General features: G+C 35.2%; 1 protein-coding gene across 5 annotated transcripts; it reads left to right on the top strand.

Moving 5' to 3' along the window:
• Positions 1–50,300: 50,300 nt before the first annotated feature.
• HGF (hepatocyte growth factor) lies at positions 50,301–129,223 on the top strand. Of its 5 annotated transcripts, none has more exons than XM_025872798.2 (19): positions 50,301–50,437; positions 50,700–50,829; positions 57,617–57,782; positions 61,944–62,056; positions 63,556–63,670; positions 68,697–68,839; positions 74,626–74,746; positions 76,120–76,238; positions 91,036–91,210; positions 93,533–93,660; positions 102,448–102,550; positions 106,274–106,407; positions 111,337–111,375; positions 113,238–113,334; positions 115,899–115,973; positions 116,807–116,953; positions 117,900–118,006; positions 118,131–118,276; positions 125,538–129,223. In XM_025872798.2, exons 2-19 carry the CDS (start codon positions 50,742–50,744, stop codon positions 125,712–125,714), a joined length of 2,193 nt encoding a protein of 730 aa, XP_025728583.1. In that variant the 5' UTR covers positions 50,301–50,437; positions 50,700–50,741; the 3' UTR covers positions 125,715–129,223. The 5 variants fall into 5 exon arrangements, with proteins under 5 accessions (XP_025728583.1, XP_025728584.1, XP_025728582.1 ...); XM_025872799.2 differs by having other exon boundaries at positions 50,668–50,829; positions 68,712–68,839; XM_025872797.2 differs by having other exon boundaries at positions 50,668–50,829.
• Positions 129,224–144,179: the final 14,956 nt, after the last annotated feature.

The raw sequence follows: 144,179 nt of genomic DNA, 5'->3' as shown, positions 1-144,179 counted from the left end.
ACCAGATCATAGTGTGTGCACTCAAGATTGCTATTATATGTCAAATATCTTTAGCATAGGATTGTCCCTGGTTTGATAGCTCCTGTAAGCTGAAAACACTAATTTTCTTCACCATTAACCTCTTCTCACTTTGCAAGCATCCATTTCATTGATGGAAGCCTGCCAGTTTTAAGTATTTTATTTGACCTTCTATAGTTCACTGAAATGGTATAAAATTGTTTCCAAAATAATCCACTTTTGTCTCCTTCATACTGGTAGGGTGAAAATATGTCCTCTCTTTAAATTCCACACATGTCCTGACAATAAATTGTCCTCCTTATTTGGGGGCTGTCAGTTTTGTTTAAAGAATGTGGTAGGAAAACAGGCTGCGCTAATCCAATGTACCTTTCTGGTAGAAAGTCTCCTGAGGCATCTGTTCTAAGACCAAGGAAACATTTGAAGGCTTTAAATCTGATTTTTCAGACAGCAGTACTAATTTAACTAAAAGGGTTACAGGAGGGGATGGAGGAAAAAAATCTATAAAGTGTTTGGTTGACATTTGAAAAAGAAATTGGATATTTTCTCCTAGCCTCATATAGCAGCACATAACATGAATTGTGACAATGTTCCCAGATTCAATAGGAATAGATGTAAGCAGTGGAAAGTTTATCTCTAGATTTATAAGAGCAAATTAATATTAATTTGCATATTTATGTGCATACATGTATATACTGGTGTGAACAATATATACTTATCTATGGATGTGTTACATACACATACTAAATGTAACCATTTTGTATGTTTTGATTGACAAATGGTCTTGAAAAACTCTCCTGAAAAATGTAGATAAATAAACAGATAATTTGGTTTAATATTTAAATAAAACCAAAAGCTGACTGAGTTTTCAAAATATGAAAACATTTCAACAGAAATTGAACAATGCAGCTAATTCATATTGAGATGCTTACAAATATTTGACTCTTTACAATCATATAGTTGACATAGAATTGAATTACTTTTTTTTTTTTCATAAAAATGTATTCCACCAGGAGAATTGACCATTTGGTATGAGATTACTTGTCTTCTGTGGAGCAGAGGAAAGAATAAATTATAGAAAGAGAGAGAGAAGAGGAAGCAGGAGTAAGGGGAGGAGAAAATAGAAGAAAAGAGAAAACTATACAATTCATAACCAGAGAAAAGATTTCTGAGGCCTTGGTGGGATTTAGTCAATGGATTCTCACTTTTTGTTTGGACTGGGTGATCCATTGTTTTCCCACTACTTTCCTTCAGTGGAAAAATTAATTTCACCTGGATCATTGCCACTTCGCTCCTATGATAGGTCAAGAAGGGCCTCAAAGGCCTGGGAGAGGCAAGCAATGATGTTAATAGGGCCAGGCTTAAGGTTCTGGAGCAAGGGACTAGAACAAAGATAATCTGTAATCAAGGGGTCACAACTGCCATTGTGACTTTATTAAAAATACATCTTAATAATCCAAATCAACTGACTAAAGACATATATTTTCCTTTAATTTTTTTTCCATTAAGATTTTTTTTTTTTAAGATACAGCTAGATTTCAGGGACTTATTAATAGTCCTGAATGCAGACTGTTTTGACAGAAAAAAGTTGCCCAAATATAGAGCCAAGGAGAGACCTCATCTAATAATAAAACATAAGAATTTCAGTAAAAGGGTTAGATGTAAAATAATAGACATCACAGGTATTACATAATACCAGTAAAATATCAGCAAAATGATCCAGACTGGGTACTATGTACTTTGTAGTCACTAACCTCATCCACTTTTTCAAGTACATATTTGATTTGCAAACATATGTGTGCACTGTATTTCTCTGCAAATAAAAAAAATTAGCATTAATTGGACACCTACGTAATCTCATTAAATCCAAACAGCCACTCTACTTGGTTAGTATTATCACTATCCCTGATTTTCTGCAGAGGAACCTACAGAAATGGCTTCTAGGGTAGTGGTACTCCAAGGTTTGCACCATCTGGCTGCAGGTTTTTATTTCCATTGTACCAAGTGAGAAACACTGCATTAGAGAAAAAAGATTTTAGGATATTTATTTTTCATTACATATAATTCCAAAAAAAAAAAAGTAAACACACAGAGAAGGTTTTAAAGGAATTTTTATTGTATGGGGGAGTACAGATCAGCCCAATATGTTCAATAAATTCTTTTAAATGGGCTGTTCCATAGCCACAGACATAGGTCACTTTATCAGACAATTACCTGACTGTCCAACAAAACCACCTTCTTAAACATTCCAATATGTTGTTAAGAAAAAGATATGAAGTGTGATGTTAAGTATTAAAATACTTAAAAGCATGCCTGCACTTCTTTGGTGAATGGACGTGCCATTAATGAAGGTATATAAACTTCAGAAAATAAGAGCAGAGTGTGTGAGGAGAGATTTACTTCAAGTGAAATCCTCTGCCCTCAAAGGGTTAAATGTTAACAAAGTTAAAAAGCAGAAATCAGGCTCCTATTAGTCTTGAACACTAATCTTGTTGACGGCTGAAGTGTTTCCTTATTTTATCCATATTTATTATATTGAAGGTGGGTTATATGGTGGTGACTAATGACCAAACATCTGGACCTAGTGACCCTTAAAATTCTCCAGCCATTGCTGTTCACAATTAAATACCACATGAACTAAAATGATATTTTGGCTTGACCAGGACAAATTAGTGTGGCAAAGCTAAAGAAATAGCCTTGCCTTTAGCCTCGAAGAAATCATAGCCTATAGACATTTTAAAATAAAAAGTCTGAAATTTTTTATAGGACTTGCATGTCTCATCATCATTATAGAACTGAGAAAACAAAATGAATATTTTCAGAAGCAAATGAGTATTTTTGGTGGGTTTATCGTTGTGGATATGAAGAACATTTTTTTTCAGAAGTTTTACCTCCCAGAATTTTGACTGAGCTGTGGAAAATGGGATTACTTCAGGTTAAATAATTGGCAAACCTCATTTCCAGAGTAATTAATTTCATCTGTGGACAGATAACTAAGGGAAGAGAAGGCAAATGTCATCATCATCACAAGAATTATTCATTAAAGTAGATGAATTTGTCTTCTCCCAGATTTCTACATAGGGGAGCAGGAGAGGCAACATAGAATGATAATGGCCAACACAATAAAGATGGGATTGCCAGAAACACAAAAGAGAAGGTGAGTTACATAAAAATCTCTGAGGTTGTGTAAGTACCCAAGGGAAGGGCCTCAAAGAAAGTTCTGTTTAGACTCTACAAAGTTTGTCTGTTTTTGTCCCCTCTGGCTAAGAGAGGAGATGAGGTCCTCTGGGGAAAGGTTAGCAAAGGGGAGGAGCTCAACCCCTTCCAAAGAGTCCATGAAAGATGAAGTCTTCATGATTTGACTTTGCTATTAAATTTAAATGTATCTTCTATTAGATGAGAAGAGACCTCTAAGCAGTATAAAACCTTTGATTAAAAAAAAAGATCAGAGACCAAATCCACCAACCTGTCAACATGCAGCCTCTACTGATGAACCCATGCCTTCCATCTAAAATAAGAGCCCCTAAATACAGACAGGACACAAACCAACAATAATTGGTCCTCAACTTCATTAAAATCTGAGGTGAACACTAAGAAGTTTTAGATGGAAATAAAAAAATCATGGGGCGTTCATATAAACTATATCTGGGGGAAAATATTCAGACAAAACTACCCACACTTAATATGAGAAAGATGAAAAGAAAGACTCTGATCACTATGAAAAGAGATGCCACAACATTTTTAAGAACATAAAGTGCAATATAAGATTAAACCCCCTTCTTATAGAATTTATAAAAGATACTGAAAAACATTTTCTTAAGAAATACCTTGAAATCCAGAAGAAATATGTTAAGAAACATGAAACCAGTGAAACAAAAAATATATATCAAACGAGATCAAGGATGAGATAATGAAACGACAGAGTGATTTAAAAATTAGAGACTGTGCAACCAAGGAAACAAATTGAAAATCAAAACCATAAAAAAAAAAAAACCCACACACAAAATCTTGCCATTTGCAACGACGTGGATGGAACTAGAGGGTATTATACTAAGCAAAATAAGTCGATCAGAGAAAGATAATTATCATATGATCTCACTGATAGGAGGAATTTGAGAAACAAGACAGAAGATCATAGGGCAAGGGAGGGAAAAATGAAACAAGACAAAACCAGAGAGGGAGACAAACCATAATAGACTCTTAATCTCAGGAAACAAACTGAGGGTTGCTGGAGTGGAGGGGGGTGGGAGGGATGGGGTGGCTGGTGATGGACATTGGGGAGGGTATGTGCTATGGTGAGCGCTGTGTGTTGTGTAAGACTGAGGAATCACAGACCTGTACTCCTGAAACAAATAATACATTATATGTTAATAAAAAAAATCATCACAGAATTAACAAATAAGGCGCTTTTAGGAAATAATAAAATATGCATATTTAAAACCTAGAATCATGTCATAAAAAGAGAATGTTTTTAAAGTAGTTAGATAAAAGATGGTTTGGGGGGGTCCAGAATTAACACTAAGCTTATAGAAAATTAATGTTCCTGAACTAGAAAATGAAACATTAAGTAGGAAATAGCAAACAATCAAATATAGAAAACAAGAATGACAGATTCTCAAAGTAAATCTATAGGAACTCAGTAGAATTAAGAGAGTAACCCAAGAAATCTTATATCCTAAGATAAATCAAGTAGACAAACAAAAAGATATAGATATATGTAGTAATTAAGGTTGATCCAAATGTATGTGTGAATAAATACCATGGCACTGGAACAAAACTTCTTCTCAAGTTATTTTAGAATATTTCAAAAAAAATAGTATATTTTAGACACATTCCAAAATGTGATGTAGAATAAATAACACCAATGAAATAAAAGAGTATCCAGCACAAATACACATATACACAAGTATATTTACACATATATGTGTGGGCATATGTATATGTATGTAAACATATTTAATATTTGGGATAGAAATATCAAAAATGAAACCATTACTTATGAAATAATATATGAGGTAGAGCTAAATTTGGGCTCAGATGAAAAATTCAGAGCCTTACATATTAATCCTACTTAATTTGATACAAAATAAACATACAAGATTAAATTAAGCATTTAACAGAATAAGACACAGACCACCAAAGAAACCTAAGGAAAGAATAATTAAGGGTACAGATAGAGTTAAAAACCGTCATAAATTAATGAAAAAAAATGAAAAAAGTGAAAAGCCACTTTTTAGATACATTTACAATAAATAACTGAAATAAGAAAACAAAGTTAGACAATTGTAGAAAACAGAAGTAACAAGGTACAGACACAGGCAATTTAAAAGTGTTGGTAAGTAAATGCAAAAACCTAGAAACATACATTTTCTATAATGAAAACCAATAGACATAAAAAGGCTAAAAAAAAGAAAAAAACCAAAATAACAAATAAATGATCCTAGCATAGAGAGAAACACTGAACAAACCATTCACCATGGGGAAAATGGCCACAGAATCATGAGTTAATACTCTTTGCAAAGTGTCAGGCTCAGACAATTTCCCAAGTTAGCTTTTCTTTTCCAATTCTTGAAGGAATTGACAGTGAAATTCTTATTTAGTGTGTTCCATAACATAGAGACAAGAAAGTAACTCAGCATCACTTTGACTATAAATCCATACACAAAAATGTAGATTAAAAATCAAAGAAAAATTTTGGATGTACGACAGCATGTTTTATAATTTCTACCATAATCCACTATCGGTTTTCAAATAGCAGAATCACTTCTAAAGTATCCCTTAAGGTCATTGCCCTAACTCTTGACTTTAAGGTACAGCAGAAATTCAGGAACCCTAATTATTTTTCACAGCCCATGGCATTTCTTTCCAACACAAGCTAGCTCGAATTTATAACATCGAAAAAAACAAACAAACCCAAATAAGTCCCTTTTCCTTCTACTGGTTTGCATTTGGAAATTACACACACACACACACACACACACACACACACACACACACATCACTATGTATGAGTATGTGAAACTGATAATTCTTGCATCAAGTTCCAAAGTCAATAGTCAAATCAACAAATGCTTGTTCAGTACTCATCCCTCCCTGTCAAGTAGTTTACAATCTGTAGGGAACTGGAGAACTTTTAGAAACAATACATCCTCAACAGGTATTTTTACCATAGAGATTATAAATAACTTAGGAATTGAGATAAGAGAAATACCAAATTATCAAAAGAGGTCAATATCTTTATTAGAAGGAAATAATAAATTTCCAAAATTTTAAGTAACTGTCCCAAAGTAACTTTATTTTGATCAGGTAGTAAATCACACATGCAGAACAGCTCGGTGGTAAGAAAAACAAAAATTGTTCATGGGAAATAATTCCCAATTTTTGAAATGCGGTTATATTTTTCTCAATAAATGAGTTAAGCAGACACCATTTGTTGATAAGCATCATATGGGAGAATGGAGTGGTTTACCATAGTCAGAAAGTAAATCAATCATAGGTTTGGAAATAGAATCCACATGTGCAGACTTGTGGAGCTGGCTGAGCCACCGGCCAACACTCTCTCATCACACTAGATTAGCTCCGCTCCTGTCCAGGAGAAGACTGTTAATGGTGAGTCTGATTAGACAGTGAAACCTAACCCCAAGGGAACTGACAGAGACATTTAAAATAACTTTAGGACCTGGAGGATATCATTTGGTGTTAAGAAGTAAATAAAGGGCTTGCTTATCCCAAAATGTTTACTAAATCCATCCGACCTGAGCAAGCCACATTAAGGTGTTTTTTTTTTTTTTTTTTTGAGGAATTGTGACCCATTATGACTCGGCATATGCAGTACCATAATTTGAAAATAGTTAATTCTTACTTGGGAGATTTTTGTTTGTTTTGGTAGAATGGCATGAAAGTGTTGATATACTGGGACTCTGGCAAGAAATGTATTTTTCTTGTATTCCTAGGCTATATTTCATTTATTTATTTATTTTCATTTATTCATTCTTTACTTTTTTAATCAGTAAATGAGCTGAGTGCCCATTTTGTTCCCATTCGCGTCGTAAAATGAAAGAGGCAATTTGTACGTCACACTATAGTGACAGAGACAGACATGACACATTAATGCAGGCTCTTCCAGTTGAAAATGATGAAAACAGAACCCAAACAAAAATGTGCATTAGCAAGAATAGCTGAAATATCTGGGGGTATGAATGGCTTCAGCCAAAGCTAAACCTAGGTGCTAAAATAATATTTTTAGGGTTCATCTTCTTTCTCTTGACTTCTTGGTTGTTCTTTCCTCCTTAGTGGCTTCACTCAGATATTTACATTATGCTTAGCAGTCTTGACCATAGAAAAGACACGTTTCCTTTTCAAGTGCCCTTGTCCATTTCAGAGCGGAATCTGGTTTTTACAACTTGGGTCATTTGTTTTCCCTAAGTTATTCAGTGTAGCCAGGGAAATTTAGTATTATGATTGGCTTTGATCTGGGTTGTGTATCTATCCTGCAAGCAAGAAAGTGGAGGCAGTTACCCCTGAAGTACAAGGACTAAAATGGGGAGAAATAATTTTTCAAAAATTGGCTAGAAAGATAAAACATGTCTGTTATGGATATTTAAAAGGGTATGTATGCAACATAGGAATCATTGTAGAAACAAAGGTGAGCTTAACCAAAGAACAAAGGAAGTGATGTTCAATGCTCTAGAGGGTTGGGAAGGGTCAAGGAAGGCTTAGGAGAGTAGGTAAACTTTGGCCTAAGTTTTAAAATATAAAACAAGATGTTTAATTTTGGAACCAAAGTAGTAAGACATGACAGCAAGAAGGGAGACCTTGAGTAAAATTATAAAGACACTAAACAACAGGGAAGTTAATTGTTATGAACTCATCAAGTGGTAAACTTTAATCCACAGGTAGATCAATCACTATACAACTGTGCCTAGAGCATAGCAGTTGTTCAATAAAAGTTTGTTGAGTGAATAAAAGTTGAACAATTTCCAAAAATCAAATTGGGACAAATTAAGTGAGGAATTAGAGAGGAGTAGAATAAACACTTTTCTCCTTTGAACCTTAGCCAAGTACACTAATGTTTTTTTCAAAATTGAAAGGTAGGACTTGGCAGAATTTGAGGTTTAGTGATACCACTTTCTTTGCTGGACAAGCTTCTAGAAGAAAATGTGTATAACGTTAGCTAATCCCTTACTTATATCTTCAACATCTAGCAAGACATTTAGATGTAGTTTTCTACTGGAAAGGAAACAATCATTTTAGATGACACAGAATGGTAGTAAAGTCTAGAGGCTGTTGAGTGCTGTTAAATGTTCATTTCTTTTATCTACCGAGTTAATTTTTGGCTCAATTAGAATTTTTTGCCAACGTTCTGAAATCTTTTGACCATAGACTTTTACTGTCTTATCTCTTTTTCCCATCATCTCAACTATTTCTAATTCTCTGTCAAGTCCCAAAGTTCATGATGTGGTCCTAAGGAGAAATGTTCTTACAATAACGGAGACTCTAGGTCATGCTCCTTGCAGGCAGGTAGCAAAGTCTTCTTTTCATTGCTGGAAGAGATTTTAAATAATTTATGTGTTTCCAATTGGAGTTTCATGGAAACTAAGTAAGTGTTGTCTTTGCATGTATTATTCTCCTATTACCAAGACACCTTGCCCTAATAGTACCTTACCACCATGGGTGAGGAAAAGAAGGAACGAAAATAAGGAGGAGAGTATTCTGAACTCTTGCATTTCAAGATTAAGCAATTTATGTTTTTCCAAGAATGCTGTGATGAATTGAGAATACATTTTCTTCAATATTTATTAGTCATTTCCTATTCCATCATATGTGTGTATATTCTCCTGATAAAATTATACTATTATTTACTTATTTATTTTAAAGATTTATTTATTTATTTGAGAGAGAGAGAGAGAGAGAGTGAGAGAGCGAGTGAACAAGCACGAGGGGCGAGGTCGCAACCCTGAGATCACGACCTGAGTGGAAACCAAGAGCCTGGCGCTCAACCCACTGTGCCACCCTGGCACCCCAATTATACCATTTAACCTCCATTTTAAAAACAACTTATTTAAAAGCTGTCCCCTATTATTAGACATTTCCCAGTACTCCATTAAAACTATTGTGAGCTTAATACAAGTATTTTCCCACGGAGCCTATGCATAGAACGAGGAAATGGATTAAATAAATAAATAAATAAATATTCCTGAATCCTTTGTTTGGACCAGGCAAATGTTCTGTTAGATAATCATCTCAAGTCTCTAGGCAGGCAATACATGAAGAGAAAGAGAAACAGCAAGAAGATACACAAGTGTTTGGAATTAATAGTGTCCTTCACAAGCTGAAGTATAAAACCAGTGTATAAGGCAATATACCTTGTGGTTATGGCATTGGGATTGAAATTAATCCAAAATGTAACTGATTTCCAGTTTCACCATTTGTTTTGACTAGTTTTTACTTTGGTAAAAATCAGTTAACCGCTGAAATTCACTTCCTTTATCAGTACAATAGGAACAAATTATCAGGGCAATTGTGAGGATTAAATGGGAAAATGTGTGTAGAATACATTGCATCGGATCTTACATTATAAATAGGTGCTCTGTAAATAATATTGTTATCTGAGCAATCTGTCTTTGAGCAACACATTAGATCCCTGGTTATAGCAAAATCAAATGAAGTTAATGATGTGTATAAATAAAGAAAATATTGGTTAGAAGAAGTTACTCAATGACAGATACTTTGAGAAGGCACTTCAGTGGCAGTCTTCTTGTATCTAAGTCCAGGGGACAGCGGGAGGCTATGAACTGTTCAGTCAAAAACTGTTTGATGTGGAGGTAAACACATTTCATTGTCCATCCATACAGAGCAAGTGTAGTACACCTTACATAATCCTTTAATCATTCCCAAATGCAGCAGAACTATCCGAGGTGCTTTTAAAATACAATTCCCACACCGCACTCAGAATCTCCAGAGTATGGCTAGATAATCCATATTTTTAGCTTATGATCTACATATGCACCCCAGTTTAAATGATAGGGGTAATTCTCTTCATTCTGATTTTGTGCTTATCACTTCGAGTTATGGTTTGGATTCCCATGCCAGTCTACCGACAGAAGGAGAATGAGCTGGCCAAATGGGCAATGTTTTCAGTTTCCAGTACAACTGCATTTCTTGTTGTAAATTCATAATTGTCATTCTGACTTATCCAGAGGTTACTAGAAGCTTGATTAATATATTTGCTGTAGACTACTTGTGGTAGGTGGACCAAATAAAATTTCTACACTTCTCAGTTACAAAGAGCAGATAATCCCTTTAGGGAACTGTCAAACCGTGAAGCCTCTTCGAAAGTCATCTAACTGGCAGAACCCAGTCTTACCTCAGCTGCCTTCTTTTCAAAGATCGACGGTGCTGGTACCTCTGTGTCCTGTGTTTATGTACCCACAGCATTTGTTTAGTTAGAGTCACCTCTATTAGGGTCTACAGGGCTGAAGTGCTCATTCCGTGATTAATTTCCTTCACAAAATATTGTAAGGGAATTTCCGAAATGAATGTTCTTGGACAAATATTATAGGATATGCTGTCTTCTCTTTGTCCCTAAAGTGGTCTCTGTGTGGTGGTGGAGTGGTCAGCTGAGAAGCAGTGCTTTGTGTCATAGGCTTAGCTTCACTGCCTCAGATCTCGGTGATCTGGTCAGAGCCTCCACATATACATTGCCTTACTTAGAAGAAAAAGAGGAATTATTACCTCACTTGCTGTTTTGGTTTTTTTTTTTTTTTCCCCAACGAGGGACTCAAGACCATTAAATAATACTTAAAAATAATCCTGCTGCATCAGCAAGCAATCCCTGTGTTGTCAGCGCAAGGCTTTGGTGGACACATGATCATACAGCCTGGTGGGGTAAGTTCAGCATCTTGCACTGACCACTGTAAACAAGTCTCATAGTTTGTCCTCGCCCCCGAACCGCTGAGAGACTAGGTTTATTGTGAGGCAGTATCACTCCCTTCTCTTTTCCCCAAGCAAAAGACCATTGCTCTTGTGTTTAATGAAAACCAGGCTCTTCTCTGCATGGCAAAACCGACTCTAGAAACTATCAAAACATAAAGGTTATATCAATGGAAATATATTTTTGCCACAATCCCTTGTTAAGTTCCCTAAATTAACTGTGGTCTTTCTGGTCTGACAACACATGAAGTTAAACTTCCCTCACCCAGTGCTTCTTGCTGAAGGGGTCAAGTCTCAGTCCTTATTGTCTCATCCCAGTTATAGAATGAAACTATTTTTAAAAAGTCTAAGAAGGCCTCTCCCATGAGCATGTAACGTGCCTACCAGCAGGCTGCCAACAAGCCCAGAGAAGCAGAGCAAAGCAGCATTCAAGCCGGGCTTCTAAAATTTCTTTTCCTTTTAAAACTTGCTCTAATGTTCAGTTTAATATGTTTTGGGAAGTGTCCCAAACAGAATGACTTTTGTTTGGACCTGCACTGTTCTAAGTGAGACCTGAGTGGAGGCTGTTATAAACCAGCTGATAGGAAGCTGAGATGATACATCTCGCCCACTGGGCACTCACGTGTAGAGAGCACACCTGGTCCCTGCTTCACTGACCATCTGCAGTTTAAGTTGTGATTGGTAGAGTAAGGTATAGGAGGTCTAAAGAGAAAATTAATTCAAATCTGTTGCAGTTTATGTTAGTGTGCACAGAGTTTGCCCTTCTAAGCTGTGGTTTCATTAGAAGAAAAGAGGGGTTTTTCAGAAGAGCATCATTGCATCTTTCAGCCCTAAGGAGGAAAGAGTGTGCTCATGCCCTTAACCTCCCATTCCCAGGTCAATGCCAAGCATGGTAGGGGTGTTGAACAGTTTTCCTAGGTCATGTGTTGTCTTTATGTGCTACGTTGATCCTAACAACCTAATGAGAAGGGCATTATTAGCTCTATTTCTTTTATTTTTTATTTTAATTTTTTTAAAGATTATTTTTTTGAGAGAGAGTGTGTGCCTAAGTGGGAGGGGCAGGGAGGCGAAGAGAGAATCTCAAGCAGAATCTGCTGAGCATGGAGCCTGATGAGGGGCTGGATCTCACAACCCTGAGGTCACAACCTGAGCCGAAACCAAGAGTCGGTCACTTAAACAGCTCTGCCACCCAAGCATCCCTTTAAAAAAAATAGATTTATTTTTTTTACAGAGAGAGAGAGAGAGAGAGGGTGCACAAGAGAGTGCTGGGGGTGGGGGCAGAGGGCAAGAGAGAATCTTAAGCAGGCTCCACACCCAGCGCTGAGCCCCATGTGGGGCTTGATCTCACGACCCCAAGATCATGACCTGAGCTGAAATCAAGAGTCAGGGCTTAACCTACTGAGCCATCCAGGCACCCCTAGCTCTATTTCTCAGATAAGGCAAAGGGAAATGAAATGACTTGTCCAGGAAGTTGAGCTGATATTTGACTAACTCGGCCTTACTCCATTGTGTATATACTTTCTATGTTATCTCTAAACACACTGAAGACCAAACCTCTCAAGTTAATAAATATCTTATAAAGAGAATTCAATGTGCTAAACTATGGAATAGAGGAAATCTAATCTTTTCTCTTCAAGGTTGTTGATAGCAGGATGTTTGCAAATGATTTGCACAATATCTTTATGATAGATATTACAACACAAAACAGGATTGTTTCCCTCAGAATGTGAATGAATAGAGGAAAACGATATTACTAATTTTCAGATGAATAAACATACATTTGTGCATCTTATTAAGTATGGAAATGCCTGCAGGAAGGTCATAGGTTTGGGAAAATTGAAGCAAAATTTCTTACAATGGAGTATCTATTTTTCCATTATTAAAATATTTACTTAAATGTCAATTGAATACAGTGCAGTTTATAATTCCTCTATTCATAAATGAACTTGGCATTCAAATGCACGGACATATATTGAAAGAAAAGAGCATGTTCTAATCTTTCAAACCATTTCTAGTATTGAGTTCTTTTTGGTATAATTCCAACTTTATATTTCTATTTTTAATCTTCATGATTCTAATAATCAACAAAAATTAAGACAAAATTTAAAACTATATTTACAAGTTCATTTGCAACAATATTAAGACCATCTAGTTATTTTCTACTCTATGTGCCAAAGCAGACACCTGTGTTTCCCTACCTATCTGTTCCTCTGATACTGCCTGGATGATGGGGCTCAAGCACTCCTTAAATACAGAGCAGGTGACAACTGGGAGAGGAAAGGGCAAGCCTGACAGGAGATTAGAACCAGCAGTGTGGTTTCACTGCCTTATTTTCCAAGAATACATAGGTGTCTATCTACTTGTTTGAGGCTCTAGATGTCTGTTAACTCTATTTTTAACCAACTTTCTTTTGTCTTAAAATGCAACATTTCTATTTGAAAACAATTTTTAAATCGTTATAAAATCAAGAGTTTTTGAATTAAAAATGTTCAATTCAGAATGTGCCTTGATTTCTTAATTTCATGATCCATTCTACTGATGAATTCATCCCATATTGCAAAACACTTGTGATTCTCCCATTAACAAGTAATAGGAGAGGGGCACCTGGGTGGCTCAGTGGGTTGAGCATCTGACACTTGGTTTTGGTTCAGGTCATGATCTCAGGGTCCTCTCGGTGCACAGTCTGCTTGCCCCTCTTCCTCTGTTCCTCCCCCCATTCTCACTCTCTCTCAAATAAATAAATAAAATCTTTCTTTAAAAAAAAAGTAATAGGGGGCGCCTGGGTGGTTCAGTTGGTTAAGCGACTGCCTTCGGCTCAGGTCATGATCCTGGAGTGCTGGGATCGAGTCCCACTTCGGGCTCCCTGCTCAGCGGGAAGTCTGCTTCTCCCTCTGACCCTTTCCCCTCTCATGCTCTCTCTCTATCTCATTCTCTCTCTCAAATAAATAAATAAAATCTTAAAAAAAAAAAAGTAATAGGATTACAACTTTAAAGCTATTACTAAATAATAATAGTTACCAAATACTCAAAGTACATAACCTAATTTAAAGGTCACAAGAGCCTAGTAAGACAAATATTATTATCACAAGTTTACATTGAGGGAACTGAATTTCAGAGATGACATACACTTAAAAAGACTGACATCAGTGTGACTTGCCCAAGGCCACTGAGGCAGAGTTGGGACAAAAATAAACTAAAAAAAAAAAAAAATGATTCATGCTTTCTTTCCTACAGAATTATAGAGAAGATCTAAAATACTTAATTAAAAGTCAAGAAATTCGAAAATATCAATAACTGGATCTAGCCTAGACACTTTAAAAAATGGAATAAATACACTATGAACTGAACAATATAAAATAGAATTCCCAAGGCTTAAATGGTTAAAAAAAATCTTTGATGATGCGTCACATACAGTGGACAGAAAAAGGACAATAAAATTTTCACCTTTTTAGTGCCATCAATTCCTTTTATAATAGTGACCTTCAAGGTGAAGAAGGTCTCTGTTGTGATTGTACAACAGTCCCAAGGTCTCTGTTGTGATTGTGCAACAGTTCCAAAACTCTCTCTCTTTTTTGTTTCTCACTGTTCCATCTCTTTGTGTCCTGCTGGTTGTTAATAGAAGATGATGAACAGGACTGTCCCCAACTCTAGGCTAACGACACAATCTGCAGTACCCTGGAACTGAGGATTGTGGAAAGCAGAGTCCAGATAGAGGAGAGAAGAGACACAGCAGAATTCAAGTATCAGAGATGAGGGGCCAAGAAATAGGGGTGAAGTGTTAAATTGGTAAAGTAAGGAGAGGTCATAGAACACTTGCTGGGGATTGAGAAGGACTTCATCTTGTTCCTTCCCTGTGATTTATTGTCCTTCTCAACATTGCTCTTGGCCTCTTTCTTCTCCTTTTCATTCCACTTCCTCTCTACTGCAGCAGGAGAACTGTGGAATGCTATGGTCGCTCACAGCCTGATGGTATCTGGGGAACAGTTCACGCTCTTCTCGGAACTTGCCCCTCTTCACACCACTGCCTGGCCACCATGTTCCTCTGCTCCTCACAGTCCTCTAGAATGGGAGAGACAGGAGGGAATGGTGCGAGGCGAATGGTGGTGAGTTGCAGTAGGCTTATTAGACATTGGTTGGATCATGTTACCCATCAGCTGGGGAAGGTAAGTGATATAGTCTATAGTAACCAGAGGGTAAGCCCCATAGTTGGCCAGTTGAGGTAGCTGATAGTAAGTAACAAATGTAGATGTGCAATGTGCGTATTAGAAATCACCACATATAGCTTATATATTACATATATATCTTTATATCACTAAGAGATAATACAAAATACAAACACACAAAAAAGGTTTTCTATTTATTGTCTAATGGACTAAGAAGTCATTTTTTTATAAGTATAAAGCATAATTCAGATGAAAAAGTTTAGATACTTTCTTTCGAGCTGGGAAAGGCCAAGGTTATTAACGCCAGCTTATGGATAGGGAGACTGGTGTTCAAAATGGCCAAGGCACTTATCTGGGGTAATCAGATATTGTATTCGAATAAATGGATTTCTTACTACGTCATTTTAGTTTTACTTATATCAAAATTGAAATTAGTTTAGGTTTCCCAGTTCCCTGCTTATTAATGTCTATGGCACTCATCCAAGTGTTATAGTGTCATAAAAACACTTACATATCAAGATATATATATATATGTGTGTGTGTATATGTATATATGTATGGGATCTTTCAGCAGTTCTCCTGAGTCATATTTCCAACTGCTTGTAGGGTGTTGCCACTGAACTGTCTTGCCACTGCATTCTATTTATCAAGTCCTAACTGCATCATATCTCTCACAGATACTGTTATTCTTCTAGTCCTCTGAATGAGACTAGAAATTTTGGAGTCATCTTTTACTCATTCTGCTCCTTCATCATCTGATTATGATCTGTCCCCGAGAGTTCTCATCCCTTCGTCTTCGCCTCCCCTGCTTGATTCCCACAACTACCTCATACTCAGGGCTTTCATCAGCTTAGACTTAGATTACTGATGGGCTCCCTTGCCTACACTCCATCACCCACCACTCTGGCCTCAGATCAGTGGCCCGTCGATATTCCCAGCCACAAGCTAGTCCAAACACTTTTTCTGGGATTCCGAGTCTTTCTAATCTATTTCCTATGGCAGTCTAACATTCACTCTCCGCTTGGGGGAGGCCATTTCCCCTCCACTTTCTGACACAAGTCACTTCATTTCTGCTACCAAACTTTGTCTTGAATAAGTTTTTCTTCCTTCCTTCTTACCTTTCCTCTTTTATTCAAATTATACCCAAACTATACCAAGCTCAGCTCAAAATCATTGTCCCTAATCTTTCTGACCGAAAAAAGTTCATAATGATTTCTCTATTCCTGAATTCATATAACTTTCAGCAGTATTAAATGCTTTGGGTCTCCACTATGCTTTCATGGATATAATGTATTTATCTTACAAGAAAGACTATAAATACTTATTGTGTAGAACTAATATCACTTGCACCTTTCATAGCATCAAAACAGTTGAAGACACATAGAAGTGATATTTTACTGACTGATTCATTAAACGTGCATTATTATTTTATTATAAGCAAATAGGACAAGCGGGCAAGGCATCCCTCAGTATCAAATATCTCAAGGAGATGAGTGACTTCTTTAGATTTTACAAGTCTAATAATTTTGGCTTTACTTATATACTTATCCTGAGCCAAATATTCTGAATATTTTGCTGACAAGGGAAGTATCAGAATAGGAAGCATCCTTTACCTTAAGGACTAGAGATTTACATGCAGAATTATATGTTGACATTCTGCTCTATTTTAAAATGTAACTCTGATGCCTGAGCTGCATCATCTTGTCTAATTGTCATATCAAAATTAATGAGCATCTGAATACATACGCATGCCTGAATTTCTGCATTTTTTTTTTCATGTCAGCAGTGTAATTTCACAAACCAAAAGGCTGAAAGATAGATAGCTCCCAGCTAGGTGTCCTTGGACTTAAATAGAAAACATCTAATTTAAGTTTTTGCCATTCCTGCCACTTATTCAAAATCTTTGCAAGCAAAGGCAGAAAAGGAACAAGTTTTTCTAGTAAAATGAAACTGCATAAAATCCCCAGCAGTTCAAAACTTTGCTTTCTGGACTTTTTCACGAATTACAACTGCAAGTTTTAACAGCCAGCCTTTGGGACTTCAATGCACCAGGTAGGGGATATTGTTCCATAGAATAATTGCTCTCTAGGGAAAAGGCATTTCGGTGACTTTCATGTTATAAGGGCAGCACGAGCCAGTGGGTCATTAATCATTAGTGAGTGTCACTGAAGAGTTTAAATATAACGAAAAGAGTCCAAGGACATTAAATATCAGAGGGAAAAATTGTACAAATTTTCATGATAATCTGACTTACTGACACGAAAGTTCATGCCTATACATATATGCAAAGATCAGGTTTAAAAGAAATCCGATAAAAGAAACTTAAAGACTAATTTATTACACTGAATAAAAATTTATGTCTTCACAGCTGATTCTTTTGGGTATGTGTAGGAGAACAGCAGAGTAGAGGGAAATGGGGCAATTCTTTCAAACAGTCTGAAATTAAAATGTACCATCTCTATCTTTGAGTTGGTAATTTTTCAAAGGTGCATTTTTTTAATTTATTCATCCATCTAAGTATAAAGGAAGCAACCTTTGATAAAAAGCAAATATGTAGTTAAAATTAAAATAAGGTAAACATAATTAAAATAAGGCACATAAGTACTAATAGTAGGAAAAGAGGGCGTTTTCTCCCCAAAATCCTACCTTAAAAAGAGCTACAGTAGTTATGAATTCTCTAGCTCCAACTTAGTAGCAGTTAAGCAGAAAGAGAAATGGAATAAATTATCTCACGGGAAGCATAATAGAATGCCAAGAAAACAAAGTTTCTCATCGCACTAATTTTCAGGAGTTTATCTCCTAAGTTACATTGTACAGCATTGATTCAGTTAGTCTTCAGTTTGAAACAGCAGAAACCACCTCTGGGTAACTTGAGGAAATTTACTGAAAAGATATGAGGGAGTTCTCAGAATCAAAGGGAAGGTTGAAAAACCAGGATTGGAACCCAGAGGAAGCAGGCTTTTTAGTCTTACAGCTGAACAGTGTGACCGCCTTTCCCGGGCGGTAGCACTTCGACGAGGCCGCTCCTGCGCCGTCCCAGTGTCTGTGACTATCACAGGTGACTTGTGTCTCAATAGCAGAAGGAGTTTGACAGTTTCTCCTGGGCGTTGGTCCAATGAATCGGTCCAACTTTTTCTGATGCCCTTGCTTCCACAACAAGGATTTACTTGTGCAAGTCACTTGAGATCTGGAGCTGCTTCCCTTCTCCGGCCATCAGTCTCCCCCCACCTCTTCCTACTGTGTCAAGGGTTAGTGGACCTTGGCGGGTCAAGATGAATACGGTTAAGCAAAATAGTTTGAGGGGAGAGAGAATATTGAATGGAAATGACAGTGAAAGGTAATAATCCAATAAGACTGCAAATCATTGTACTTAGAGACGTGCTTTTTCAGGAGAAAATGAAGCACTCCGCCTCACCCTTACCCCTAGGCCGAGCTTGGGTGATGAGCTTGAGTGATGCAGAAGCCCTTGTGAGTGCCTCTGGGGCAGCAAGACCACAGCCCAGACGTAAGGAACCTCCAGGGAGCTCACGGGCCTCCCTGGTGGGAAAGGAGGCGTCGTTAACTATCAATCCCTCCGAGGCTACACAGAGTGAGGAGTGGCAGTTCCCCAAAAGGAAATCAGCGTTCTCTTAAATGAGGGGAAACAGATTGCTGAGCGACCAATCCCGAATGGATCCATGTCCAGTACCAAGGACAGTAGCAATATCTTATCGGACATTTAGTGGGTGCTTATCATCTGCTAGACACTGTTACACATGCTTAACATTTATTTAGCCTCACAACCTCCCTTTGAAGGCAGTACACCTAGTTTATAATTGTGATTTTAGTAAGTTAGTTGCCAAAGACACCTAGATGGTCAGTGATGCAATGAGGACTCGAATCTGACTACAGGACTCTCGTTCTGAATCCCTATGAACACATCACTCGCTGTTTTAAAAAAATGGATGCCGAAACTCTTCCTACAGCTGCTTCTCATGAAGATAAATGCAAAATCAGAGCTCCTTGAATACACTGTGTATATAATCAAATACATTTTGAAAATAGGTTATATTGTTTAAAAATCCTCTAGTATCAAGTTCATGCCAAAAACAAACCTAAATACATGAGACTGCCAATGGTCAATATCGTTTCAGGAAAAATATAGGTGATTTTTGTTGTTTGTTTTTCAGGGAGTTTGTTTTCTCTGTGTATTTTCTGTGTGTGTTTTGATAAATGTATCTTTCTAGTCCAGATAGGGTAATTTATAACTTTTTGCTATTTGTATATTTAAAAATAACCAAGAACAGTAAAAAAATCTGTTTCCAATAATTTTATAAAAATTCAGATATTCCCAACTTAAAAAGCAAAAGTTCCTTGTCACTCGTGCCCAAATCTTCTGCCAGTCCCATTCCCTAGATGAAAATAGTTTAAGCTGTAGTTTTTTAAAATGCCCCTCTTCACAAAGAGCAAGCAGACTGTTCAACTATTACGGTGTATTTCTAACCAACAGTTAAAGCCAAATAAAAGAGAGCTCGCTTCAGCAGCAATACTGTATACAAAGCCAAATAAAAGAGAAAGCTATCAACTGATTGAAATTTCATAGCAACAAATCCTAAATGTCTTTTATATTTTCCTGTAAGATAATGATCATGAAATTATTTAAGAGTTGCAAGGATAAGAAATTGAATAAATATATTCCTCTACTATATCCCAATTTCTGTCATTGCTCTCTATTCTTAGGCTTTTTTTTAAACTTTGTTGAGGTTAAGAACCATGGGGGGATTTGATAATAACTTGAATCTTTTTTCTCTCCTCCTCTCATGAAAAAAAAAATACATACATAAATATACCTGCATGTACATATGTACCTCCCACAAGTCTATAAATAATTTGGGGAGTTCATTGACCCATAAAGCCTTCCAAGTGACAGTTCTATGGTAAGACCTCCCATTTCAATTTGGTATTTTTTTATTTGTGAATTTACTTATGGGAATGTGTACTGAGAGATTAAACCAGGAAATCTGGCCATTATATGCCATGATGTCCATGACATACATACATATACATATATGCGATATGTGTGTGTATACATATCATACATATGATATAGATATATGTCACATATAAAATGATGTTATTTTGCTACAAATTTAAATTGTGTCTGTTGTATAGATTGAGGTGTTACAGAGAATTTCTATTATTTTGAGCACCGTTTGAGAAAGGAATTACTGACTGCACTTTTGAGGTATTCTTCCAAATTAAAACTATGAACACTTTGAATAGGAAATGGATGACAGCAAGACAGATTAAATTGAGACTTGATTTTACTAATTTTTCTCAGCATCCCCAGGCTTCTCTGCACATCCCAACTCTCCTCAATTCATCTACTTACTATTATTAAAAAGATGCAGGTGGAGGTACCCATACATGTGTGCATGGGGACATAGAGGCATTAACATTTTCTCATGTCCACTGAACACCAAAATATCTCATCTTGAAGTTTCCTTAAGTATTTTCTATGCCTACACCACCTTACAACGTGGCTTTCCTTTAGCTACTCAAAACTCATTTCTCCCACTAAATCATTTTTAACATTTTATATTGCTTAATTCTGGAAACAAATCACTTGTTAGATGTTTGATGATAAAATAACAAGCAGATCACCATAGAAAACAAATTTTTCTGAGAAAATATTTTATATAGATGTATTCTGCTGGGTGGGGAGGATCAGGAGGGGCTTGTTTTCATTTGTACTTTGGAGTGACCCTAACTTGAAAGGTAACTGTATCAGTATTATATTTAACTAGAAATTTGTTCTAGTGGAGACCAAGTGAGATGTGGAGAAAGTGAACGTCCAGAACAAGTTATAAGTCACCGCAGGGAAGGGAAGTTTCCTTAGGCAAAGCCCTGCCTGTAACACACGTATACCAAAAACATTTTTAATGGGCTCCCCTTAAAAAAATTAGTATGCAACTGAAGATGTCTAGAGAGAGGCAGAGAAGAAACAACATCAAAATAAGAGAACAGGGTAAACAATGAGAAGAATAAAATTGACCCAAGAAGAAAGAGTGGATTTAGAACCAAGAAGAGCCACATAATTTGTGGGGCTCAGTTAAAAAAACTTAGGTCCCATCATTCAAAACTTATTAAAGATTTCAAGATAGCCACAGCTGGGTATTAAACCAAGAGAGACATGTTCTGAGCACAGGGCCCCGTGAGGCTCCCACACCGTGTAGCAGACCTTCCCTGCTTGGAACAGGGAAGCAAACTTGAATACATCTTTATAAATTACCTTGGAGAGATTTGAAATGATAATCATTTCCACGGCATCAGAATAAGACAAAAGAAAGAAAAGAACAAAGGGAAAACAAGAAAGAACTCATGAAGCCTAAATACATTTGAAGACAGATCAGAGATCTCCTTTAGTCCTTAACTTTGGCCCAAATGTGCTAATTGGCTTTATCTTCACTGTAGGCCTTGGGAAAGCCAAAAAGGTGAATATCTGCTTCCATGTCATTTTTGGCATTTCTGAGTTTGTATATGAAAAGTGATTGGAGTCCCGTGATCTAATTGCCATATCAATGTCAGTAAAAGAAATAGGCCCCGTCGTTAACATTTATTTGACATATCCGAATACTTACCTCCCTTGGAATCAAAGATTCCCGTGTGTTTCCCACATTGCAATTCTATCAGGAATTAAAGTATAGGGGCACCTGGGTGGTTCGGTCGGTTGCTGGTAAGCGGCAACTCTTGGCTTCTGCTCAGGTCAGGATCTCAGGGTCCTGAGACTGAGCCCCGATTTGGCCTCAGTGTTCAGCGTGGAGTCTCCTTTCCTTCCCCCTGTGTTCTTCCCTCTGCTCTCTCTCTCTCCTCTCTTTCATAAATAAATAAAATCCTTTTTTTAAAAAAAGGACAAATATATATTTATTTTCGCAAGTGAAAAATTCTGCCTTACTAATGATAACTATAAATCGTCCAAAGTAGTTATTTTCAAAGATTTAAAGAGAGACGTGAATTAGCAATCAATTTGAATGTTGAACAAAAATGTATAACCTGAATCTGTGGAAATCTGAGGTTTTAGTACAGACTGTGAATATTATAAATATTACAAGCAATTTTTAAAATTTATCTTACTGGAAGCTCACAACAATACTTTGAGGTAAGTAGAGATCATTGTGTACATTAGATATTTGAGAAGACTAAGGCTCACAGAAGTCAGATGTGACCAAGGTCATCTAGGGTGTAAATGGAGGCAAATGGGTCAAATCAAATTTTGTTGCTCTAAACCCACTGTTACTTACTTCATACGATCCTATCTTTTCAGGACTGTGGATAACTCATGTCAAAATGCTATCTTTATAAACGAATGAGAAAGGGTAATTATTCTTCTTTGAATAATCAAAAATGGAGGTATACTCTTCTTTTTAAAGATTTATTTATTTTAGAGAGAGAGGGAGAGAGCACACATGCCCGAGAGAGAGCAAACACCAGCAGGAGGGGCAGAGGGAGAAGGAGAGAATCTCAAGTAGATTCTGCACTCAGTGCGGAGCCTGACATGGGGCTCCACGCTGGGCTCAGCCTCATGGCCCTGAGATCACGACCTGAGCTGAAACCAAGAGTTGGGAGCTTAACCGGCCACACCACCCAGGTGCCCCAAGGGAGATATACTTTTTAAGAAAATAACACTTGTAGTAAATGAACCATTGGACCAAACATTTTTACTGTTCAAAGACTCCTGAAAAGATTGTTTCAAACTGGGCTCCATGGTACAATAAAATGGCTAGGATGGGGATATGCGGGCCAGTCTGGAAGCTGGAAGAATGCTTCATTCAGAGAAGATGGAGTTTTATCTGCCTTAAATAGCAGGCATATAAGTAAACTAGCTTCTGCAGGAAGAAATCCATGGCGAAAGGAAAACAATTAGAAAAGAAAAGAAAAAAGAAAAGGAAAGAAAAGAACAAAAAAAGAAAAGAAAAGAAAACCAGCAACACACTGCTTACTTATTGTTAGTAAAGCTAAAGTGCAGTGTTTTATCTATGGTCCCAACAGCAATTGAACAACTGAAATTTTACCCCCCGTTTAATGATCCCTTTCCATACAGATCTTTCTGTGATAGCATACTGCCTATGACTTTAATTATAAACTTCTTTTCATTCATCTAGTTACCTGCAGAATATTATTTCTTGCACACTGATGCTGATTATACTGTATTAGATACCAGTATTAACTTTTTAAATAAAATATAACGATGGGCTTGGGTATAATAACAGTTAAAAAAACTGCATTTTCAAATATCCCAAGCTTTCCTACCATCGTCATACAATTCCTATTGTTATGAGTTCTCAGCAATTCCACTTTGTTTTATACACAGATGTCATGATCATGAATCCCTAGGAAAAAAAGTCCCATTTTACATAGTCAACTTTGTGTGAAGCCAGATTTATTTATAAATCATGCATTTGCACCTGCATAAAAAAAATGCCGCATTGTACAAATGATTTGTTCTTGCCAAGATGATGTTTGCAGCCAAACCCTGCAAAATTGTGGTGTTTTCTATTCGTTTCCTCTGTCTGAAATTTCCCCCGTGCTTTGCTGAGCCTATGCCCTCCTATCACATTAATAACACTAGTTATCATTTATTATCCTCCCCTTGTGCACCGGGCATTTTATGTATGCTATTCGTGAAACTCAACACAACCCTGTAAGGCATTTATTGGTTTCCATATTTTTCAGATGAGGAAAGTGTGGTTTAAGACCTTGGAGCAGTGAGTCACATTGATAATCTCTATGATTTCATAGCTACTTTATCACTTCACCTTCTAGAAGAACTTTTCTCCAGACCTTGAAGGGAAACTTAAGAGAAAATTTGATATACTCCCTTTAAGGCGATTTTGTCTCAAAAACAAAAGTACCTACACCTATTTTGGAAATAAACTTGACAATTTATGAAGGAGTTGCCAAATAGTGTTTCTACTCATTTATCTTTGCAGATTTTTTTTATCTTTTCTGATTTTTGATACTTTTCAGGATCAAATCTCCATGAGTAAAATTTTGTCAATAGTATGTCAAAATTTCATGATCAGAAAATAACACTTTCCAATATTTTCACTTTGTACAGTTTTATAAAAGAAGTATTTTCCTTTGCAAAAATATCACTTATAGATACTGATGGATTTATGTATGGGGATTATTAACTATATTATTAGTGATAATGTTTTAAGTCCTTCAAATGCTCATTTCCCTCCCCGTGCTAAAGATCCGCATTTCAGCCAAATTGTTCAATTTTGTTTATTTTGAAAATGTTATAAAATTTTGAAAATGTTATAAAAATCAAGAATGATTTCAGTGCAGCAGTACTTACAGTTTTAGGCTTTAATGATGTTATGAGTTATGTTTCAGTATTTAATTTTTATATCGGGGAAAAATGCGTTACCCACTTTTCCAAAGATGGATAAGCCAAGAAAAAAGAACACTGGAAGGTATAGGAAAGAGGGTGATCTTTGGGGAGAGACTGTGCTGCAGGGCCACAGGGCAAATATAAATGACTAAAATGATCAATAAATTACTTACTCAGAGGATGATTATATATTGGTCTCTATTTTATAGACAAATCTATTTTATTGTCACATACATTAATATTCTATGTTTCAATTTTTTATTGTATTGTATTTTATTTTGCTTTTTTTAGCTTGGTGTGTGGTTTTATAATATGCTCTCTTAAGGAACAGAAGTAAAAAAAAAATATCCCAGGGATTTCTACTGATCCTATTATGCACAGATGGAGAACACCATAATTCATAGGCTACTGGAGTAACATGTGCCTCCCTATTCTAGTTTAAGCGCTTTGTTCCAAATAGTCAACGTGAAACTAAAGTAATTCTTTAAAACTATTGGTAAGGCTTAAATGTTTCATGGTTAGATTTCTTTATATATATATACATATTTAAAAACTCAATGGATGATTTCCTTTAATTAGAAAAGTCACTCTCTTTGCCCCCCTCCTTTAAAAGAATCTTCTAAAATGGGAGCTTTTTTATATAAGAATTTATTTAAATTTGTCACCAAGTTTTATATGCTTCCATTTTAACCTTCTGGTTAAGTATGGCCACATTTTACCAATTACAGAGATACATGCAGAATATTTTATAAGAGACACTATGGTATTGTAAAAAAGTGTTCTGGCCTTTGAATCAGGAAAACAGATTTCCAGCTCACGTTTGCCAGTAACTGGCTGAGCACGCTATGGCAAGCCACTGCAGTGATCTGAGTTTGAGTTTGCTGATCTGTGAGGTGCAGTGCAGTGGGTAAATTCCAGAATTCCCAACCCTTTGTGCTCCAGTAGTCTAATGAGTCTACCCTTTCCCCCCTACCCCGACCCGATTGGGAAATCCAAATGATGGAGAATGATGGAAGAAGCCCTTTTAAGATAAAGTTTTATTTCTTTCTTTTAAAATGGTTTAAATAAAAACAGGTATGGTGGTTCTTCAGAAGGAATCTCTCTCTTTCTCTCTCTCTCATTATCTGTCTATAAAACTTGAGACATTAAATAAATTCGCCGCGTGTGTGTTCTTTGGCAAACTGGTAACTATTAACTTAATGTGACATTTCCTTCTTATTTTTCTTTTTAGAGAAAAGAAATCAAATTTAAAATTAAACATTATAACCCTTATTATTTCATTCTCTGTAACTGCATTAAATGGTTTACAAATGAGATTAGTATGTATTTGAGAGAGAAATTTGCAGGTTAACCTTCTTGATATTAGTTAATTGCAACCTTCTGTGAGTCTATAGTAACCTTATTTCCAGGGTTAGAGCCAGTTTTTTGCATTACTTCTTCCAAAGGGACCACATGTCAAATATCCTTGGAACAGGGTACAATTTAAATTACTGGTGGTCTACTAGTTATTTTCAGTCTAGGAGAACAAACACCAGATGTATTATAGACAGACTTTAAAGGGCATTATAAAGGCAAGGGGAAAATGTTCTATTTCTCAAATTGTGGGATCCACCCATTGTTGCTCTGTAGAATAATCTCATTCTGGAAAAATTCAATTCATACTTATCACCATGCTCTTTGAAATTATTCCATGAATGAAGAGTCTGTGCATAAAGAACCTCATATAAATAAACAAGACATAATTCAGTCTTGATCCCTAGCAAGTGACTTGGAATTTGCATGCCTGATTTAAAGAGAGAGATTGATGATGCACTGTGTGTCAAATCTTGTTTAAGGTTACTTGATAATGCCCTGTGGTTTTGTTTGAAAATAAAATGTTTACCGATTCAAAAAACAGTTTAGAACGATTGTCTGCAAGATGAATCTGCTTATTAAGGGCGAAATAAGTTTAAAAGCTGGAATCATTTTTGTTCTCTTTGGGGCAAGGTTTTCCTGGGGATTTTGCTGATATTTTCAGGTTCTCCTTCTTTATAAACCCTTGTCCACTCTCCTTCCCTGATCTCCAGCCCTATACTGGTCTCAGGGTGACACTGACACTCACACCGCCATTAGCCACGATTTGACTAACTGCTCAGTGAGGCCTGGTGTGAATTGATGGCCACCGTGACCAGCTGTGCAAAGCCTTTGATCTGTATTTACATTCTGATTTCGTGTTTTGGTGTTGGTGGAGTTTTTCTGACCAACACTGGTGAAATGGATTTAAAATTCCATACCAGGATTCTTTTTAGCCACTGTCTAATTGGTGGAAGTCTGTTATGAGCCTTTTCAATATAGGGCTATAGCATAATGCAGTAAAGAACTCCTGTGTACTTTTCCCACCGCTAAGGAAATACATACATGCCATGTTTTAAGGTAAACACATTTCCTATCGCACCTTGGCTATTTTCTAACCTATCTCCATATTTCCGTTGGGAGTAATTTAAATAAAAGTCCTTATCGTTTGTACCATCTCGCGTAAACTTCACTGAACAATGTGCATTATACAATTCACTGGAAAATGTTTTGCATTTTTTACATAACAAAGAAAGGCAGTTCTTTAAGGCAATACTCAGAGAGATCGAGATCAGTCAGGGAGTTTTAATAAAAGTATCTATCTGTCAATATGTATATTTTAAACTTTTTAAAAATCAGAAGTAGGGGTACGGGAAGTATCTTATAGGCGTGGCTAAATGTGTTATTTAAATCTAGAAATTTTAAGTATTCTCATGTATTTTAATTTAGCAAAGCACTTATATAAATACTGCAATCAATATTTATGGAGCAATTTGTACATCCATCTCTATCTTATAAGGGATCAAAGAATTACATGGAGCCAAAGCATATTCAGAAGCAAATGATATTTCCTTAGACCTAAATAAACTTCAAAACACATAATCTACAATGTTTAACTTGTTTCTTAATGAAAATGTGTTGTTTTCATGAGACGAGATGATGAGATAATCCAGAAGTTATTTATAATAAATCTAGAAACAGTCAAATCTATAGCAACCCACTGGTCACCTAATGGAATATTCTGAATGATTCAATCTGATGTAATTAGAGGTCACTTAAGATTCTGAAGACGTAAGTATTCTTTTTTGTCCTTTGAAAGATTACTATATGGCATTTTCATTAGCATTTTAAGTGGATGACCACTGTTTACTGAAATGTGGACTTAGAGCTTTCCTAAAAAAGAACGTGTTTGTTCAAATATAATAGATCTTTTCTCCTGGAAATGGCTTTTCAATGGGCACTCTCAAAGGTTATTGCTTTTCTTGCTGTTACTCCTTAGTGCCAACAGTAACATCTGCATTTGTAAAAGCTGATTAGTGCCTTGAGTTTTGTTGTTGTCCTTTGCTTATTTTACATGTTATCTGTGAGGTGGATATAATTATGCCCATTTGCAGACAAGGAAATGAAACTCAGAACATTGTGTCCAAGCACATTGTAAGTGAACCATATGTATTATGGACACTGTTAGCGGGCTTCTTGGAATTGGAATGTGGGTTGGACAACTTCTAATTCAAGAAAGTAACTTAGCAGAGTTCTGCAAGTCAGAGCTCAGACTTAGTAGAAAGCTTTAAAAGTATGTGGACTTTATTAATAAAATATCTATCATTTGTTTTTTTTAACATTCTTATTTTGTTCAACTATTCTGTGTCCCCAACTGAAAATGCAAGGATGATTAATACAGTCCTCCCCCTTAAGGATCTAAGAAGAGCCTAAAGTGAGAGAGACAGACACACTGTAGATAAGACCATGTGACAAATATTGTGATCAGCTCATTGTACAAATGAGGAGGGAAGAACTATTGTCTGGTGAAGACAGAGAAGATAATTCAGTGGAGGCGCTGGGTTGTAAAATAGAATGATAAAGGATGAGCATAAGCCAGATGAACTGGGCAAAGTGTGTTCCAGGCAGAGAGGACACTCCACCGACACTCACAGGTAAAGCGCAAGGTGCATTTATAAGGCTTACCCGTAATTCTGACTAGTTTTGGCACTGCGGAGTGTAGAGGAATTTGTCATGAGATGCGACTGGAGATTTGGATTACAGCTGGGCTGGGAAGGGGCTTGTATCCCAGGCTGTCGAAGTCATCAGTTCCTCAGGTAAAGAAATAACATGGTCATATCTCAAGATCATTCTGGTGTAGGATAAATTTGAGGATACATAATGAAGACAATGAAGAAATGTAGACTATTACTAGAGTAGGACAAGAAGCAACTGATGAGAATGTAAGCTAAGTAGTAATGAAAAGAAAAGTAATAAAAATTACTTGAAAAAAATGTATGAATGGGAGGTATTAGGGACAGATTTAATAGAAGAATATTTAAAAAAAAGTTAAAACGACAGATTTTTTTCCTTAGAAACTTCCACTAACAGAGCTAAGCAGGAGACACAGTAAGAACGTGGGAAGCCTCTGGACTCTGTTTTGGACATTAGGAGGACTTCTGAAATTTCCACATAGATGGTGCTCAGTAGCAGCCAACCTCAATCTCGATCTCAGGAGCGGTAGGGAGGTGTCCTAAGAGTAGTGTGGGCAATGGGACTGTACAGAAAGCAAAAATTCAGTCATTATGACAATAATAACAACAACATTAACAATAATAAACAAATGCCATCTGAGATTCAGCTCCTCTGAGGCAGACTCTGAGGCAAGGATGCAGGTATGAGTGATTTATTAAGGAGGCCCCCAGGGGAACGTGGCAAAGGAGGGGGAAGGCAGGGCAGGGAAGGAAAGTAAGCCAAACAACAGAGTGATCACAGGCAAAGTCCTGCAAAGGGTTGCTTTGGCCTGATGCTGCAGGGGAACTTTATTTTATTTATTCATTTATTTATTGACTTATTTTAAGTAATCTCTACACCCACCGTGGGGCTCGAACTCACCACCCTAAGATCGAGAGTCACGGATTGTGCTTCATGATTGTTCTCTCAGGCAAGGAAGCTTGGGCACCCATAGGATTGCTTATAGGCCATTCCAGGGGGCTAAAAATTCCCAAGGCCTAGCAGTCACCCTCAGAAGAAGAGTCACAGGAGCTGGATATTGAAAGTAAAATCACCCAGTCGGTAGGCAGATAGAAGGGCAAACACTGGATGGGAGAGCAACATTATCTACTACCCACATTATCCACTATCCACTACTCAGTGCTTACATTATGACTGGTTTGTAGAATCTTAGGCCCTATTTGATGTGAGAAGGGAGCATGAAGTGGCTGAAACACTCTGGAGTAGGAATGAAGAGACTTGGCTTTTAGTCTCATCTTGGTCCAAGGTAATGGGATTGGCAAGTTTCCTGACCTCTTTACGCTACAGTTTTCTAATCTGTTAAATGCACAAAACAACATTTGCCTTGTTGCCTGGGAAGTAATTTGGTGTAATGAAAAACAACAAAAAAAAGCAAGAAAAATTTCACACTTGATCTTAGCCAAAAGGCCGAGAAATGATAAAGCAAGAAAAATTTCAAACCCAAGCTGAAAAATCTTTTTTGCAAATTTCTCTTTTGGAGTATTTGTGACTGTTAAAAAATAACCATTTTTCATAAACTTTATATAAATGCCAGGGGTTGTGATCAAGGCCTCTCCCAAATATATTATCAATGTAAGAGTGATTTAAGAACCAGAGAGAACTCAGCTTTATAAATAATGATTAAAATGTTTCTCTTGGGGCTCCTGGGTGGCTCAGTCAGTTGTCTGTCTTCGGCTCAGGTCTTGATCTCGCGGTCCTGGGATGGAGCCCAGCGTGGGGGCTCCCTGTTGAGTGGGGAGCCTGCTTCTCCCTCTGCCTCTGCCCTTCCCCACTACTTGTGCTCTCTCTCTCAAATAAATAAATAAAATCTTTAAAAAAAATAAATGTTTCTCTTGAACATAAACTGTTGTTAAAACTCAGAAGAAAGAAAAATTTCTTTTCTGTTATCAAACAGCTAAGAACTTCACAAAAACAAATTCAATGTTCTGTTTTTTTTTTCATGATTAAAAGTTCTTGTCATGGTTAGAATTCCTCTTTTCATCCATCTTCTGTGGATGCAGATTGGCTAGGTTTTTTTTTTTTTTTAAGATGTTATTTGTTTATTTATTTGAGGGAGAGAGTGAGCACGAGTAGGGGGAGGGATAAAGGAAGAGGGAGAAGCAGACTCCCTGCTGAGCAGGGAGCCCAGTGTGGGGCTCGACCCCAGGCTCCATGTGGGGCTCCATGTAGGGCTCCATGAGGCGTTTGATCCCAGGACCCTGAGACCATTGAGACCATGACCTGATGAGTCGAAGGCAGGCAGGCAGGCATTTAACTGGCTGAGCCACCCAGGCACCCTGGATTGGCTAGGTTTACAGCTACTTAATAGCTGTGTGATTTTAAGGCATTCGTTTGACATCTCTGAGACTCAGTTTACTCATCAGCAAAATGGTAGATAACACATATTTCTCTGGGTTGTTTGAATTATTAAATGGGTAAAATGTTTTGAACAATTTATGGCACATGAGAAGACACACACATATATGTATATATATAAAATAAATATAAAATAAAAGGTATGTAACTTTTTTGTACACCAGATAATTATAATTGTTCAGGGCCATAGAAGGAGTTCGATAAATATATGTTAAATGAGGGTGCCTGGGTGGCTCAGTTGGTTAAGCGACTGCCTTCGGCTCAGGTCATGATCCTGGAGTCCCGGGATCGAGTCCCGCATCGGGCTCCCCGCTCAGTGGCGAGTCTGCTTCTCCCTCTGACCCTCTTCCCTCTCGTGCTCTCTATCCCTCATTCTCTCTCTCTCTCAAATAAATAAATAAAATCTTTAAAAAAATATATATATGTTAAATGAATGGCTTAATTTTGTCCTATGATTCTTTGGCTTTAAAATAAAGATAATAATTGAAGAATTAAAAATATTATCCCTTCTCTTCTGCTCCTCAAAGTGACCACTACATGTTGAGCTTAAGGAAATTTAATTACTTGTGTGATCACAAATATCTCCAGCGGATTATACAATTTATTATAGTTTATTTCTTTTAAAAGAGACTCAACATTTTGCTTTTATTTTATATGTCACAGGCAGGATGAAATAGTTAAATTTCAGTTATTTATAAAGTAGCTTTTTTTACACACAAGATGGTATGGGACAAATGGCCAACATATTTCAGTTAACAAGATGGCTCAGAGAATGTCAACCAAATTAGACAAATTTACAAGATTAAAAAATGTACATGAACATGGTTAAAATAAATCCTAAGGTGTTTCATTGTGTAATGTACCATTTATGAAATATTTCATTTTGTAAAAATCATAATTTTTTCTATTTGGTAGAACCTAAAGTTTTGCTCAGCATTTGCTGGTTCACTCTCTCGATCACTAGATAAGGCACGTGGCAGAACTCGGGGTCCAGCCTTACACCGAGAGTAGTTGGTTATGTGTGTCTCTCCCAAATCCAAGTTCTGTACTTGCTTCCAGACCAATTAAATTCTGGCAGCTGTAATTAATTTTACAAAATCTACTAAAGATCTTAGAGAATGATTTAATCATAAAATGGGCCAGAATACCTAAAGGTAGCATTTATACTGTTCGTATTAAGCCTATCATAACAAAAGGCTTGCAACACGGAGGAAGCATGGAGAGGAGGATAGCTGGTCCACATCACGTCCTGCTCATCCAACTTGACCATGGTTGACCAGGGATTTCAAAGCCAATGCTTTCTTATAAATGCCTTATCCCCCTCCATCACCCAGCTCATTGTTTAGTCTAATATACTTTCTGCTTAGCCAGTTCCATTCAGGATTTCCTAGTTCCTTCCCATTTGGCTTTGGCAATGCATTCTTGTGAATGGGTGGCATTCTGAAAAGTTTCCATTTTTCTCCTTGAGAAAAAATGTGAAACATAGACCTCTTATAATTTTTATTCAACACAATTCCATTTTGTAAGCCTTTCCTAAGAAAAGAATATAATTCTGATAATAATAATAGTAGCTGAGATTTATCAAGTACTTACTATGTGTCAGGCACTATGCTAAACACTATACATTCATTATTTTATTTAACACTTAAAACAATCATAAAGGGAAAATAGTAATATTAGGACCATTTTATAGATGAAGAACTGAAGCATAGAAATGATAAGTAGCTTACTTACAGGTAATGGCCATTAAGTGGTAGAGCCAGGATTCAGGCCTCCTAAAGCTGACTCCGAAGACTGACACTTGTGCTAAGTATTCCAGAAGATGTAGATAATTATCTCCTGAGCTTTTGGGGACTTATGATAAACTCATGCGCTGAGTGAGTAATAAAGTGTACAATTAAATACTGTATTTTTAGTAGCTGCTGCAAACAAATGGGGGATATCAAAGATAAGTGTGAATCCAGGAATCTTCAAAGAAGATGATCAAGATTTTGCTTTTTTAGAATAATAAAAAAACGATCAAGAATTAAGGTAGAAACAGTTGTGTGAAAGAACAAGATAGAAGGAAGGAGGTGGAAGCATTTCAAAGACATCAGGAAAAGAACCTGAGTCCTTCTGAGGGGCCAAAACATCAAGAGCAGACAGAAATGCACGAATACTTTCTTCTAGCCCAGTGATTTTCAAATGATTTGCTGGAGCTCTGAAATTCTTAGAGTCAAGTGACCCCATGCCTGCTTCAACTGAAATTGCTCTGCATTTATCTGAACATATGTCCACCCTGGCAAATAGACAACAAGCTTCATCTGGCATCATAGCTTGTCACTTTGCTCTAATTACTTTTCTTGAAAAGTTAATATCCATAATGACACCTTACGTCTTCTTGGAGTTCACAGTTCACAAGGATGACTTTCATGACATCATATCTTTTGATCTTTCCCACAGCCTGGAGCATAGTAGGTGTTCAGTAAATAAATAGAAGGAAAAACAAAAGGAAGAAAATCTGTTGTGGAGAATAAGCAGGGTCTCTTGCTTTCTTATTCCGAGGGAACAAGATTTCCAAACTTTTGAAACTTTACTTTCTACTATTGCCTTTCTTCTCCCAGATTAGATCTGAAAATAAGGAAAATGTAGAGTACTGGGTTTCTTTCTCCCTGCTTGTAATTATTTCCTCCAATCAGGATGTAGTTTCAAGGGTGGCCAACACTGTCAATCACACTCTACCCTCCTTTGAAACTCCTTGATTATGGGAAAGTGCTTTGCATGTAATCACTTCAATTACTCAGTAAAACTTCCTGTGTTCCTTCTGCTGTGTTTTGAATTTGGGTTTTTAAAGAGGCTTTGCTACTTTCTCCTCAGATTCATTTAAAAATATATTGGGATGGAATAGAACAAAATGGCTTTTGAGTATGAGCACACATCTAGTTGTCCAAATTAGCTTGCCCAGCCTGGAGAGTCCATAGGATTGGAGCAGACAATAGGGATGGCAGAGGCATCAGAATGAGGGGCTTTTTTGCTGAGGGCTAATCCAAGACTTCAGATTCCAGGGAGATTGCAAGCTGGGAACTTGGTAGCAGGCTGTTGCATTTGAAACCATTCATTTTGTCAGAAATTCCTCTGGCATGAAGTTCTGGGGTTACTTTATGGGCGATACACTCCTTTGGCCTTGAACTTGGTTAAAAAAAAAAAGCAAAAGCAAAAACAAAACCAAAAATGAAAACAAATATAGAACCACAGCAAAAGACCCTCTTTGCTGGACCTCCCAGTGCAGGGAATGAGAGTTTCAAAAAGAGATTCTCTGTTGATCTTTGAGGGCTAGGATCTGCTCTATGATATTATAGTCACTGTGTTGGCAAAGTCTTCAGAGGAAGCTGCCAGGCTCCTGATCATGGGTGGTGGGGGGGGTTGGGGGGGCTTTACAGGACTAGGCGAGGACTCCCTTCCCAATTGGCTCATTGATTATGGTCCTTTCAGAATAACCAGTCACTCAAGTCACATGGTGGCAGGAGTCAAAGATTTTTCCATGTAAACCTCTGCATCCTTAGAAACTCAATCATGGGCACTGTGATGAATTGACTACACCAGCATCATGTGAAAATAAATACTTGCCTTTATTAAGCACCTACCATGTTGTAAGAACTGTGCTATGTACTGGTGATACTAAATGAGATCTGACTTTGACCTCCAGGATATCACAGTTTAATGGAGAAAATTCTTCTAATAAAGTGGTTAGAATCCTCTTTCTACTTTACCTTGCTTGAACTTAGACTCTCATTCCCAGGGAACTCTGTGGTGGAGCAAGAATCACATGGTACTTGAACTGCTGAGACTGTTCTCATGACAGTTTCTGTTTCCTATAACCTATTCTAGAGAAAATCTCCAGGTTCTATGCTTGAATGTCCCAATTTCAATTTGCTTGATGTGAAAAGGCTAAAGGCAGAAGAATTCTGAATTTTTTATTTGGCATCCAAAAATTAGTGAAAAATTTAAGTGGGAGGAGATGAGAATTTGTATCAGATGGTGACACTGGGACTATAAGGGAAAACACACACACACACACACACACACACACAAAATTGACAAAATGTTTTACATCATCAGTACTCTCCTAAATTAATTCCTTTAGTTCCATAATCAAAAGGGAAAAGAAAAGTTACTTTACACTCATTAATTATTTGTTAGGTTCCCCTTAATCTTTACAAAAATTTTGTGACGCAAGTACATCATTTTTATTTTGTGGAGTCTCCCGCTACAAGGTGAGGGACATTAAAATAAGTTGTCTACATTCCTGATACCAGAGTGAATAAACGGTGGGTCGCATTTTAAAGGTGTCTATCTCTTTCCCAAAACCATGTTATTGCCACTAGAAGTAGGTATAATTTTTATCTTTATATTACATGTGAGAAACTATGTTTTAAGGAAATCATGTGACTGGTCTAGGTTGACACATCCAGGGAAGCAGAAAGAAAGATGGGAGAGCATCTTAAAAGAATAATGGCCAGTGTTTCCTGAAAATGATGTGGGTCTCAGCTAATTCAAGATTCTGAACCTGGTGATCTGAAAATGGTAACATCATCAAAAGCATTTTAGAGTTACATGGGTTGGCGAGTTTAAAAAAGTTAATATGGTGGTCTGTTAAACGGACTCTGAATTGATGTCCAAATATTCATTGAGATGACCAAAAGGTAACTGAAAATAATTGAGAGTGTAGGTCAGGTGACAGCTCATTCTGGAAATATAGCTTTAAAATCATACTTGCTGTTCCCTCTGCCTGAAATTCCTTGTCCCACATTTTTCAGAACTATTTCCTTTCGATAGTCTGGTCTTAGCTGCCTTGTCACCCCTCCCACTTTGTCTACCCTAGCCCAATCTAAATTTTCCATCCCTACCCATCCCACCATTCCAACATATCGCTATGCCTTATGTTCTCCATAGCACTTATTATCTGAAATAATCTTAGTCATTATTTATTTACTTGTCAGCTGTCTCCCCCCACCAAAATATCAACTCCAGGTCACTAGAGACCTTTGTCTATCTTGTCACCAGCGCTTCCTGGTGAACATTTGTGGTACAGGATGAAAACAATTAAAATGTAATTTTCTGGTTAATTTCAGACATCATTAAAAAATATGTAGGACCTACTTAGATGCTCATTTGTTAACTCTACTTTTAGTTCTATTCAAAGATGAGTGATGAGTTAATTTACAGCATTTTTGCTTTTGGCGCCATGTATTCCTAAAGTGTTCCTATGGTGATATTTTTAATACAAATTTGCATGTGCTTTTTATGTTATATTTGTATAGCATAATGAATATATAATAATAATAGAAAAGAGTGTAATACTATGTGCTACTTCTGCACCGTTAAGTGGAATTGCCCTTCTCTACATCAGAACACAATATTTGGCCTGTTATATATTACCATCTTCCTCTGAAATCAGTGGCCCTATTTGGAGTTAAGTGTAACATTAGTGGTAGTTCAATAGCTGGAAAAGATTAGCAAAAATGAAAACAATATTTCTTTTGGCAGAAAATTAAAATTACATTTTAATTATTACCATTTAAATTTTATTTTAGTGAAACCTACACTCAATCTGTAACTCATGAGGTAATTATATACTTAATAGTTTAGTCTTCAAATTTGTTTGAGTTTTGACTATTTTCTCTTGAATGTCTTTGTTGTTATGATATATCTGATGGGAGGTAGAACGTTGACTTCTCTTTGTTTTTATTTCAAGAATTAAAGTAAAATAAAGAATTTATATAACAATTCTATTTTTTTAGAAGTTATTTTCCTTCCTGTCATTAAAAACAATCGGTTTAAATTGTAGATCCATCTGAAAAATCCATATCCCCTGTTTATGGGACTATAACACACTTATACACACCTATACACATTTTTAACCACAGTAGCAGAAAATTACTTAATCGGGAAGATAATTAATGCACCACATTAATAAGCCCTTGTGTAATTTATACCCTACGGAAAAAATTTTTCATTCTTAAATCAAATATATTGAGTCATTACATTTTAAAATGGATTTGTCTTTGAAAAATGTTACACCACCAGAAATCCTGAGTGAATAGTATCAAAATCTTTGTAAGTAAAAGCAAACACAGTTTTGGGGAGATGACCCTTCAAGAATAACGACATCCCACACTCAATTACTTTAAGGACTATCTGTGAATTTACTGCTTGTAATTTCTCTGCACACATTGTGAATCTGTGAATATATATTCATATAAGTGCATTCATTTTTCATTAATATTTCCTTAATTTCTTTATAAGGAAATTAAAAGGTGGTAATTTAAATGCATTTGATTTCTACGAATATTATGAAAGATTTTATCCATTGTTTTATAATTCTGAAGTAGCCACAGTCTCATGTCCTACACCTAAAGTCTGATAAGCCCACATAATACAAGGGTGATTTTCCAGGTATTATATAAATTCGAGATGCAGGCGAAAACGAATTGAAGGGTTCAGGGTATGTGACAGCATCATCTAGTTCATATGCTTATCTTCATCTTGCTCCCTCATTTTCTTGACACGTATTTACCTCAGTAAGATTTTGATTACATCTGCCAGAATGAGCAGAGCTCAGTCTGCAGTAAATCTGTTTTAGAACTTTATTAAAAAAAAAAAAAAAGGAATGGTAAATATATGACAGATAACTACTAAAGGAACTCATTATTTTACCAGTTAGCTGCAATTGGCTTTGCTCTGCTGCTTAGCTTTCAAGAGGTTATTTTTCTTGCTCATTTTAAACTTTATTCTGAAATATGATTTTTTCCCCCATAGGCATTCTGCCAAACCTTAATAAATTTAGTGAGGTCTGACAAGTCTGTTTATATTTTTGTGAACTATGAAGATCAGGGGTTCCTGGAGTAAATGTGAAAGGAGTGTAAGGTGTCATTTAGTTAATTTAAAACACATTATTGGACAGTTATTCTTGATCTTAATGGTATTATAATTAAATTTTACTCCAGTTGAAAAACAAGGTCTCTGGTTTTAAATGTGGGTAAATATTTCAAAGGCTTTTCTGTGTGATTTATGGACACTTTTTGTATAGATGTTTTTATTTTTATGTTCCAAATGCTTTTCCTTAACAATACATATTTTTTTTCTAGTTATGGTGGATTTCAACTTTGAAAAAAAAGATAAAAATTCTACGACCAAATATTTATCTGTAAATATTATGTAATCAAATTATGTGTAAATATATGGGCTGACATAACCTTATAAGCATGAGCTAAAGAATGGATTACATGGGAAAATAACGCTTTAAAATTACTGCACTTATGAAGATTTATTACGTGGGAATAGTTTTATTACATTGTTTTAATACTACTATAAAATATATTTATGTACATTTTATATTTTATTGTTCCTAAATATCCACAAAATATGTAAGAGAAATTTCACAAGGTTGCTTGAAGAAGTGACACTGGGTGGGCACTGAGAGACCACACTGAACAAAATGTAGGGAAAGAACATTTGCATCTGGGAAGAAATAGCATGCTTTGCTCCCCACAGCACCCACCCTAGGGGGTTGTTATGAGGATTAAATGGTATGATGTTATATAAACTTCTTGCCCAGTTCTGGACATATAATAGCCTGTCAATAGATGGCAGATTCTGCATTAAAAGAATTGAATCCAATTGACATCTCTTTAGTTTTTAATGCCTGAATAGAGATAAGCTGAGTTCTAGTCTGTGTAGATTGAATTATGTTTACGGTGTTCATTCTCCTCTGAACTTAGTGATTTAAGAGGGCATTTGAACATAAGTTAGAGCTGAGAATAAGTAGTTGAAAGGACAGGGGGGAGGTTCATTCCTTGAAGTGGTACACATCTTCATGTTTTGAAAGGGAAGAGTAATTGTCTTTAACTCTGAGAGGCAGAATCAGGACCAAACCCCTGATAATTATAAGGTGGTAGATTTCAGATTAGTACGAACGAAGGAGAATTTTCCAGCGGTACAAATGCTCAAGAGCAGAAAGAACTACCTGAAGTGACAGTGGATTTCTTTTAAGAAATACGAGAAGATGAATGACTACCAGCTGAAGGTGTCGCTTTGGCAATGGGTAACTAGGATTTTAGAATCAATGTTTTATTTCAATGTCCAAAGAACTTGTAACCACTAATAGGGTTCAGAAGAAATGGAAGATGATATAGATGTATACCGGGCATGGGGAAGTCTTGAGCCGTGATTAAGAGAAATGATTGATCCATACTGCCACCTACCAAATGGAGAAATCAATTCTATTATTAAGGAGCAGATTTCTCCCCATTTTCCACATTTAATTCAAATTTAAATTAGAGGCAAATATCCATCCTCTGTTGTAGACTGCTGTGCAGTACTTTACTCTTTTTTTCTTTCTCTTTCTTTTTTTTTTTTTTTTTTTTTTTTTGCTGGAGATTAGTAACATAGGTTTGGGTACCAGTCCTAGATTTGCACATACTAAATGTACGTGGTAAAACTCAGTACTTCATCTGTAAAGTGGAGGTATAATAGTACTTATCCATACGTTTTTCGTGAAGATTTACAAAAATGCTTAAGAGGTATGAAATGTGGAATATGCTTAAAATAGTGCTCTGATAAATGTCTATTATTATTTATGCTCTGGAGTTAATGCATTTAAATTATTTATAGCAAAATCAATAAGGGAGGTAACTTGGTGATTTCCCAGGTACATTTCTTAAATTAATGAAGATGGTATTTCTAGTTATTTTTAAATTAAAAAATATATAGTGAAAATAATAAGGTTGCAGAAACTGTAAGCAGATGAGTATTACTGACTAACCATCACGATGACCAAAAAGTAGGATACCTGAGGGAGAAAGAAAGAAAATAAATCCAGTTCTACTTACTTACAGTTTAAAAATCATGAGAAATGTAATACAGAGAATGGAAATACAAAATGAAATGTAAAAAATCCATGAAATAAATTTATATATCTCTAGCGACTCTCTCAGGTTATCAACGTTAGGCTTATTGGTAGAAGATAATTTCTACTTTGGTTGGAGAGAGCATGTCTCCTATTTCTTTGTATGACCTCATATCTATTAGTACATTGGGCGCTCAAAGATTATTAATGTCACTTCCCGGCAGGTGCAAGAATTGGAGTAGGTTTTAACATATGATTTATGTTTGTAATAAGATGTATAAATACAACAGTCATCCAAGAAATAGTAAATGGGCCAATACGGTGGAGGGGGGAGGCGGATAAAAATACAGTTACCCACTTTACACCCACAGGTCCTAGAGGATGTGGGCCAGGATTTTTAGCAAAACCCATCTGTGGTTGACAGACTTTGTGTAATTCCTCTATTTTTCTGCTCCTTTTAAATAAATTATTTGGCAAATTTTTTGCACTGCTACATCAATTTTTCAGTTACATTTTGCACAAGAATTTTGGATTTGCATCCCAGAGGAGCCTCTGGGAAGCCTTAGGGTATCAGATAAACTTGGACTGGAGGAGTGCCAGACATATAAAAGAGACTCCAACAAGGATAATACTGGTTGTAAAATCCTCCTTCCTTAGGAATCTGAACAGATAAAGGAAAAGACAGTTTTGCAACTTCCCCTTTCAAAGATACAGATCTCTGTCTTTCAAAACAGCACTATTGTTTGCTAATCTTCCTGCAATGTCAAGTGTAATTTTTGGGCTTTCTCCTGATTACTTGAATAAACAGCACATTGCAAAATGCTTCTCTGGGGCAGCAGTTAATGCATCATTGCGCAGGATGAGACAGAAACCACTACGAGGTTAAGATTGCCATCACGACTTGATCAGTATAAATAATTTTTTTTAAAACTTCCTTATTATATCATTCAGTCAAGATTTCTTACTAAGTGAAAAGCATAGAAATAGATAATCTGAAAGATACAAGGAAATGTAAGGCCTAACTTCTCCCTTTAACAAGTTTACAAACTACTCAGAGAGCTAAGACAACACATATGCATGGATGTTGACTGTTGTCGTAATTACTACGACACACTCGGTGGCTTAAGACAATGCAAGTTTATTATCTTTGTTAGTGTAGGTCAGAAGTCTGCCATGGGTCTCACTAGGAAAAAATGCAGATGATGGCCTACCAGTGTTCCTGCTGGGGACTCAAGGGAAAATCTCTTTCCTGCCTTTTTCAGCTTGAAGAGGCTGCCCCATTCCTTAACTTGTGGTCCCCTCCCTTTATCTTCAAGGTCAGCAATTTGCATTTCTCTGACCCTTCTTCAGCCATCAAAGCAAGTTCTCTCTGAACGCAGCTGGGGAATGTTCTCTGATTTAAAGGACTCATAGGATGATGTAGATATATGAGTTATCAAGGTAACTTGATAACTTAGGATAATCTCCCACTTCAAAGTCTTTAACCTTAATCACTTAGGCAAAGTCCCTTTGCTATGTAAGGTAACATTCATTGGGTGGAGCAGTTGGGACAGGGGCGTTTTTGGGGGCCATTCTTCTGCCTACCACAACATATAAAATCAATGTGGTATCTTTAGTGCCTCGCGGAGTGCTCCATAAATGTTTTGAATCCATGAATGAATAGAAAGATATATAAAGCAATATATTAAAGATATAAGGAAAGTGTATTTAGGTTTTGGGAAATACACAACACTTGTACATAAATTTGCAGGGCTTTGGTATGGCTACAGAAATATCTAATTGTTTGAAGTCAAAAGATTCCAAGTCAAAAGACTTAAACATATCAATTTAGAATTTATTTTAGTATATGCTTATAAATATATTCTTGGGTATTGTTATAATTATCAATAATAAATTCTAACGTCAATGCATGTTAATAGCTCCTAAATTTTGCTATTACAAATTATATATTGTTAAGATGGTATTTATTAGAGCTGAAATCAATCTCAATAGAGCGTCAATGGACATGGATCTTGGGTTTTGTCTTAAATCAATGTCTAAAGATGTGTGTCAGAGAATAGGGGATCTTTGAGAGTTCTAGAAAAGTAGATCTTTATTTTCAGTTTCAATTTCTTCTTTTGTAAATTGACTGACTTTGGGTCCTTAAAAATCTAGTGGTCTACAACCTGGTAAACTGGTGTTCCTAAGAGTAGTTTATGGTGGTTTTGACCAAAAGATTTTATTTATGAATTCCTATGTGTGTGTATATGTGTATGTGTGTTTATGTGCATAAAATTAAATGGTAAATTTGCTACTATCTTGTCATGTTGCTTGGAGACAAACTTCACACATTTTGGGTATATTAGGGGAAAATTAATAAAGCCTATCCAGAGTCTACTTTTAGTAGTCACTAAGATGTTCTAGATACCGCTTGCTATACACTGCAAGGTGGACAATATCTTTAATCGTGTGCTTTATATACTTGAATGTAAAATGAGGGGCTAGCTTGAATTATTTGGATATAAGAAAAAGTTAATATTTTATCATTGAGAAATTGAGTCAATAAGGATTTCTTTTTCAGATAGAGCATGTCAATACTCAATCTCCTTTTTAACTGATTTAATGGAAAAAACCCACAAATACTATTAGTTTCTGGATGCTGTATTTCCCTTAAGTGACTTCAAGAAAATTATTATTATTTTTTAAAGATTTTATTGATTTATTTGTCAGAGAGAGAGAGAGACAGAAAGAGCACAAGCAGGGGGAGCGGCAGGCAGAGGGAGAAGCAGGCTCCCCGCTGAGCAGGGAGCCCGATGTGGGACTTGATCCCAGGACCCTGGGATCATGACCTGAGCCGAAGGCAGACGCTTAACTGACTGAGCCACCCAGGCGTCCCAAGAAAATTATTTTAATGGCATGAATCCAGGCAAGATGCTAATGCAAAATTGAGCATGCCCCAAATTTTTACATTTTAAAATATCAAAGTATTTAACTTATATATAATTTTTCACTAGCAATATTTTATCACATGGAATTCTGGGACTTTTTCTGCCTCTCTAGATTAGTTAATACAGTGATGCATCTGGAAAATTTAAATTCATATTATATTTAGGGTCACCGAAAATTTATTGTAAAATAATAACAGAATTTTAGATTAAATAGCTGTTAAACACTAGGGGGTTTCCTAATATCATTATGCCACGAGCATGTCTTCACTTTGCATTTTAATTTAGGTATTTTCTGTTTGAGATATTAAATGACCAAAAGAGTATCTTAAATATTTCAGTACGAATAAGGATAATAATAACTAAAATCGTATTATATTCCTAAATATTCCCACATGCTTTGTATGACTATTAACCACCATTACAATAATTAATAATTTAAAAATAAATATAATTATAAATAACCATTACACCCTTGTTATAATCAATTTTCAGAGGAGTAAAGTGAATTAATTTGTTCAGGTTTTCTCAGTTAGTAAGTGTTTTAATTAGGGCTTGAACCAGTTGACCTTGACTTTATCTCTTTGCATACATTAAGAAAATTAAATAAATTCATAACGAGAAATGTTAAATCACAGGGCATTAAAGCTATGTATTGTACAAAAGTGCTGAATTAAAAATTAAGCAAGACACAGTGATTTCTTCTGATAAGTAACTCTTAGGATGCTGCTGAGTAGCCACAAGGAGTATAGCCCTTTGGGGAGGTGGAAATTTCTTTCTGAGGAAAGTGGAAAAAAAAAAACCTGGAAAAAATATTAGTATAACTTTAAACATAAGAAATGCTAGGATAAGTATATTCTTTTGGGGGTGGACAGAGATAGCTAAAGAAATTATTTAAAAAAAAGAAATTATTTTATTTACTTTGAGAAGAGAAGGCTGTATAACGTCTCTTACGCATAAAAATAAAGATAAATAAATAAATAAACCAACCAATCTCATGAAAGAGATTCAGAAAACTCTATGAACATTTTTTTTCTTTTATCAGCGCAAAAAAAAAAATAAGTTTGAGATAGTTATAATCTGGTGTTCTTCATTGTGGGTGTTCTGCTAAATGTCATCATCTAGTCAATATATGAGGTATAATTCTGTTTTACAGTTGCAGGGTGAGAACATTTTGTTCATTCTTGAGTTCATTTTTCTCTCTTTATTCAGCATTAGATTAAAACATTGAGCAATATACTTCATCTGTCCTTTAGGCTTGGCAATTTCCATAATTTTGCTATTTTTTCCCTAACATTATTGCGTTATAAAAGCATATAAAAATAGCAAGATTAATTAAGGAATATAGACAGTTTCAAGAACCATGAATTTGCCTCCTCATATTCAACCTTACATGGCTAGAGAAAAGTGATGCTTCTGATGGACCTGATAGTTCCTTAGCTCTATAGTCTCAGGAGTCCAGTGAGTACAAATACTCCCAAACTTGAGAGAGGTAAGAAGTCTGCTAAACACCCTACCATTTAGAATGAGGAGTCCCAGACTCACAGATTAGGAATTTAAGTGTAAGATTAAAAAAAAAAAAAAAAAAAAAAAAACCCAAACCATATTGCCTTTTAACAAACAAACTAGATTTAAATTTAGTCATTAAAAAAAAATTACCAAGGTCCTTATGTTATATGGGACAATGCTATCATAGCATTAATAGCTCTTTAAGTAATTCATGAATAGGGTCAATAGACCAGATGCTATGTAGTATAGTATATTATAAAGAACCCTCCCCCCCCACACACCCCTACACATATATAGACATACACATTCACACAAAAGCAGTGCCTCACCAGATGAAGCCTTTTTCTCTCAAGTTTGAAATGTAATTCCTGGTGTTGAGTGCCATCTGGTAAATGGAGTTGCCCTCAGATATCCCCAAGACCACAATAAACATGCAACATGTACATATAATAAAAGGGAAACCTCGCTTCTTTTATGTGGCTTTTAAGATGCTAAATGAATGGATTAAACAGTTGCTTTGAAAAGGGCCTTATCATGAAGATTTCATTTTTCTTACACTAATGATTTTATCCTCGTTGGATTCTCAACTCAGAAAAAAGAAATCGATTCCCCAAGTTCATACATTTTACTAATCTTCCAGTGCCCAGCATACCAGGTGTGGAATGCTTAGGCTTTATAAGTTTGGGGGCACTGCAGATTTAACAAAGCAGCCAACACCTGGAAATACATAAAAGCTGTCCTTTAAGCGTAAGGTGATGAGTGTTAGTTAACTAGGCCCCCTGGATTCAGAGAATGGCCCCTCGTGGCTCAGAAAAGAAAACCGAAAGGCAGCATCACAGAGTTTAGTTTTAGCTCAGATTTCCTGGTGTTCTCAACGCCTATCTTCTCTACTCCCCAAAGGCAAGAAACAGCTCTAGTTAAGACTGTCCTTTTGATTTTCGGAGAATTTCTTTTAATAGGTGCCACGCTACTGCTTTATAGACACGAGTGAATGGCATGGAAAAAAATGCTGATTTCTGCTCAAGTGGATATGACATATTTCTAGAGAAAAGATAACCCTGTTGTCTAACTCACTTGACAATTCCTACCTTGTAATGACATACTTTAACTGCTACTGTGGCTTCCCTGGATGTTGCTTTGTGGTCTCACCACAGACTGTGCAACAGATTTCCTGGGAGTGTGGCAAGAGTCAAGAGTGTGGTTGAGTCTATGATTTGACTGAGTAAACATTAGAGTCTTTTTAGTGGTTAATCCATGTTGAATTAAAAACAGAACAGCTTTACATTATGCCTAAAATGCATCCTACAGTCCTGTCTATTGTTTTCAGTCAGGTCATTTTTTTTTTTTTTTTTGATGTTATAGGCAAAGACTTGCCACATTCCCAGGACCCTCTACTTGAAAATATAGATTGCATCCGATTCCTTAGAAGACAAATGTTTTGTTAAAAATACCTATTTTAAAAAGTTTTTCTCAGACCAATGTCTCTGTGCTTTCGTCCACCTATGTGCTGGACTTATCCTTCAAACAATGAGCTGTCTTCAGTCATAGTTACTTTATGTTCAAAGACAAAGTAATTGAAGTCATGTTATTCATGTTCAAACTGTGTAAAATATGAATAGAGAGAAAGGGGGGACTTCAAACTAAATGTCACCAATACACAGATTACTCTTTAGTATCTTCTTTTATCGTTAATATTGTCTTGCTGCGCCCCTCTTGTTGAGCCTGTTCGATGACATTTATATCAACCATCTTAGACTAGAGCAACATTATCTAATAGAACTCTTGGCAATGATGGAAATATTCTATATCTGCATTGTCCACTAGGAGAGCCGGTAGCCACACACATTTGGCTATTAAGTACTTGGAACAAAGGAAGCACAAGTTTAAAGTTCAGTTTTAATTTTACTTAATTTCAGTTTGAATTTACATCGCCCTATATGCCTTGAGGCCATCAGACTGACCGCAGAGATGTAGGCTTTTGTGTGATCACTGTACCCACTCTTGAACAATTGTTCAAATAAATATGCCATCACACCCGCTTGTATCATATTATTTTTTGATTCTGCCTCATGTATTTACAAATGTTATCTCTCTGATCCAAAGTTTAGTTGAACTACTACTCAGTGCTAGACATTAGACACATTTTTAATTTTGTTTTCTCTACAGCAATTACCCAGTAGCCATTTTCTGTCTCTCGAGTATATATTCCTTCTTCATTAGGAGCTCCTATTAAAGATACACATGTCTTGGTCCACTTGAGCTGCTACAACAAAATGCTACAGAGTGGCTGGCTTACAAACAACAGAAATTGATTTTCTATAGTTCTGGAGGCTGGAGGTTCAAGATCAGGGCACCAGCAGATTCAGTCTGGTGAGGGCCGGCTTTCTAGTTCATAGATGGTGCTTTGTTGTGCCCTCATATGGTGGAAGGAGCAAGAGATCTCTCTGGAGCCTCTTTTTACAGACACTAATCCCATTCATGAGGGCTTCACCCAAAGTCCCCGCCTCCTAATACTATCATCTCTGGGGGTTAGGATTTCAGTATTTGCGCTTTGGGGAACACAAAAGTTCAGATGATCGCACCTTGGATTTAAGCCAAGGTGAATTAATGTGTTGACTAACATTTTATATACATGCTCTGAAATGAGCTGTATTATATAAAGGAAATTCATACAAATTGCCATGAATTTTGCAGTATTCCCTACATTAAAGGTAGTCAACATGAATTCTTCAGTGGTGAGGCCTATAGATGACAAATTACCAATTAGAGGGTGAAACAAACGAGGGAAAGAATGAGAAAATACGGTTGCCTGGGAAAGATAAGCAACACCAAAAATTACACAGGTGCTTCTTTCTCAGATGTGGAAGGTAAGACTTGTATAAAAGCATGGTGACTACTAAAGAATTCAGTAGAATAATCACATTTTAAAGCTAGGAAGGATGTTGGAAATCTCTCAATCTGGATTTCTGTCAATGTGGCGACACCATACCTGGACAGCTGTGGCTTCGAGTCACACTTTATTAACAGTTTAACCGAATGCTAGTTACATACCACCTCCAAATCTCAGTTTCCTTATTTATAAACCGGTGACAGTAGAAATACATACCTGTTAGATACACAGATCTCTTTTTTTTCTGGGTGGGGGGGTTGGTAGGTGAGAGAATACCTTTGAGATGTTTATTAGCACAGTACCTGACCCGTAGTGTCCCATTCTGGTGCTAGGGAAACTGACATATAAGGAACTTAATTAATTTTCTCAATTAGTGACACATTTTGTGAGACACTGGGATCTGAAACCAGGAATCTGACTAAATTGTCCTGACTAAAATGTCCATAGGAGTAGAAGCACCAAACAGAATGGCACCACACATGTGCTACCAGTCACTTAACAAATGAAATGGCTAGCGCTAAAGCACAGAACTCATCAGTGGTCTGCAAAGCCCAAAGTCACATCAACTTCTTCCCCATTTACACAAATGCAAACGTCACTTGTGCTTGAAAACGTGGGGCTTTTGAAAATATTATTTTTTAAAACAGGAAGTATAATAATGTACATTTTTTCCCATTCATTCCATCTAGTTTACATGGTTTACTAGAGACTTGAAAGTTATCATCGATTTAAAACGATATTATATTGGCAATGAGTATTCATCCTGTATTTAAGTAATCACACAAGGTCTAGCAATTAAAAATTCTCCTTACAAGATCCTCTGTTTTATCAAAAAATTTTCAGACACATTTTGGGGGACTTATACAAACAGTTTAACATCTAAAGAGTATAAAGGTGAGAGCAAGGGATGGGCAAATCATCATTGCTACAATTTAGAAAGAACAAAGGGAATGTGTTATCAAAACAAAGTAAAATAATAGCACAACTAATAATTTATTTCACGTGCATATTTCTTTGTAGTTTAGGGAGATTTTAAGTTATTTATAGATTGGTTTATTTGGTAGCTTATTATTGAGCATTTTTATATGTTCCATCCTAGGCTTATTTCGGAGATCATAATCTTAAACAAAAGACAGGTGGTTCCTCTCATGGGGCTTACAGAAATTTCTCCATCCTACGGGGTACAACCAACTATTCGAGTCTCACACCTGGATCTTTATTCCTTTGGGATCTGTGGAAGTTATTTTAGGATAGAAGTAATTTACTTAAGTTTCCTCAACTATAAAATGGAAATTATAATAATTCCTTCTTAATATAAGTTTATTATAAGGATTTAATAAGACAAATTTTAAAGAGCATTTGACACAATGCTTAGCATACACTGAAAGCTCAACGCATATGAGCTATCATTTTAACATAGAGAAATCAAATAACCTGTCAAAAGAGAAATATAAACATATAATTATAGATAGGTTTAAGCATTTATTGTATTTAGTGTGACAATAAAAATTGTGAAAATGTGTGACTTATTAAATAAGTTTATTCAACTTCCTTGCAGTGCTCTAAGTCTCTTATCTAGGATGGATTTTGCTCCAAGTCTATAATGATAATTGCAATCACGCTTACAGTGCTGATTCTGCCTTCTCTGGGAGGGAGGGAAAGAGAGAGAGAAAAAAAAAAACAACTAAAAAACAAATAGACTGGTCTCCTTTATTGTTTACCTACAAGTATTTACTTATAGAAAAATCTAGCTTCTTTAAAAAGGAGTTTGAATCCCTAATAAAGCACAAGAGATGTGTGGGGCATTTCAGGATCATGGCCAGGCAATACACTGAAGTTGAGATTTTCCAAGAAGCCTACCAGAAAGTAAAAAGGAGAGTAAAATGGATACTTGGGACACCAGGGAGACTCGGCTGCCAAACGATTTTTCAGTTTGCTCGGTTTTGTTTTTCTGAGGAGAAGATGATTAAAGAGGATTTACAGTAAGAGAAGGTAATATAAAGTAGATTCCTCAAAAGTAATTCTCTTAATCCCAAACTTCTCTAGCTGTCCTAACCCGGGTGTTTTCTGGAGGTGGGTGGGCGGAGCTGGAGGAGGAGAAGGGAAGGCTGCCCTGTGTGGATGGCATTCATTTTGCCCACCACCACTTTTGTACCGCTGCACACCGCCCCAGAGTCCTTTTCACGTCATGCCCACTTTCTCTTCCTCAGTCGAAGGACGCGGCTTCCTATTTGCACCCATCTCAGAGACGCACCGGGAACTATCCCCCCAAAGCCATCCAAAATAAAACCTGCTCTTGCCTCAAGTGATCAGAGCATCACCTGGAGATGCAAAGATAAATCAATCCCATCAGTCAAATGAGAGGTTTGAGCAATGATCTCACAGGTTCCGCAGACATGAGTCTTCCGGTCCCCCTCCCCACCTCCTTCCACTCCCCATGCAATCTCTTTATCTCTGCGTTTAGATTTTGGGAGGCTGGTGGGTACATTCAGAGGGATGGAGCTGGAGAATGGAGGCACGTTTGTTATGTATGAATTAAAACAGATTGAGAGACTTCCAGTGAAAGTTAATCTTAGAAGGTATGCGCGTCATATAGACATACATGCGCGGGCGCGCGCGTGTGCGTGCGTGTGTGTGTGTGTGTGTGTGTGTGTGTGGTATAAGGACACATAGTCCAAGCTACATTTATCTGTTGGGGACAGGCTGTAGATAATCCTAATCTCTTAGACATTTTAAGAGAGAGCATGACCAGACTTTATCACAGATCCCAAATCAGACAAGTTTCTCTAATGCACTTTAGGCACATCTGAGGTGATTGTGGAGCTTAGTGTAGCTGCTGAGAGAAGCTGCCTGCTCTGAGCATTTTGGGCTGGGGCAGTTTTCTTACCTGACACGGTGGGTGTCGGTGTTGCTCGTTTATTTTTACCCCACAATACCACACCTTCTTTTTACCTGGGCTGGACCTGCCTGGTTCTGCCTCCTCGCCTGTCTCCCCCACCCCCAACTGAACCTATGTTAGTGTTTTGAGCCCCTACTTTGCTCTAGCAGGGAAACCAGACAGATTAGGAGCTAACGCACATTTGACTGAAAGGCAACTCTTTGCTTTCTTCTGCTGCTGCTTCCCCTTCCTCTTTTCCCAAAGAGACATGTAAACACATGTATTTTCCTGTTTAAATTTAGCGAATTGGTCCTCTGCCTGTGCCTTGATTTAGCTATTGGGCTGAGCCTTGCTCCTCCCTTCCCTACTCGGATAGGAGCCACAGGGATCTGGAGCTCAAGCTTCCAAATTGAGCTGGCCTCAGGCCAGGTGACCTTCTCTTTGTAAGTTTCTTTCCTAAGCAGAGTTGGGGGGGGCGGCGGGGAGCTGGGATCTCTTTGGTGTTGTTGGGGGGGTTAGTGAGGAAAGGAAGGGGGTGGAAGAGAGTAAAGGGCTGTTGTTAAACAGTTTCTTACCGTAAGAGGGAGTTCAGACCTAGATCTTTCCAGTTAATCACACAACAAACTTAGCTCATCGCAATAAAAAGCTGCTCAGAGCCGACTGGTTCTTTTAGGCACTGAGTCGGAACAGGCTTCTCTCAGCCAGGCATCTCGTCCAGTGGGATCCGCCAGCGCGTCCGGCAGCACCATGTGGGGGACCAAACTTCTGCCAGTCCTGCTCCTGCAGCATGTCCTCCTCCATCTCCTTCTGCTTCCCATCGCCATCCCCTATGCAGGTTAGTCTTCTCTTCTTCTTCCTCATTCGTCTTCTTTTAACTCTCTCCTGCTAACCTTCCCTTTCCCTAACACCCTCTTCACCCCATCTCCAGCATCCTTTCTTAACTCTGTGTGTGGCATGGGTTTTTTTTTTTTTTTAAACATCTCCTGGTGCTTTCTTTTGATATTCTTTTTTTTCTGTTTGCAAGGCATTTACAATGATAATTAACATCCCCTGAATGTGTCCTCCACCCCAACCCTAGCCCCGGCTCCCCCTTAGCTTCCTAGTTGTGGACTGTGGGACAGGAATGAAGTGCTAACAGTGGCTGGAATTTTGCTGGTTTGGACAAGTTTAAAGCTGAACCGAAGGTCTGGTCTTGAAGAGGGGAGAGTGACTGTCAGTACAGCAGGGACTCCCTTCTTTCCAGGGGATAATTTTCCATGACATTCTGCTACCCCACATCACACAGTCAACCTTCAGGGCTAAATGATGACTTTATACAGGTTTTCATTTGGAGAAGGCAGATTAAACTCTGGGGATATGCATGTTATAAAAATGAAAGAGAAAGCCTCTCTTCTGAGATCTCATTCTGTCTGGGTTTGGATGCCTGCCCTTTGAAACTGCAGGGCAAGGGAGGCACAAACTGTGTGACTCTGATTTAAACTGGGAAACGGCTCCTTTCAGTCTCCCATTTTCTCTCCCGAATTTACAGGTTGGGAAGGAACTGCTGGTGAGTTCATACTACCCTTCCTGGAAGTGTAGAGATTCCATTTGCCGCTTTGGGAAGTTTTCTGTTGTTATCAGGGCAAGAGGAAACATCTGTATTTGTTTGTATTATCATTGTGGTGGCTGAGATGCCAATGGGAGAAGGTAGTGAACACCATGGGTAGGCACAAGGGAATAAAAGAATGGAACGAATGCCCACACGGTAGACATGGCCTTTTCATAACACAAACCAGAGGACTGGCTATATCTTTGGAGATAAGCTAAATATGAAATGTATCAGAGCTCTGATGTAGTTTCTGATGTAATACCCGGGTTGAAAACATCAAGACTTTGCTAAATGACAAGGTAAAGCATTCGACCCACCTGGCTTTCTTCTTCTATTTTGTGAAGTGGTCCTTGTAAAAAACAACAGTGTGCAGGAAGGACCAGTTTGAAAATATGTAGGTACGATTTCCAAAGAGGTGAAAAAGAAGTTAGTTCCATCAGGCAGGTCATCATGCTTGAGGTGTGTCATGCTAAAATGAACTCTCATAAGGATTGCTGATTTTAGGGGACTTTGAGCATAAATTGAAAACACGGCTAATATTTGGAGGGCTTTCATTTTTAAAAGGTTCAAATGTTGATGGTCTGAAGTATAATATGGTTACCTGAAATCATCTGTGCTAATGAGAAGGAAACACAATGTGGAAAACCCAAACGGTAGATCAACCATAGACAACGTCTATTTGTTTTTGGCACGCATTACGAAGTTTTGGCAGGAGATATACATTTGTAATTATATTTCACTTTGGCTAATGTTGGAATGACTGTGTTTCCTGAGTATAGGGAGAATGTAGCCCAAGAGTTGCTGGCAGGCAAGGCGAGGCCAATTGGGAATTACAGATATGCTGTGAATAATTCCTCAAGTGGATAATGCTAAAATTGTCATCAAAAGAGGGTCTGGCTTAGTTTGGGTGGCAAGCTTATTTTGATAGTTTTTTTTTTTTTTTTAACAACATTCTCCAAAATGGAGAACATGGATAGTCCTCTTAGAACATACAAAATTTGTCCTTTTTTAAATATCATCTAACATTGAACATTTGGAGTTTTTTTGTTGTTGTTGATTGCTTTGGTTATACTTATAGGTTTATTCTATGAGTCTGTAGTTGTACATATTGTAAAATAATACAGTGTTAGAAAAGAAGTGGATACTATAATGAGGTGACAACCAATTATAAGCAGAATGTATTATGAGGATCATTTATTGCAATATAGTGGATCCAAGCCATCCTTATAGGAGTTGGTCTACATAGAATTACCCCCTATCCACTTCTGCCTACACTGGAAACAGATATCCAATTCCCTGTAACAAAAGAAGTATTTAAGTAAGCATCTAATGTCCAGGAACCTGGGAGGATATAAAGATGAACAAATGAGAAAGAAACCTACATTTGTTAAGCAACTGTTATGGACCAAACTCTAAAAGAGAACTTATTTAACTCTAATAAGATTAGCAGTATTCAGCTCATCTTACATGGGGAAATTGAGGTTAGCGACCTTCATTATCTTATCATACACAGTAAGGGGGCAGAGCTGAGAGTCCTACCCAAATCTCTGAGAAGGAAATATGTGCTGTTTTTTTTTTCCTTTTATTTATACTGAAGCCAGAAACAGTGAAATCAACTGAAATTGCCTTTTAAAAATCCATTTTGCTAAGTAATATATGAAAATCTCTGTGTTAGAAATACTATAATACTATGGTTTAGAGTTCATTTCTAGCTTAGGAAGTTTGGGGGAAATATGGTACCCAAGTTGAGTATGAAAAAATGGAGCACGGTCAGTACTGACGTCAGGGGAAAACAAAGTGGCCAAAGGCATGGAGGTGAGGAAGAATGAGGACCTGTAACCATGTGGGACTGGTATACTGAGTAACTGAGGGGGAGTAGCATGGCCTGTGATTAGAAAAATGAGAGAGGGTAGCATGCATAAGCATGAATGGTTGTGCTAAACTATTCTGAGCATCATGGGTAGCAGTTGGAAATTTTAGAGTAGACAAGAGACCCGACTTAAGTTGTACTTCAGTGTGGTTGTTTTGGTTGCTGCGTGGAGGGAGAATTGTTGGCAGAAACAGAGGGTCAGGGAATAGACCAGGAGGAGGCATCTGTGACAATGACATCCTGAACAAGGAAGCCGAATGAAGGTGAAAAAGAGAGGCCCTGAATCCCACCTTGACTATCACTTCATTGTGTAAACCTCTTTGGAAGAGATCATTTCGCTTGCTTCTCAAATACCAGCTACGAAATCCCAAGTCCTAGATAACAGCAATGAAACTGTGAACTAGTATTTATGATTCTTGTCTTTGGGAAGGTTAAAGTCTCCAGTCACAACCATTCCCTCCATTAATTATTTGTGTACTTTCATCTTAACATCTTGCCACTTCAAGCTGTTAATCACTAATCATGTGGGTAGGTTTCTCAGAATATGTGGAGCCAGATTCCTGCTTCTTTCCACACCCTGCAAATCCTTTCCTTCATGATTTTCCTTTGAAGTCAATGGTTAGTCCATACAGAGAAGAAAATATATGAGGTACTGAGAGAAATGAGTGTGAGGCCAGGGGACCAGAGGGAGAAATGTGTCTTTCTTCAAGCACCTTGATACATTTGACCCTACTTTCTGTTTGTAGGTTTTCACTAAGATCCTAATGATTTCAGTTCTAAAACAAGGATTTCTGGTTCTTCAGGAAATATAGCTCCCAGAATGTTTTCCCATACTGGGAGAAGAGGAGAAAGGAGTTGTAATTTAAAGTACAAGAAAGCATGACAAAGTTGCTGTGATCTCTCACCCTTTGATTTCATTTCAATATTTTGTTTATAAACTTCAACTAATAGTCACGCACAAAGAAATAGTAGGAAAAATCTGATCCAAAGATATATTTTTTTTTAGTTTCTTCCCAAATTAAGCTGGTCTTTTAACTGTTTTCAGTAAAACAATCATCAGTTGTTAATATATATGGAAGAAAAAGTTGAAACTATTTTCAGAAAAGGAGTTTTATTTTGACATGCTGTCTTTTAAACTCCTGTTTTGAATTTTTCTTTTATTGAAGAAGAAATTAGTTTTATAGATGCCTGGATTACATGATGTACAATGAGCTTGAACTTCACATTTTTGAGTAATTTGTTACTGACCTAGTAGAAATGACTAAATTATAAAGGAAAGCTTCTAAATCATGAGAAATAAATAGTGAAAAGAGAATCCTGGTATCTGGTTCCCATTGCCTTTGATTAGTTCTGTAGGCCCATACAAGCTTTTCACTCCTATCTGTTATCTAGTAAAGGGAAATCATAGATTTATTTGCTTTTCTGAATGCTTTTTGGTCTTTAGATGAAAGGTGATGATGGAAAAACTTATCAGCAAGCAAGAGTTAGACTACTTTTATGAGGTATAGCCACACATTAACACATCTCGATAGGACAATTGAGGATGTGTAGAATTAAACACAACCAACAATCCCACAGAGACCTTTTTTCTCTAGAGTAGTCTTCAGTACTTGCCTTCATAGTGCGTGGTATTGAGCCAAGAAACCAGAGCATCCACAAGGGTTTTTTTTTATTTGATAATTAGTAAAATACACATCTGAATTTAATGTTTGCCTCAGACTGTTAAAATTTATCTGCATCTATCTATATCTATATAGATTTAACTAATTCATTTTAGTTAAATGAATTTGATAATTAGTAAAGTACATATCTGAATTTAATACTTGCCTCAGACTTTGAAAATTTAGTTTTATGCTCTTCTCTCACACTTAGATATGTGTAATAAACACATTATTCATCAGGCCAATTTTAATTCTATATTTTTAGTTAACTGAATTTATTTAAGAAATATATATATATAATCCACACATCTATATCTATCTATATATATATCTTCCGTTTTAGTCAACAGTTTTATTTAATAGATTTTCAGCATCCATAAACTACTATTTGATTCTAAGAAATACTCCAATTTATATAGGAAATCAGATGATTATTATTCTGTGAAACATCTCACAGCACTTCAGAAATGGTGCACCACAGTCAAAGGAAGAAACTCCTAATGCAGACATATCTCCCATTAACATGGTTCTGTGGCAGAAACCAAAATGTGAAAAGAATTATACCACTTCTTTGCTTGGGAGAATAACAATTTCTTCTCTATGCCAGAAATTAAAGAATGGAATTTCAAAAACAAAGCTAAAACTTTGCATATTTATAACATTTTTATCTGAATTAATTTCCAAATATTTACTTAATAATTATAATTTAAATAGCTTCAAATATAATATAACTTTTATTTTGTAGACTGAGTCATTGGTATATTAGCATTTCAGGTAATTAAACAAAGTCATTTGGCAAGTCGGTAAGACTGCCAGAATTATCATCTGTCTGCCAATGTTATGCAAGGCATTTGCTCCGCACTCAATAAATAACATGTTGATAGATTATTTGGTTGAATGAATTTCTACGTTAAAATGTCTTTTAAATTATATCTGTTGTACCCTGGCCATTCCATCTTGTAAGGCAAAGAAAAGTTAAAAATGAAAACATTATTACAGAAATTAGTACCAGTCTTTTGGGGATTGTGCTCTGAAGTTTTACAGAGAAGCAGAAATTTAGAGGACTTCATGTTTTCTCTTATTTATTGTGGACTTCAGGTTAGGATAGACATTAATGAATAGCATCTGCATGTTTAATAAACCAACTGGAGCCAGTGGTTGCTGGCAAACTTGAGAGTATGATGCCATTGTTTGTACCTCACTCTGCTAGCCATATTTCCAAATTTTCTGCACAAAAATTTTCACCCTCTTTTCTTGGCACATTTCACCACATATAAAGACCAGGAATGCATTTCCTGTTCTACCATCCAAGTTTCTTCTCTACTGATAGCTCTGAACCGGATCTTCAGAAAATATTTATAAGCCATATTTCTACTTACTTAGAATTAAAAAAAAAAGAAAAGATGGCATCATGAGTGTTTAAGAGTGGGGGCTGGGGGTTCTGAAGTGAGGCAGCTGGGTTTCAAATGAGGTCTGCTAAATGGGCAATTAATTTTTCTCTATGTCTTGGTTTCTTTATCTTAAAAATGAATATATTATTACTGCCTTTGTTATAAGGATGTTCAAAAGAACTGGCAGGCAGAAGAGAGGCACAATCATGCCCATCCTTATTGTTTAATAGGTGCAGTATCTTAGACATTTTGATCCTCATTGTGAAGATGGTGACCATGATTAGAAGCTAGGTAACTTTGGGCACATCAAGAATGCAGAAGTAGTTCTTGGTACTCTAAAGTCATCTATAAGATTAAGTCCTTTAGGATGTTTTAGTTCTGTTTTTCACATTTTTAATAGGAGGCTTCATGCTATCTAGGGGCCTTGTAGAATACTCTCTTGAAGAAAAATGATATTGCTACATTAAAGCTTGAAGTTTTACATACATTTGATTTATAGCATTTGGCTTGATTTCAAGACAAACAATTCAGTGATACCTAAGAAATAGTACCCCCAAGCACAGAAAACACTTCTGTCGGAAATGAGGAGGGCTAAAATATGAATAATATGAAATACTATGAAGAGAGCCAGAAGAATTTATCCACTGCACCATTTTTAGTGAGAAGTTTCTCACATGTAATTGAATTGACTTATCTAATTAATACTATAACTTACATAAGGACCAACTGTAGAAGGAAATGACAAATTTAATTATAGAGCATGATATGATATGCCTGGGCATTTGCTTTCATACTGTTTGGAGACTATCATGTCATTTATTTCTGTAGAGTGAACTCTGTCCTAATTTTTATAAGCATATTTCATTTTAAAGAATGTAGATGAGTGATCCTACATGACAAGTTATTTATTCTTCACTGGTTACAATATTCCTCTCTTGCTCTTAACTATCTGAGAGTATCAATCCCCACCTCACTTCACCCCCAACCCCTGGAGATCTAGTATGTTGTCAGATAAAATCACTATCTTGTGGATGATCCTTAAGGACATTTTTTCTATATGAGCCTTAAAAGCTTTCCTCCATTTTTTTAAAAAAAATTATTATTATTAATAGAAGGACAGAAGAAAAGAAGAAACACACTTCATGAATTCAAAAAGTCAGCAAAGACTACTCTAATTAAAGAAGACCCATTACTGAAGATAAAAACAAAAAAAATGAACACTGCAGACCAATGTGCCAATAGATGTATTAGGAATAAAGGACTTCCATTCACTTGCAAGTAAGTTGCTTCATTTTGTTCTTAGGATAACTTTCCAAATATAACATCTTCTAATTATCATCATGTTTTTTTTTCTTTGTATTCAGTGTAATTTGCCCTTAAAAGTATAAGCTTGACTTTAGTTTTAATTCATTATAACAGAAAATGTAGCTCTCAGTTGATGGAAGTATAAATAAGGGAGAGCACATAAATGGATATCTTTTAGAACCCAGAATGCCCTTGGTTATGGAATTTGTGTTTTTTCATCTTATGAACAGTTGAACTTTAGAAACTAAAATTCCATTAGATTGCCTTTTAGCCAACATTTTAAAATATTCTATTCAGAGTAAATTTTTTTTTCTTGCAAGAAGAGTGAAGGAATTTTCAGAATATAACTTGGGCCAGAGCCAGAATTTACTGCATCTTACATCATTGTCTAGGGATTTAAATAAAAGGTGTTGAGAGAATTAGATAAAAAAGTAGAGGGATTGGTGTCAGCAGCAAAGGCTGTTCAAAAGGAGTTAGGGGTAGTGATGATGAAGTTTTAGGTGAAAAGTGACAGAGAAATTCATAGAGGCATGAGGGGATTCAAACGGAGGGTTTTCTTATCATTTGAAATTCCCTGTGCAACCTCACAGGGAGGAATTCCTTCCTACTTTGCCAGAGATCCCAAGGATAAAACTTGGGAGTTTTGGGCCAAGAAGGAGACAGTTGCATCTGAATAATTTTCTGAATTGCCAGAAGAAAACGCATTTCCTCATTCTTCTTTGTAAACATTCCCATCCCCTCATTTACTTTATACCCATTTATTCCCTATTTCATTCTATTTTTTTACAGGACTGTGCATGATATCCTGTCAGTTTTGAATTCTACTCCACTGCATTTGGACAGTGACATGTAATGTGAACTCAGATTTTAGTAATGCCGTGGCAAGTGAGCCTAATCTCATTTTACCTTTTTCAGAGAAATGAGTGTTACGGACCTGGTCAGAGGAGGTCCTCGACAGATGTAGTGGAGGACAGACTATCTCCCTTCTATTCATTTACAACTCCTCTGAAAGTATTTTTATTGCCAAACTGCCACTTTCAGGGAGATATTTCCTGGCAAGGGGAGTGGGGAATTGATTTTGCAAGTATATTCCTATGATAATTCTGTTTCTTTTCCTGACTTTCCTGCCTTCAGATTATTCAAAATAAACTAGAGAAAACTACTCTCAGTCAACATCATTACTGTGTAGATTTATGGTGATGTTCTCACAGTTGAGAAGGTTAGATTTATTGTATTTTTCCCCTCATAGGCTTAGGAAGGTGGGGCAAGGGAAATGGGAGAACCTCATCTTATTATTTATTTTTATAAATAAATGAATCTGAAAATACACTCTCCTGAATCCAAGAGTAAGGAAAGTATTACTACCTTTTGATTTTCACATTAGTCAGTCTTATCTCTAAAAAACAAAACAAAAACCCTTCCCTATGTTTTATTTAGGAGGAACTAAGATAATTTTGCTGCATTAGGGAACATATGTGAAATGATTAAAAATCTTTATATATCCCATGTATATGAGGTTTCATAGTTTCCTACTGTATTCTGGTTGAGTTGCATTTAGCCCTCAAATTTATTGCAACCTGTGCAGAAAACCACATGTATAATACCTTTGTACAGAAAGAATTCTTCTGCCCCAAAAATGTCATCCCTCTCACTTGTCTATCCCAAATATATAGGCACATGTGTTTGCAATCACTAAATACATTGGTTGTTCAGAATTGAACGGACATACTGTGATACTCTGAAATTAGATTCTTAATGAATTAAAGGATCTTTTCGCAGGCTTGCTATATGGACTAGAATCATTGAAAGACAATGGCAAATATACAAAAATGCTTGGAAAATACCAACAATGCGGTGTGAAAGCATCTGTGATTCAGTGGGTGTGGGGTGGAACATTCTCAAACGCGATCTCCTCCTGAGAAGGTATCAACAATATTGATTTTACAGAGATCAAAGTTCTTTTTTGCTGGGTAGGAAAGAGGACCATAATGCCTGATTGATTCTAAGCTCCCCAGAAAATTGCTATCCATGACTTGACTCAAGAGAAGAAAATATGAGGCTTTCTTCCTCCACCCATGACTGAGTAATTGGTACGGGAATTGCCTTCCTGCCGTAAGCAACTAGAAAACTAGACAAAATAAATTATTGAAAGGAATATGATAATTAAAATAAGGTAAGATAAAGACTTTTAAAGTCAAACTTAAAAGAAGATGCAACTCTAGAATCTGACTGTTTGGATCCAGTCTATTTGGAGGTATAAAGTGATTCAAGGAAACACTTTTCTGAGAGAATATGGCATTGTAATGGAATGAGCGAAAAGGGTGAAGTCAAGTCAGCAAACTGGAAACTCGGTTACCCACTTGTCAGATGGAATCACCTGTGTATTCACGGAGGCAAATCTAGCATGTTCCTGATGGGGCTCATGAGTCCCCTCCAAGGCATTCTCATGTCAAAGCCATATTATCCACAGAAGAGTAGTTATATATGTGTCACAGAACTTTATTTTAACGTGAAGTTAAGCGGCAACTGTAACTTTAAAATTTGGTTTTAGATGTTTGTTTAGTTTTTTTTTAATATGTGTTCTTTTTCTAACTACTATGCATTCAAAGTCATTTAATACACCCCAACATGCTACAATAGCGTAATAGAGAATTTAACATGTATTGCATAAGGCTACAGCCCACCAGATCAAAATTCAAGTCTTATTGCTATCATTAGCCAATCCTCTCTTAAGTTATCTGGCACTGCTGCAAAAATATACTTTTATGATTGGCTCTTAATTATGATTTCAGCTGTTTAAGATGTTCTTGTAGGTAGATATTTCAAATTATCGATGTGTAAATCAAAGCTCAAAGTTTATGCATAACATTTTTGGAGTTATTTGAATATAGAATAAAATGTACAACATAAAAATATTAGATCATAGGTAAAATGTTTTAAATAATTTATTAGATATTTTTATGTTTCATAAAAGTTATTTCCCCTTATTTAAAATTATTTAAAATTTGGCAAATTATTAAGAAATAAGTGACTAGCTTGGAATATCTAAAATTAAAAGAAAAATATGTGTTCTTAAAAGATATTATATAGATTAGAAGTGAAAAACCCTTTTCTTAGAAAATCTGTTATTTCACTTAATTAGATACTTGTTCATGGCAGCATTATAATTAGCACAATCATAGTGAGAAGGAGTTTTAATACCATTTCTTAGAGGAAGGTAAAGAGGTCAGAATTCCCACTTCATTTTCTACATTGTAAGACAAGGTAACATTTAATATGTTGAAAATTTTATCAAGTTCTTTACTATTCTCAGTTAAGGGTTTATTTTGTTTAGAAAGACTTTTTTTAGTGAACAACAAAACCCAATATAATACTTAGCAATAAGAATGATGATTGTAGGAGTGACACATTTTAGTAATTTTCTTCAAGATAGATATATCAAGAGCATATGCAATGTGATATTAATAGATTTTTTAAATTAAAAAATGTCTGTGCAAGCAAGTCTATTTAGGAAACATTGCCTTACATAAACACTTATCCTGATAGCAAGATTTTCATAGCCTTTAATAAGCTTCCTGCTTTATAACTCACCAAGAAGTGATAGAATATGCAAAATTTTCCAAACATTTGATTTCAGATCCCTTTTGCTAGGAGAATCTCCTGGGTGGTGATTTGTCTAATGCATTTTAGGAAATGTCATTTTAGAATGTACTTTACACAATTACAAACTTTGGAAATTAATCATAATATTTCAGATATAATCATTTGTATATAACTACAAACAGAATCTTCCTACTTGCTGTGTACTTCCAAAAAATGTCTTCAGAAATAATCCAAGTAGTTGTGTTATATATTGATTTTGCTTAAGACTTCATTTTTCTAGACATCATTTAAAATAACATGAGAACATTCCAAATAGTATTCTGATATTTAAATCTACACGTATACAAACTTAATTTTGTTCTTTCTTATTTAGCGATCAAAATGGTAGGTTCAAAAATCACTCATGTTTTTATTATGTATATATAACCACGTGTCTTTTTATATTGCCCTCCTTGGTTAAACCATGTGCCCATTCTTTAAAAACTGTATAAGTAGTAGTATTCCTTCTTTTCATTTAGATATTTTTTTCAGGGCTTTTGTTTTTGATAAAGCGAGGAAACGATGCCTCTGGTTCCCTTTCAATAGCATGACAAGTGGAGTGAAAAAGGAGTTTGGTCATGAATTTGATCTCTATGAAAACAAAGGTAACTGGCTTCTCCCTAAATATTTCATAACAAAATAAAGCATAAAATATATGTAATTTCCTGCCACAGTGCTCTTGCCCACTAATTTTTCTATTATATGCTGGATCTGTTCTGCAGTCAATTCTTCCTTTAAGACAGAGGATACTAGTGTCTTGACTATTTTCAGTATGATATTTTAAAGAGAGCATTTCTCAACTTTCCATAATTAGACTGCTCCCTCCCTCTTTATTTATTTCTAGGAGCATCTCCTAGAACTGATGTTGTCCATGTTCATTTTAGAAAGTGCCACCTTAAATTAATAGTTTAAAACACCTTAGAGTACATTTTGAGCTTATTACATAGCATTTTAAATGTTAACAACTTTGGGTAACTAATCTGTCATAGTGGTAATTCCTGCTAATAAAATATGGAGATTTTGAAATATTAGTTGTGTCTTTTCCTAATTATCTATTTTGAAAATCTTTAAAAGAAGAATTGAGATCATATTATTTGTTAATGTGTCTATTTTGTTTATCTGATACTATATTCACACGTATTCACTTTGATCCAAAGCAGATTTATATCAAGTAAATAACTGGAGAATGTTAAATAAATATGAGTTTTACAAAATAAATCTCTTATCACACAAAATAATGATTATGGATTATATTTACGATAATAGTATTTACTTCAAGTTTAGTGTTTTCTTAAATCGTACTGTGTCATTAAACTTGAGTACTTGACAATATACACAGATGTTTCCTTGTTAAGAAGGTAGACACTTAAAATTAATTTATGGTAGAAAATAAGATGATCTAAAAAGAAAGAAAATAAGATGATCTCTATATACCCCAATAAAGCTACAATTCCTAAACATAATTTATGATCTAGTATAAGGCCATCTTTTAATCTTCCAGGTTGCTGGCAACTGTATATACTATTATTTGATAGGAATACATAGCTTGTTTAAATTGCTCTATAGTTTCACAGCTGAAAAGTTAGCAAAAATACAGAAAATAATAATCAACATAATACAACTGTCACTTAGACACACACACACACATACAAAAACCTATACAATTTTATTGAGATAAAGACAAGTTAGTCGTTTTTATTATCTTAAAGTAACCCTTTGAATTGAATAGATTTTACAAATTACTTAATTTTTATTTTTAACATTTTCTTAAAATGCTTAGTATATTTGAGCAAATCATTCTGTCAAATTAAATTTGCCTGGCCAGTTGTGTATACATAGACTAATCTCTGCTGTTATCCAGGAATATACTCACAAAAGTAAAACTTCTCAGTAGTCTTTTTTTGTTTTGTTTTGTTTTGTATTATTCTGAAATGTATTGTTTTGAAAATAGTAGAAACTGTAGGCAAGAAATGTCAGTATGATTTGAGAGAACTTATAAACATTAATTACCTAAAGATTCGGATAGAATTTTCTTTTTCTTTTCTAATATATGCAACATATGTTACACATAGTTATAAAATTTTTCTCTGCTTTCTTCTGACAGACTACATTAGAAACTGCATCATTGGTAAAGGGGGTAGCTACAAGGGAACCGTATCTATCACTAAGAGTGGCATCAAATGCCAGCCGTGGAATTCCATGATCCCACATGAACACAGGTAAGAAAAGCATGAAAAAAGGAGGGTAGAGCCTTTCTTTTTTATATGTGTGTTAGCAATCTCATGTGAGTCCTTCAGAATAATACTACAGTTCTATAATGACAGCCAATTTTGCTGAATGGCATTAAGCCAAGGATTATGCGAATTCATGACTGAGATTCAAAGATGAATAAATTTATCATTAAGATGAGGCCTAACAGTATCTTACCTCAAAAACATCAGCTTATACATCTTGGTGTTGGTGAGGAAGTAATGAAAATGTGATTAAAAAAAAAAAAAAGATTTTTCCCCTCCTCTCTTTGCCTTCCAGAAGGTACAGCACCCTGCAGCTGGAGTGGAGAGGTTGACTGTGATATAAATATGATGGAGCAGATTCTGACCTGACCCAGGGCCTGACTGTTCTTTAACTATGGTGGTACACAACCTTGGTACACATTAAAATCACCTGCTATGAGCCCTTAACAAATCTCACCACCCAGGCATCAACACAGGCCAATTAAATTAGAATCGGTATTTTTTTTTTAAGCTCCCTAGATGATTCCAAAGTACAGCCAAAATTGAGAAGCTCTGCTAATAACTCACGCCAGAGGTTGACCAGGTTTCCCATTTCACCTACTGCCTAATGACTGGACAAAACTTCTCGTTGCCTGGAAATTAAATGTCTACACTTCAGAGAAGAATTGTGTTCATTATAACAGATGAATGCTATTTAAAGATGAGTAAACACAGCATCCATAGGCTCATTAGTCTGAGAGTTTTAATCATCCTGGAGGAGAAATATAGATTTCTAATACTCACTAAAGAACTAAATTTAGCCCCAGTTTTTCCGAGACTCAATTCACAAATAAATTTGACAGGAACTAAGGTGGTTTAAAACAGTTCTCCTTGGTTAGTAAATGCACTGGAAGATTTAGTTTACCACGAGCCAAGTACCTTGCTGAGGAGTCTGTCTTATTTATCTCATTTAATCCCCCCAAGAACCACATAGTGGGTAGTTTTATTAATTCTATTTTATATATGGTGAAACTGAAGAACAAAAGCCTTAGGAACTTTTCAAGGTCATGCACAACTAGTATGTGCTCTGACTGGAATGTGAGCCCAGCCAGTGTCACTGTATAACCCGTGTTTTTAACATAAAACAGGGCATGAAACACTGAGCAGTAGTTCACATACTGTGACTTGTTTTTGCAAAAAGGGTGATGACTTTGCCTTGATGAATTCACTTTTTTATTTCGTTTCATTCATTTCTGAGGGGCATAATTATGCAAGATGATTTCATTTCTGTAAACAGACATGAGCTAATTGGCCTACCTATAAAGAAAAAGAGTTTGTCGTTCCACATTGGGATCAAACCTGTGATCCCGGCCCTAATTAACACCAGCTAGTGAGTGTCCAAGCTGACCAGTTTACAGGGTTTTAATAACAGAAAACAACCAAGTTTTTTCCAAATTAGTTACTTACAATAATACACAAATACCTCTGAAACATAGCATTATATTAGCAAGCAAAAAACCCAATATAATTGGTTTGTTCCCTCATAAGGATTTGTATGGTGTCACTCCCATGACACCATATGAGGAAAACTTGTTATTTAAATAGATCGATCTAAGTTTTTCATGAACAAAGGAATAGCATTTGAAATCAATCCTACCCTAGTTGGGTGCACAGGACTGACCCAGTAGAGGTCTTATTTCAACCCAAATTCTCTATGATTGTGATTCTGTGCAAGAAGAGTACATGTGAAATAGATCTCCCTGGGAACGGGCTTCCCAGTCCAATCAGCTATTTTACCAACAAATATTTCCTTGTGATATGGAAGTTTAGGGCTGAGAAGATCTTGTATATTAATCGAATCTTTTTTTGTTTGTTTGTTTAACAATGGTAACACTTAATTTTTATCAATTAGCCGCTTATTGGTTTATCTGCATGATAGCTTAACACTTTTAAGTTAAGTGTTACCTAAAGATTGACTTTATGGGAAATGGAAAAATATATATATATCTCTGTCTGGAAGAGCAATTTATTGTTGACCCCTAAATAGAAATATGTTACAAGTGGCTTAATGGGAAGATGATGATAGATGATGAAATTAGTATAGAAGCTTAACCAGAAAATCAGGTGACTCGATATCTACATCTATATCCTTCACTGGCCACCAGCATTCATTAATGAAGCAGATGATGGAATAGATCAAGTTTCCCATGAATGCAGTTTATATTAAAAGAAAAGAAAAGGTGACTAGCGCCCAGAAGACCTAATTTATATTTCAAAGTATACATGGTATAACTGTTTTAAATATTTCTTTACTTCTCTCCCTTAAAGCCTTGCTAACAATGATAAAGAACCATGAATAGTATATATGTGAATAAAAGTTTATTACACAGGTTTTGATTGGCAAAGGGCTTGTGGGTAATTCAACGTTTGTTGAATGAACATATAAAGTGAAAAGAGCAGGGCTGGCTTCATCCCTTGGCCAAGTACAGCATGCTAAAAAAAAGCAAGCTATATACCTCAGGACACAAAAGAAAACCAGCTAATTTGGGTAAAAAGCCATACACACCAAAGAATGAAGGGAAGAGACGACCAGACTATCAGGAAGGTCCTAAAGAGGAATTTCATGTGCATTGACATGGGGTTATGGAAAGCAGCACCTTTTCTTTTCAGTTGCATTTTATTAACTCCAGTGAGAAAACTTTATTCATATTTCTGCCATATCTAGTTCTGATTTCTACTTTTTCTCCCTTCCATACTTGTATGTTTACTACTAAACCATTGACTGATTCATTCACTACTTCTTTACAGCTTCTTTTTAGCTTTACAAATCCACTGGCAAGGTATATGTGTTTCTATATGTGTTTGTGTGTGTGTATACAACAAGTCTTCTCTAAAATCATAGATATTTAATATGTGTGTATTTAACATGTACTAAATCCATTATTTAACTTCTTCTAAGTAAACCTAATACATAAAATGACAAAAAAGGACCTTATAATAATCAAATTCACTCCATATATAAGTGAAGAAGTGAAAAGCAAAGAGTAAATAAATTGCGTAGGGACTAAGGACTAGTGTCATCTAAGTAGCCAAGTGCCATATATGGGGCAACAATGTAGATTTTGTAATTAACAATTACTTATTCTTTCTACTCTACTATACCAAGTTTTTTCATAAAATAGTTATAGGAGCATTTTTTAAGATACCTCTATGTATTACTTTACACAAAACAATCTGAAGTAAAAGTTTTGATTCTATCAGAAAAATAAGTATTTCATTAGAACTTTACTTTGTAAAGTTGGAAAACTGGCAAAACTGAAAGAAAATTTCAAGCTTGGAACAAACAAAAGCTATTCTGGAATAAAAGGACCAAAAATAAGAAAAAAGATGCCTTCTTTTTCTTTTAAAATTAAATACTGTTAGGAACTGTGAAATCATGATGAGATTTAATTGTATTATAATTTATGTCAATCATATGGCCTAATGCCTAATTTTTGTTTCCCCATATTTAAAATTCTAATTAAGTAAGGATATAAATTCTATCTAAAGACATTTTGGAGTTTCATAATATTTATAATACCAGTTTCCTTGAAAATTTGGTTAGTAGTAAGTCTCTTAAAATAGACTCTTTATAACGAATAATTTATATTTTCTGAGGACTTATCTTTCGTATATTTCATGTCCAAATGAAAAAAATGTCATTGCAAAATATTTCTCGGTACCCAATGCACATCCGTATACATTTTGTGTCACAACATAACAACAACAACAAAAAACAATGATTTATAAATAAGTTTCAGTTGATTGGAAACACATTTGAATGGTTTTTACTTAGAGACTAAAATCCTTTGACTTCACTAGAACTACCAGTTAGAACTCAGAAACAGTAAGAGTAGAAATAAAGCTTTATAGCAACAATGAACTGAGTGTCGAAAATGTAACTGGTTTTCAAAAAAAAAAGTTTAGGGTTACCCACAGATATATATTCTTCCTTACACGATTTTTTTGCATTCAGTCTAGCAGAAGAAAGCATCGTTGTGCCAATGCCACAAGCAGTACAAATGAATAAAAACGGCTTTGGATTTTTCTGATTTTGTGTTGAAATGCTTTATGGTGATAAGAACACTATAACTAGGGCATTACAAATTTCAAATGAAGGTAATGCATTACAGTCTCTGCACCCAATAGCAAACTGTTAAAAACTCAAGTCTGGAAGCACTAAACCCCAGTTGCAGTGAAAATTGCTAAATTTTTTGAAGAGAATAAGTAATTCTGTTTTTTACTACAACAGGGTAAAGACTACTAGGTGAAGTGAGGTTAATAATAAGTAGCATTTATTGACTGTCGATTACTCTGTCATCTCTTTGAACTTCTCAAAACACCATATAAAGTGTAAGATGCTTTAAGTTACGGTTATACTCCATGTGCAGGTAAGCTAAAAGGCTGAGAGAGTCTAAATTACCTGCTGGGGTCTCCAGTTAGTAAAAGAGAGAACTGAAATTTGAATCCAGGTTTAATTTGATTCTAGACCCTTTGTTGGTGTCACTTCGTCAACCTGTTTCTCAATTGTGCAGAAAAAAAAAGAGGGCTATTCTTCATGAGAAAAGCAATACAAACAAGTAATTATCTCAGATACGCAATGTAATAGTGAGATTTCAAGGTCAACTGCAGTTTCTTCCATTCTCTCCTCAGTGGCCTTGCTCAATCAGGTGCTGACTTTGAGGGGAGCTTTGAAATTGTGGTTTGAACAATGTCAATTAGGTTCTAGAATGATCGGCTATTAGCAACTCCAGAGATGAGTCATTGTTAATGACGTTGAATGTGGGAATTCGGTTAGGTAAATATTTATAAAATTTAAGTATTTTAAGAATGGATGAAACTGACAAAGTTCAAATTAATATATGTGGAAGTCTGAGATAGAATAAAGGATTTCTGTACTTCAGGAAAAACTTACCCACTAATTAGTAAAATTAATAGGCCCAAAATAAAGTTGCATGCTCTTATACTGTAATGATTATCATTTTAAAACTAGCTTTTTGCCTTCGAGCTATCGGGGTAAAGACCTACAGGAAAACTACTGTCGAAATCCTCGAGGGGAAGAAGGGGGACCTTGGTGTTTCACAAGCAATCCAGAGGTACGCTACGAAGTCTGTGACATTCCTCAGTGTTCAGAAGGTAAATGAACCTGAATGCCCTGTGGGGCGCTCTGCTCCCGCTTTGTGTAAAACTGCAACTCACGTTAAAGGTTAACAGAGACGAATCAAAGCGTAATAAATATGTTGTTCATTCAAATGCAACTATATATAATTATCTGAGCATTTTTACACAATGTTTTAAAAAAACCGATTTTCATCAGATTAATACAAAAGAGTTATCAGTTTGAATTCCAACTGAGCCTGAGGCATCCCTCCGGGGAGAGTAAACGTTTGGGCTTCTTCATCTACTGTCTTGAGTTCACATACCTCACAGTCTCTTCCCACACGTCACCTGAAAGAGCCGAAGGACGCTATGCTCTTTAAGAGTAATGCTAATTCGATTCATCCAGCACCTGCTTCTGCAGAAATTTTGTCAAACCTTCCCTGAAGTGGTGTGGCCAGAGTACATGAGACCAGAAGAGAATATGGGGAGGGGTCACTGCAAGTTCGATCCGCCTGTGTGCCTTCTGGTGGAAAGCAAATTTGATACATAGACTGACACTACACACCACTGAGAATAGTATCTGAAGAGATCAAAGCCGTAGAGCCCACACTGTCTTGAAGGGCGGGCACCCTAGGGCCATGTCTGTTTTTACCTCCCCTCACAGCATAAAGGGGCCCTGTCCTCACTCTTGTACTGGAAAGCTGAAGGCCTGACAAGAAGGAAGAGTAACCACTTCAGCATTGTATGTGGTTTCACTTTTCTTAGTTACCTGCCTACCGCAGAGCTGGTTTTTTTAGTTCTGTCAGAAACTAAAATTCCAAAAATCCAAATGAAACATGGATTAAGTTCTGATAGAAATTTAGTTGGGTTTTGAAGTACTTGGGGGTAGGGGACTGCTGGGATGCTGTCCAATTTTTATAGTAAGATATCGTACCTGTTTGTTATTAACCAATTTTTTGAACTATTTTTCCATAAATACCCATTTAATATTAGGTTGATATTGATCACATAAAAAGGCCGTTGTTAGCGAATTGTCATGGAGAAGGTGAATTTGTTTTCTGTTGTAGTTAATTTAAAATTCTTGACTTCATGTGCTAGAGCCAGTTCCATCTCTGTTTGTAAATTCTTACTTTCCATTCCATATCATACTCTGTTCACTATAACTTCTTCGTTGTTTTCTTCTCTTTTAAAAATAATAAACTTATCTGTGATAACGTTATGAACAAGTCTGTTTTGTATGAATAAGTCTGTAATTAATATTTGTTTTAAATTTACACATGGAAGAACAAAACCCTACTTTTTTGGGGGGACCTCCCCACTATCACAGTTTTCTGAGGTTGAAAGTCATTGCAAGGAGTTTTGTTTGGTGATTTTTTTTTTTTTTTTTAATCTGGGAAAGTGTTTTCAGGGAAAGGTAACTTGGTCAAACTGTAAATAGCTTAGCATTTATGTTACCTGCCTAGTTCATGTGGGAATGTGATTTCTCAACCCTGGTTTATAAGAACCTTCATCAAAATACATTGGCATAGATCTGGACTGATAGACAACGTAGAGTAAATGTGCTAGAAAAGAAGTAACTGGAAAAATCCTATTTCCAGTTAATCCTCATCTCATTAGAATGTACATCTCTATTATCCTTTATTAATTTGAGGTCATTACACTTCCTTATAAAAGGGCACTGCTCATTACTATTAGCGGCCTATGATGCTATTGGTCACCGTGGCACTAACGGTTGCAGATAGGCTTTTTCTGGAAGTAATTAGAAATCTGATGGTAGTTGAATAACAATCCTGTGAGAGACGTGAACCAACACCTGTCCTATCGGCTAAACATATTTCAGGGAGTGTGAATTGAGCTGTGATATTCAAATTCACACTATACTGAATAATGCGTTAGCAGGATTTTACTGAAGAGGATCTAAAATAAGAAGCACTGTCAATACATTAATAGAGAAAAACAGAGCTATTTATAAAATGCATAATACAAAATATACAAAATAATGCAGATGTATTTCTTGAAATTGTTATAGCCTTATTAAACTCTTGGCTGAATAATCATCTGAAATTTATCTGAAAGCTTGGTTCATAAAAGAAGTATATCTGATGTCCAGTGATTAATATTATTTTCTTACAATTTAATCTTTGAAATATATTAAGCATTCCAAAAGAAAATGAATACTTTTATCATATTTAGAAACTTACACAATATGTAAAGTAAGTAAATAGTAGCATTGTTGTTTAGTAAAATAAATAAAGTAAAATAGTAGCATTGATGTTTAATTCAAATACTGTAAAAAACTGAGGTGTCTAAAGTCCAAGTTCTTGCTTTAACATTTGCTTGGGATTTAGAACATAGCAATCATCAGTTATTGGAGCAGATGTCTTTTTTAATGAGTGTCAAATATTCAAGTGAATACATTTTATTAAGCCATAATCATCATGTTTAATAACTTACACTTAAAATCCCAAATAATACTGCTATAACTTTATGTGTATAATTTCATATTCTCTGGAGAAGGACTTTTAAAAACAAAGATTTAAATAAAACAATTATTATGTAAATGTGGGCTTGGGAAAACATCCATATTTCAAAACATACAGTTTAGCTGAAGTAATCACCAGCATGGATTTTTCTGAGAGATATTTTCAAAATAGTTACTTTAATCTGTAAACTCAGATCACTTGTAGTTTTATAATTGAGAAAAACATAACAATAATTTTTGAGTTAGTTGGTTAGTATGACGAGAAAGATGCTAAATGAATCCTATTTATATTACTATCATGTGTAGTTAATATAGTTTTCTACTTTCATTTAGGCCAGAGGTATATTTAGGAAAACTACTCTAGTTACGAATAGAAACATTTACTTAGAGTTTATGTGATTTGGGACAGTATTTTGCTTTTGTTTTTTGTTTTCTTTTGTTTTTAAAAAGGATGAACTTGCTAGAACTGTTGGATAATACACTGGCAAATAAAGAGCCAAAAGAACATAGAGAAAGAGGGGAGATCCTTACCCTATGCAGTGTTATATGGATCATATTTTCCCCTACCTCCAGGAGTAGATGGACTTGATTTCCATCCCTACTGCTTGACTGAGCTTGGAAAACTTCGAAGTTTTTTAGAATTCTGGAAGTTTGAAAAGTGACTATGAGTTTAAAATTTGGCTTTCTTGAGGTAATTTAATTTTTATTAGTAACCTGATGGCTTGATGCAATAGTGAAACAACAAATTTTTCAGCCCACGTAAGGTGGCCAATCTACTTGCTCCCCTTCTCCCCATCCTCCAATAGGTGAGACTACAACAGGGCAACTTACTGTTACAAACAAGAAGGCAGAGGGGTAATGCAGACAGTGTTGAAAAGGCAGGGAGATTGACTTTCTAAAATTATTGCTAGGAGTCTATTGTAAAAGTATGACCAATCAGAATGCGTGGGAAACAAATTAAAATACATGAGACAAAAAGATAATTAGGAAGAATGGAATGAACCCTGGACTGTGGGTCAGAGGGTCTGTGTTCCAGGCACAGGTCTGACATTTTCTGTTTTAGGTAAGTCCCTTAAAACTTGTGTGAGCCTTGTTTACCTCACTACAAGCGTCAAATGATTTCTTGTATGTTAAAAGTACTGAGTAATCAAAGAAGTTATAACTATAATATACTTATCATTTCAGTTCTATCACAGGACACATTTTATTCCCACCCCAACAACAACTTTCACTGCCTACCAAAATCTTATGCTATTCTTGCTGACTTTTATTATTTTTGAAAAAATCTCCTTAGGTCTGCAACTGCATCCATAACTCTCTCTTCACTTTGCTATAAACATAACACACTAATTTATGTTTCTGTACCATTTTATGTTATTTTGCTCCATAATAGCTTATCCAAATCCATCCATCCTTCAATACCCAAGTAAAATCCATTCTCTCCTACAAAGCCATTACCACCAGACACTTAGAACTTCTAGAATAGAATGAATTATCCACACACTTGCTACTCAGTGTGAATTTCAAGGACCAGAAGCATCAGTATCCCCTGGGAACTAACGACTGATGCCCCCGTCCTGGTCCTCTGAGTCAGAACTTGCTCTTTAACAAGATCGCCAAGTGACTTTTATGCACATTAAGGTTTGGAGAAGCAGTGATCTACCACAACTCATTCGGCAAAGCAGCTGTCTTATAGAATCATCGGTTTAATTTGTGTAGCTATTTTACCTTAAGAAGATTAAAAATCCTGAAGCTTAGGAAAAATGTTTTATAATAATCCCCACAATACTGATTTGCAGAAAATCATTGCATTCACTCTCATTTGAAAGGGATATACTCTTATCAACTTGCAACTGCTAAAGGAGACATAGATACATCCCTGTGTACCATACAAGGTTAGAGATTGTACATGTGGATACTTATTTCTTACATGTGATCATAGTATTCTATTCTATTTTTTGACTCAGTACAAAGGAACAAAGAATAATAAATGCCTCATCATTTTCTGTGAAGATATCAAACCTTGAATTCTTTTGATAAAGGGAACTAAATAAATCTGTACCCCATTGAACTGGAAAGCTGAGATGTGCCCACAGTCCAGGGTTGAGCATTTTAATGTGGAAATGACCTTGGCCAAACAGAGCACCTCTCATTTATAGTTCAGGTGCTTACTGACTGCAGTCTGGCGAAACTCAGAATCGAATGAGAGGAAGCTGAATTGGTCCTTTGTCTTGTTCATAGATTAAGCAACATAAAAAGAAGTAGATGGATCAAGCCAAATGGTCTTATATTTCAGTAAGTTAGTAGTTACTGTCCTATTAGGTTATAAAAATCAAAGGTCCAGAAGTGATTATTCTAATATTATATCCCAAATTATTACAAATACCTATTAGGCTAGATACCAGTGGATAAAGCTAAACATTGATATCTTTTCTCTGCTTTGGCTAAAGTTAGATGATCAGTAGTCACAAGATACAAATGATGTGTTTGGGGAAGTTTGCCGGATTCGTGAGAAAGCCAAGCAATGATTTATTCCACAGGATTCCTGCTGTGCTACAAATCAACCTGTCCATTTGAGAAGTCTCATTTTCAGCTAGCTGATGTGATTCAGAGTTTTCAGTGTGACATAAGAGGCCAGCCAGAGGAGAACTATTAATTAACCTCACAGAATCATCAGTAGGATCCTGCATAATTACATGAGCTTATACATTTTAAAGACAGTGAGTACACGGAGTTCAATAGCAGGTCATCTTCTATCCTAGTCTAGATAAGAATGTAAGTCTGCCCAGTTATTCGACATGGATACTCAGGAAGAGAAAGGAACCATGATTTCTTTTAAAATATCCCTGTTCTTTGAATAGTACCACACTTACGTTTGAAGTTGATCTCTCAAGTTTACCTGGTCCTGATTTTGGCATTAACCCTAGGGGTATCATGTGTACTCATTTTAAGTTGTGTATTTCCTGTTTTTGTGCTTGGAGCTTAAGTTGAGAGAAGAGAATTATTCTGCAGTCAGTATAGACACTGAAATCCTATATTTCCAGTTTCTGGGTGCCTTTTGGACAGCTATTGAAAAATTAGAAAGGTAGCAACCTGGCCCTATGGTCAATATGTACAGCTAACTACACAAATCCCATGTAAACTACATGAAGAGCACTGTAGGGAGAATTTTATGTCACTCTTTATGGACATTAGACCCCAATTCAACATTAAAATGGTACATAAATTGTTCTAAAAATCTTTTTGTTAAACAGGTGATTTACTGTTCTTTCAATGGAACAGTGGTGTTCTTGATTTTGCCGTCAGAAGCAATTAACATGCCATACTTTAATTTTATTAGTTGAATGCATGACCTGCAATGGGGAAAGTTATCGAGGTCCCATGGATCATACAGAATCAGGCAAGATTTGTCAGCGCTGGGATCATCAGACACCACACCGGCACAAATTCTTGCCAGAAAGGTAAAATACTACCAAATCATGCTTCCAATGATTCTTTTTACAAACTGGTATTTGCTCCATGACAAACTGCCTTAGAAATTCTCTTTATATCATGTTTTCTGGATAGTCTTGGGGCCAAGGGACTAATGATGAAGTATATGAGAATGCTGGCTACACCTTTGAGTGGTCTCTGCTGAGTAGACGGAGTCCCTGAAAACATAATGGTCCTGAACACAGGAGCATCAGTGGGGTGCAGAAGGGGAGCACTAACAGAAGCTTCCTCTTTCTCTTCCATGGCAGGACAAAGACAGAGGCTCATTAAGTAATGACCACAGTCCAAGCTATGGGAGGAGGCATTATTGCTAAATACAAGCCAATGTCCTTCTAAAGGCACATCTTCAGTGACTTAGGTAAAGTGGGGTCACACGTGTGACACCATGACATAGGTCATGCCCATAGAAAGGGAATGAAAGGTGGAGCAAACAGTTCTTTGGCTGCTTTATCCTGGCGTGTTTTGGAATTGCCAATCTGGAGAAGTCATGCAACCAAGTCTACTTTTCTCCTCAGGAATAGGTTCTGAGCTTAAATGGTTTAAAAAATATATATGTCTACTTTGATTCATTCATTTCATATGAAATATTTGATTTGAAAAAATCCCCTTATTTTTATTATAAAGAATAAAAATACAAACAATTATAGCAGAAGCTCTATCCCCACCATTCTGAAAGGTGCTTTTCTTTATCTTTTTTTTTTGTTTGTTATTATCTTAAATTAAATTAAAACTGTGTGTTTGGGGTTTTTTTTTTAAGTATATCTCTTGTCTTTTAAGTGAGTGCAGAAGAAATATGGTAGCAATTAAAACCAAGTCACCAATCAGGACTCTGTTAATTTAAAGGGAGGTGGGTATAGAGAAAGTGGTGTGATGGAGTTTCTCTCTTGCCATGGTGGAGGAGAGGGCATGACCTAGAAGGGCTCTATTTTCAAAATTGAGCTATCATTAGTAACAGAACTATTGAAACCTAACTTTCAGTTTGAACTTTAAGCCTGCCCCCAGAAAAGGACCCCTTTTCTTAATGAGCATTCTACCTGAGGTCATGTTTATGTAATCTGTCCTTAATTGGGCTTTGTGAGAAGAGCACTCAGTTTGGGACTTCAACTGGGGGACAGGTACCAAATGGACCTAACTTATTAGCAAAGGGGATGTATTCTGTACTTACTAGATATGTAAGCTAACAGATGCAATAGTTGATAATTAGTTCTTGTAAGCCGCAACAGAAAACCTTCTTCCCCCATCTAGTAGTAGGCAAGCTAGATCAAACGTTATTTTGTGAGCTGAGGAGTGGGTGGTGTTTCCAGGCAGATTTACGTGACACTTTTCTTGGTGTGGTTTGCAGATATCCCGACAAGGGCTTTGATGATAATTATTGCCGCAATCCTGATGGCAAGCCCAGGCCATGGTGCTATACTCTTGACCCTGACACCCCCTGGGAGTACTGTGCAATTAAAATGTGCGGTAAGTTAAGGTCAAATTTATTGCTTCCTTTTCCTCTCACAGACTGGATCTAAGCAGGCGATTATTAGTGAGACAGGTTAACAGCTATTTTACTTGATGCTTTAATGTGTGTAGGTTTTAATATTTTAAGAATGTGTTATATAATTCTACCCAAATCTTTGGAATTTTCAGAGGGTCATTGTTTGGAAAGAGATAAATATGCAAGTGAACACAAACACACAAAACATTTATACTTATGGCGAAGGCCTAAACATTCTCATGTTATTTAAAAAAAAAAAAATCCACTGAGGGAGAAAAGGATCAGGGATTATGTGCAGTATCCTAATGTCATTAAGGCCATAAAAGCTAGCACCTTAGATTTTACCTTCCAGTCTGGTATCCTTTCCATACCGTTCCTCCCCAGACATAACACAAGCTGTCAAGCGACTGTGAACCTCTTTTGGTGAACAACAGAGTTGCAATGAAGACTAATAAGTCTACTGGAAGAATCTCACAGACATCCTTAATCTCTAGTGGCTGATCCCCACCTCTCTGGCTGCCTTGTCCACAGCCTGTGTTCTGTACCAACCCATCTTTGAGCTGTGCTACGGTTGTTTTCTATGTACTGGCCTTTACTCAACACTCCTGCATTTCTGATAAAAGCTTCTTTCCTCACTTGCTTTGTGGTATCTCTTTAAATCTGTATACTTGGTCCTCTCCTCCATGGTTAACTTACACATTTTTACTCTTTGAAATAATACTGGATAATTAGATTTGGCCATGCTTTTATTTCTATCAGTACAGGTCATCTTTTTTCAGCTGGATCCTAAAATGTTTTAAGACCAGTAGACTCACATGAATTTAGTAAGGTATTATAAATTGTAATTATAAATTGGCTTGATAATATAAAGGTATGCATATATAGAGGGACAAATAATCTACATAAGATCAGGTACCAGCAGCCTAAATGATAAGTGGACAGTTCTGAGGATAGGGATAGGTATTTGCATAATTTCCTAGTACAGCCTGATGGAGATATTCCTTTGAACAAACTTAATTCAATATTATCCACACCGTGATACTGCCAAGGTAAATCTCTCTCCACTTAGACCTGCTAATAAAAGGAAATGTTCTGGACAACTCAAATAAAACCCATAGAAAGAGGATGAATCTGGCATATGTGAAATAACTGCAGAATCTGCTAGGCTCTCGATGTGAACACAATGTTCCAAGGAAATTGAATCATCTGTTTGGTCCCTTAAAATAAAAGATGACTCTTGTGACAGTGTTTTTCTGTATAGATTGGGTTAGTTCCATTCATTGACTTAAAATCTTGTTAACCTTTCCATCCTTTTAGACTACTTAGGTACTATAAGCCAACATTTTCCCCTTCCATCGTGTGTATGTGTGTGTGTGTGTGTGTGTGTGTTTTAGGTACTTATAAATTGTCTCTGGAATAAGATCTGTATAAATACACACACACACACACACACACAGACACACGCATGTTCACATGCATATTCATCTGCACATTCACTGTTTCCCTCCTATTCATTTACCAACCAGTGTTTGGTTACTTTAAAAGACGTTGTGAGAGAAAAGAAATAAAATAAATATGATACTTCCTCACTACTAGATAGATTTCTTTTTCTTTTCTGTCCAAAGAAGAGTTGGCTAATTATGCAACTAACATGCAGTGATTCAGATGGCTTTGTTAAACAGAGGATGATGTTTATAGGATGTTAATTCTAAGAAAAGGGTGGTAGAATTTGTAAGCCAAACCTATATAGCCGAGAACAAAATAATCTTTTAAGCATTGGGAATATTTTAGAAATATTTCACTACAGGAAAGCTTTTAGTTTGTAAAACCATATATAGAGACTACATTTTTATTCAAATGAACTGAAGTTGACATTCTGCAATTCTGGAAAGCATATGGGATAATGTTTTATGAATATGCTTCCAAATATTTTGGCTTACATTTACAGTACTGCCTGCGATGCAGCATCAAGACATTTGGTGATGGTTTTAACTGTGTAACAGTTTTCTATCGCTGTATAACAAATTACCAAAAACTTAGTGGCTTAAAATAATACCTATTATGTCATCATTTCTGTGGGTCAGAAGTCCAGGCATGACTCAGGTGGCTTCTCTGCTTAGGACCTCACAGGGCCATGACCCAGGTGCCTGCCAGACCTACTGTGTCATTTAAGACTCAGCATCCCATTCCAAGTTCACTGGTTGTTGGCAGAATTCAGTTTCTTGTGGCTGCAGTGCCGAGGTCCTCAGCTCCTAAAGATTGCCTGATACTTCCTACTACATGACTCTCTCAATAGGGAAGTTTACTTCTTCAAGGCCAACCGCATAGCTTTCTGCTAGTTTGAGCCTCTGACTTCTACATCTTCTTTTAAAGAGCTCACCTGATTAGGTCAGGACCACCCACAGTAAACTCCCTTTAATTAACTTAAAGTCAACTTATTAGGGACTTCACTTACACCTGCAAAGTCTCTTCACTTCTGCTGTATGACATGGTACAGAAGTCTCAAAACTGATATCCATGAAGCCCACAGCAACACAAAGACTCTCCTAGGGGTGTGTGTGTGTGGACAGCCTAGAGGTTCAAATTCTAGCTCCTTTACTTCCATATGAATTCTTGCCCCAAATCTTCTGCTTGAAATGAACGTGTTCCTAAGGAATTAGTCAAGTTCAAAATCCTTCCTTCCCATTCACAATTTTCCTTTCCTACTTTACTGAACAAAGGCAAACTGCCCGGCCTTCCTGAATTTTAATGTGGTGCGTTGTCCTGGGGTATAAAAACTTTGGTGACACTAAACCAAGAGACCTTTGAAAATACTATATATTCATGCTGCTTATCACTTATGTATTAATAATAGTTACATAACTCTATCCAGAATATATACATATATGTGCATGTGTGTATATATGTGTGTGTGTGGTGTATATGTCTATTTATCTCTTAGAATTCTGTGGTCACAAGAAATTTAAATAATTAATTTTGAAATATAAAAATATTTCAGAAAAGTATGATCGGGTGAAGAATAAAAGTCTCTCCAACATAAAATACATTAAATTCAAATGACATTCCATAGGTAAAGTGGAATGGAAAAAAAAATGATTCAAGGAGAAAAAGAGCTTGATAATGTACACTTATCCAGGAACAGGTAGGTATCAAATCACTCCAGTATTTAGAGTCCATTCACCCATTCAAAAGTGTGATATAAAAATTTTGGTTTCAAGATGTCAGTAGTTAACATATGCTAGAAATCACATCTTTTGCAGCTATTTAAACTTGCCCTAAAAAAATGTAGATGTCAACTTAAACACATGTGAGAGAACATAATTACTTTCTCAAAATTCTTTTAGTAACAGGAACAAAAAATAAAAGCAAAACCAAAAAACACCACCACGATCTGACGACCACTGAACCAGAAGAATTACTGTACATTCCCAGTAATTGGCATGGAGAGGGCTGAGAAAGGAGGCAGATGGGTCTGAGAAGAGCTAATTTGAACAGGCTGCATTAATTCAGTCACGTGAATTAATGCAGCAAGCAGGGAGAATAACAAGGCGAGGAAGGATGGGAACAATATTGAAGAGGTTGGGTGTCCAATACATAATGACAAATTGGATGTAGCGGGAAATGAGATAGGGAAAGAGGAAAGTCTTAAATATTTTTTAAGTTATTGGATAGATGATGCATATTTGAGAGAGATGTAACTTTGAGGAGAAAGGTAAGAAAGTTTAGTTCTTCTTGTGTCGAGGTGTAGGTGTTCGATGTCTGTGCTCAGAGCACATCTAAGTTCAGTCTTTTCTGAAGCTCATGCAAAATCCTAGGTAAATAGTGACAGCCAAAACCTTTGCAGAGCCCAATTCCAGGGGGCATACAGAAAACACAAAAAAGATTGGCAGTCCCCTTTCCATAGGATTTATTCAATACATATTTACTGTCTAGTTCTTATACCTGAAACACTTTCCTAGATTCTGGGGATATAGAAGTGAACAAAACACTCCAAGGCTTATGATAAAATTGAAATTTCAGATCGTTGGCTCTGACTAGTAAAGTAAAAGCTGACATTGCCTTGACATGGGCATATTCACACCTTTCAGAGCCAAGGTATTGAATACTGCACTCTGTTCCTTTTATTTATTAAATAGCTGAATGAACCACAGATTTGTTCCTGTCACTTTGCTTCCAAGTTTTAATCCTACATGCAGTGAGCACATCTCTGAAAGTGAATTTGGGCCGCAGTGTTCCGTTATTGGCTTTCTCAGTTATCCTCCACGCCGTATTCCTCAGAAGGTGGTCTCTACCCAAATGGCAACGACTCACAAAGATTCTGGCTATGTACCTTTTAAAAAATGTATTACAATTTTATTTGACAATTATACCTCAAGAAAGCTGAAAAGCGGTTTCAAAATTTTATGAACAGGTTGCCTCCTCCTGAATGCGTCCGGAACAGTATAATGTGCATATATCCAGTTCTCTTCTAAGAATTACTGAATCAAAAGCACAGGGGTAGAAAAGAGGGAATTGGATGTGTTAAAGTTGCCATAAGGTTTTAGCACACTTAAGCTCTGGAACCACCCCTGATGTGGAATCAAGTAAGCTGGTCATCTGAAGAAGGGCAAGTTTCAAGTCCAGATGCTGCATTAAGAAGCTTTCCTTTTCTGAGTCAGTAGGGTTTCTATCTCAGTCAGTCAGTGCAGGGACTCCCTAGAGGCACAGAGGGAAAAGGCAGATACCCAAGGGCAGATCCCGTCATCTGGAAATTAATTATCCTCACCCAGAGAGACCAGGTTCCTACTGTTCTGCAACATCACATCGCTGTACAAGTCCCTCTGAGCAGGGTCCAGGCATTCCCATTTCTCCTGAGAGAATTCTGTGCCCCATCCCCGACTGTCAACCTATTTCTAGCTCCTATTCCGTGTTCTTCATCCTCTACTGGGCTTCTTCCCCAGGCAACAGGAGCATGTAGAAGGCAACCGATCATTTCAGGGGTCAGTATCACTCTGATTCAGAGTCTCAGGTCAAGTCCTTCACTTCCATGTTGAAGTAGGCTCACTGAGTCCCATAGAGAGAGTCATTTCACCAAGTTACCCTGAGAAAGTCTGAGTTGAGTGAACAGAACTGGAAGGAACTGAACTGTAACATCCTGGCCTGAAGGAGCTAGTGGGTAGGGGTGTCTTTATGGATCTTTTCCCTTAAAAATTCCATGACCATCTCTCACATGTGCTCCACAAAGTGACCTTTGTTCTGCACCATCCACATCTAAGTCTATCTGGCTATATAACTTTTCACAGATTTCCAGGTATATGGAATTTTAAGACACTGCAAAATATATAACAAGATTGGAAGTCCTGTATAGTACCTGAATGAAGTACTGATTTTCCTCTATAATCACTTTATATTCTGAATAACAGTTTGTTCCATAGATTAGTTCACTGCTTTTCAGAGAGAAATAATAATATTTGTTGGGAGAAATTATATTTTTGTGAAGTGAAAATAGTTTTCTGGCAATTGAAAAGCTGTCTTTTGTTTGATGTGTCATAGAAATTCTTACTGATTATTTAAATTAGTTGTTCACAAACTTCTTGGACTGAAGATATCTCTACACTCTACCATTATTGAGAATCCCAAATCATGTATGTGGACTATATGAATCAATATTTACTATATTGGGAGTTAAAATATAAATTAAAAAATATTAATTCATTACAAATAGTAATCTAATTGGATGCTAATAAATACAACATATTTAAAATGAAAAATAATTATATTTTTCAGAAAAATGGGGTGTGGTCCCATTAGAATATACATTAACTGGCATATGCCTGTTGGCTGCTCCAGTTGTTTTCCATCTCTCACCACCAGCGACTCACCCAGTTGGAGATTTCCATCATCTATCAGCTGTTTCTGATGTTCTTCTTTCATCTTGTAGCATGGTCTAATCTGCTTTTCACCTCTCTTTTGTATGACTGGTACCACCATTACATTTAACATCCCAAAACCTAGAATAATCCTAGACATTCTCTTTCCTTTACTCCTCACATTCGGTCCATCGCTAAGACCTGACAATTTTATTTTGTATGTACCTCTCAAATCTGCCCATTTCACTCCCTTGCTGTCTCCTTCATCCAAGAGAGTGTTACTTTTGCCTTGAATATTTAAGTGGCCTTCTGAAAGGAGTTGAATCCATATTTGCTAGTTTTCCCCTTCAATCCCTTCTTCACAGTGCAAACAGAATGATATAAAAATCTGCGTGTACCATTTCCCATCCGTAGCACACCACACCACACACACATACACACGCACACACCCCAGGCAAAAATCCTTCAATGATTTCCTTCAACCTCGGAATAAAAGACAAAGCAAGACCATCTTTTACTTCCCTACCCATACCTCCGGCCTCCTATACTACCACCTTTCCCCCCATGCTGTCTATTCCAGCCAGAATAGCTTACTTCCCGTACTTCATATTTTCCACATTCTCATTTACAGTTCCTTTACCCCTGCCATCTCCTCTGCCTTGAAAATTTTTTTCTCCCTTCCTCACCCAGTTGACAGCTACTCATTATTCAAATTTCAACTCTGTTACTATCTCCTCAGTTATCATTTCTTCATTTGACTTCCCTGACTTGGTCAAATTCCTTATTATATATTTATACCACCATAAACCTCTCCTTCTAAGTACTTCTCAGAGTTGGCCTTTACATTTATTTTTGAAATTATTTGATTAATAGCTCTATCAAAATTTGTAAGTTCCCACAGAGCAAAGATCATGTCTCTTTTTGTGTCAGCAACATTGCCTTGGACATGACAGGGATTCAACAAATATTTGTTGAATGAATGAATGTTATTCCTACACAGTGGTAGTTTTTCATTTGTGTGTGTGTGTGTCTCCTGGAATTTTTTTTTTTTTTATGGTTCTAGATTTTCATATGACAACTTAGCTTTTCTCAGACACTACCACCCAGGAAGATTTCTTCCTATCATTTCAACTCATCCTGAGATTTCATGCTTCCCTGAGATATTTTGTTCATTTGTTGCTTTTTCTTTACCAAAAAATAGACAAGCTTCATTATGTTTTACCTTATTTTTCTCCTCCTCTTTCTTCTCTTTTCTTCTTAAGTTCTAGATACATAAATGTCCAGAACCATTTATTAATTTTTAACAGTTAACTGTGGTGTAGTTTATATAACTTGCACATATTTAATGGGTTTAATATTTGATGGGTTTGAACATACTCATATACCCATGACACCATCTCCACAATCAAGGTAATAAGCATATCTATCACTTCCAAAAGTTTCCTCCTGCCTGCCTCCACGTTTTTTATGTATGTGTAAGAACACTTAACTTGAGATCTACTCTCGACATTTTTTTAGTATATGATGTAGTATTGTTAAGTATAGGTACTACGCTGTATAGATCTCTAGTTCTCTAGAATTTGCCCATCTAACAAGTGAAACTTTATACCTGTAAAGCAACTCTCCATTTCAAAAATGTGGCCTAGGCAGATCTTTGATAGCTTTCTATTCAAACTATTGTTATAGACTGAACCGTGCAACCCTCCCCATGATTCAAAATTTAAGCCTTAAATCCCCAATGTGACTATATTTGGAGACAGGGCTTTTAGGAGGTAATTAAGGTTAAATGAGGTCATAAATGTGCGATGCTAATTTGCTGGGATGAGTAGCTTTATAAGTAGAGTAAGAGAGAGATCTCTCTCTCTCTCTCTCTTCCATCTGAGCACATGGCAAGAAGGTGACCATCTGCTAGCCAGGAAGACAGTTCTCACTAAAAACCAAATTGGCTGGCACCTTGATCTTGGCCTTCCCAGCCTCCAGAATTGTGCGAAATACATTTTTGCTGTTTAAGCCATCAAATCTATGGTATTTTGTTATGGTGGTCCAAGCAGACTAATACAGGCATGTTGCCATTGGTAATAAATAAAAGAATTCTTCCTTTCAGTAACCAATGGACACTGGTGTCATTTTAAGAGAATATGTAACCTTGTGTGCTTATATGTTGGGAAAATAATTATTTTCTTTCTTAAAGAAAGCCTTTATTTCTCTGTATTCTTTCATCCAATGCTAGAACAGAGATTAATAGACATAAAATCTCATTGTATTCTGAGTCAGGAAAAAACAATACCAACAATACCCTTTCTCAAGGGAAAGATCTTATACTTGGAGGTCTTTTTCAAGTCATCTTCTAAGGAATAAGAGTATAGAACTGAAGACCTTTCATGAAAGTCTTGTCTCTTGAGCATTTTATACCAGAAAAGGCTTGGATAAAGTCCAAGGAAAAGTTTCAGATAGGAATTCTAGGTTCACATGGAAAGCAAACGTGCAAGCAATTTGAGGTTTGTACTTTGGAGGTCTTTATACTACTTTCCCATGTCAATTTTAAAACAAGAAGCTCTTTAAATTTTCATTTAGCCTGATCTTGCCATTTGTGGCCCAAAGAGTACAAGTCCGTTGATGGAAGAATAGCTTTACATACTGTTCTTAATCTCCAGGGACCATGATAAAGTAAACCCTATGTTTCAGTCTCTTCAGTAGCTGAAGTGGGAGTAGATTGGGTTGGGCTGAAGTGTTCCAAGGAATAATCAGTTATTTGTCCAATGGCCTATGGAACAACTTGCTCCTAGCTATAGGCAAAAGAACAGCAACAGTTTACCACCACTGGGAAATTTAGATTTTTTTTGGGGGGGGGAAGGGGAATGTAAATGTAAGGATTTACTTATTGTTCATATAAAGGCTATGGAGCTCTGGATGTGGCTCTCTGTAATATAAATGTGCACTCAGATTCTCCGGTTGCCTTTCACAGACCTCCATCAGCACCGTGTGGTGTCTTAGCAAAAATTTGGCTAGCCTTTCATAGAGAAAATGGATCAGATTTATAATTAGACATCTTGTTCTAGTGGTTTTTCTGTTGGGTGGCAAGATGTTCATCTCAAGGATTACATAACAGTTAATGTTTATTCTCTCAAAAAATCTATTCAAACCTCAAAGTTCCTGACCAGATAGGATAGCCAATATCATAACACATCCATACCAGCAAAGTAAATGAATGTTCCAAAAGGCACCCACAGTATTTGATTATGTTGTAAAAGGACAGTGAAAAATGTCAGTAGCACATGTTCTTTGTAAAGCACTTCCAAATAGAAAATTTTGTGTCAGTCATCAAAGAAAAACATTTATTCACTCATAGGCCACTAAGGATCATATAACTATATTTACATTTGCTCTAAAGGGTAGCCACTACTGACAGCCTTGAACAAATGTTTTATTTGTGAGGAACTCTCTTATTTGTGAGTTTCTAATATTTTCAGTGTGCTTGGTAGACATACTTGCAAAAATGTTTGTGTATAACTTGATCAACATCAGATGATATTTAGGGATGTTTCTGTGCCTCTTTAACTTTGTTTGGCCACTGGACACTTCAGAATCTTCCCTTATTCAGATCCCATGTTAAAGTTTTAAGTCCAAAGGGATAGTTTTCCCCAAATTTAATAGCTTTTCCCAAATTGATTGGCATGAAACATTTGTTTTTGCACCAACTTTTGCTATTTATATAGTAGGACAGATAAAGGAGTCTATTTTATTGCAGTTGAAGAATAATTCATCTTGTTTGAGTAAGAACTATGTACACAGGCAACAAAAATGAAACATTTGCAACACAGGTAAATGGTCTACGAAAATTCATTCACATGGTCCTCCTTAGATAATATGTGTCCAAATAATATGCATGAAGTTTCATTTTATTCTATAATTGCCACCAGAAATCATGTAGTTTTTGTTTATGAGGTCACTTGTAGGAGCTGAGTGTCAAATGGGATAAATACAGATACACTAACTTCAGAGGGCACTTTTTAGTTAATGAAAAATATTATCTCAATACTGCCAGTTCATAGTTAAAATCATAAGGAATATTTCCACTGAATTAAAACATAAGAATAAATAAAGCCATCAAGTTGTTTGAGGTTATATATTTCAAAGATATGGATGCTTATTAAAGTAAAAGTTAAAAAAAGAATATTATTAATTAGATTTTTTTAATATATATTTTGTTGAGGCCTGTCTTGGGCTGCTATAACAGAATACCATAGACTGGGTGGCTTCTAAACAATAGGCATTTATTTCTGACAGTTCTGGGGCCTGGGAAGTCAAAGATCAAGGTGCCAGAAGATTCCTCACATGGTGGAAGGGATGAAGGAGCTCTGTGGTGTCTTTTTTATATAGGCACTGATCCCATTTATGAAGGATTTGCCTTTATAATCTAATCACCCACCAAAACCCTACATCCTGATACCATCACATTAATCCAATTACTCTTGTCTAATAAGAGGATTTCAACATATGAATTTGGGAGAGACACAAGCATTTGGTCTATAGCAACATCTAATGAAAAGTCATATTTATTCTGTACGATGCTCTATTTTTATTAATGTGCAGTAGTTCTTTGTATTGTGTAATTTTTGTAATTTCAAAAGGTTTGAGTTTCCACCAAAAGATTACAATCTGTTAAATAATCCAAATTATTTAAAACAAATCCAAACTTGTGTTTTTTTATTTACTCATTTTAACTTACACTGTCTTTAAGTGAATATTTAGTGATTCCTTAAATTTATATCAAAGATTTTAAATTATACTGATGAAAGTTAAGAAAAAAACTGTTCAACTAAGAATGAGGATTTTATGATTGCGGTGAAAAAAATCTTTAATTAAAACTTGTTGGGGACCTCTGCAGTTGAGTTGCAAATTTAGTACCAACAATAGGTCTCTGAACTTGACACTGGAATTTTAGTGGATGAATCAACAGTGAAATATTTTCCTCAATATTTTTATTCGTTTTTTCTTTTATTTTACTTAGGGTTTTGTAATATAGGTATTTTTTTTCACAGATACTCCTAAAATTTGAAAACTCTTCCCTCAAATTAGGAAAATTTCATTTTCTACTTAAATTTTAAAATTTAAAATTTTAATTTTCTGATGAACATGTGAAATTATTATTAAAATTTTCTGATTCCTCTTAAAATTTTCTGATGAACATGTGGTTCCTCACTGAATTTCATAGATATTGATTTCTTCATGAATTTTAATTATTTGTTTAATTATATCTCCTTTTATTAAAAAAAGTGAAATTAAATTGTTTTGAGTTTAAGGCTCTGTGTTTCAAATTTTAATTGTCATGGGTTATTTCTACAAAATGTCGCTTTAATAAAGGTATTTATGAAAAAAATTACTTTGAAAATCCAATTACTCTTGTCTAATAACACATTCTAGAAATGATATCTGATTTTTAATGTTATATTGACATTGTAGCATCCAAGGAGCAGAGGATGTTAATCTCTTATGGACTCAGCCTCTAGCTATGTTCTCAGTAAGATATGATGGACCCATATCTAGCCCTTATTGATCTTGAAATTCACCAAGACTGGGTTCTTAGATTACATGTTCACAATGTCACAGTAATAATTGAGAAAAATAGGTCAGTAATAAACAAATAAAACCAAACACACACAAATACATAGGAAAGTAAGACAATAGAAGTACCCAGACAGATAATGAAGTCCCTAAGAAGATTAATTGAAGTACTTTTGCTCTGGCTGCCCTAAATCTGACCTTCCTCTCCTTGTCTGGGTTCTACTTAACTCAGTTTGCTTCCCAGGAACTTGTGTCCAAGAAGTGGGGGAAATAAAAACTTTTCTTCTGGGATGCCTGGGTGGCTCAGTCGATTAAGTGTCTGCCTTTGGCTCGGGTCATGATCCCGAGGTCCTGGGATGGAGTCCCGCATTGCGCTCCCTGCTCTTGGCAGGGAGCCTGCTTCTCTAAAAAAACAAAAACAAAAACAAAAAAAACTCTTCTTCTTAAAACGTTAAGGTAATGAATTGAGAAGTTCCTGGAGACACTTGTTTTTGTCTTTTAAACATAATAGTTTTGTAATTAGATATGAAATATGTCAGGACAAGCTTGACATTTTAACTGTTTTAAAGTTATCACCCTTTAAAGATGTCCCCCCACATACACCCAGTATCCTCAAATCATTTAACAATTAACTCAAATCATCAGAAATATAGTAGCTTGGTGGCATTCATTTTGACAAAATATTGTTCCTGAGGACCTATAAAATCCATCTTACTTTCTATTTCATTTAAGAACTTTATTTTATTTTTTCTAAAGATTTTATTTATTTATTTATTTGAGAGAGAGCACGAGCAGGGGGAGGGGTAAAGGGAGAGGGGAAAAGCTGTGGGACTCGATCCCAGGACCCTGGGATCATGACCAAAGGCAGACGCTTAACCAGTTGAGCCACCCAGGCGCCCCTCATCTAAAAACTTTAATATTAAAATCATAAAGGACTTGATTAACTAGCACTAACTTTTTCTATACAAGTCATTTCTTCAGGCCAATAAATTTTATTCTTCCTGAATTGATATATGTTACCCATATCAGTATATATTAACTCTCAGAAATCAACTCTCAATGACCAATTTGTGGATCAATCTCTGGACATTTTGCTTATCTCCATTTGAAGTTCCTTTTAATTTAAGGTTTTTCTGAGCCAAATTTTCATTCCCTGCAGTAGATACATAAGAAATAAAAACATATTTTAAATGGAACTGAAGAAAATTTACTGTAAGGGCAATTTATGGAAATCTGTTTATACAACATATTCCAGTGGTTGACATGGTCATTAATTAATCTTCCTTCTTTTTCACTGAGTTTCATAGAATAACTCCAAACTTAGGTTCCCCTTAGTTTGCATGGAACTCAATGAAATAAAACATTACACCCCATAAAGAGTAATTATTTGTAAGAAATTTATTTATGTATTTATATTTGTTATTCATTCATTCATTCATTCATTCATTTTAAAGATTTATCTATCTATTTTAGAGAGATTCAGAGCACGTGTGAGCAGAGGGAGGGGAAGAGGGAGAGAGAAAATCTCAAGCAGACTCCCCACTGCACATGGAGTCCCACTTGGGGCTCAATCTCACGACCCTAAGATCATGACCTGAACCAAAATCAAGAGCTGGATGCTTAACCGACTGAGCCAGCCAGGCGCTCCAGAAAGAAATAAATTTAACTAAAATTGAGGAGCCATTTAAAAAGAACTTACACTATTAAATATGGAACACTTTTATAGACATCCCTAGCCTCTGAAGGCATGTTTAGTTCTGACTTCTTTTGAGAAATGATACATATACTTCCAGAATGGATGAATCAAAGGCATTTATTCAAATCCTAAACTGTCTTAGAGTGTGTCAGCTTGAGTTTTATCCAGGGACATCTTTAATGACCATTTAGATTGTAAAGGTAACCGGGGAGTTTACATTGACTTTACTCTATTGAACCGTAAATATTTTCATGTATGTTTTGAGAAGGTGTTATGAATTTTAGTTGCTGTAGAAAGTTTTCAGTTACATTTTGTTTAAATAAACATTAAAGACAAAAGAGAAAGTCAAAGTTGTAGTAAAATTTTAAGTTTGTACTTTTTTTACTTTGTTATGGAGATTTTTATGATCTGCATGAAATGTGGTAAGAATTGTATTTGGACTAGGAAAAAACCAGGAAATAAATCTGCCTAGAAACAACTGATTTCTTTTAATACTAACAAATTGATTAAAAAAATAACATACCAGCTTAGAATATATTTATCATACTGGAGGAAAACCATGGTTAATAAGATTACCAACTTTTATATGTATTTAAACAAACTAATTAGGATTACTTGTATAGTCATTTCAGAAATACTGTCTAGGGACGCCTGGGTGGCTCAGTCAGTTAAGCATCTGCCTTCAGCTCAGGTCATGATCCCAGGGTCCTGGAATCGACTCCCACATCAGGCTCCTTGCTCAAGGGGAGCCTGCTCTTCCCTCTGCCCCTCCCCCTGCACACTCTCTCTCTCAAATAAATAAATAATAAATCTTAAAAAGCAAAAAGAAATACTGTCTATTCAGCATATATTAGTTATAGTGACACACGGAAGTAGAATGCCTTTAAAGATTTATTCAAAATATACTATTTTAGTGTTTGAATGAAACGAAAATTGGAATGGAGATAATAATGGTAAATTTATTTAAAAAAATAACTGTTCTCTAGACCAACTTTTCCCTTTCTTACATTTCTTATGGCCAAACTTATAGCATAGTCCTTTTTATTTTTTATTTATTTATTTTTAAAGATTTTATCTATTTATTTGAGAGAGAGAGAACATGAACAGGGGGAGAGGCAGAGGGAGAAGGAGATTTCTCGCTGAGCTGGAGACCTGACATGGGGCTCCATCCCAGGACCCTGGGATGGTGACCCGAGCCAAAGGAAGATGTTTAAGCGACTGAGCAACCCAGGTACCCCAACATAGTGCTTTTTAATCTCCCTATGTGGTCACTATATTACTTATAGATTTTTTTCAATTTCTAAAGTAAGAAAGCTGATTAAAAAACATTTAAAATTAATAAATAGATTTTACAACTAATATTAATGAATGGACAGATCCAAGAAATTTAAGTGCTATTATATGATGCTCTTTCAAACTAGTCTAGATAAAACCAAGCTAGAATATTCTAATTCATGATCAGAGAAATCCTACAGTTGAGTCCACCACGGTAACTCATTCTTTTAGGTTGAGTGAGATAGCAATAATAACTTGAATTTTTATTCTACTCAATTTTTATAAAAACCTATGTGACAGAAAACTCTAGTAATACATATGCAAATTAAAACTAAGAGGTAGATGACAGATTAAAAGATTTTACTTAAATTTAATATTTCTTTTTACCAATAGCTCACAGTACTATGAATGACACAGATGTCCCTATGGAAACAACTGAATGCATTCAAGGTCAAGGAGAAGGCTACCGGGGCACCATCAATACTATTTGGAATGGAATTCCATGTCAGCGTTGGGATTCCCAGTATCCTCACCAGCATGACATAACTCCTGAAAATTTCAAGTGCAAGTGAGTATATTAGGCACATATAAATTTCAGCAGACTCTGCAGGAAATGAGGTAGAATGGTTACTCTACTAATTTCTGTGTTAGAAATTCTTAACTTTAGTGTGCCTAGGGACAATCAGGAGTTAAAAGACAGATTCATCCACCCAGATATTTTGCTTCCTTAGGTCTGAGATCTGGACCTCAAATATGGATTTTAATGAATACTCTAGGTATTTTTGAATCAGATGGTTGATGTACCATATTTTGGGAGACACATCCCTAGGTTTCTGATCACAGCTTTGATTTTGCATTTAATAAATCATTAGCAGTAATGATAACCAGGCAAGTTTCAAATTAGTGCCTTCTTAAAACTTCACGTTAGTTTTAAGGGAGATTACATATTTTTTTTTCTTTCACAAGAAGAGGCATACCTTGATTTCAATCAACAATGTAAACTGATGCGTTTTTGACCTTGAAGCAATATTATTTTTAAGATTTTAAATATGTTTTCTGCTGTTTCTAGATATCCTTTCAAGAGTGGGAAAGTAAAACAATTGTTTAGATGAATCAAGCCAAAGAAACTGCCCTTGAATATCAATTATATTGCTGTTATGTACCTTCTCCAAGGCTGTTTTTTTCCACCACTTGACTTTTGCTACACAGAACAGCCACAATGCCATGTGTTTTTAAATTGTCCTCCTTGTTATGAGGAACATAAAATGATTGCTTTTGAAATTTATAACACACGTGCCATTCATAGTGGCTTTGCTGAAATAGCGCCTATAAATAACATATATTGGCTTTATGTAATTGGCTTTTAATAAGAGAGCTTAACATTTCAAGATGGAGAATTATGAGCACTAGTCGGTCCATCCACTGGAGAGAGGAGATATTTTATGGGTGTTTTTTTTGTTTTGTTTTGTTTGTTTTAGTTAATTCAGTGTATTTGCTTAGATAGTAAATATTCATGTTATTTTTTTTCATTATTTTATAACAAAATTTTACTTGTCACTTGTCATTGTGGGTTTGCTTCCCTCATTTTCTTCATAACAGTTGTCTCTGTTCCTGACCCATGTGTTTCACACCTCAGAAATAAATACTGAAGTAGAGAAAGCAAAGAAAATGAGGAAAGTTTAGTTAAGACAAAGAGAGGAGACAGTGTCAGTGCCATTCACCTGTTTTGTTAATTTCTAATGACTGGTAATAATACTCATGTAAGAAATTGTGTATGTACACATATTCAGAAGAATTTAACTAAACAATTATTCATTTAAAATAGCAAAGTTGTGTAAACTTGATGTAAAACTCAATGCACATATTTTATACCAACATACATTTTTAAAATATAAGTGCGGAGGGATGGGGTAGCTGGGTGATAGACATTGGGGACAGTGTGTGCTATGGTGAGCGCTGTGAATTGTGTAAGACTGATGAATCACAGACCTGTACCTCTGAAACAAATTATATATTATATGTTAAAAAAAAAAAAGAAGATCGTAGGAAGGGAGAAATGAAGGGGGGGAAATGGGAGGGGGAGACGAACTATGAGAGACTATGGACTCTGAGAAACAAACTGAGGGTTCTAGAGGGGAGGGGGGTGGGGGGATGGGTTAGCCTGGTGATGGGCATTAAAGAGGGCACGTCCTGCATGGAGCACTGCATCAAAAACTAATGATGTAATGTATGGTGACTAACATAACATAATAAAAAAAAAGGCCTTAATTTTACAGAAATATTTATAAGATTTCAAATAACTTTTATAAATCAATAAAGAAGTACTTTGTAAGGGAAAGAAATCTATGCAGCAAATTAAGTAAGAAAAGTACAGAATTCAGGGAAGAAAGCTATCGTGTTTTTTTTTTTTGTATCAAATGTTTGGATAGGTAGAACTTCCATTTTAAATGAGAGTAGTTAACAGTTATTCATAATAGACTTTCTTCAGCAAAGAGAAATACATGTTGTTTCTACATTATATATGGGCCATGAAAACATAATAAATAATAGGCCAGTTTTTTAAAAATTGTAATAGTTGAGAGTCCAAGTGTTGAGAATGAGAAAAATGAAGTGGTACTATTTTTTCCCTTTCATGAAGCAGCAGTGTTTCTGTGGAACCTGGGGCCTGTGCAATGAAAAGAATACTGACATCTGACAGCCTTTATTTCAGTAATATGGGCAATGTCATTTGTGTATACTGAATTCTAAATTGTTATAACTATCCTAAATCTAAAATTTAGAACTCTATTTATAAACATGCATGCATTCTGGGATTCTAGAAATGTAACAGCGCTAACTTACCATTTGTAAGAACTCAGGCAATTTACATTAACATGCCCTTTCTCAATAGGGACCTAAGAGAAAATTATTGCCGAAATCCAGATGGAGCTGAGTCACCCTGGTGTTTTACCACTGATCCAAACATCCGAGTTGGCTACTGCTCCCAAATTCCAAAATGTGATGTGTCAAGTGGACAAGGTAATGGCTGACATTTTGCAGGGTGGGCTTGATTAGATTCAGGGGAAATGCCTCAAGAGAGACCTACTTCTTGTTGCACTGGTTTGCTGGTTCCCAAACAAAATCACCAAGTCTGAAGTTGCGTTTCTTTTATACATTCATTGGCTCAACACTCATTTATTTGAGTATATACTAGTGCCAGGCACCGTTTTAGACACTGGGGATATACTAGTAAACAAAACAAAATTCTCTGACTCCATGGAACTCCAGAAACTCCAGCAAACAGAAAACAGGAACAAAACAAGCAAAATGGAAGTGGGAATAAGTTAGTTTGTGGTAAGTGCCAGAGAGAAAATGTCCCAGGGTTAGAGGGGAGGGTGTTGTTATTTCATATTTTAATGGTATGGGAAGATCTGACATACCAAGGGAACACTTAAGGAGGACCTGGAAGAAGCAGCATGTGCCATGTGCTGTAGCATTCGAGGTAGAGAAAACTGCAAGTGCAAATGGAATGAGATGGGACAGTGTTTGAAAAGTAAAGGAAAGAGACAGCAAGCACACCACTGTGATCAGTACAGAGCAAGGGGGAGAGTCACAGGGCATGTGGTTAGAGAAGAGTTGGACTAAAATTGCATATGCCTTATAGGAATTGGAAGGATTTACACTTTTATTCTGAAAGAGAAGGGATTCTGTTGTAGGGTTCCAAAAAGATAAATTAGATGATCTGTCTGGTTTAAGTTTTAACAGGATGACTCTGGGTGCATTATGGAAAACAGCCAGAACTTCTGACAACTTCTCCCAAACAGGAGAATTTGTTATGCGGCTGTTTCAGTAATTCAGGAAAGAGAGGAGAGTGATGTGGACCTGGGGGTCAGCAGTGGAGATGATGTGTAGCTGTGGGGTTTGGGATAAATCACCATTATACTGGGAAACATATATGCCATTGAAGATCACTGTTTCAGGGAGAGCAGCAGAGAAAAGTCAGACTGAAATAGGCTTAAAAAATAAATCATTTGTCAAAGATTAACAAAGATGTTGGAATCTGAGCATTTATTAGTATATAATGAATTGAAGGTTATGATTTTTAAATAATCATATTCTTTCTCATAAATTTAATTTTGATGGTCATGGTCAGTCCTAAATCATCCTAAAAAGCCCAAGCCAAATTTAAAGCTCCATTTCATAGATTTATTGTTCTATACATACTTCTTCCATCCTTTAACTTTTTCTGCAGTGCCATTTTTCATGAGCAACTGTTAAAAGTTGTAGAGGGAAGAGGGGTTCAGTCCCTTTTCAGTCAATTTCACTGTTTTTTCTGCAGATTTTAAAGGTCACTTGGAAATAAAGTTGAAACCAATGTTTAAAGGAGGTTTAGTACCAGCTGGATCTTCTTTGTCCCTGTATTGTTCATTTAAACATGCACTGATAATTTGAGATAGAGGGAAATTAGAACAATTGTTTAATAAGCTTCTTATGTATATTAAGATGCTTTTATGTACATATATATCACTTACCAAAGAATCAGGTAACAGAATATGAGAATTTTAGATTGTACAAGTTAAGCTGATGATATTGTTTATCTAATAAATCTAGAAATTAATAGATGAGGAAATTAGTTTTATGAAATTTAGATAACTTGCCTAAATTCTCAAATTGGCACAGTTGGGATTGAATATAACTTTCCTTAGAATGACCTTTCCATTACTTTTAACAATATGTTATATTATTTTCAACAATATATTATACCTGATACACGCAACACATGCAACAAAGTGCTAGGTTCTGTGGGGCAAGTTAAAAATGAAGAAATCCACTTAAGAGACACTGTTAGCTAACCCAACATAAAACTGTGAAGTTTTAATGGTTATGCCATTGTGTGATACTGCTAAGCTAATGGTATGCATTGTTAAATATGTGATATGTATGCATGCATGCACATACATACACGCGAAAGGATGTTGCTCTTATCCTTCTCCATATAACATATAAACACAAATAGACTGATGAATTAGAAACGTTCTTCCTAAATCTTGCAACATCTGAATTAGCATATGTATGAATGCTCTTCCAATTGAATATTAAACAACTCTATTAAAAAATGAAAACTGAAATTACAGACTTTCTTTAAAAATGTTTTTAAAACAACTTGTTAAATTATATAATATATATTTAAAGCAGTAAATGGGATGCAATTCATAGCTTTAAATGGTTATGTCAAAGGGTGCCTGGGTGGCTCCATCGGTTAAGCGGCTGCCTTCGGCTCAGGTCATAATCCCAGGGTCCTGGGATCGAGCCCCATGTCGGGCTCCCTGCTCAGTGGAAAGTCTGCTTCTCTCTCTCCCTCTGCTTGCCTCGCTGCCTACTTGTGCTCTCTCTCTATCTCTCTGTCAAGTAAATAAATAAAATCTTAAAAAAATAAATGGTTATATCAATATCATAAATAATGAAGAAAGTGAATGAAATTTCAAACTTAGAGTTGGGGAAAAAACAAGCTGAAAGCAGTATAAAAAGGAAAACCACCAAGATAAATCCGGTATTAGTAATATCTAGAGCTAATAACAGGAGAATTAATGAATAAAGCAAAGTGATGGTTCTTTGAAAAAAATTAACAAAATAGATAATCACCAGCTAGTTGACTCAAGAAAAAAAGAAAGGACAAAAGTATAAAATGGTAATTATCAAGGGGAAAAAAACCATTGAAACAGGAAAATTAGAAGACCTAAAAGACTATTTTATATAACCTCATATAAGAAACTTTGAAAATAAAAATGAAATGGATAATTTACTAGGAAAATTAAAATTATTTGAATTGAATTGGCCCTGATCAATTCAATTAGTCAAAGAATTAGACCTATTCTTATAGAAGAAATATGGGAATTTATTAATGAAAACTGTTCCATCAAAAATATACTGTGCCTAGATGTGTTCACAGACCAGTTAATCTCAATGCTACATATATTGCTATGTAGTTCAACAAATATAGTAAAACTTCCATCAGTAGTGATGACGTTATAATATTAATACCTAAACATGATGAAGATAACACAGAAAAAAAAACAGTAAACTTATCTCATTTGTGAATATAAAAATTTTATACGAATGAGTGAAAAGTCCGATAAAGCAACTTAAAAAATAATACATGATGTTTGAATGGAGTTTAGTCTGAGAACAAAAATGATTCAGTTTTAGAAACCCATTAAAATAATTCATCTTAGAAAAACAATCATATAATAAATGTCAACAAATTTTGAAATTCCTGTTACAAAATTCACTCCTTTCTCATAAAATTACACAAATAAGAATTTCTGGAATACACACATTATACACACATATCCATATATCTATATCTATCTATATATAAACAGAGAGAGAGACTTCCTTAAAATATATATTCACATTTTAACATATACACATATAGACACATAGACATGCCCACATACACAAAAGCATTTATCCATTATACTTGATGGGGAAACATTACAGACATTCTTAGGAAGTTAAAAAAGAAAACAAGAAAGTATACTATCTTTACTCCTTAACATTATAAAATGTAGGTTAACATATTCCTCTTTAACACTGTATTGGAGATATTATTCCTTATAAATAAGAAAGCATATTGATTGGGTAAAAAAGCAAAAGATCTTTATTTATGTAAATGATGTAATAGTAATATACTCTAAAAATTGAATTCAAGTAATAAAATTCACTAGAGTAACATTCATATATGAGTTTGAAGATTTAATTAAGGAGAAAAGTATATCTATAATAGCAACAAAAGTGATGGAAACGAATAAATTTAGAAAGAAATGTGCAAAATTTATGTGATAACATTTTAAAATCACCACTGAAAGCCACAAAAGTGTACTTTAATGGGACAAAGCATCCCTTGTTCTTGATATGAGAACTCAACATCATAAATTACATCAATTCTACCTAAGCTAGTTATTTATTTATTTATTTATTTATTTATTTATTTATTTTTAGAGCGAGAGAGCGAGAGCGCACGCTAACAGGGGAAGGGCAGAGGAATAGGGAGAGAGAGAATCTTAAGCAGGCCTGGAGCCTGACATGGAGCTCGATCTCAAATCCTGAGATCATGACCTGAGCCAAAATCAAGAGTTGGACGCTTAATGGACTGAGCCATCCAGGCACTCCTACTTAAGTAATTTATAAATGTAATGTGATATTAGGAAATAGATGCATAAGGCTTTTTTTGATACAAAAAAACCTGATTCTGTAGTTCTCTGGGAAGAATAAACACATAAGTATATTATGTAAAATCTTGAAAAATAAGGGTGATTAGAGGTGATTAACCTTATCAGATACTAAAACATTTTATAAAGAGCTTATAATTAAGACTTTAGTTCTAGTGCAATGAATAAATTGACAATTGGAAAAAACACAGAGGACAGAAACAGACTCCTTACAGAGATTTATTATATTAAAAATGTGGCACTATGTATCACTGGATGAAAAATGAACTTTTAAAGTATAATAATGGATAAAATTATAAATGATAAAATTAAATCCATGCCTTATACCATACCACAAAATAAACTTCAAATGTATAAGAATCTGAATTTTAAAAAGGGAACCATATAGATACTAGAAGTAAAATTGGAAGAATCCCTTTTTAACTTAGATATGGTGAAAAGCTTTTTAATTAACACTCAAAATCTAGAGGAAGCAAAAGAAAAAAAAACTATAAACTACATTACAAACCTACCGAGGCAAACGCTCATGTACACCCATACACTATATATATATATATACACATATATATTCATTTATTTTTATTTTATTTAATTATTACTTTTTTAGAGAGAGAAATAAAACATAAGAGAGCAGGAGCAGGGCGGGGGGAGGAGCAGAGGGAGAGGGAGACAGAGAATCTTAAGCAGGCTCCATGCCCAGGGCAGAGCCCAACATGCAGCTTGATGTCATGACCCTGAGATCATGACCTGAGCCTAAATCAAGAGTCAGATGCTTAACCAACTGAGCCACCCAGGTGCCCCCCAAACCCATATTTAAATAAAAAGACTAATGACAAATTTGGATCTAAGTGTTGAAATGCATATTACAGATAAAGAGAAAATATTTTTAATATATAAAAATTCTGAAACTAAAAACTAAAGGACCAAAAAACTGAAGTAATGAACAAAATACGTTGAGATTTCTAAAAAAATGGTATGTATATATAAATTCCCTTCAAACACATGGAAATTATGCTTAAATTCACATATAACAAAAGCACCCTTGACACCTATTTCTTATCTTCTTACTTTTCATCATTAAAATAAACAAAGGCCCCTTGGAGAAATTGATGATTCCAGAAGGCCTGGGACAAGAAAAGAACAAGGTGAGGCTGGAATATCTTTCACCAGCAAGTTAAGAAATGCCAAAAAGGGGCGCCTGGGTGACTCAGATGGTTAAGCGTCTACCTTCGGCTCAGGTCATGATCCCAGGGTCCTGGGATCGAGTCCAGCATCGGGCTTCCTGCTCGGCGGGGAGCCTGCTTCTCCCTCTGCCTCTGCCTCTCTCTTTCTCTCTGACTCTCGTGAATAAATAAATAAAACATTAAAAAAAAAAAAAAGTGCTAAAAAAAACTCATGTCTTCCTCTCAAAAACCTATAACCCATATCTAATCATGAGGAAAACATCAGACAAACCCAACTGATGGACATTTTAAAAAAAAATACTTGACCGGGGGTGTCTGGGTACCTCAGTTGGTTAAACATTCCACTCTTGATTTCGGCTCAGGTCATCTCAGGGTCATGGGATAGTGGGATCCAGCCCTGTGTCAGGCTCTGTGTTCTTTGGGGGATTCTGCTTGGGATTCTCTTTCTCCCTCTGCCCCTCCCTCCTTAAATAAATAAATCTTTAAAAAAATGCTCAAAATAATACTTGACCAATTTTCCTCAAAACTGACGTCATCAAATAAGAAAGTCTAAAAACTGTCACATTTAGAAGAGCCTAATGATGGGCGCCTGGGTGGCTCAGTTGGTTAAGCGACTGCCTTCGGCTCAGGTCATGATCCTGGAGTCCCGGGATCGAGTCCCGCGTCGAGCTCCCTGCGGCAGGGAGTCTGCTTCTCCCTCTGATCCTCTTCCCTCTCGTGCTCTCTATCTCTCATTCTCTCTCTCTCAAATAAATAAGTAAAATCTTTTAAAAAAAAAAAACACATATAACATTTAAAAAAAAAGAGCCTAATGAAATATGACAACTAAATATAATGTGGTATCATGTGGAATCCTAGAATACAAAAAGGATATTAGGTTAACAACTAAAGATATTTCTGAGTCTATGAAGACCAAAATATGGTCTTCAGTTAATAATGCATCAGAATGGCTCAATAGTTATGACAAATCTATCATACTAATCTAAGATATTAAAAGTAGGGAAAACTGTGGTATATGAGACTCTCTATGTACCAACTTACAACTTGCCTATAAATTAAATCTATTCTAAAATAAAAAGTTTATTAAGAAGGAAAGAAAATATATCATAGCCTTTATTCAAATAAAAGGGTAGTGGTGGTGAGGAGGATCTCTTCCTCCAATATAGAAAACATATATGCAAAAAACCCAAAAATCTATAAAAAAGTAGCACTAGTGTATTGCATCACACAATTGCTTTAAGTAAGAATCTATCTAAAGAATTTACTACCTAACAGCTAAAGATTTAAACTTTCCTAATATAGAAACAAAAAACACACCATCAGAGGAAAATGTTTTCATTGGTATATTCTGTTTATGTACAAGTATTGGATTTTACAAGTTTTTGCTTTCTGAAAGCAATTTTATTGTGCACTGGAATGACTGCTATGTTATCTGTATCAAATCCTATCTTATTTGAGTTTTTATATTTAAGCCCAAATTCCTTATAGTGTTACTACGAAATGTGATCCACGGATTTGACAACATGGCTATTGAATATACTTTTTCACTATGTTAACTGATTCTTGAACAAGTTATTAAATTATTTATTTAAAGTTTTTATTAGGACTTTTATGTATTTATTATGATTACAAAGCATATTTATTCATTTTTTAAATTTTTTAAAAGATTTTATTTATTTATTTGACAGAGAGAGAGACAGCGAGAGAGGGAACACAAGCAGGAGGAGAAGGAGAGGGAGAAGCAGGCTTCCCATGGAGCAGGGAGCCTGATGTGGGGCCCGATCCCAGGATCCTGGGATCGTGACCTGAGCCAAAGGCAGACACTTAACCACTGAGCCACCCAGGCGTCCCTAAAAGTATATTTAAAGCCAATTATGATAGACTATGGCTTACCAAGTTTATTTTTTTAAAGATTTTTTTTATTTACTTGAGAGAGAGAAAGAGCACGAGCAGGGGGAGCGGCAGAGGGAGAAGCAGGCTTCCCGCCGAGCAGGGATCCCGACATGGGGCTCAATACCAGCTCATGACCTGAGCTGAAGGCAGACGCTTAACCAACTGAGCCACCCAGGGGCGTGGCTTACCAAGTTTAAAACAGAAATAATCTTGATGTATATTTGTAAATAACATTTTACAAGTCTACAGTTCTCAGTCATATAAAAATCAGGAATGTTTAATGGATCGTCACTTTTAAAATATGTGTTATTATTTTAAAATATGGAATAGTGTTTCTTTTCAAATGTAGAACTGCAACTCACATGTTTGGAAGAATTTGACTTCTTTTTTATGATATTTTAAAATTAGGAATATGGACCCTCCCATCAATGTTTAGTAAAACACAGATTACTCATCTGGGGAAGAAAAATGAAAAATAAAACCATATGGGACACAGTAAAAGGCACAGAAGCCAGTTTAAAGTGGCTTCCATCAGCTAACTTTGGAACAATTTTGAGTATTAAAATGAGCAACAGGAATAGATTATATATAATGCTGGGTAAAAAGTGGACAGATGTGCATAGCCCCACTTCTGCTACAGGCACTTGTATTACTAGTAGTAGCCATGGCAGCGGCAGTACCAGTGGCAGTAGCAGAATACTTACATGGAAGGAGTAGGGGAGAAGAAAAAAATGACAATAAATAAAGAAATGTAGGAAATTGAAGAACAACTATTTTAAAACCAGCCTAGTAATGACTAATTCATGCAAAGGTAAACAAAGTATGCCTAAGCCATTTTCTGAAAATTTATTTGGAAATAAGATACTTAGTCTCAGGGGCCCCAACAATCTTCCTTCGTATCACTTAACCAAGTTATCAAACTCACCACCGATAATGGAACAAACTGACATCATAGGTTACAAGATAAAATGCTCTGAAAAGGACAAAATATCATCTATGTCGTAATCCTGTCTTTAGCTTGCTTTTAATCATGAGAAAATAATCAGACAAAATGGAATTAAAGAGCATTTGCAAAACAGCTGGCTTGGGTGACTCAGAATGTTAATCTCCTGAAAGACGAAAATCAAAACACAACAAATGTGACGAGTATATGAGTATTCATTATATCATTCTTGTGACTTTTCTGTGGAGCTTACTTTTTCCGAAGAAAATGCTGGGAAATATATATGTCATTCTAAAAATTCTCATTTCTTTGGTATCCCTAAGGGTCACTCATGTAACGTTTTTCTTTGATTTTTTTTTTTTCAATTTGTAATGAGATACATAAACCCTATTTTAAGGAAGAAGAAATTTGGCTGAAAATAAAGATACCTTACTTGAATATTTGGATATCTGATTTGTACAGAGTGTGTTGTCACCTTTTATGTTGACTTTCATGAATTTGCATGCTTGTAAAAATGTTTTTGTTCTATACTTCCCTGTATTCATTAGTCCTCTTTCATATATTTTATGTTTAGATTGTTATCGTGGGAATGGCAAAAATTATATGGGCAGTTTATCCAAAACCCGATCTGGACTAACATGTTCAATGTGGGAGAAGAACATGGAAGACTTGCACAGGTGTGTAAATAACTTTCTTTCAATACATAATATGTAGTGATAATAGCAGATATTATATTCAGATATGCACATTGCTATTTCTTTCTATTCTTATGGATTATAGTAAGCTAATAAAAACATTAGATTTGTTATTCTGTGCAACTCAATTTAGTGTATTCCCTTCATGTAACAACCTTTTTTCTTTTTAAAGATTTATTTATATATGAGAGAGAGAGCGAGCAAGCAGGGAGGGGGGAGGGGCAGAGGGAGAGAGAAAATCCTAAAGCAGACTCCCCACTGGAAGCCTGACCTGGAGATCATGACCTGGGCCGAAATCAAGAGTCAGCTGTTTAACCGACTGAGCCATCCAGGAGCCCCCAAACTTTTAAATAAGCAATTCAATCTAGCACATTTTTATTGAGTATTTACTATGTGTTCTGTTCTGTGATAGGTGCCCATGGGAGACACTAATAAAAAAATGGGCATACGTTTTGGCTTCACCTTCAAGGATGATATATCACATTGGGAAAACAACTGTATAACTTGATAAGACAGTGCATAATTAAGTGGCAAATCTAGTGTTTCAAATAGTGCATTATATGATTGTGTTCTCATAATTAATTATTGTTAACATCAGTTCATGAAAAATCAGTAAGTTACCGTTTTCATGACACACATAGCTTACATATCCACTTAACTATTAAAAACTTATAGAAACAGGTTTCCTGGTAAAGCTTTATTTTAACGTATTAAATTTTTCTAGAACTAAAGGAATGTATAATAGATATTTGAAGAAACCTATATATTTCAGAGAATTAGAGATTTTTGACACTGGACATATTCACAGAAAAATATGTCTGCCACTGTCTGTCATTCCACCGTAGCAATAGTGCTAGTGTGTTTGAAATTACTAAAGAAGTCTGAGACATACTTGTGACATAAAACTGATTTTTACCAAAATCCCAGAATAGCATATGCAGTTGAATAGAAGGAAAAAGGTTAGTATCACTTGATCAAGTACTTATGCCATGGTTGCTTTCCATGAGTTATTATCTTATTTGGCCATCACAATCTATGTGGAAGATATTTCTATATGTGTGAATAAGAATTTAGGGGCACCTGGGTGGCTCAGTCATTAAGCGTCTGCCCTCAGCTCAGGTCATGATCTCAGGGTCCTGGGATCGAGCCCTGCGTCGGACTCCCTGCCCAGCAAGAAGCCTGCTTCTCCGTCTCCTACTCCCCCTGCTTGTGTCCCTCTCTCGCTGTCTCTCTCTCTCTCTGTCAAATAAATAAATAAAATCTTAAGGAAAAAAAAGAATTTAAGGGCTGTGAGAGATTGAGTTATTTTGCCTCTAGTCCTACTTTACTTCTCTTCCAAAATGTACTCACTAGTGGATGATATGGTTTCAATTAATTTACTTCACAAACAAATAGTGAGAGTTCTAAAGCAGTGCTCTCCAACATAAATATGCATTTCACATATGTAAGCTGCACGTGTACTTTTGTTTTCTAATGGCCACATTTAAGGAAGTAAAAATAAACAGGCAAGACTATTTTAAATAATATTTCTTATTAATCCAATGTATCTAAAGCCTTTTCATTTCAATATGTATTCAATATAAAAAATGTTAATGAAATCTTTTACATTTTTTCATGTTAAAGCTTCAAGATCTGCTTGAATCAGAGCACCTATTTGGGCTAGCCACATACCAATTCTTCAGTAGCCACATGTGGCTAGTAGCTACTGTATTGGAAACTGCAGCTCTAGGATTTCAAAGATAAGCAGAATTCTAACCTCATGGATCTCACACTCTAGAATGCCAGCCAACAGCAAATGCCAATACCATATTATAAAAATTATGAAAAATAGCAAATTTTATGCTATGAAAGTGCAAAGAAGTATCCAGATTTAGATGGTCAGGAAGTCTTCCTAGAGAAAGGGAAATTAATTGGAGCATATATGTTAAGTAGAAGTTGGTCAAAGGAAGTGTAGGAAGAGAGTACATCAGGCAGACAGAACAGCTTGTCCCAAAGCCCACAGACTGAAGTGTTTGAAAATCAGAAATAATTTTGGTAAGGTTGAAAGATAGTGTAATTTGGTTAATGTCCACAGAAAAGGAATTCTCCAGTAGCAAGACCATATAGAGCCTTGTAAGATGTGTTTAGAACTTTGGATTTTTTCCTAAGCATTAAGATTCATTACAGAATTTTAAGTGAGAATTAGCATGATTAAGATTAAATGCTAATTTCAGCACTGCTATTTGGTGGATCTAGCTCTTATGGACTTGTGAGAGACAATTGTACCAATCTCTGAAGATTTGGACATTGGAAAGTTGATATTTTTTATGGCAGAAGAATTTACACCTCAGAAATTGTCAAGGACAACAAATAAAGACTTCCTACACCTCTCAGAGTGTCCTTTTAAACATTACCAACATATCACTGGAAATATATGACATATTTATTTAGGGAACTCACGGTTATAACCTTAATTCACTGAGTCTGGGTTGGACATTAGGAAATAGTTAAAAGTCATTTGAAAACAATTTGCGTAAATTGATGAATGGTAAAGTTTCATGGTACCGTTTTGGTTTAAGAATAAACAGCAATTGGGTAAGGACATAGTACAGAATGGTGGTTTTGAACACTGACTCTGGAAAGAACCATTTGTTCAAACCTCTGCTCTACTGCTTATAAGGCACGTGACCTCAGAAAAATTGTTTTCTGTGGATTTCTATTTCGTCAAATATAAAATTGAATAATCTTTCAGCCAGTCTCATTAGGTTGGTCTAAGTTTATATATGTAAATCACATAAAATAGAATCTGGCACACAGTAAGTACTATTTGTGTTTGCTGTTATTATTGGTCCAGAAAATGAACCTGAGTTCAGAAAGATAGTTCAACCTTACCTGGCCAAGCTCTTTCCAGTTTTTAAATGACCCATTAATTACACTCAAGCATGGTAGTAATTAATAATCCAAAACAAATTCAGTTACTTGTAGAGTTTTCATGACTTGGTCAGGATGGCCATTTGGAATTTGGCTTTATTAATCTTATCAAAATAAATATAAATACTGATGCTTTATGACTGGGCACGGTCTAATAAAATAACAGAGTATTTTTGCTTTTCTTTTGTAATAAACTTAGTTAAGATGTAAAATGAGAAAGTGTTACTCAGTTATCTTTCAAAAACTCATACATTGTAAGTATATAATCACTGAAAGTTTAGATTTTAATTATTTCATTAGCACAGTATTATTAATTTTTCAGAGTATCTTTCTGTCCTTTGTCATAATGATGTTGTTAGTGATGCTTTTTATGTTTCTGAAACATGAAAAATACTTTGCAATAGCTTGCATTTTCTATGTATTTTATTACCTTGATCTTCTTTGTCATCTGCTCTTTTTCTGGCAGTGTTTCTCCATTTCTATGCATAGGGGTGTTGGTGGTCACCTTGCCACTGTAATTATTAAAGAGAAGCAAAGTCACAAAATTTTTCATCATTTTATCTGTGCTAATTATGTAGTCCTATTCCATAATCCTGAGTAGAGAACATGCTTCCAAACTGCTAGAATAGCAACGGAATAAGTCTAAAAGAAAATAACCAAAATTCACACCAAATAGAAGCTTGCACTGTATCTATAATGAAAATTACATGTTAGGATTTTTTCTTCTTGGTGACAGTTTGTTTCTGTTGGATGAAATGAGCATCTTGTGATGTTTAGAGTTTGTTGTTTATGCAGGCATATCTTCTGGGAGCCAGATGCTAGTAAGCTGAATAAGAATTACTGCCGGAATCCTGATGATGATGCCCATGGTCCCTGGTGTTACACGGGAAATCCTCTCATTCCATGGGATTATTGTCCTATTTCTCGTTGTAAGTACTTTTAATGATCTTCTTCAGGTGAAATATTTTAAATACGCTGAATCTCCTTTAAATTGATACCTCAGTCAGAGGTGGAAATATAGGAGGGTTGGAGTCAGTCCTAAAGTGGGGATTCATTCCAGACAGCAACACACACACACCCCTTTCTTCATCTCTCCTGTAGACAAGGAGACATTCTGCTGACCTTTTAAAGAAGATTTTCCTCCTCAGAAGATCCTCATTTGAAATCCAGAAACAATAAATGGCCATTATTGTAATATGACTACACCAGAAAAGACCCCCCTCCCAATACTAACTGTTCAAGCTGTGAATAGAGCAGAGCTCTAACAAAGCCCCCGCCCAGTAACAGACACATGTACAGACCTGAGAGTGTTGCTTTCACTTCTCAGTGCATTAGCCAAAGACTAAAAAGCTTAGAGTCTTCCATCCACATCTCTGAGTCAAAGTTGATTTCTTTTAAAGATGATTTTTTAAAAGAGTATCAGTGTGTAAAGTAAAAGATATATGTAAAATATATATGTCTGATATACCACATATAAAAGAGCTCCTATATATTAATAAGGAAAAAAGTGAGATAATTTAGGAGAAAAATGAAGAAAATGAATCTTCAAGAGTAAGTATAATAAATAAGTAAATAAATACATTAAAGCTTAATAGTAAGAAAAAATGAAATTGTAGAAGCATAAGATCATTTCCACCAGTCGGTTTAGCAAATAAAAAGTAATTGTTAATGTCCAGTATTAGTGAAGGTCCGGGTAGTCAGAGTCTTTCAATAGTGTGCTACCTTTATGAATTGGAAAGCTCGTCTGAAAGTCAGTTTGGAGAAATGTCTCAGGACTTTTCAACTTCGGCACTACTGACATTTTGTACTGCATATCTTTGGTGTAGGAAGCTGTCCTGTGCCCTATAAAATGTTTGGTGGTATTCCTCACCTCTACCCACTAAATGTCAATAAAACCACCTCTTCCTCCAGTCATGAGAACCAAAAACTATCTCTAGACATTGCCAAAAGTCCCCTGGGGAACAAAGTTATCCCCACTGAGTACCACTGAATAATATATATATTGAGATGGAAGTATATCCTCCATATACTATTGAGTGCAAAAGGTTTATTATAAAGCTGTGTCAGTAGCAAAAGACTATTTTACTCTTTACTATTTTATTAGAGTATCTTACAGCTCTGTGTTTATAACAAACATCTTTAAACATTGTATTAAGCTATCTCCTGTTTAAAAAAGGACATATTGTGTAAGTTCAGTAAGAGTCTATTTTAAGAATGTTTCTCTTGGTGGGTGGGGAGGATGAGTGAACTAGGTGATGGGCATTAAAGAGCACACTTATCCTGATGAGCACTGAGTAATGTATACAACTGTGGAATCACTGTATTGTACACCTGAAACTAATATAACAGTGTGTTAACTATACTGGGGTTAAAATTGTAAAAACTCAATAAAATCAAAAAAGAATATTTTTCGTGTGAGAAAAGCTAGTAGCAAGTACCTTGAACAAAAGTACCCATTTTAAAAAGATTAGATTGAAGAAATGATGTTTGCTTTAAAACATGAAATACAAACACATAATTTTTTGGCAAATTAAAGAGATAATTTCTTGCCTTAACTGGAAACGCTAGTCATGTTTCATGAAATTTTAGCATAAAAAGTCAAACTTCTTAAGTATGATTTTCATCTAGTATGGCTATAATTAAGGCTTGGAACTTCCCAACCTATTTTTAGGAAATAAATTATCCATAATGGTAAATAAACACTTTATAGGTTTGCAAAGAAATAGCATATCATATCATTATATTTTATTTCATCAGCTGCAATCAAAGCCTTTCAAATTAATTCAGGTGTTCCTAATTTTCTCTTTTTCTCATATTAGGATTTGCCTGGGTCCTGAAAATGGTCTTCTTTACAAAGCAAAGAAATCTACCTCTCTGGGACATACATCTTTTTAATGATTAAAGGATTATTTTTTATAAATATTAGCTTTACCTGATGGTAACATTTTGTGAAGTTTCTATGATTAAGAATAATGGAGGCTAATAAAATATCCAATGGTCTAGGAAGAAGGAAAAAAGTCAGACTTCTAAGACAGTTCTACTGCACATAGACACAGTTAAGAGTAAAATGCTCCTGTAGAATCTCAGGGAACTGTGATTTGGTTTATAAACCTGACAAAGGACTCTAATAATTTAAACGTTTTCTAAACATATTTTCAACTAACATTTTAAAACTAAAAGTTAGTAATGTGCTATTGGAAGACTGCAGAGTGTCGCTAGTATTTGATTAAATGCTATTGCAGATAACTCATTTTTATTTCAATATATTCTGAACATTAATTTCAATAAATATTTTTATACTGTCATTTTTCTAACTAATATTTATAGCCAGGATTTATTTACATTTTCCTGCTGGTGAAAGGCTAATAAAATTTATCTTTAGAGGATTTGAGTTCTTATTTACTTAACTGCAGAGACTCTATAAATCATTTTCACACTGTACATTTGTATTACAAATCATACAAAAGTTTTTATTTCTTTTTAAAAAATGCTTACAGAGTATTAGCACACATTTTAAAGACTATCAGATATGTAAAAATAAAATTATAGAAGTGCCTATATATTAATCTATACACATACACACTTTGCAGATCTTAGAAAAATCTTCAGTATTAAGTATTTAGAGTGTAGTGGTTAAGAGCTTCGACTCCAACTTCCAGGTTAAGAATTTCAGTCCTCTCACTGTAGGTGCCTTGGACAACTTAACTTCTATCTCAGTTTGTATTGTTTATTCATTTATTAACAATTTTAAATTGAGTTGCTATTGTGTGCAAAGCCCTATATTAGAACATGCTAAGTATACAGCAATGTAAACAATATTTTTTTTCTTTTGGTTAGTTCTCAGTGTAGAGACATTTATGTAAATATAATAATTTAACAGTATATATTCACATTAAATAATATAATGAAAATGGGAACATAGATATCTGCCTGGAGATATATGTGATGTTCGTAAGGATTTGAATTTGGTTGAAACTTTAAGAATACATTAAAGAAAGTTTTTTCAGTAAGAACTCATATTTGGTTCTGAGGCCATATAAACACCCCCCTACATACACATTTACCTATCCTTCCATAGGTAAAACTTTTATTATTGACATGTTTCCCTTCAAATCTAATCTGAATCAATACTGAAGATTTGTATCATATATGAATTTCAGATTTAAGTACTGTGGTGGAACAAAAAGAAGTAAGAATAGCATTTGATGGTAAAATGGCCAAGTCCTAGAGTGCAGTTTCTCAAAGTTGGGCTCAAAGTGTGCAACAGAAGAAACTAGAATGCTTTTTAAAAACTCATAATCTAGCCACCAACTCAGAATCTCTAGAAATCTGATTTTAAGTGATATTTCAGCTTATTCTAAAGTGTGAGAAATAGTGGTTTAAAGGAAAAATAACTATAAAATAACTATAAATTATTAAAGTCCCAAATATACAGTATCTATATTTTTTTAATTTAAATACTGCAGTAAATTACAATAATGAACTATTTTGTTGACCTATTAACTTGATGTTTAGAAATAGAAAACTTGAAATACAATTAAGGATAGAGAAGTCTAGTCTTTTTCATCACAATACCAGAAGGAATAAATACCTAGTTTTTAATTTTAGAATTTTCAAGTAATTGATTTCAGTGGAAAAACCAATATCCTTGATGTTTTAATGACCATAGTTGGCCTCAATCCTAATTTGTACTATGAGCTAAAACACTGACCTCAGCCGACTCTAAAACAAAACCCTCCCCCAGGCTAAGCTAAAGGGAAAGGGAAATAATGAAATTTATATGTTTGCCTTTACCCTTATTCATTTAAAATATCTAGATCTGGAAAATGAACATAAATAAAAACCCTTTAGCATATATTAATTCTCATGAGGTCCTCCATAAATAACAATCAAATTTGCATGTATTACAAAGGAAGCCATATGCCATTATTGTTTTGTTGCCGGTTTATTTGAGCTCAGGGCATTTCCAGGGATTAACAACCACCTGGGTCTAAACAGTGCCTGACTAAACTCTATGCCATCAATTCTGAATAGTCAGACATTAAACTCCAGGAAATATCCTATGCCTCATTCATTATTGCCTAAGTATTTTCAAATCCTAGCATCTTCCAAGCTTTTCTCTTTGCAGCCATTAAATCCCAGTAGGGAGGTTATGAAAAGTCTAAGTTATGAGGTTTTAGTTAGAATTAACTAGCAGTTCCCAGTTCTCTTTTTTCCATACTTTTTTTATGACAGTGTGGAAAAAACATTATTTGAAATATTCTAACAAAACATAATTATATTTTGTTATCCCTCTTTTTCCTTAGTGACATTGATTTCTATCTTCTAGAATTCTTGAAGCGTTTTCTGAAACATGTGATGTTTCAGTTATCCTCAGCCATATTAAAAAGTAAAAGTGATTTTCAGAAAAAATGCGAAGCACCCAAATTAGAGTAAAAAACAGTCTATCTATACGAATGGCCCAAGCAAACTATAATAAGCATTAGTGCTATTCAATGGATTGTCCATTGCCATGTTGGGCATCTTGGCAGAATGTTACAGCCCCTTGAGGTCAGCAGTGTAGTCCAAACTGCCAACACACTCATCAAATCACACACCTGGGAAGCTCCAGAGTCATAAAATAGAGCTTTCCTCACTTTATCCACTACCAGGAGGCATATACCTTCATTACTGCCCAGTAAGAGTGATATGTAATTACTAAAAGCATACTATTACGTTTTATCCTTAAATAAAATGTCACGAATTTTAGTGATTTATCCAATTCATGGGCATTTGCGTTTCAATATATAGCTTTGGTTCTACATAACAGAAATATGTATGTATGAATTGTGTATATGTGTATTTATTTATTTTTACAGGTGAAGGTGATACCACACCTACAATAGTCAATTTAGACCGTAAGTAATCTTTTAAAATATATAGTATATTTGACTCTCTACATGTCAGAAATGATGTCATCATTTTCTTCATGGAAAAATATCACTATATTAACTTCTATCATAAAAATAATCTTTGTTTTTATTAATTTTTTTCTACGTGCATGTGTAAAAGAGGTTACAAAGGCAACTACATACTGAATATCAAAATTCAATTCTCAGAAAATACAAGATGTTATATTTAACTTTGAAAAGAGCATTTACCTTGTTTGTAATTTTGGGCAAAATGTATGTAATGGATATTCACCAACCTTTAAGTTAAATCAGGATGCCAAAGTTAGAAAGAATAAAATCAGAAGGTCAGAAAGTTATGCAGTGTGTCTATCCTGCTTTATCTTTAAGGCTTTTTAAATGATCCACTAAGTAAAAGATGATACAAACTGAGAAGTTCAGTGAATCCTCAATTTAGGAAAATCTTTTTGGAGCTGCTTGTTTCTGATTTTCGCATACTTCTTGGGCTGAAGGAAGTTACTCAAGTGTTTTGACTTAAGAGACCACCTGCTGTGTCCCAGGCTGAAGAAGCAAATGGAAATTTTAAAGATTTTATTTATTTATTTGAGAGGGAGAGAATGAGAGATAGAGAGCACGAGAGGGAAGAGGGTAAGAGGGAGAAGCAGACTCCCTGCTGAGCAGGGAACCCAATGCGGGACTTGATCCCGGGACTCCAGGATCATGACCTGAGCCGAAGGCAGTTGCTTAACCAACTGAGCCACCCAGGCGCCCCGCAAATGGAAATTTTAGACCATGCACAGGAGTAGAAAGGATAAGGCAGGAGTGGTGGGGGGTGGGAGGGATTGGGTGGCTGGGTGATAGACATTGGGGAGGGTATGTGCTATTGTGAGTGCTGTGAATTGTGTAAAACTGATGAATCACAGACCTGTACCTCTGAAACAATAATACATTATGTGTTAAAAAAAAGAAAAGAAAGAAGATAGTAGGAAGGGAAAAATAAAGCATGGGAAATCGGAGGGGAAATGAACCATGAGAGACGATGGACTCTGAAAAGAAACTGAGGGTTCTAGAGGGGAAGGGGGTGGGGGGATGTGTTAGCCTGGTGATGGGTATTAAAGAGGGCATGTATTGAATGGAGCACTGGGTGTTATATGCAAACAATGAATCATGGAACACTACATCAAAAACTAATGATGTAATGTATGGTGATTAACATAACAATAAAATTTAAAAAAATTAAAAAAGGGAAGTTAAAAAAACTAATGATGTAATGTATGGTGATTAACATAACATAATAAAATAAAATTTAAAAAAAAGAAAGGATAAGGAAAGGAATACGGAGAAGAGTCAGGAAAAAGTTGACTCCAAAGAATTTGGTATTGTGTCATTTGGATATAATGATTTGGATATAACAATTATGTCATCTGGGTACAATTTCAATAAATACAATGTTGGTAATCTTTCAAAATGGCTCTATATTCTTATCATAAAAATTCAGATGTAATAAAATTAATAAAAACAGTTTTTTTGAGGTTACTGATTTCCATTGACATTTAGAAATAACTACTATAAATAACATTGTTTCATTTTATATTGAAATACCTTGAGTTGGTTCATTTTTCTGTTACTTGTCTCCTTAGATATACTCATCTATAGCAAACATTTTAGACCTGATTTGACACTCCAGTCTTAATACTTACCTTCTCTCCCTCCAAATGTTTTTCTGACAAAATTACAGTAGTTACATTTTATGTTACATTTTACATTACATTTACAATTCTTTAATTATCATTGTTTTAAGAAAACTGAGAGGCATTGATTATTTCAAAATGTTTTGTCAAAATGTTATTTATCTTTGGTCCTCTTTTTAGATCCGGTAATATCTTGTGCCAAAACAAAACAATTACGAGTTGTAAATGGAATTCCAACGCGAACTAATGTAGGATGGATGGTTAGTTTGAAATACAGGTAATTATTAATAGACACAAATAGAATGTATTCGGATTATTTGCAAAAGTCATATTCCCAACAGGATGGTTGTCCCATCCACACAGGCACCCATTTGAGTGGGACACAAGAGGAGACTGACCATATTCTGCTTGCCAAGCAGCCCTGTATTTCACAGTTTGTGCCTTCAGACATAGTGTCTTTTTAAATGTTCATGGAGGTCCCATATGTGTTGGCACTGTCCCTGATTACAAGTGATGCTTCAGAGTGATTGAGAAAACACAACTACACAGAGAAACTATTTATACCTTGATATCACTGTAGTAGTTGTAACACACATATAATTATTTTCCTAATCTAGGATATTATGACTTTATTTTTTAACATGCCTATGCATAATCATGTCAGAAACTTTACATCTGCTTTTAATTTCTAAATTTTGTCATTGTAATTCTAATGAAAATAACAATAATTATAAGTTCTAGAATATTTTATCATTTAAAAAAAGATTAACAAATTATATTGATAGTTGACTAGCCTTGCTATTATACTATTTGGTATGGATAAAAAAATTCTTGACATGTCTATTTTTCTATGCTCTTAAGAATCAAAGATATGTTCTCAGTAAAATCATTGTGCACAATATACTCTTATACAAAAACTAAGATTAGTAATTATGTTGGAAGAATTAAATATTGAAAATAGGAGTTAACTTAAAATCTGATCTTACAACTTCCTATATACTACATATATTATGTCATATGGTAATCAGAATGTTAAAGTATCTTTGTATCTGTCTCTATTGGAACCTCATCATACAACCTACCCCAAAATGCACCTGAATTCTAGCCACATTTTCCCTTGTTTTTAAGACACTCCATGTTTCTCCCTCCAAACATTTAAGCTGTTGTTCCCACTAAATGTTGTAGCTTTCTTCCTCCATATTTTGTGCCTGGAAAATCCTTCTCATTCTTCGAATACTAACTCGAATATCTCCTCTTTTTGGAGACCCTTTTTGTTTCTTTACCTCTAACTTCCTAGAGTAGAGGAAGAAAGTACATCTTTTGCTACAGTTAAATCACAGTGACATTAAAATAGAATAAAGACAACTTGAAACCAAAGTTCTTTTATGAATAATCCAATTTCTTAGGAAGCATGGAGTTTATGTCCTTTTATATAAATATACATAAAACTTTGGATACCAAGTAGAAGATGGCCTAAAGTTCTTTTAATATATCCTTCTTGCAAGGAGTAACCCATCAAAATTTACAAATATTTATGTTACAAATTAGTGTAGCTGTCCTAGATGTGTAGTACTGAAACAGAATTGGGAAACTGACCAGAATATTACAGCCAATTATGAAACATAAAAGATTTAATAAAGGCTGCCAATTTTGGGGGAAGAGTGTTTCATTTTCTTTATGAAAGAAAATGTTTCAGGAATCCACATATCTGAATGAATTAGTGATTCTTTGCAAATCTCATAACTCCAGGAGAAAAAAGGGGCATATACTTCTAAATTTATCATTACCCGTGGGAGAATGTATGAGAATACTCCTTTGGAAGTCTCCATCCTTAGAGGAGCAGGTGAAACTCTTTTCCATCAGATTAGAGTAGTATAAACTTTTAGATAAATATATTTTTCTTTTAAATCCAAGTCCTCAGTAAAAACAGCTGTTTAGTTATTCTTCCAAAACACATACTGAGAGGAACAGAAATTAAAACTCGATATATACTCTCATCTTCCTCTGTGGTACAGGCCATAAATAATTGTGGTCTTAGTCTGGGAACCTTCTATTACCCTCTGAAGCACTGAACATCTGTATTCTTTGGAAATGTAAATTGTGAAAAGTTGTGCTTTTTCCATTTCTCTGCCAAAAAAATAATGCATCTACAGATTTAGGATATCATCAAATAAATGCACTAGTGTTTTTTATTCTCTACAAATATTTTATAATTTCCTAGATGATGTCTTACAAAATTGTTTTAATTTTATAAGTGAAATGTTCTATTGCTTGTTTTAAGCTGAACAAATTTACTCAAACTCAGCAATGTTCTAATGTATCAAAAATAAATAATGGTAATGAAGGAAGGGAATAGTGTACAAATACATATTACTACCATCAGATAGTTTTCACCATTTAGGTAAAAACTCAAATTTGCATTTTTACAATCAGACACTGAATTAAAGAGGTCTACATTGTTTTTGTTGTTCTTTTGTGGGGTTTTTTTTTGTTTATTTTAAATATTCTATTTTTGTAGTACGTACTTGCTCTCCCAAGGATAGAGACACAGACACGTGAACACATGTGTTGGCAATGGATGTTGGTGTGTAGTGACAGGGCTCCTTATACAAAAATAAAGTTATTTTCCTAAAATTGTAATCACATTATGAAAAAAATGCTAATGCTACAATCATCAAATATCTTTCCAGTCAAAGGATTACTCATTTTATTCTAGTTAATTTCTATATTTTCCTCTCAAATGCATTTATTTTTTAACAAATGGAGCCATAGGTTTTGCATTAATTGGCAGGCACCCTTTCCACACAGATGTTACTTGTTTCTCTTTCCTCTTTCTAATAGAAATAAACATATCTGTGGAGGATCATTGATAAAGGAAAGTTGGATTCTTACTGCAAGACAATGTTTCCCTTCTCGGTAAGTGTTTCTGAAACCAATATTTGTTTTGAGCACTTAAAAATATGTAGGGCTTCCATTTAGCTTTTAGGCTTAGTATGTGTATTCATTTAACAGATTCACCAACAAGGGAGGAACAAATTAATTTCTTTCTTTAGATTTAGCTCACAAAGCTTAATTTGACTTAATTGATATTTACGACTGGATACCGCTTCTGTTCACTTCTTTCCACAATTGGCATTACTCTCATTTGGGGGGAAATTTTGCTAGAATTATGTAAATAATTCTTCTTCAACCTCCTCCTTGCATACTATGTCTAGATAGAAGTTCTTTTCTGAATTATCAAAAATTTATCTCAAATCTCACGCCTCCTTTCTTATGTAAATCCAGCCTCAAAATCATCCTGGGAATAATTTTTAATGAGAATTAGCCTAAGGAAAGTTAAGGAGGCAGCATTTGTAAGCTTACTTCCTGATTCTCATCAGGGTCATTGATTTTGTTAGTATAAATTTTCAATCCTCATTGATAAACCAAACATATACAAAACTAAGAAGGAAAATCTGAAGAAAATTATAATTCATGTAATGTGCTTTACCTAAGAATTTTTCACATTGATTTACTCTTAAGCATAATCAAAAGGTTTTTTTTTCTTAAATAGCTCTTAAAAGCTCTTTTTGCTTATGTGTGCTTGTAGCTTTCAGAATCTCTGATAACGAATGTGTTGCTCTTTATTATACTTTGATTCAAATTTTAAATTTAGGTTATTTATCTGCCCTTATAAGCTAAAATAATAATACGTTTGAACAATATCACCCAATTTAAAGTTATATTTTACATTTTAATTTTTTACTTAGAAACAAAGACTTGAAAGATTATGAAGCTTGGCTTGGGATTCATGATGTCCATGGAAGAGGTGACGAGAAACGCAAACAGGTTCTAAATGTTTCCCAGCTGGTATATGGACCTGAAGGATCAGATCTGGTTTTACTGAAGCTTGCTAGGTTAGTTGCTTGTGAATGTTTTGCCTTTTTAACCTACAATGGAATTAGTGAAGCTTTTTCTTCAGCTATGTGGCTATTCTCTCTCTTTTATGTAAATTTATTATAAAAGCATATGTCACATGTTGGGGCGCCTGGGTGCCTCAGTCAGTTAAGCATCTGCCTTCAACTCAGGTCATGATCTCAGGGTCCTGGGATCGAGCCCCGCATCGGGCTCCCTGCTCGGCAGGAAGCCTGCTTCTCCCTCTCCCACTCCCCCTGCTTGTGTTCCCTCTCTCACTGTGTCTCTCTCTGTCAAACAAATAAATAAAATCTTAAAAAAAAAGCATATGTCACGTCATATATGTGTGTGTGTGTACAAAGAGAGTCATCTTCAAAATTTTCAAAAATTAATAAATGAAGTTTGACCAATAGTCTGATCAGCCTGCTTTAACACCAAAACTTAGTGAATGATCATTTGGTAACTTTAATAGGTAAAATAATGAATTAAAAAAAAAGCAGTGACCATTTAGCAGGTAATATTAGCAAGTAAGTGACTCCTTTCTCTCTACCTACTCCTACCTCTACTACATACATTATATATTAGACATTCCCTTTTTCTTAAGAAACAAGACTGTTTATTCTCTCTTAATCTCATATTAAAAATTAACACTAAATTTTATTTTATTTTATTTTTTTATTTTTATTTTTTAAAGATGTATTTATTTATTTGAGAGAGAGAGAATGAGAGAGTGCATGAGAGGGGGGAGGGTCAGAGGGAGAAGCAGGCTCCCTTACTGAGCAGGGAGCCCGATGTGGGACTCGATCCCGGGACTCCGGGATCATGACTTGAGCCGAAGGCAGTCTCTTAACCAACTGAGCCACCCAGGCGCCCAACACTAAATTTTAATTTGTTAATTTTGTGTTGAATTCAGTCAAGGGTATTTACCATTGTGTTTTCTATTTTCAGGCCTGCTGTCCTGGATGATTTTGTTAGTACAATCGATTTACCTAATTATGGATGCACCATTCCTGAAAAAACCACTTGCAGTGTTTATGGCTGGGGTTATACTGGATGTAAGCTATATTTAAAATGATAAGGCAATATCATACTTATTTTATTTAAAACAATTCTATTTGTCTCTTATTTTTCTCAGCTTACCCTGTGCTCATTAACTGTACATTTTTTACCCCATTTTAGCTATCACCTCTGATGGTCTATTACGAGTAGCACATCTCTATATTATGGGAAATGAGAAATGCAGCCAATACCATCAAGGGAAGGTGACTCTGAATGAGTCTGAAATATGTGCTGGAGCTGAAAATATTGTATCAGGACCATGTGAGGTAAAAAGAACATTTTTTAAAAATAAGTATATAATAAATATCATAGTTTCTTGTGTTTCTTTTTGGTCCATTTTTCTCAAATAAAAATCATTGTCTACCAACTTGTTCTAAGAGAAACTGGGAAAGATAACCCCCTTCATTATCCTTGTACACTTATTTTAACTAAACAGTAAGAAAATCCATGTTTCATTGTCAGCAAACTATGATGATATTTGTCTCAAAAAAGCAATAAACTAATACAGCCAGAACTCTAATGGAAAGCTGTTCAAATTAAAAGTATGCAATATGCAGTTTGATACAATAGCTTACATTTTTCTGTTTTCTAAAGTTATCTGATCTTCCCAAATTCTCCCTAAATGAACTCTATGTCTGGTTTTAAACTTTTAAATGTGTTTTTGGTTAAGCCAGTCTGTATGTGTGTGTGTGTGTGTGTGTGTGTGTGTGTGTGTGTGTGTGTGTGTGGTTTAAACAAATTCTATTTTCAAAAACCAAAAGTCGAAGTTGGTGACTTTAAGAGTTTGAACATTTTCATTTGTTAGGCAACTGTTCTTTCAACTTGGCAGTATTCCAATCCCTATTTTACATAGACAAGCTGTTAAACCATTATTTTACATTTTTTTAATATTTTAAATTTTATCTATTTACTTTTATGCATATTTTGTGCTTTTAAAATAATTTCTGAAGTTGAGAACATTTTTTTAAAGATTTTATTTATTTATTTGAGAGAGTGAGAATGAGAGATGGAGAGAGTGCACATGAGAGGGGAGGGTCAGAGGGAGAAACAGACTCCCCGCTGAGCAGGGAGCCCGATGTGGGGCTTGATCCCGGGACTCCAGGATCATGACCTGAGCCGAAGGCAGTCACTTAACCAACTGAGCCAACCAGGCGCCCAAGTTGAGAATATTTTTATTAAAAATTTTGATTCCAGTGTGGTTAACATAAAGTATTATATCAGTTTATGCTATACAGTATAGTGATTCAAAAATTCTATACATTACTCAATGCTCATCATATACTCTCAATCCCCTTCACCTATTTCGCCCATCCTCCCACCCACCTCCCCTCTGGTAACCATCAGTATGTTCTCTATTGTTAAGATTCTATTTTTTTGGTTTGTCTTTTTTTTCTTTGTTTTGTTTTCCAAATTCCACATATGAGTGAAATCATATGGTATTTGTCTTTCTCTGACTGACTTATTTCACTAGCATTATACTCTCTAGATTCATCCATGTTGCTGCAAATGGCAAGATTTCATTCTTTGTAAGGCTGAGTGATATTCCTGTGTGTGTGAGTGTGTGTGTGTGTGTGTGTGTGTGTGTGTGTGTGTCTATATATCAGATCTTTATCCTTTCATCTATTGATGGACACTTGAGCTGCTTCCATAATTTAGCTATTGTAAATAATGCTGCAGTAAACATAGGGGACATATCTTTTTGAATTAGTGTTTTTATATTTCTTGGTTGAATACCCAGTAGTGGAATTACTGGATTATACAGTAGTTCTATTTTTAATTTTTTGAGGGAACTCCATCATACTGTCTTCCACAGTAGTTGTACCAGTTTGCATTCTTGTTGATAGCGCAAGAGGGTTCCTTATTTTTCCACACCCTGGCCAATACTTGCTGTTTCTAGTGTTTTTAATTTTAGTCATTATAACAGGTATGAGATGATATCTCATTGTGGTTTTGATTTGCATTTCCCTGATGATGAGTGATGTTGAGAATCTTTTCATGTGTCTGTTGGCCATCTGTGTATTTTTGAAGAAATATTTGTTCATATCTTTTGACCATTTTTCAATTGGAAAATTATTCATTTTTTGGGTGTTGACTTATATAAGTTTTATATATCTTGTATGTTAACCCTTCATCAGATATGTCATTTACAAATATCTTCTCCCATTCATTAGATAGCCTTTTAGTTTGTTGACTGTTTCCTTCACTGTGCAGAAACTTTTCATTTTGATGTTTGATGTAGTCCCAGTAGTTTATTTTTGCTTTTGTTTCCCTTACCTCAAGAGACATATCTAGAAAAATTATTGCTATGGCTTATTTCAGAGAAATTACTGTCTGTGCTCTCTTCTATGATTTTTATGGTTTCAAGTCTCACATTTATGTCCTTAATCCATTTTGAATTTATTTTTGTGTATGGTGTAAAAAGTGGTCCAGTTTCATTCTTTTCCACATAGTTATCCAGTGTTCCCGACACCATTTGTTGAAGAGACTGTTGTTTTCCCATTGCATCTTCTTTCCTCCTTTGTTGAAGATTAATTGACTATATAATTGTGGGTTTATTTCTGGATTTTCTATTCTGTTCCATTGATCTATGTGTCTATTTTTTGCCAGTACCATACAGTTTTGATTATGACAGCTTTCTAGTATATCTTAAAATCTAGGATTGTGATACCTCCAGTTTTGTTCTTCTCTTTCAATTGCTTTGGCTATTCGGGGTGTTTTGTGGTTCCATACAAATTTTAGGGTTGTTTTTTCTAGTTCTGTGAAAAAATGCTGTTGATATTTTGATAGAGATTGCATTAAATCTGTAGAATGCTCTGTGTAGCATGGACATTTTAACAATATTTGTTCTCTCAGTCTGTAAACATGGACTATCTTTCCATTTCTTTGTGTCATCTTCTATTTCTTTCATCATTGTTTTATAGTTTTCAGAACATAGGTCTTTCACTACATTGGTTAAGTTTATTACTTTTATTATATTTGGTGAAATTGTAAATGGGATTGTTTTCTTAATTTCTCTTTCTACTACTTCATAATTTGTATATGGAAATGCAATAGATTTCCATACATTGATTTTGTATCCTGTGACTTCACTGAATTCGTTTTTCAGGTCTAGTAGTTTTTTGGTGGCGTCTTTAGGGTTTTCTATTTAGAGTATCATGTCATCTGCAAATAGTGTACGTTTGACTTCTTCCTTCTTCTTTTTGGTGTTTGATTGCTGTAGCTAGGACTTCCAGTAGTATTTTAAATAACATTGGTGAGAGTGGACATCCTTGTCTCGTTCCTGACAATATAAGAGAAGCTCTCAGTTTTTCCCCATTGAGGGTGATATTAGCTATGGATTTTTCATAGATGTCCTATATGATGTTGAGGTAGGTTCCCTCCAAACCCACTTGGTTGAGGGTTTTTATCGTGAAGAGATGTTGTACTTTGTCAAATGTTTTCTCTGTATCTATTGAAATAATCATATGGTTTTTATCCATTCTCTTGTTCATATGATGTATCATGTTGATTGATTTGCAAATGTTGAACCACCCTTATATCCTAGGAATAAATCTCAGTTGGTCATGGTGAATGATTTTTAAATGTATTGTTGGATTGGTTTGCTAATATTTTGTTGAGGATTTCTGCATCTATGTTCATCAGAGATATTGGCCTGTAGTTCTCTTTTTCTGTAGTGTCTTTATTTGGTTTTGATATCAAGGTAATGGTGACTTCATAGAATGAATTTGAAAGCTTTTCTTCCTCTTCTATTTGTTGGAATTGTTTGAAAATAAGTATTAATTCTTTTTTAAATCTTTGGTAGGATTCACCTGTGAAGTCTTTTGGTCCTGGACTTTTATTTGTTGGGAGGTTTTTTTTGTTTGTTTGTTTTTAACTACTGATTTAATTTCATTGGTGGTAATTGGTCTGTTTTCAAATTTTCTATTTCCTCCTGATTCAGTTTTGGGAAGTTATATGTTTCTAGGAATTTATCCATTTCTTCTAGGTTGTCAAATTTGTTGGCATATAATTTTTCATAATATTCTCTTATAATTGTATTTCTGTAGTGTCAGATGTTATTTTTGCTCTTCATTTCTGATTTTATTTGATTCCTCTTTCTATCTTTCTCTGTCTCTCTGTCTCTCTCTATGATGATTCTGGCTAAAGGTTTATTAATTTTGTTCATCTTTTCAAAGAGCCAGCTTCTAGTTTCATTGATCTGTTCTATTGTTTTGTGTGTGTGTGTGTGTGTGTGTGTGTGTGTGTGTGTGTTTAGTTTCTTTTGTTTATTTCTGTTCTAATCTTTATTATTCCCTGGGTTGGGGTTTTGTTTATTCTTTTTATAGCTCCTTTAGGTGTAAGGTTAGGTTGTTTATTTGAGATTTTTCTTTTTGTGAGGTAGGCCTGTATGGCTATAAATTTCCCTTTTAGAACAGCTTTTCTTGCATCCCAAAGATTTTAGACCATTGGGTTTTCATATTCATTTGTCTCCATGTATTTTTTTATTTTCTCTTTGATTTCTTGGTTGACCCATCCATTGTTTAGTAGCATGTTATTTAACCTAAATATATCTGTGGTCTTTCCAGATTTTTTTCTTGTGGTTGATTTCTAGTTTCATAGTGTTGCTGTTGGAATAGATGCATGGTACAACTTTGATCTTTTTGAATTTGTTGAGACTTGTCTTGTGGCCTTAAATGTGATCTATTCTGGAGAATGTCATGTGTAATTGAAAAGAATGTGTATTCTGCTGTTTTAGGATGGAATGTTCTGAATATATCTGTAAAATCCATCTGGTCCATTGTATCATTCAAAGTCACTGTTTCTTTTTTGATTTTCTGTTTGGATGATTTATCCCTTGATGTAAGTGGGGTCTTAAAGTTTTCCTACTATTATTGCATTATTATCCATTACTTCCTTTATGTTTGTTATTAGCTGCTTTATGTATCAGGGTGCTCCCATGTTGGGTACATAAATATTTACAATTGTTATATCTTCTTGTTGGATTATTCCCTGTATGATTATATAGTGTCCTTCTTTATCTCTTGTTACAGTCTTTGTTTTAAAGTCTATTTTGTATGATATAAGTATCATTACCCCTGGCTTTCTTTTCACTTCCATTTGCATGATAAATGTTTTTCCATCCCTTTACTTCCAATCTGCATATGTCTTTAGGTCTGAAATGATTCTCTTCTAAGCAGCATATACATGGGTTTTGCTTTTTTATCCATTCTGTCACCTTATGTCTTTTGATTGGAGTGTTTGGATGTATTTTGAATTTAAGAGACACCGTCTCCAAGCCTAGGAGCTTTGGAGTTGGGGAATACTATGTGAGGTAAGGCATGGAATGAAATCAATAAATAGTGAAATATCTTTTGACATGTAGGAAAATAAATATGGGGCATAAATATGTATTTCCATGCATGTGCTACATATATTGGTCTGAGATACCATTCCTGTAAAAAATATGTTTCATAAGTTAAAGAGTTTAAACAACTGCTTTAAAATGATATAGTTAGAAACAAGTTATGCATTTACAACCACTTTCAAATTTGATGTTTTCCTAGTAAATGGTATTACTTTGTTCATTATTAGAGCTGAAAATCTGCTAGGAGAAAGAGAGATTTATTTATTTATTTACTATTTATTTATTTATTTATTTATTTCTTACTTAGCTACCTACTTACACTAAGAGTCCTTTAAAACACAAAGTTTTGAGCTCAACCCAATCTTCAAGATCATTTAAGAATCTATGCACTTATCCAGCCCTACTGTCATTACTAAAAATGCCTCAACCACCGCTCATCAGGAATTACCTGTGATCTGATTTATCATTTATACATTGTTAGATTCCTAACTTTTGCATTCAATTATTTATTACATTATCATATATTTGTTATTTTTATCCATTTTGAAGGGCAATTTTAAATTGATTCTGCCATTTCTCAAAAATGCATTTGTCCTCCAGAATGTTTTTTTAATATCACTTATATTTAAAACAAGGTAATATAATCCCTGAAGCCACTGAAATCTAAACACTTGAAGAAAACCTCCCAAATGTTTGTATAATAGCAATGGGATCACATTTGGTGAAAGTCTGCCAAAGTGAATTGCTTTGAAGAGTTTGTATCAGTAATCACTGGTGCATTTTTAAAAAATCAGATTTATTAACTCATGTGGCATAGTTTATATGTCTCTTAGAATAACCTATTTTCCCTACTGTTTTATCTCCTGCTTCACCCCCATCCTGATATTCCCCATCATACAATGCTGATAGCACTCTTCTTTACACTTGTTACAGAACTAAATTCCTTAGTAGTTTCATTTTGTCTCATCACATCACTATTAAGAGAAAATTAAGGTAGTCTCAAACACTCTTCTTCACACGAGGATGCCAAAAGCCAGTCATTGCAATCTTAGAAGGCTACGTAGTGCATGAAAATGATGCAGCATATTTGTAATAATTATACATAATAATATGAAATAATATATACATGTTTATAAAAATATACACACAAATCAATATATCAATCTATTCATCTTTCATCTATCATCTATCTGTGTCTGATGATAAAACAGGGCAACCATCTAAAAAATGCCATGAAATTAGAGGCTACCTTCTACAAAGGGGGGATATGAGATATAAAAAATATATAAATATAACTATATTAACTACAAATACAATAGTAAAGGCAGGAATATTCTTTCTTTATGTCCCAGAACATAATTTTCAAACAGTAAATAGAATTATTTTGTCAATTATGATGTATATTTAATTTTCTAAAATCTTTCTGGGGACAAGATTGAAGGAAGGAAAGTAAAAAGCTTTAGAAATAAGGGAAATTTTAAAGCAATTTAATCATTAAAACTGTATGATTATAGGTAGAGTACAAAAGTTCTTGTATTTTTTACATTTTCTAAATTTTCTATATTGAACATATTTTGAACATCAGAAGAAAATAAAAGTAAATATAAAGTCTACCTTCTAAATAGCTATCAGTTGTTTTGTGTTGATTAATCTGTATTCAACAAAGACAAACCATTTTAAAAGATGAGTGAATATTTTGTATAAGACAAGTCATTCTTTTTAAATATATTTTAAATATTTAATTAATTTATTTATTTATTTGAGAGAGAGAGCGTGTGTGCCAGCAGAGGGATGAGCAGAGGGAGAGGGACAAGCCTACTCCATGATGAGTGTGGAGCCTGACGTGGGGCTTGATCCCATGACCCTGAGATCACAACCTGAGCTGAAATCAAGAGGCGCCCAGGTGCTCCTAGACACGTCATTCTTAAATGAATACTCCACAAGATAGAACACTTCTAACTTTTGTACTTCTCTCAGTCTGACTTGGGTAATTCAATAGAAAGATGACCAATGGCCTAGTACATCTATTTATGTCTTCATATCTCAGGTGCAGCTATTGTCTTTTTTTTGTATATGTGCATATTTGAGATATAAATCTGTATAGGAAATATTAATGAATTATTAATTTTGTTTCTAAAATAATACATTTTTGTTGTTGTTACTGTTGCATGTCTTCTTCCTAGGGAGATTATGGTGGCCCACTTGTTTGTGAACAACATAAAATGAGAATGGTTCTTGGTGTCATTGTTCCTGGTCGTGGATGTGCCATTCCAAATCGTCCTGGCATTTTTGTCCGAGTAGCATATTATGCAAAATGGATACACAAAATTATATTAACGTATAAGATACCACAGTCATAGCTGATGTAACTGTGTCTGAATCTTCCATCAATAGAATTCTCTTTTACATGAAGATTTCAGAGAACATGGAATTAAAACGTCACTTAAAGCAATCCTAAGACAACTACTTGAGTGTCATGTTTGTTAAGATACTCATTAATATTTATGGGTGTTTTCTGTTGTTTTGTTTGTCAGTGTTATTTTGTAAATGTTGAAGTGAATTAAGGTACATGCAAGTGTAGTAACATATCTCCTGAAGATACTTGAATGGATTAAAAATTGCAAAGGTATAATTGCTGGATGATAAAAGATTTAATGGAAAAGTTCAATTAATCTCTACGCTGCTTTCCAAAGTTAGTTTATGAATAAACCATAAGTTAAACATTATTTTAACCTCACAAAGACAATTTATGCCTTTGTCCTTAAGTTGTAACTCTGTATTAAATTATATTACCTTTCATATGCCATACATTATATTTCATTCATTTCTCCTCACTGTGTATCCTCTAATACTGGTCTACATATTTTCTACAAAATTATGTGCCCATCTATGCAGACCTTGGTACACATGTGCATGCACTAGAGTTCAAATCACGGTATATCTAACGTAACCTCTAAATATCCTGAAAGTGTGCACTTGTAGTTTTTCCTTAAGAGAAAAACAGAAATTTTTAAAGACCAGTAGAAATTTTAAGGAAAGGTGCAAGAGAGAAATGACCAGCTCATTCTCTATATGTAATCTGCAGATGACTTCTACTGGTTGACATTGAAGGTGTGGTCATGACCCACAAAGTTAAGTAACACCTAATCTAGGTGTTTAAATAGATTTAACATTCTAGTCATCTTGTAGTTTCTAATTCTTAAAGGGAAGAGGGTAATATGTGTATCAGTATTATTTCTTTCCTTCAAATTTAGGGACCCTTATTTATGTAAGATATTTTTAGATCTACTTTCCTGAAGTATTTTCTTTATTATTCTTAGGTAATTGTCTAATTGAAGCTTAAAAAAGTATTTAAGTAGGTTAATTCTAAGACTTGCTGCTGTGATTGGCTTGAGGTCATCGTCTTTAAATTTTTAAAAATTATTTCAGAGGAAAATTTCCATATGTCCCCAAAGATTCGTAAATGGACTTTCATCAAACTATGAATTAAAGTATATGTTGAAGAAAAAAAAATCAGGATACATTTCTCAACCTGAAAGTTTTTTTGCCTAATGAGACTTTACTCAAGTGAAGGGAAAAAAAAAAAAGGAAATGAAAGGAACTAGCTTGTCTAAACTCTGAATTCAATTATTTTTTAAAAGGGAGTTAAATCTGCAGAGTGAAATATTTTATGAAAATTTCTTCATTTTATCTTATTTCATTTTACATAAATCTTTCAAATGCCATGGGGGAATATCTATTCAAATTTTGTATTCTGTCTCATAATACCAAATTATCATATTTATTATTGTATTTGGCATGACTAACTAAAAACCCTGTATCTGTCAAGAAATGAGACAAAAAATTCTAATAGGATAGGCTGTGAATTTTCACAAAATCACCCTGTACAAATTTAAAAATAATTATTTGAGTGATTCCAAACCAGTATTCCCATTTCTCTAATTTGTTTCTCTTGACTGACATCAATTAAGGCCAGAGATCCTAACAATGCTCTCAAAGCTTCATAGGACACAGTTCAATCTTGAGTAAAATGCTCTTAAATTTACTTGAAAGCTTAGTCCACAGAGTACAGGACAGCAAATCCAGAAATACCTATGCAAACCCAGAAATATCTATCCAAATTGTGCCATACAAATTGAACATATTGTAATAAGATGTTCTGGTATCAAGAAACAGTGAAAGCAAAGAGAGATCCGAAAAGTTGTCAGTCCACATCATCTTCTTTCTATTTTTCTTTCCTTATGGGATATATTATTTTAATTAAAACACTAGGAATTTCAAAGGTATATTGTCCCAAAATTAAATAATTTTTCAGTTTTTTCTTGATGAACTGGCAAAATTTGATTAAATCATATATTAATGATGTTTGTAAAATATTTATGAAATTCTAATATGTCTAAATACTCACATTTTAAGATTTTCTTTCTTGTCTTTTCCTCTAAATTTCCATGAAAAGAGAGAGAGGGATTACCTAGACACAAGATGCAGCTAACTTTTTAGATATTTTGAACTCAATGTTTTCCATTTTATTAAAGGGTGAAAACATACCACCAATAAAACATCAGACATGGTGCACAAAGCAGTGCTAGCTTTGAGAAGTTCCCTTTGTAATAAGGGGAGATCAGTAGAATTGACAATAAAAGCAAGATGAACAAGATCCATGTGATTTTAGGTGGTAGGACAATGAATAATCATGTCATTTTTCTCTGGCGAAAGATACTATTTCCTGGGTATTCTTTTCTTAATCAAAAAATGAAAAATCCAACTAAGCCAAACTCCATTGTATTTTGAGTAATGGACAAAAAGATCTTTTAAATTAGAAGTTTTCAATGTTATTTTTGTTTGGGCTGTTTGAATAATGGTTATGTGCTGTTGTAATTGTGGACATTTTCTTATGTCTGCCAGGAATAGTAATGTAAAATTAAAATATTTGTCATAATGCCTCTGCCGTGCAGAAGGGATGATAGTCCTTTTGTATACTTCTTTAATTTTATTGTAAAATATGTAATGAGTTTTACCTATTTGCTGCGGGCAGGTCCTCAGTAAAATGGTTTATATTGAGTCAATCTCTAGTATTAACAAGCTCTTGCTTGCTATCTAAGTGTTTCAAACTATGGGAAATATGAGACACTGGAAGGCAAGAAAAATAACAATAATGGCATGTGATAGCAAAATTGTATTTCACTTATTCCTGTGAATATTTCTTGTTGGTACCAATGGTACTATACAAAGTGAATGTTATAGCCACAACATTCTCTTGGAAAAAAAAAAAGCACTGTCAAGAAGTGAGAAATTGTTGTCAGACATTTTGTTGTTTCTAAATATTTTCTTTCTTTTTTAAAAGAAATACTAGTATTGCAATATAGAAATCATGAGGTAAAGAGTTTTAATAAACTCTCATACTATAAAAACTTCAAATTGATTTACTAAGGTTCCAAAGATAACTTTTAATTATATCCTGTATTTATAGACAAACTCATTTGAATGATAAGGTTAACTTGAATAAAAAGACATAGTCTTTGTGTAAATACTTTTCACAATAAAGTTCCAAAAGAAGTTATCTTTCAATGTTCAACTGAGTTTCGTACTAAGAATTTACTAATACAAAAAAAAAAAGTTAAAATTTTCTGGTCCCCAAAATCTTGACAGTGTAATTTTAAGTAGGTTCATTTCCATTTGCACAGAAAGTTTCTGTCTTTAGGAAACTGAAAATGGAATACTATGGATGTTATGACTGTTTGTCTTGGTGTAAATAGGAAATTGATAAGCTGCCTGTTTAGTGGTATAGCTGGATGCTTACCCAAAAAGGGAACACTGTGGTTATGACTTGTATATAAAGTTTCTGTAAATAAAGTTGCTATTTTTATAACCATGGTTATATTATTATTATTAATAATAATAAAATATTTTATCAACATGCTTCCTTTCTCTTATTATAGTTATCTATATGGACATGTTTGAATCTGCTCTAGGGCTTAATGCAGAAAACAACAATGATCTCACTGACAGAAATTACATATACTTTGTTGCAAGAAATACTAGAACTAAGACAAATAATCATTCTTTTTTTCCAACTTCTATCCATGGCATTATCAGTGGTCTTCACTAAACCATTAATCTCTACACACTTTGATTTCTCCCACCATAACATACAATTATTTAGTCATTTTCATATTTGCTAGGATGGTACTGTGATATAACTTGCTAATATAAATAATATAAAACATTGTCATGAAGGATCATCTAAATTCCTTTACCATATCACTATATATCACAAAAGTAATTGTAAATGAGTCAATTAATCAATTCATCACTCAATATACCTTTTAAAATATGCATTAAATTCAGAATAAATGTGAGTCCAACAGACTCACCTAATTCAAATGGAAAGCAAGTTTGGAAGAAAAAATTATCAATTAATCTAACCAAACAGAGCTCTGTAACACTATTGATTATTTCAAGTTATATTGTCTCTTCCCCAGAAAAGTTGCACTATTAATTTTCTAGCATAGATACCTATCTCAAGTGATGATTAATATATCTAACTCTAGAGCCCCTGGTAGTATCTGATCTTCCTAATGATTACTATCTAAGCAGAATATATGCATTTATTCAGTTCTGGTAGCAGTATTTCTGGTAGTAGTATCAAAGAATATTTCAAATGCATATATTGCTGGTTTTTCTAAATTTTTATTTTTTTTCTCTTTTCTAAGAACTCCATTCCATTCTAAACCTATATTCAGCTATTTTAAGTAGAATACTCCAGGACAGCTTCTCTAAGAGATGGTATTTGAACAGGCGTGAAAGAGCAAGCTAGGTAAATATCTGGGTCTAATAAATAAAACTTGGACAATATTTTTGTTGGTTTTTTATTATAGTTTATTTATTTACTCTTATAAATTGTAATGCTTTAATTATGCCATTTGTCAATGTCCTGAATAGAATCATCTTAGTTTGCATTTCCTCAGTGTTTTAGTCCAGAAGGTTCATTGCTATTCTATTTCGTTATTTTCCAACACAGACACCATCCTTAATCTATACAACCCTAAAAGTGCTTTCTACGTCATTTTACCAAATTGCAACCCTTTCATGTAAAATCCAGATTAAAAGTCTTATTCTACACAGTCTATATCTAGCTGTTTATCTGTCTATTTTGTTCCTTATATTTACAAATATCTCAATTGCATGTGTTGCTTAGGAGAGCGAAATTAAAAAGAATATTTGTAGTAATTTGGTTAAAGTTTACAGTCCTGTGAAGAATATGTTATTGCCTGAAGCACATCTAAGCAAGACAGAAAATACTGGGCAAAGGAAATAATTCAAAAGAAGTGTGTGAGTATAGATTATACATATTATTTTATGCTTTTAAAAATGTAGAGAACTACATCAAAACAAAACAAAACCTATCAATCTGACATATTAGCTAATTCTAAACTGACTTTGGGCCCTTATTTCTCTCAAATACTCCTGCACACCCATCACTTTATTTTCATTATTTTATTTCCCATTGTAAATGTCTTCACTTTTAAACTTCATGCCATGGGATACCTGGGTGGCCCAGTCAGTTAAGCCTCTGCCTTTGGCTCGAGTCAAGATCCCAGTGTCCTGGGATCGAGTCCACCAGTGAGCTCCTTGCTCAGCGGGGAGCCTTCCTTTCCCTCTACCTACTCCTCCCCCTGCTTGTGCCCCCCCCCCCCGCCCCGGATAAATAAATAAAATCTTTAAAAAAGAATAAATTTCATGCCTGTGTTCAAACAGTCCCTGTGAATACCAGGCTTCTCTTTAATACCCCCAACCTTCAAATGTCACATAATTTCCCTTGTGAATCCATCGTCAACATCTTTTATCTAGAAATCATTACTTCTTCAGCTCTAGGCTGGGTTTGCTGATGATTCCTTCCACTAGTTATCAGAGTCTGCCTATGACTGCATGAGATTTATTTTGTTTTGTTTTATTCTGCTTTGTTTCTAATGTACAAACTGCCTCCACTCAGTTTGAGCTGCTCAGAGACATCAGCAATGTCTTGCTATTAATATTTGTATATTCTTTATTTTGCACAGTGCTTCACCTGTAATGATACTCTATAAATATTTTACAATTATTAATATTCTATAATCCACCCTCTTTTTGAAGGTTTATCAGTATTACACAGAGAAATGCAGTTTTTGTTAAAATTAGGCAACTCTCAGCAAGGTTTAAGAATTTTAGGGTTTAATATTTAATTACATTATTTAGATTTGAATTAGTAAGTGGGACTATTTTTCAATGGTCTATTGTATTTCATACATTGGGGCATGCAGCTGGAAAAGAGAGGAGTTATTCACTCTGAAGAGTTTATACCTTCATATTTGTAAATGCGGTTATTAAAAATAAAAATGGAGAACTAGATTGTAGCTAATGGATTCAGGTGTTTACTTCATACAGCCTGATACAGTTTTGTTTATGTCTGTGAATGTTTTCCGATCTGAGTTTTTTCCACAAAGAATTGATATCATAACACTGAGGGGGAAAGGATCGTATCAATTATTGCAAAATTATTCTGAGGCAACAATGGTCTACTCATTACATATGTGCAAATATGCCATCTGATGTGCATCAAGAAGTTTCACAATATTGTTACTCAATTAGCAAAAGGTTTTTATTTGATGACTTTTCTTCACTGAGAAAAATCAACTTGGGGAACATGGTGCAATGAAATGAGGTGGGGAAAAGGCAGATGAATTTTCATATTTTTTTCGTATGTTTTTGAAGCTTTACAAAGATATTGTCCAGGTTTCAGGACTCTGATTTTTTTCAAGTGGCTAAAATTCAAATGCAGTGATAATTCAGAATATAGGACTATACCCTAAGACAAAGACTTTATAGCCTATAAAAGAAAAATAATAAAAATTTGACACTATGGAATGATAAAAGTGATAAAGGATCTTTAGAGGAGAGAAGAAAAGCTGCACTTTGATTGTTTAAAGAGTTATTCTGAGAGGAAATGCTCAGGTTCTTCAGGTTAAGAGAATAATAATGAGGAAAATAAGATTGATGTTTCAGTCAGATAGTTTCGGTTCTAAGCAGGACCTTCTCGTTCATGAACTCATGGAAGCTCTTACTATGTATATTTCTTAAAATGGAAATATTTCTTCAATGACTTAGGTAAGCTTTACCCAAACTGATCTCTCATGGAACACTATTCTGCAGGACACTTCAAAGCTGTAATGAAAACAAAATGGGACTTGAATAAACTTTTAGAGATGCTGGGATACTTTATACAGGTCACTTTGTTGCAGAGTTTTCAAGGACCTTTGGATGATTGTGTGTATTTTGAAGCTCCATGAGAGAGCATGGTCTGGCATGTTCTTTAAATCTGCTATACTACAGAGCCCCCTTAAAATTATGTAGACAATAGTTACATGGTTAGCACAACAGATCTGCTAAATGCTGTCTAGGAAAACTTGATTCACTTATTTTCTGAATTGGAGTCAGTGGTAGCTATAAGATTTCTATTGTCTTTTATAATCTACAATGATTTTTCTTTTCAAAAAAAAAATCTCCCAGCAATCTTGCCTTTGGCAAATTTTTGCTTTTTTATACTCAGTTTGAGTAAAATTCAGACACTTAGGAAGAGTTGAGGCATATTTTTCCTGACATGTGTATTCCATCTATTTGACCTCTCATATAATATTATTAACATAAGGGGCTCCTGGGTGGCTCAGATGATTAAGCATCTGCCTTCGGCTCAGATCATGATCCTAGGGTCCTGGTACTGAGGCCCTCATTGGGCTCTCTGCTCAGCAGGGAGTCGGCTTCTCCCCCTCTCTCTACTGCTCCCCCTGTGTGTACTCTCTTACTCTCTCTTGTAGGATAAATAAAATCTAAAGAAAAAAAAAAAAGACAAACGATGTTATTAACATAAAAACAAAGTTGATGACACAAAAATATGAAGGTGATACTATTTTACCCACCCAAAACTAAAAAAAGACAAAAAGTGTAATATTTTCCCATGTTACTAGCCCCCATAATGTCCCTTTATAAGCTGAAATATCCAGTTGGAAATGGGAGAGCTAAGGAGGAAAAAGATGAGTAAAAGTTCTAAAAGAGAAGATAATGAAAAGAGGAAAAGGAAGGGAAAAAGAAAACCTGGAGGGGAGCTGGGGGAAGTTTTCTGGGTGTCTTTACATGTACCCAGAAGTAAAGTCAACAAAAAGATCTAAAGCATTATTCTTTATTAGCCTCTTTCCTTCTTAGTCATAACTATCTGCATTTCCCAGATCCACTCGTAATCACTAAGTGTAATGAGTCATCCTAAAATAAACAAACAGAGAGTCTGAGCATAGATCATCGGCATTCACAGTCAATGTCCCATTTGTATTCTCTCATTTTCTCCATTCCTTTTTTATTTGCTGCCTCCATCAATTATATCTTAACTGTGATCCAAAGTAACAGGGAAAAACAAAGCTTTCTCGGTATTAATGTCACTCTAATGCATTACAACACTCTTCTCAGCTTTGAGGGCTTCAGCATCTTTTCATTGCTAAAACTTACAGGTGAACTTGGCTGGAACTTCGGCATGGCAGCTAAACAGGAAAGAACTGAAGTACTGGATGGAGGTACAAAGGCAAGAGCTTAACTGTCTAGTTGACATAACTGCTTGGATGTGCTGTCACCATCTAAATCGAACGTATCCAAAATTAAACAGCAATCCCTTCCCTCCCTTCAGTCTTCTCCTCCATAAAAGGCACGTTAATCTGGTTTACTCAAACCAGAATCCAGAAAGTTAGTTTTTACCTATTTTGTGTCTCCCTGTCTATATCCAAACAAACTCCAAGAGATGGATTTTTTTCCCTGAATATATGCTGCATCATTCACATGTCTTCATCTCCAGGGGCTCCACCTTGACCCAAGCCACAATTCTCTTTTGCCTTCATTACTACAATAATATGAAAACATTTCTTCATATATACTCCAAACCATTCTCTATCCAGTTTCTAAAGTACATGTTTTAAAATAGAGCTGTGTCATTCTAGTGCTTAAAATCCTTCAGTGATTTCCCCTTGGCCTACTGATACCTATATGGCCTGTCTTGACTGTTCAACTCATCCATCACCTCTTTTCCTTTTGCGCACTACATTCTAGCTATTTCAGACTCCTTCCACCCTAAGACTAGGTTAAGCTCTTTCCTTGCTTGAAGTCTTTGCATCTGCTATTCTTTCTGCCTGGAATTACCTCCTCCCCAAGCTAATACCTATTTCATCCTTCAGCTTAAATGTCACCCATTGTCCCCCCACCTACTCTCCTGACCCAGTTACACACTGCACATCTGAAAGTATGATACACTTCTATTTCAGAGCACCTACCTCAGTTAATCAAATTGATATTTCCATATATATATATATATATATATATATATATATATATATATATACACACACACACACATATACACTCTCTCTCCTGTTAGACCGTAACTCCATGAGAACATGGATTAGGTCTAAATTCTTACACATTTATCTTCAGTACTGGCTAAGCCCTATATGGTAAATATTTGTTACATGGATGTACCAGTAATTATCTGTTTGCAAGTTTCTTTTTTCCCCTCTGTTCAATTCCAAAATATAATGACATATACAATCTCTAAATTTTATTTACTATTGAAATAGTAATATCTTCAAATTCTTTTCATGGTAGTGTTGGGGAGGTGGATTCTACCAGCTTTTGTCATACACTTTTGTTTTCTGTGAGCAAATATTTATCAATCATTTACTATGATTGTGCTAGGCACTGGAAATGTAGTAGTGAATAATGAAACTTGGTCCCTACCCTCATTATAAATACAGACAAGTGTGGGAGACAAGCACAAAACAAGAATGAGAAAGTGGTAACTGAGAAGTGCAAAGAATTTCTGGGACACACAGCAATATTTGGTTGAGCTTTTTGGCTCATCTTTCCTTAATCCTCTATATTGTTGTAGTCTTAAATCCTGTCGATGTGAATATTATTTTTCTATGTTTTGAACACTTCCATCATTGCATTACTAATTGTTTAAGTTTAGAGTTACTTTTCTTTTATCTTCCCCTTTCTTTGTTCAATTTTTCCAGGTTCCTAATCTTTTAAATCCTGCCCCTTCTTCCTCACATTCCCAAGAATCTTATGACACTTTTAGTAGATTCAGAGAGGTTTATACATTTATTATCAAGAAAATAATATAACTTCTCAAATGGTGAGAACACTAGCAATTTTTGGAGATGAAATTATAAAGGTTTCTTTTGCTAGCTCAAGACTGATAAATGTTTTATCATCATAAGTTTTTAATTATATTTGAAGATCTAATAATAAAACATAATGCTTATTCAGTGCTTTCTATTTGCCAGGCTCTGTTTTATCTAATTTAATCATCATTACAATGTTACATAGGCAAATTTTATAACTATATCCATTTTAGAGAAAAGGAAGTGTTCAAATAACTTGTAATAAGAATGCACTTGGGGCATATTTTTAATATTAAATTGGCTTGACCCTTTCCTTCCATTCTGTTGAATGAACATTTAATTTAATTATTTTCCTGAAAAGTAGGGGAAAAAGGGAAATTCTTATTTAAACAAGAAAACGTTGCCATCATCTGTGCAGGATATGAGCAAGAAGCTATTCAGAGGTCAAACTGTTTTTCAAGTACGCCTGGCCCAGAGTTCTGTGAGGCATCAACTAAAGGACCATGGCCTCCTCACCTTCAAATATGACTAGCTAAAGTATGGGTTACTTGTACTGTTAATTACTACAGAATTGAAGGTTAGGAAGGTAAGGGGGCTAGTTTAGAAGAGGAGGCTTCTATATCTTCGATGGGAGAGCGGGGTATAGCTATTGACAAAAAAAAAGCAACAGGCTTGTGAGATAGAAATAGTAAGAACCTTAGAGAAACATGCAGCGTGGTAAGAATTCGAAGGGGGCCTATATGGGGGCAACAAAGTCCAGAATTTATTCTGAAGCAAAGAAAAGAAGTAATGGTGCCTGCCCTTTATTGTAGGTACTGGAGGATGTTTTATGAAAGAAGGAAACACCTTCAAAGGCCGTTATAATCTTTTATGTAGGGCCACTGCAGTCCCAGAAAAATTATGATTTACATATTTATTTTTTGCATTATATTACATGGAATCAGAGATTTTGACAGTTGCAAAGACATGCTAAAAACCACCTCTTTGATTTACAGAGGGGGGAAAAAATAGTGAAATGACTTGTTCATGGTCACACAGCCAGAGGCAGAGCCAGTCCTGGAAACAAAATCTCCCCCTTTTTTTAATTCAACACCTTGATTTTATTATTTACTTATTTTTAAACTGAGATCATAAATATAAAGAACATAAGAGTCAAAACCTCAAAAGAACTGTAGTACTTAAAAAGAATTATAAAAGAATACTAAAAAAAAACAAACAAACTTAAAATGCTGCTCAAGCAAAAGTGAGGTCCAATTTACTTTAGAGCCTAAAGGGATGTGGACAAAGGTGTGGTAGAGAGAGCTAATCCCAGGTAGAGATCTAGCAGATTCCTCCATAAGGAGGGAGGCAAGGTGGATGTCACTTGGCTTCCTTCCCCAGGGCAGTTTGTGAACCCACCCCATCCCTGACTGGGAAGAAGTCTTCTATGGACAAGCTGGGGGATTAATTTTCTTGCAAAAATGGAATGACAGTAGGACCATCCTTCCCAACCTGTGGGGAAATAAACCTGTTGGGGCTAACCAACTAAGGAATCTGCAAGAGCTCCTGACCCAGAGAGGAATGGATTCTGTTTTTTAAAGCAGCTTTAGATTGGTTCTGTTGCAGACTAAAATTGCTTACAATTCCTCAAATCAGACTGGGGGTGTTTTGTGGTTGTGCAACCTGTGACTTTGAAACTCTAGCTCTAAGTTTCCCAAATATAGGGTTACACATTGGGATTAAAAGCTTATTAAATAGTACTTACAGTTCCTGATATTATACACATGATCTATATATTCCTCAGCCACCTTGATTCATCAGTTTGAATCTTTAAACTCTGTCTCTATGTACCTTGGAATATCATGAGCATTCTCAGGACATTTACATGTCTAAAAACATAATAAAAAGCCCACCGTAGTCCAATGATCCTGTCTGGAAACTGTGGTGTCTTTCCTTCATGAATAGTTCTGATGGGGAAACGATAGGGTTGTTAATGTCTCATTTGAAGTTTTATCACTTCAGCATGTAGTTAAAGTGTACGGTTGCATAAAACTGATTTTTGTGTTTTTTTTTAAAGTAAAGACAAACTGAAAAAAATGTTGTTTTTATTAACTGCACAATAATGTGACATGCATTTAAGTCAATTGAATTTTTTGGACTTTTCTTACAGTGTTATGCTTAGAGTGTAGTGTATCTAGAATCCAACATGCTCTCCTGGGTTTTACTCAGAAAGACAAACACTCCTGTGCCTCTCTCCACCCGGATGTCCAAGAGGTATTTCAAATATTTTTTTCCAAACCCAGATCATGTGGTTTCCCTCTAAACTGATTTGCCTCTAATAGTTTCTGTTTTGTATTCCATTTGTGGCAGCACCATCTGAAAAACACCAAAACTAGAGTGAGAGCCGTGGTCCATCCCAGCCTTCTCTCACTTCTCAGCTCAGACAGCCAGGTCTTCTGATTTTGACACCTAATTATGCCTTGAAAATCATCATTCCTCTTCTTTTTTAACCTCCTTTTCCCTGGGTTAAGCCCTCCTTATGTCCCTCGACTGTTTCAGTGCCCTAAAATGTTAAATCCACGTTGGTTCTCCCCTTAAACCATCATGGTCCGTGCTATTTTTGTGGTCTACAGAAAAGACACATATGAAACAGGCAGTCCACGCCTACAGTCATTTGGCTCTCCATCTGCCAGGATACAGACCCCCAGCCACAGTGACCTCAGAGCTCACTGAATACCTCTTCCCTCCTTGCTAACTGTGCTTCAGACAAAGAGATACCATGTTCACTGCTTGAAAGAACAGTGATTCGTTCTGTTTTATTGTTTGTTTCTTTTCATTGGTTCCTTTGTCTCTTGCCTCGATGACTTTGTCAGGGATGTTTTGTCTTCCTGAAATGGTTCTGCCTCCCATCTCCATTCTTTGCTATATTCTACTTAAGTTTTTGAGTTTGACCCTAGGTGTAACCTCTTTTTGGCCTTTATCCCAACCAGCTGGCTTGCTGGATCCCACGTTCTTGTTCAGTTCCTGCCAGCCTGTTTGTCTGGGAGCAAAACACTGCTCTAGATCTGTTCCATCTGTTTTTAGATGGATATCCTTAAAGAACCTATTTTCCTTGTAGCAACAGGGTGGGGAGATAACAAACCAGTCTTATTACAATACACTCTTAAAGTGAATATTTGATACAATTATCTAACTCACCTATTGATAGCATTTTGTTGAAAGGACACGGTAAGGCTACGTGCTGAGTATTCTCCTCAAAGTTGTAAACAATTCTGAATAGTTGGTAAGAAGGGAAAAGAAGACTTAAAGATTTTCTTCAGATGAGTAAATCTCCTTTATCACAGAGTTTGCTAGTGTTCCCCCAAATCCATTACCCACTTTTTCCTTAGTAATAGAATCCCCAATATTTAGCTGGGCACATAGGGCCTGAGATGTCATATATCCCAGCGACAATTTCAGCGTGGTTTGCCATGTGACTGAGTTATGGCCAAGGCTCTCCTGGGAAGCGTTACTAAAGAGAGAGGGCCCTCTGTCGTTTCTTCTTCCTCCTTCCTGCTGTTTAAATATATTTTACCTGTTGTTATATATGCTCTTATTGTAACCAATTTTGTATGCTTTGTGGGAAGAAAATGTACAATGAACTAATGAGTTTTAAAGAAGACAAGAAAAAAATCAAAATAATATCTTGTTGAATATAGGAAGACAAAATTATATTTATCTCATCATGAGTACTTCAGGTAACAATTGTGAATTGAAGATATACTGGATAGTTATGAGAGAGTTGGATTTTATGCAGGAGAGAAAGTGAAATAGTACTTTTAAGCATTTTCTACAAATGCTTCAATTTAAATGGACATATTTATATTCTTGTGATAAAGAATGCAGTTTATAAAAAAACACCACTAAAGCCTGATATTCCATAGGAATTTCTTATATGGATTCTATGTACTTATGAGAAAGAGGTTTTTATTTTACAATGGCCAAATTCTTACGTTAAAATGTGTATCTAATGTAATGTCTACTTTTTCATTATTAGGTTGACATTTCATTTGAAAACATTTATGATTAGTTAATCTACTTCTGGATAATGGTGTGTTATATACCCAATATTTAAAACATATTTATTAAAGATAATATATAACAGCTAATATTTTTGAGCATTTTCTATATGCCACTATACTAAGAAAGGAGTATAGATTTCTAATTTCATCTTCAGAAAAATCTGCATATCTTCACTTTACCTACAAATTAATGGAATATTAAGAACCAGGTGTAGTGATAACTATTAAGTAACTGCATCCAACCTGTGCTCTTTACCACAGGTTTTTTATTTTGCTCTGCCATGACATTTACTTTATTCACATTTTTTATAATATCAGGATGAAATAGCTAAAACATATATCATGATAGAAAGACTAGTGTTGTTGCTGTATTTGTATGTTCTGCTTTCCTGGTTTTTAAGTATATAATTCAAGGAGTTAATTCATTTTCTGCTTGTTAATATTTACGGAAATTCCTTGTAGCAAGACAACAAACAATTTATTCAAGAATGTAAAATTTGGCCCTGCTCTAAGTTATAATATTTGTTAATTAATTTAACCTGCACATATTTATTGAACAGATGTTATGTGTCAGGTACTTTTCTAAGCACTAAGAACATAGCAGTGAATAATTCAGGCAGTAAACTAGTAAAGGAATTCTAAAAATATAAAAACAGTGGTTTTAGAAGTGGAAACAAAAGAGTAGGGAGACAAGTCAGAAGAAAAACCTGAGGTTTTAGATCTATGATCAGGGAAGACTTCTTCCTTCCTAAAGACCATATTTGAGTAGAGACAGAAAACATAACAAGGGGGGAAAAGAAACACAAGAACAAAAAACATGCTCCATGGGGAGGGAAGTGCGAATAAAGGACACATGGAGTGGTCTTTGCTTGGTGAACCGAAAGCAACAAAGAGGACTGGTATCTGGAGGAGAGTCTGAAGAGTAGTAGAAGATGAGGTTCAGAGGTAGACAGGAGCCAGATCATATATGGAGAGCTTTGTAGGCCTTGGTTAGGAGTTTGTTTTGTTTTGGTTTTTCTTTTCTAAATGTACTAGGAAGCTCTGCTTGCTCAGCTTGATAGAAAAGCCTTAGTCTGGACCACAGCCAGTCATCACTGCAGAAAGGCCTTAAAGCTTCTGCCCAGAGGCAACACATATCACTTCTGAGTTCAGTTCATTGATGAGTGTGTGTCATGTGGCCAAGTCTGCATCTGTGAGACAGACAGTGTAATCCTTCCTCAGGGAGGGGGAGGGAACATTTGTGAGTAATAACATAACCTACCACAATCAATGTCTGTCACTTTGACAGTCCTTTGGACTTCTTGAATAAACTTCATATAACAAAATTTAAATCATACCATTTAAAAGATACTTTCCCAATTTGGGGAAGAAAAAGTTCCAACTATTTCATTGAAACAAACAGATCCACCAAACAGGTTGAAATCTCCATTTATTTAAAGCCCCAGAAAAAAAATTACTGGATTATTGAGATGACTATTCCTGAAGCTCTTTACACATATAATCAAATTCTTGAAAATAGGGTTGTATGAATTTAAAATTCCATCAACTACATATGAAAACTTAAGTGTCATCGAAGCATCACTAGTAGTTAGTTTTCTGGCTTCGTATATTTTGGTTTCTTCTCATAGTATAACAGGGACACTTTCTCCGGCTTTGGCTTCCAAGAGGAGCTAGAATTTGGATACAAGTCTGTCTAGCTCTGAAGATGGCCCTTTCCCTGCCCTCTCCACTAGCAGTGGCTATGTGGGGTAAAAAGCTATAAAGCTTTTGTCTCAGAAATCACTAGGATATTCATGTTGTTTATTGCCATGACACTACTATACCCTAGTCTATCTTGATCTATAGAATTATGTTTCTGAGGATTACAACTAAGATACACTACAACTCCTCCATGAAGGTCAGTAAGTACCAGCACACAATAAGCATTAAGATTCTATGACAACAGAGATAGAAAAAATAATTCTACAAGGAAAAAATGGTGCTTTCACATATGAGCCAAAATTAAAATTAAGACTGGCAGACACTTCAAATGAAGACACGTTAATTAAGAGTTGACCTGCCACTCACTGTATAAGCAAGTCTGGTTTAGGGCAGGGTGAGTGATGTCACCAAAATATGTTACATTGCTGAGGTTACATATAAAATACTTGTGCTTACTGTGAAAATAAAAGTGAAAAAGGAAACTGTAGAATGGCAAGAAACCAAAATGGCAGCATCTATAATCATAAGATGATGGACAAGTGATTTTAAATTATTCTTGCTACTTTACTAAATTGTATATGCATGTGCCCACATTTAATACAGATAAAAATAGGGGCAATGGGTTTGGCAGACAGTGTTATGGTTGATTTTAGAAGGACAAGATTCATTTGAGGGAGAATATAAATTAAACATGATGGTTTGGATTAGCAGGTAATTTGAGTTTGTGTTTTTCCAAATGTTCTCTCTCAGCCTTGGGCTTATCTAAGCAGAAAACATAATATATACAAATGCGAAATGTTCACAAAGTGTTTAAAAGAAAAAATCTGAGTTCTCCTCTACATGAAAAATAGCACTTTTCCCCTAACCATTGCCAACATTTTTTTGTGCGACGTAGAATAAAACTTTCTAGGACTCCATATTAATCCATTGCAAAATCTTATATTTCCAGTTTATCACTTAAAAATGACACGAACTTTCTTAATTCTAGCTGGATTCTACAAAAAGTCTCTGAGTGGCTGTAGGTGCCATATGCTGAAGTTTAGCTTTACACTATTTATCATCTCAGTCCCTGACTCCTTTTACTTCTCATTCTGCATAGAATAAAGGGTGAGATTTATCTTTATTTACTTAATTATGAGCCTCACAGATTGCCTCTGCTGTCTGTGCACTGCAGCAGTGTTGGTAGTCAGTAACCACACATGAGTGGAGGCATACCTCTGCGTGTCTCTTCAAGTACCCTCCCCTGGACTTTCTCAACGTCAGCTTTATCTTCATTAAGGTAAAACCACCACTTCCCCTTTGCATTTTTGTGAGCTGGGTTGCTGCATAAAAGGAACTGCTATTCTGTTCTTTAATGCCATCCTTCGTGTATTATCTTAGTGCACAATAAACAAATAGCTTGTTGAGGGGTGTGTGTGTATGCATTGCAAAGTTTTGTATTTATAATAAAAATGTGATACATGCCTATAACTATAAAAATGCAGAGAATGCAGAACAATATAACAATATAAGCTAAAATTGAAAGTAACACATCATGATAGAAATATCAGTGGTCTGGCATAGAGATTTCAAATAGTATTCTATTTAGAATAATATATATTTGTGTCTAAAATTTGATCAGTCTGTACATATTATTTTATAATTTGTTTTGTGTGTTCAACGCTATGTCATGTGCATCTTTCCATGATCACCTTTATAGGCCATTTCTCTCCCTCATATCTGAAATCATTCTATATTTTAGTGGTGCATTCAGAGGTCAGCATTCCATTTGAAAAACTATTATTTTTGGTGTGAATGGATATCACATAACTTCATTTTTATCACTTTGTTTTTTAATCACACTGTTTAATCCCTAAGATTTCTTTTTTTTTTTAAGATTTTGTTTATTTATTTGACAGAGAGAGACACAGCGAGAGAGGGAACACAAGCAGGGGAAGTGTGATGGGAGAGAAGCAGGCTCTCCGCAGAGCAGGGAGCCCGACGCGGGGCTCGATCCCAGCACCCTGGGATCATGACCTGAGCTGAAGGCAGACGCTTAACGACTGAGCCACCCAGGTGCCCCCTTTTTTGCCTTTCCTCATAAAACTAACATCAAGAAATACTTATTTCTGTTTAAACATAAAGAGAAAGGGAAATGAAACGGTGTGCCTCATATGTGTCAGGGTCAATAGTAGGAACTTCAAATGTATAAAAGTATACATTATTTTTTATCTTCCTAACAACCCCATGAATAAAACCACTGGTGGTAAAATATTTTTTGAATACCTACCATGTGAACTTTGTCAAGCTATCACGGAAGTCAGATATGCTGTCACTGTACAAAATTGATATAATGATACATGATTATATGATATGTAATGATATATTATCATTTTACAAAATGAGGGAAAAGTGGTTCTCACGGTTAAAAAGTAAAGGTGATAAATGGTTGCCAGAGTATTTGAGCATGGCTCCATAAATACATTGCCTTTATTCTTTCCATTAAACCATTTAATGTCACTTATTTAAGTGTATGTCATGAATAATATTTGTTTTACATTGCTCCACAATTTATCTTTCTAAAAATAAAATTTAGTAATCCTACTTAAGCACCACAATGGCTTCAAATTCTCTAAAGGATCTAGTCTTAAATCATCAACAATGTTTAAAAGCCAAACTCTTTTGTCCCCTGCTTTTCAATACCACTATTATGCTGACCTAACTTTCATTCAAACCAGACACATTGTTTCACAACTTTGCATATGGTTTCTCAGATGCTAGCCCACCTCACTTCTACAAATGTTGAATTTATATTCACATTCACATCCCATTAAATTGTTACCATCCCTGAAAAGCCCTCCTACTTCCTCATAGAATAATCACGTTCTACTATGAGCTGCTAAAGCAA

This window comes from Callorhinus ursinus, unplaced genomic scaffold (assembly GCF_003265705.2).
Source record: "Callorhinus ursinus isolate GAN/ISIS: 27379988/994484 unplaced genomic scaffold, GSC_fseal_2.0 scaffold12, whole genome shotgun sequence".
In the NCBI taxonomy this organism is placed as follows: domain Eukaryota; kingdom Metazoa; phylum Chordata; class Mammalia; order Carnivora; family Otariidae; genus Callorhinus; species Callorhinus ursinus.
The sequence above is the reverse complement of the archived record's forward strand: the minus strand, read 5'-3'. Positions and strand labels throughout refer to the sequence as shown.

Bases quoted from the DNA above. Each gene is read 5' to 3' on its own strand.
- HGF (XM_025872798.2), top strand. From the start codon at position 50,742: ATGTGGGGGACCAAACTTCTGCCAGTCCTGCTCCTGCAGCATGTCCTC. The intron at 91,211-93,532 runs GTGAGTATATTA...CTTTCTCAATAG, and splicing joins CCTGAAAATTTCAAGTGCAA to GGACCTAAGAGAAAATTATT. The intron at 118,007-118,130 runs GTAAGCTATATT...ACCCCATTTTAG, and splicing joins TGGCTGGGGTTATACTGGAT to CTATCACCTCTGATGGTCTA.